Source organism: Vitis vinifera, chromosome 18 (genome assembly GCF_030704535.1).
Source record: "Vitis vinifera cultivar Pinot Noir 40024 chromosome 18, ASM3070453v1".
Classification (NCBI taxonomy): domain Eukaryota; kingdom Viridiplantae; phylum Streptophyta; class Magnoliopsida; order Vitales; family Vitaceae; genus Vitis; species Vitis vinifera.
In genome coordinates this window covers 31837897-31982075 of record NC_081822.1, presented here as the reverse complement: position 1 = coordinate 31982075, position 144179 = coordinate 31837897, and the positions used below count along the sequence as shown (strand labels likewise).

General features: G+C 34.2%; 7 protein-coding genes and 1 long non-coding RNA gene across 20 annotated transcripts; 1 reads left to right on the top strand and 7 right to left on the bottom strand.

Moving 5' to 3' along the window:
* Positions 1 to 4021: 4021 nt before the first annotated feature.
* LOC132253165 (disease resistance protein RUN1-like) lies at positions 4022 to 7368 on the bottom strand. The gene is made up of 4 exons (XM_059734584.1): positions 6199 to 7368; positions 5750 to 5872; positions 4711 to 5667; positions 4022 to 4648 (listed from the first exon to the last, which is right to left on the bottom strand). The coding sequence occupies exons 1-4, from the start codon at positions 7183 to 7185 to the stop codon at positions 4022 to 4024; spliced, it is 2694 nt and encodes an 897-aa protein (XP_059590567.1). The 5' UTR covers positions 7186 to 7368.
* A 3343-nt stretch (positions 7369 to 10711) lies between these two features.
* Positions 10712 to 11206, bottom strand: LOC132253164 (TMV resistance protein N-like). Its single transcript, XM_059734583.1, has one exon. The coding sequence runs from the start codon at positions 11204 to 11206 to the stop codon at positions 10712 to 10714; it is 495 nt and encodes a 164-aa protein (XP_059590566.1).
* A 17743-nt stretch (positions 11207 to 28949) lies between these two features.
* Positions 28950 to 38858, top strand: LOC100255078 (disease resistance protein RUN1). 6 transcript variants are annotated; one of them, XM_059734740.1, is made up of 11 exons: positions 28950 to 29242; positions 29377 to 29475; positions 29604 to 30237; positions 32989 to 34078; positions 34210 to 34539; positions 34633 to 34735; positions 34820 to 35667; positions 35740 to 37182; positions 37250 to 37927; positions 38030 to 38369; positions 38482 to 38858. In XM_059734740.1, exons 3-9 carry the CDS (start codon positions 29738 to 29740, stop codon positions 37826 to 37828), a joined length of 4893 nt encoding a protein of 1630 aa, XP_059590723.1. In that variant the 5' UTR covers positions 28950 to 29242; positions 29377 to 29475; positions 29604 to 29737; the 3' UTR covers positions 37829 to 37927; positions 38030 to 38369; positions 38482 to 38858. The 6 variants fall into 6 exon arrangements, with proteins under 6 accessions (XP_059590723.1, XP_059590722.1, XP_019071980.1 ...); XM_059734739.1 differs by having other exon boundaries at positions 28950 to 29475; positions 38030 to 38164; positions 38266 to 38369; XM_019216435.2 differs by having other exon boundaries at positions 28950 to 29475; positions 35210 to 35667.
* Positions 38859 to 39702: 844 nt separating this feature from the next.
* On the bottom strand, positions 39703 to 41888 carry LOC109121657 (uncharacterized). The gene is made up of 3 exons (XR_002028870.2): positions 41789 to 41888; positions 40444 to 40815; positions 39703 to 40335 (listed from the first exon to the last, which is right to left on the bottom strand). It is a non-coding gene; the product is annotated as an uncharacterized LOC109121657 (long non-coding RNA).
* Positions 41889 to 47446: 5558 nt separating this feature from the next.
* On the bottom strand, positions 47447 to 53169 carry LOC132253163 (disease resistance protein RUN1-like). Its single transcript, XM_059734582.1, has 2 exons — positions 52577 to 53169; positions 47447 to 47477 (listed from the first exon to the last, which is right to left on the bottom strand). The coding sequence occupies exons 1-2, from the start codon at positions 53086 to 53088 to the stop codon at positions 47447 to 47449; spliced, it is 543 nt and encodes a 180-aa protein (XP_059590565.1). The 5' UTR covers positions 53089 to 53169.
* A 4089-nt stretch (positions 53170 to 57258) lies between these two features.
* On the bottom strand, positions 57259 to 109746 carry LOC100241448 (disease resistance protein RPV1). Its single transcript, XM_059734581.1, is given in 15 exon segments — positions 57259 to 58124; positions 58233 to 58425; positions 58508 to 58601; positions 58804 to 59227; positions 61225 to 61418; positions 61762 to 61828; positions 62540 to 63514; positions 63582 to 63814; positions 97417 to 99248; positions 99251 to 99876; positions 105415 to 105452; positions 105535 to 105637; positions 105729 to 106010; positions 106179 to 107223; positions 109235 to 109746. Coding segments are annotated over 9 exon segments (5424 nt in total). The 3' UTR covers positions 57259 to 58124; positions 58233 to 58425; positions 58508 to 58601; positions 58804 to 59227; positions 61225 to 61418; positions 61762 to 61828; positions 62540 to 62761.
* A 1548-nt stretch (positions 109747 to 111294) lies between these two features.
* LOC100246567 (disease resistance protein RUN1) lies at positions 111295 to 123385 on the bottom strand. 5 transcript variants are annotated; one of them, XM_059734738.1, is made up of 7 exons: positions 122685 to 123385; positions 115614 to 116700; positions 115167 to 115454; positions 114973 to 115075; positions 113618 to 114890; positions 112826 to 113550; positions 111295 to 112445 (listed from the first exon to the last, which is right to left on the bottom strand). In XM_059734738.1, the coding sequence occupies exons 1-3, from the start codon at positions 123188 to 123190 to the stop codon at positions 115314 to 115316; spliced, it is 1734 nt and encodes a 577-aa protein (XP_059590721.1). In that variant the 5' UTR covers positions 123191 to 123385; the 3' UTR covers positions 111295 to 112445; positions 112826 to 113550; positions 113618 to 114890; positions 114973 to 115075; positions 115167 to 115313. The 5 variants fall into 5 exon arrangements, with proteins under 5 accessions (XP_059590721.1, XP_019071983.1, XP_059590720.1 ...); XM_019216438.2 differs by having other exon boundaries at positions 111295 to 113550; positions 122685 to 123379; XM_059734737.1 differs by lacking the exons at positions 115614 to 116700; positions 122685 to 123385 and having other exon boundaries at positions 115167 to 115317.
* A 5487-nt stretch (positions 123386 to 128872) lies between these two features.
* On the bottom strand, positions 128873 to 136217 carry LOC109121656 (disease resistance protein RPV1). 4 transcript variants are annotated; one of them, XM_019216441.2, is made up of 9 exons: positions 135530 to 136217; positions 133113 to 134202; positions 132666 to 132956; positions 132472 to 132574; positions 131107 to 132389; positions 130308 to 131039; positions 130171 to 130216; positions 129843 to 129923; positions 128873 to 129500 (listed from the first exon to the last, which is right to left on the bottom strand). In XM_019216441.2, the coding sequence occupies exons 1-6, from the start codon at positions 136039 to 136041 to the stop codon at positions 130359 to 130361; spliced, it is 3960 nt and encodes a 1319-aa protein (XP_019071986.2). In that variant the 5' UTR covers positions 136042 to 136217; the 3' UTR covers positions 128873 to 129500; positions 129843 to 129923; positions 130171 to 130216; positions 130308 to 130358. The 4 variants fall into 4 exon arrangements, with proteins under 4 accessions (XP_019071986.2, XP_059590717.1, XP_019071985.2 ...); XM_059734734.1 differs by lacking the exon at positions 130171 to 130216 and having other exon boundaries at positions 133113 to 133726; positions 133826 to 134202; XM_019216440.2 differs by lacking the exon at positions 130171 to 130216.
* Positions 136218 to 144179: the final 7962 nt, after the last annotated feature.

Below are 144179 nucleotides of genomic sequence, written 5' to 3'. Positions count from 1 at the left end.
AGGTTCATGAAAGTCCATCACTTTTCAATAAAACATGTGTTTTACCTTCTATACAAGATTCATAAGTTGACAAGTCTTCTAGAACCAAAGAGTGTAATGGTCTAAACTTAATCAGTCTTTGGATCCTGTTTAGAGTAATATGACCTAAGAGAAGATGCCATAAGAAGGTTTGATTAATGCATTATGCTTTCCTCATTAATGAAACAAAATGAAGAAATTGGTAATGAAGTTCTAGAGGACGTTATAATGTGAGAAATGAGTAGAGAATTAGTGGAAAGTAATAGAAAATAAAGTTAAAGGAACAAAAGTGTAGGTTATAAAGCAAGGAGGTTAAACACCAGGAAAGATGTACCACTATAGTTACTCTTAAGAGGCAATTCATAGCTCATGCATGAATACAAATAAAATCATATTTACAGTGATTCTACATAGATTTAGCTTTGAGAACCCATGCAGATATTTTACTAATAAAGTTATATTAAACCTATATGTTTTCTCATTTTCTATGAAAAATTCTCTTTCACTTTGAATAAAGGATTTTAGTTTCACTAAATCAAAATGAACACAACAAATAACAGGAGATGCAAGCCCTATGCATTTGCTGTATACAGAAAATCATAGTAATTTAATGCTTAAGCATTTGGTGTATCATCAAGCATTTAACACAAAATATCGAAGCAACAAATGCAATGAAGATCTGAAATGGAAACACAGAAGCTTTGATAGAGTGCAATTTGAAGCCAATACATTGTATATAAAAATTACATCAAACTAACCTTTCCCTAGCTGGAGAATCTAGCCATGAATGTGATCTTAGAGCTCCTCTGTGGATGGCTCTCCAACCATTTTACAACCTTGAAGATTACAAAGAAAGAAAAAGAAAACCTAACCTGATCCAGAAAAATGAGAGAACACCTCTCAAAAAAGTCTGAGATAAGTCTCCCAAATTTCTTGCCAAACGAGCTTCAATATCTCTCATAACCGAAACCTGGGTTGCTTGTCATGTGAAGGCATAAGATAACAACAAGCAAGCTGAAAAAAGGACTTCAAAGCACAATCAGGTCCAGACTTATTTAGAGAGCCGGGACCCTATATATAGTCCCGTAGCTAAATTTCAAAAAAGAATTTCAGTATGTTCTGGACCTCTTTAGAGAGAGTCTGGACTCTATGAGTTCAAAGTTCAGTTTTTGCTCTTTGAATGGATCAAGTTTGGACCATACAAGTGATTGTCAAGACTTCAGATATAGATGCATCCATTTTCTCCTTCTTTTGAACTCCAGTTAGACAAAATTTCCCTCATATCCCATGCCTTATTCTTGAAGCAAAACCTGCTAAACCACTGAAACTATCAGAAAACAAGTTAAACACCAAAAAGAGACTTGCTATTAACTTGGTTTAAAGAGATGCACAATAAAGATCAACACTATCAACTTTTAAATTGACGTGAGGGTTGGGAGTTTCAAAATTATTTATTAAAACAAATGAAGTAGAGTAAAAGTAGGGAGAAAAGAATAAATAACATTGGACCATTTAAATCACTTGACCATGTCTAATTCTACCATATGAAATTGGTTATGATTTTAAATGTTGTCAAGATGTTTTTGCCAAAATTAATTATAGCATTAGGTTCTACAAGCTCTAGTAAACCATAAAGAAAGCAGACGTACTTTGTTGGAGTGTCAAGATCGAGCTTTGCCAGTGAAATGGCCGTCTTAGTTGAAAAACTAGCTATAGATGTCTTGATCTTTTCTGATATGGGACCTCTGTTGGGTGATTCTCTGCACTGTCACAGCTTCTCTTAATATTACAACTTGTATTTTCTTTCAGCATTTGAAGCCAATGGTTCTGATTATGATGATGATGATGACCTTGGGCATATTGAAGATAGATCCCAAAGCTTCTCATTTTAAGTTCTATGCTATTGCCACATTGATAAGAGCCCTCGAATGAAGCCTTAAAGTTCCTCCACTGGTTGGATCGATATTTATCTAGAAACTGCAATTTGAGGGAAAAAGATCACCGACAGTGCTGGATACAATGTACCATTGTCACAGCTTGTACTCCAATAAAATAAACCACCGATACAGTAGAGTTTACACATGGACTCTAAAAATACATTATCCACTAGTTCAGGAAGTCGTCAATTCACATTTTGAAATACCATAATCTCTATTTTCACATTCATCATCACTAAATGGAACATGATGGAAGAAGAAAGCAAATCCCAAGAAACTGTTGTCTTCATACCAATTCAGAGGAAGCTCTACTGTTACTTCACACCCCATATTCTGATGCTCTCCCTCTCTCTCTATCTCTATATATATATAATCAGGGAAAGGCAGGACAAGACAATTCTAAAACTCTCTTTGAATAAAAATAGAAAAAAAAAATTACAAATCTAGAACTCTCCTTAAATAAAAATGGAAAAAATTCTCTAAACTACTCCTAATTCATTTATTTTCATCTCAAAATCATCTTATTAGGGAGTGAATAAAGGGCAACCCCAGAAAACCAACCTTATTGTCATCCCTACTTTTGTTTGGCAAAATCAATAATAAGAATTTTATAATTAACTCATGCCATGGGTAAGGACATATGCAATAACTCTCTTAATACATTCCAAAGCAATATTCAAATTGAAAATATTTCTCCTCTTAAGCTTGATTGCCCTAAATAAAATAAAATTAGAATTTTACTTGGGATAAATGAACTACCTTACTAGGATTTAGATTGAGTATGTGCCCATTGACTAACTAGTCACTTACAATATCATATATATTTAAGTTATTTGTGTAATTTCTACAACAAATTTATTTAAAAAATAGTTTATGCCTCAAGAAATAATTACTCGGGGAATACTACCCTAAAGGTGGTTTATGAGTTAGAATTAATTCAAATGATTTTTGAATTTTTAGGCCTATGGATTTTTACCAAGGGTGCTTAGGGATAGAAATTTCGTGACACTAGATGGGTTTTTGTACCAAACATGAGAGAATAACAATTCTAGTCTGGTTTGTGTCAATATTTGTTTAATTCCTCAAACAACAACAAACAATAAAGAGAGAATAAAGTAATAAAGATACAATAAAGAATTTGTGCTTTTACCAATAAGCCTTTAGAGATACTATTTGGAAACATTTTTGGTAGAGCTTGTGAATGACTTAAAACATGCACAGTTTTTTATGCATGAGGCATGCAAATCAAGTCTATAATATTGGTGCAAGACTGATGGAGTAGTTTATTTGATATCGTCTGTTGCCAATCTATTGTCACCAGAATTCTCAGGAAGATTCAACAACATGGGCATATGGTAGTGTTCATCATGTTGGGTGTCATGAAAAACCCAATGGGGTATGGTTATGTTGATGATCTTTAGAGTATATAAGATGAATCCCACAACTTTCCATGTTATTACACCAACGACCATATCCTTGATAAACAAATGAAGCCTGAAGGTGCACATATTGCTTGGAGTGGAACATGTCCAGCATAGCCATCTTAGGATAGTACCCCGCCCACAGTCCATCTAATGCACTACCATCAATCATGCAGAGTCTAGAGCCGGAGTTAAACCAAAAGTACTCCATGTCTTCTTCTGAATCCCCACAGAAGGTCAAACCACAATTCATCAAAGAATGACACATTGTTGGACGAAGACAGAAAAATGCAAATCCGAGGAAGTGGTCATCCTCATATCAATTCATAGGAAGCTCTATTCTTATTTGGTTTTCCATTTCCTGATGCAATACCCACTCTGGAATTTCATTACTTCCAAGACTAATTTCCCTACAGTCGTTTCTGTACCTTTTCAAAGGAGGCTGCACAGTTAAAGGAAACATGTAAATTAATGGCGTGGCATTGAAGAAAACATTTATAGATTAGATTAGATTGTGCATAAAATCAAGAAACACCATTACATTACAAAACATGGTTATAATTAGAATAATTAATTGCACAGAAAATAGGAAATAGAAATGAATATAATTACTTCATAAGTATTTTGCAATTCATAGAGAAGGTTTTAATAAAAATCTACCTGAACTTTCTTGAACCATTTGAGGAGAGAAGACCAGAGAAGACTTGATGGAGTTGATAATGTTCCCAGACCTGTGCAGCCGTATGCATCTATGCTTAGTAGGCTTGATGGAAGCTTTGGAATTTCTTTAAGTTTCTTGCAGTGACGGATGATAAGGTGTTTCAGATTACAACATTCAGTAATACCAGCAGGTATGCGATGGATACTGGTTTCGCTTAGATCTAAACATTCTAGTGATGATAGGCACCATAAATTATTGGCGACTGTTCCATCCATCAGAAACAAGTGCTCTAACCATTTCAAACTCGGCAAGTCCAGTTTGAGACCCTTAATATTTTCCGTTCTCTGTGATTCCAGAGAAGTCTCCAGGTTTGAATGATCACTGACATAGAGTTCTTCTAGGAATTTCAACCTACCAGTGTTACTCGGAAGACTCTTCAAGTTTTGGCACACTCTCATACCTAACTTCTGAAGTCGGGTGAGATGATCCATTGAGGAGGGAAATTCTTCAATGGCGCCAGTCTTATTCAAACAAAGATAACCTTGCATGGAACTGCTTTCCATCTCCAAATATTTCTCCATGTCCAAACTCTGTACATAGGTGAATCCTATCTGCATAAAACGTCTTTGCTAAAAAAAAAAGAAAAACACATTATTAAGTAAAAAGATCATACCTGAATTTGTGAGTGGATTAAGCTTTTGAGGCCTGTGCAACCGTACGCATTTATCTCACGTGGACTTGGTGGAAGCCCTTGAATTTCTTCAAGCATCTTGCAGTGGCTCATATCAAGAAATTCCAGGTTACTAAGTTGAGTGATGACGACAGATATGCTGCGGATATTTGTTCCTCTTAGAGATATCTTCAAGGAAGCCAATTGCGAACCAATACTACCTAAAGATTCCAGGTTCCACTTCTCCGGATGTTTATGGAGTCTTGAACAGTTTGCAAGACGGGGAGTTGTAAGATGTCTCAAATAATAAAGGCTGTTTGGAAGAGTTGCAAGGTTTTTGCAATTATCCGGCACCAAGAGTCGAAGATCAACTAGATTTTCAATTGATGATGGTAGCTCTTTTATAGCCGTTTCACACAAAAAAAGACATTGTAAACTTTTCATATTTTCGGAGATTTCGGGAAAAACCTCTAAGTTTGAGCAACCATTAAGATTGAGATTCACAAGAGACTTCAACCTACATATGCTGCATGGAATGCTTTCCAAATTTTTGCACTCAGGCAGATCCAAGTATTGAAGTGCAGTGAGATGATCCACTGAGGAGGGTAATTCTTTTATCGCTGTCCCACCTAACTCAAGCCGCAATAAACGTTTCATATTCCTTTTGATCTCTGGAAATATTTCAAGATTGGAGCAACTTGAGAGATAAAGAGTATCAAGAGATTCCAAACACTCAACAGTGCTTGGCAAACTTTTAAGCCTTTTGCTACCTTTCAAACTCAGTAAAGTAAGCTTCTTTAGAACTCCAATAGATTGGTCAACACAGTGCAAACTTGTACAACCTTCAAGAATTAGTGTCTCCAAATTTTTCATGCATGAGAAATTTGACACTTTGATGAGCTTCTTTGAGTGACTTAGGTCAACCACCTTCAAAGCTTGCAAACACTGACAAAAGAAATTTATTTTAATAAATAAAGTTTCCACAAACTTCAAAATTAATATAAAGTCAAAAAACTAGAATATAACTAAATATTTATCATACCTTATTCCCTTTCCAAATTTGTTTTATGTTACTAGATTGCAAGTTGAGTTCTACCAAGTTCTCCCCATCAAAATGTGATGGTAAGAATTTCAAAGGATATGCATCCCAATAGAGATATCTCATCTCGTAAGAGGGAAATTCAAAATTTTTGGGAAGAAGCACTTTGTAATCCCTTTTAGTAAAGCCATGGTGATGACTACTCCAATAAACTTTGAATAATCTAAGATTTTTCATCAGTTTGAAAGCTTCATTAGTAAACTGAATCTCTCATGCAGCCATGTCTAGGAATATCCCTTCAATTGCTTTGGTCCCCTGAAAAAAGAGTAGAGAATAAGTGAGGAAGAAAAAGTGAAAACCTTGCTAAAATTATACAACTATGTAACTAATTAAACAAAAATATATCTTTGAAACTCATATATATTAGCTCTTACCATTTCTCTTCATAATACATCATAGACTTTATCAAGTTCCCATAATCTGCTCCATTTTCCAGGCTCTCTAGGATACTCTTGGCGAACAATTTCCCAACCCATTTGTTGTAATAGATCATGCATCCTAATGGTGCCATGGAAAAATGTTATTAGACACTTGTCACTAAGAACTTTTATTCCAATAGTTGCATGGAAACCACAACTATCTAGTATTCTAGTAACAAAATTCTCATTTTGCCCTTTGAAGAAACATGCAATATCAAGGAATAATTCCTTCTGAAAATCATCTAACCCATCAAAGCTTATCCTAAGAACATTTTGGACATCTATGTTAGGTTTTCTTTTTAGTTTACATAATTCACTTTCCCATTCTCGTATTTTTTTCCTAAAAAGAAAAGAACCCAAAACTTTAAGAGTTAACAGGACACCTTTAGTGTAATCTACCACGCGCTTAGACAATTCTACATAATGTTCTTCACGAAGATCTTTTTGAAAGGCATGTTGGCTAAATAGTTGAGTAGCTTCCTTTTGATTTAACTCCTTAACCTCATGTAATGCATCAACTCCATGCACATTCAGCAAATGTTGATCTCTAGATGTTATGATGATTCTGCTTCTTGGACCAAACCAATCATGTTTTCCTGCTAAATTTTCCAACTGTTTCAACTTATCCACATCATCCAAAACGACAAGGAGCCTTTTTGTTTGGAGCCTTTTCCTTATCACATGGATTCCTTCATGACCATTACTTATTGTTGGATTTTTTCTCTTTAGGATACTATTATTAAGTTGTTGTTGTGATTGAACTAGACTAGAATCATCTTTGGATTTTTCTCTCACATTTTCAAGAAAGCTAATTCCCTCAAATTTAGTTAAGATTTCATTATAAATAGCTTTGCTCATGGTAGTTTTACCGATTCCACCAATTCCATAGATCCCAACCATGCGAACATCATTTGATTCAACTTCTATCAAAGATTTGAGTTTTTCTAAAAGGAGGTTCATTCCAATGATGTTATTTCCAACATGTAAAAGTTGATGACTCGTTTTAAGGATATCATCAATAATGTTCTCAATAACTTCTAACTCATACCTGCCAATTGTAAAGAATAACAAAATATGCAATAAGCTACAATGGGTTGCAAAAGATAACAAATATGAAGTACTTAAATGGAACTAGGAGTTAATACAATGTAAATAAAAAGGGATTAAATCACATGTATTAAATTACATATGCAAGTACAATTTCATTTTGTTATATCTAGTATACTTGTTGCAAAAAAATGAAAAAATATATAAAATTAAATAAGATTTTGTTGGTTTGTGCTACTCAATTTGTTGGAAGACTCATATAGAAGTTCATCTCTCTAGGATTGATATTACTTTCCATTTATGATGAAGGATTCTATCATGAGGGGGTTCATAGAGACAATGACTAGTTTTCCTAGAGCAAAGGCAATTTGCAAGACTAGCTTACCACCTTAGTAATGTTTTTGTTTATTTGAGCATCACTTATGACTTTCCTTTATGGCAATGAAGTTAAAGGTGCATGCTTCAAGGCTAAAGGAATTTGAACAAGGGAAAGAAGATGAGACGAGGAAGCACAAACCAAGAAAGCCAAGGAAAAGAGGTTAAAGATGTTATATTGAATTGTCTTAATTTTCATTTGAATACCAAAGTCAATACTACATGCAAAAGGAGGCCCATATCAGTTTTTGATTTCAATGTGGCTTGTATTGGTTTAAGTCAAGTGATTTGCAGAAGCTATAGAAAAATTCCAATGCAGGGCAGTGGAATATCGAAATTTTGATACAAGCTCCAGAACATGATTGTCATATCGAAAATGGTATACATTTCCAAATCCAATAATGAAATCTGCTGTGTGAGTTTTCTAAAACTTTGTAATTGTAAATTTAGACTCCGGAAGGGGTTTAAATACCTGTAATTGGTGAGGGTTTCACCTTTAGAAGAGGTAGCATTGTTAAGATAACGTTGCCTGGCACGCTTGTGGTATAAATAGGAGATTTGTGCATGTTTGAAAACTTTAAATCTAAATTAGAGATTAAAATCCTCTCTTATTTTCCCTATTTGATTTCCATCATTCTATCACTTGCCAAACATTAATTGAAATTAAGGCTAAACTTTCATTGATGAGCAATTAAATCCATCCACTCCATGAGATCTTGGTTGCAGAGTGCATCTTGATGATATAATTTTGTCCCTATTCTTAGATTCATGAATCTCAGCTTTGAGGGATTAAAATTCTCTGCAAGTCCTTCAAGTTATGGCATAATTGATGCTTGTCGGTCTCATTGAATGTTTATCCAAAAGGATTAATTCAATGATGATTGATTTGATCAATTATGTGTAAACTCCTTGACAAAATCTTGAGATAAATGTCCTAAAATAGAATTGAGATTTAAAGTTTGAAAGAATGCGACTATCTCTAGGTATATGTTTAAAAGAGATCCTACTCAAGGTTAAAATTTGGATCCAAGGTGTACCAATCTCTTTGAATAGTTTCTATCTATGTTTTTATCCATTTTATTTTTTTATTTTTGTTCCGTTTTTACTATCAATTCAATCAATCTATTTTTTTCTTGAATTTTATGATCAAGTTAATTTTTAGATTTGAGATTAACTGAAATTTAATTTAAAACTTGTCAACTCCCTATGAAGGTAACTATTACTCTTTTCCCTTTTATGATTTTAATCATTTTTATTTTGGAAACAAAGAGATCTAATATGTGAAGAGGCATGACTTTCTTTTGCATCGTATTAACTATTTTACAAACAACTATCTTGTGGTTTCTTTTTAATTCTATGTCTCTAAGCTCTATTATTTTTCAATTGTTTTATCCCTTTGGCGCTCCCCTTCCCCTATGAAATGCTAAAAAGAGAAAAAAAAAACGTTAAAAAAATGATTTTCTCATATTTGATTTTTAATATGAAAAACAAAAAAAAAAATCAATTATAATTAAAGTTATTTGAAAACTTTTGCATTTTAAAATTATTTTATCTTTATATGAAAGAATTAAAATGAGTTTAAAATAACATATAAAAATTATTTATTGACTTTAAATAAATTTTTTATTTTACTTTTTCTTTTCTTTTATTTATTTATTTTTTTTGTATTTTCTTTTCCTCGTAAATTTTTTAAAATTATCTACATACCAATATATATGACCAAGGGTCAAAATAAAAAAAGTCATATTTTACAAGGAAAAGATTAATAGTGTTTATGATCTTTGGCAAGCACTAGGATGGCTTCTAGTTAACCAATTCTTTGAGAAATATCAAAAGAAAAAACAACTAAACTTTAGTAAGATGCCTAACTCATATTTAACAATTATTGGCCTCCAACATTATACATAGAAAGCATGGTATTGAGAGTAGTATGAGCTCAATACAGGGTAACACCAAGACCTATGGAGAGATTACTTCAGTCATGTGTAATAAATATGTGCCAATAAGATCACAAAGCAAGTTGCACTGCACAAACTACAAGATCACTTAATAATCAAGGAATAAAATAAAAATGAATATATGTCCTTAAAATGTTCGATAAATGACTTTTTGAAATATTTGGGTTATATTTAGTTATTGAAAAGTTTAAGAAAAATAAAATAGAGAAAATATATATATATATATATATATATATATATAAAGAAAAAGAAAAATATTAGAAAAATTATAAGAAAAAAAATTGATTGTTTTATTGACCATGAAAAGTTGGAAAAAGAAAAATTAAGTCGTTAAAGAATACATTTTCCATTTTCTTTTAAAAAAATGGAGAAAAAATTAATAACTTTTTTCTGTTTTCCCTTTCTTAATTTTTTATTACTTTTTCAATGTCAATGGGGGGAGGGGGCGGGGTGGAAAGAGAAATAAAAATAAGAGAAAAAGGCCTATAAGACTTGTATGGGGTTGTTTGATTAATTTGGGGGACTTTCTTAAGACCGGTAATCTTGGTTATCTAGCTTGCATTGGTAGAATCTATTCAATCTCGAGAGATATAACATTTTCTACTTATTAAATATAGCCTTAGACACAAGATTAAGGGAAAAAATGGAGAAATAAAAATAAGAGAAAAAGGCCTATGAGACTTGTATGGGGTTGCTTGCTTAGTTTGGGGGACTTTCGCAAGACGGATAATCTTGGTAATCTAGCTTGGTGGAATCTATTCAATCTTGAGAGAATTTTTATTTTTAAACTCTTGGTTCAATCACCAAAAAAAATGATGACAAATTCTTAGAATAGAAGGTAAGAGGAAAATGTAGCTATAATATTTGTCCTTCTAATATTGGTTATAAAGCACTTTGAAGCAAAATAAATCTAAAAGCTTAGAAAAATCTATGTGAGCAAAGCCAGAAATCACAAATGGCAAAAAATCAAATTCCATACAATTCATAAACTTTGGTTTTCGAAGAACTTATCCCAAGTTTTAAAAGTAATAAAAAATAAATAAATTTAAAAAATCCTATTTTAAATAAAGGTGAAGACAAGTTATACTTACCGATAATTTTGCAGATCATATCCTGCTAGATTGCCTGCTTCTGTGAAGGCCATCCTCCACTTTTGAATCTCCTTCTTCTTTTCTTGGTTGGCATCTTTTTGGTGATAAGCAAACGCTTTTCCATACCCCCCCACTTTGTCTTCGCACTTCCGATGGATCCACATCATAGAAAATTGGAACAACTCTTCTTTGCTTTGCTTTCATACACTCAATAATTTTGACAAGCTCGTTTAAAGACCACTTAGAGTAAGCACAGTTTTTCGAGAAAATGACAAAGAAAACCTTTGATTCCTCGATGGCCTGAATGAGTGCTTCTGCAATGACTCCTCCTGTCTCAAGCTCTTCATCATCTTTGAAGGTGTTAATTCCATTTGTAACTAAAGCATGGTAGAGATGACCCGTAAAATTTCTACGGGTGTCTTCCCCTCTGAAACTCAAGAACGCATCATAACTCGAAGGAGGAATAGAAGTAGAAAAGGAAGAGGGTTTTCGGCTGCTAGTGGAAGCCATTGTTGGATTGTGCTTGTGCTAAACTTACAAGAGGGTTACGAAGGATTAAATTCTAAGAGGAATAAAACTTCTTTTTATAGACTGTTGATCTTGTTGGACATGAAAGAAATTGTTATTAATTAAAATCTTTTTACAGTTTATACTTTAAGAAAACATTAAATAAGTATGTAAATAAAATAAATGAAATTACAGAATTTACTTTAATTCTATGAATCCGAGCCCAGTGACAACACTGTTTCCTTAAGACAATTTTATTCCCTCTCTGGTGCTCAAGGTAGTGAATCAATGTCTCCCAAGATAGAACGGATATTCAGTTCTACAAAAGCAGCACTTCAATCTGTAGAACACCACGAACACAACTTGTGTTTTGTACTCGAACTGACAAAGGATGCAAAGAAGAGAAAGAGAAATATGCAGGAATTAATTGAAACATTTAATGCCGGGGTAGAAAGTCTATTTATAGACTTCCTGGTGTCTGTTTAGAATAGGTATAAACCTATTCGGAATAGACACGTACCTGTTTGGAATAGTCATTCAAGTGGGTGACTTTGGAGTCAATTTTCTCATGCAATACTTAATGGATTTGAACAAATAAATATACCACGTTATACTCCTCGCGGAGGAGAATGCGTTGGTGCGTGGTCCCGACATTTTCGGAGTGTGGGTCACACTTTTAATTAAGCCCCAAGTTGCTCAATTATTATTTTTTTGTCAAACTCATTTCCAACAATCCCCCACATGAATGTAAAATTGGCTTTACAACATGCAAAATGAATATGTAGACACTAGTTCGAGTACAAATGAAAAGTTACTGCTTCAGACTAAGTGACCATTGGTCTTGAACGTGCCCTAGTGAAGACTATCGGATTTACTTGGCCAGTCAATAGACGTTGTCTTTGAATTGCCAGCCGTTGGTGTAAACCAAGACAATAGAATCACGCAGTACCATTTCTAACACAGTTGGTTCTCACGTTTGTGTTCATTTTGGCCTTAAACACCTCTTGGTTTCCTTGAGTATGTTAGAGAATTTAGCCTTTCATAATTCTCATAGAAGTGGCCCCCTTCTTACTCACGTAGGTAATTTCTATTAAGAATATCCTGCAATATCCCACTTATGACACAATTTCATAAACTATAGAAATCATTAAAAGCGTATCTTATCCTGATTCTCACGGCAGATATGCACTGTCTCATCATAGGAATGGTTTGGAGTAAGTATCTCCGCAGTGCGTTCTGAGTTCTACATAGTTCAGTTTGCCCTTTGAACCTAGATCTTGGGATCTCCAATCAGCTAGGTTGGGTTGCCACTATGATGACCCTTGGTTTATTTCATAGGCTTTAGACCCATTCCCTTTGATGAACTTTCTACTTGCTCTCTAGTTAAACCTTTTGTAAGCGGATCCGCAATATTATCTTTTGACCTTACGTAGTCAATTGAGATAATTCCATTTGAGAGCAATTGCCTAACGGTATTATGTTGACGTCGTATGTGACGTGACTTACTGTTATAGTTATGACTCTGTGCTCTTCCAATTGTTGATTGGCTATCACAATGGATGCAAATAGCAGGCACAGGTTTTGACCAATTTGGAATATCCTCTAAGAAATTTCGTAGTCATTCGGCTTCTTCTCCAGCTTTATCTATTGCAATGAATTCTGATTCCATTGTAGATCGAGCTATACAAGTTTGTTTTGAGGATTTCCAAGACACAGCTGCACCTCCAAGTGTAAACACATATCCACTTGTGGATTTTGAGTCTTTTGAGTCAGATATCCAATTAGCATCGCTGTATCCTTCAAGTACAGTTGGATATCTTGTGAAAAGCAGTCCATAATTTTGAGTATATTTAAGGTATCCCAAAACTCGTATTATTGATTTCCAATGATTTTCTCCGGGATTACTCGTAAATCGACTTAGCTTACTAACGGAGTATGCTATATCAGGTCGAGTGCAGTTCATCACATACATTAGACTGCCAATTATACGAGAATATTCTAATTGAGATTTTCCTATGCCAGTATTCTTAAAAAGATGAAGATTTACATCCATAGGTGTCTTCTTTGGTCTTATATCATACTTCTTGAATTTCTCAAGTATTTTCTCAATGTAATGAGATTGAGAAAGTATAAGACCATCAGAAGTTTTTGAGACCTTAATTCCCAAAATTATATCTGCCACACCTAGATCTTTCATATCAAATCTACTGGATAGCATTTGTTTAGTCATTTTTATCATATTGGTATCACTACCAATAATTAACATGTCATCAACATATAGACATACAATGACATATCCTTTTTGATTGTTTTTGACATAAACGCATTTATCACATTCATTAATTTTGAATCCATTTGATATCATTGCATTGTCAAATTTCTCATGCCATTGTTTAGGTGCTTGCTTTAATCCATATAAGGATTTAACAAGCTTACACACTTTCCTCTCTTGTCCAGGAGCTATAAACCCTTCAGGTTGATCCATATATATTTCTTCATCTAATTCACCGTTCAAAAATGCCATTTTAACATCCATTTGATGTATTTCAAGATTGTTTATTGCTGTTATAGCAATTAACATACGAATAGAAGTTATTCGGCTAACTGGTGAATAAGTGTCAAAATAATCCAATCCTTCCCTTTGCTTGTACCCTTTGGCAACAAGTCTTGCTTTGTATTTATCAATTGAACCATCTGCCTTCATTTTCTTTTTGAAAATCCACTTACATCCCAATGTTTTGGTACCTGGTGGAAGATCCACTAGTTCCCAAGTATGGTTTTGCAGAATAGATTCAATTTCACTATTAATTGCTTCTTTCCAATATGAAGCTTCAGGGGAGGACATAGCTTCTTTGAACGTTTGAGGATCATTTTCTAACAAATATGTTAGAAAATCTGGGCCAAACGAAGTTGACTTTCTTGCCCTTTTTCCATGTCTAGGATCTTCGTCAACTTGTTTTTCTTTTGATTCTTGATTTACTTCTAATTGATTATTACCAAAAGTAATATCATGAGTCCTCTTTTGTGTACTTGTTTCAGATGGCTTGTTATATGGAAAAATAGTTTCAAAGAATGCAACATTCCTTGATTCTATAATTGTATTAACATGCACATCAGGAATCTCAGACTTATAAACAAGAAAACGATATGCACTACTATTATTAGCATAACCAATGAATATACAATCAATGGTTTTAGGTCCTATTTTAACCTTTTTAGGTTTAGGAACCTCAACCTTTGCCAAACACCCCCACACTTTTAGATATTTATAGCAAGGCTTGTGACCTTTCCATAATTCATAAGGTGTTTTAAGTGTTTTCTTATGAGGCATTTTGTTAAGAATATAATTGGCAAAAAGCAAAGCTTCCCCCCACAAATTCTGGGGTAAACCAGAACTTAACAACATAGCATTCATCATTTCTTTCAATGTTCTATTTTTGCATTCAGCAATCCCATTAGATTGAGGAGAATATGGAGCGGTAGTTTGGTGAATGATTCCATGTTCTAAACAGAACTCCTCGAAAAGGGATTCATATTCACCACCTCTATCGCTTCTTATTGCCTTAATCTTTTTGCTAAGTTGATTCTCAACTTCATTTTTATAATGTTTAAACATTTCAATTGCCTCATCTTTGCTTTGAAGCAAATATACATAACAGTATCTAGTGCAATCATCGATAAAAGTAATAAAATACTTTTTCCCACCTCTCGTTTGCACAAACTTTAAATCACAAATATCATTGTGAATTAAGTCTAGAGGTTCAGTACTTCTTTCAACTGAATGAAAAGGTACTTTTGTTAATTTAGATTCTACACAAGTTTCACATTTATGATTAGTATCAATATTAAATTTAGGTAGATAATCTAAGTGAATTAATCTACGTAGAGTATCATAATTAACATGTCCTAATCTACCATGCCAAATATTAGAAGACTCAAGCAAGTAAGCAGAAGAATCAATCTTGTTATTATTAATAGACTTAGGAACAACAGTCATTACATTCATCTTAAAGAGCCCATCACTAAGATAGCCCTTTCCTACAAACATCTCATTCTTTGTAAGTACAAACTTATCCGACACAAACACTAATTTGAAACCATTTTTGCTAAGCAAAGATCCAGAAACCAAGTTCTTGTGAATGTCTGGCACATGAAGCACATCATTTAAAGTGAGTTCTTTGCCAGAAGTCATTTTCAGAATCACCTTCCCACGGCCTTCAACTTTGGAACTAGAAGAGTTACCCATGAATAATTCTTCATTTTGCTCCACGGGTTTGTAAGTTGAAAACATCCACTTGTTGGAACATATGTGACAAGTAGCCCCAGTGTCCACCCACCATTCCTTGGTGTTTCCTACAATATTGCATTCGGATACAACAGCGGAAAGATTCATCTCGAAGACATCATTTGAAAGTTTATCAAATTCTGTCACATTAGCTTGGGGTTTCTTTTCCTTCTTTGGCTTACGGCAATCATTAGACTTGTGACCAGTTTTGCCACAATTATAACATTTGCCTTTGAATTTCTTTGCCGCATTTGATCCTTGATTCTGATTTTGATCACCATGCTTTCGTTTCTTGTTAGTTTTTGGTCCTTGTTCAATAACATTGGCTTTAGCCTCCATTGAATTATTTCCCTTCTTTTCAGATTTTCGGTTGTCCTCCTCAATCCTTAACCTCACAATTAATTCTTCAAGATTCATCTCTTTGCATTTGTGCTTGAGATAATTCTTGAAGTCCTTCCATAGTGGTGGTAATTTTTCAATCACAGCAGCCACTTGAAATGAGTCACTAAGACTCATTCCTTCAGAATGGATTTCATGAAGAATTACTTGCAGTTCTTGAACTTGACTTATAACTGTTTTGGAATCGATCATTTTGAAATCAAGAAATTTGCCGACTATGAATTTCTTCATGCCAGCATCCTCGGTTTTGTATTTCTTGTCAAGTGAATCCCATAGTTCCTTTGCTATCTTGAGTGAACAATACACATTGTAAAGTGTATTGTCTAAGCCATTAAGCACATAATTTCTGCATAAGAAATCAAAATGCTTCCATGCATCCACGGCAGCAACCTTTTCCTTGTTGGTTTCTCCTTCTTCAAGTATGGGACATTCTTCATGAAGGAACCTTGCCAAGTTCAATGTGGTGAGGTAGAAGAGCATCTTTTGTTGCCAACGTTTGAACTCATTCCCATTGAATTTCTCTGGTTTTTCTCCATGAGTCAAATTCATTGTAGGAACATTGCTTGAAGATGCCATTTGATTTCTGTTACAAAAACAGAAATGCAAAAAATTCAGAATACAAAATTCTGATTAAAAAAAAATAATAGATGAATAGAATATTTAAGTTTCCAAATGCAGAAACACAATCTGATTTGAAACTTAAGAATATAATATTTACTGAAGTATAAACTACTAAAAGTTTTTATTTAATAAAATTGTTTTAAGATTGTTATTAATTAAAATCTTTTTACAGTTTATACTTTAAGTAAACATTAAATAAGTATGTAAATAAAATAAATGAAATTACAGAACTTACTTTAATTCTATGAATCCGAGCCCAATGACAACACTGTTTCCTTAAGACAATTTTATTCCCTCTCTGGTGCTCAAGGTAGTGAATAAATGTCTCCCAAGATAGAACAAATATTCAGTTCTACAAAAGCAGCACTTCAATCTGTAGAACACCACGAACACAACTTGTGTTTTGTACTCGAACTGACAAAGGATGCAAAGAAGAGAGAGAGAAATATGCAGGAATTAATTGAAACATTTAATGTCGGGGTATAAAGTCTATTTATAGACTTCCTGGTGTCTGTTTAGAATATGTATAAACCTATTCGGAATAGACACGTACCTGTTTGAAATAGTCATTCAAGTGGGTGACTTTGGAGTCAATTTTCTCATTCAATACTTCATGGATTTGAACAAATAAATATACCACGTTATACTCCTCGCGGAGGAGAACGCGTTGGTGCGTGGTCCCGACATTTTCGGAGTGTGGGTCACACTTTTAATTAAGCCCCAAGTTGCTCAATTATTTTTTTTTTTTTTTCAAACTCATTTCCAACAGAAAGCAGGAAGTTTCAGTCAAATTATGTCACTTTTGCTGTAATCCTTTGGCATTGACGTTGAATGAAGACTTGCTGGGTCACCTCACCTTCCCACTTTGCTTTTGTCCCGAAGACTAGACCAGGCTTCGCTCACTCGATGGTGGGTTCCAAGTAAATTAAAGGAACCTTCCGCCAAAGACTTGCCATAGTCTCTCTCTCTCATTTTTCCTTCCTTTTTTTTTATTTTTTTTTATTTTTTTTTATTTTTAAGCTTGCTTATGTACTTTAGGCTCGCGAGGGAACCCGTTTTAAAAATAATGCCCGTGGCACTTGTTTTATAAACTCATTCACTTGTTAAATGCATTGATGTCTTTTTATTTATTTATAAGTAAGTTTTCTAATTATCAATTTATCAAATGAATATGAAAATTATATTTTAGAGTGGAAAATGAATAATAAGAATGAGCTATAATATTTTAAAATTTTACATATTTTTTTATTTTTTTAAAATGAATATTAATAGTAAAGAATAAATATAAAATGAATGAATAATAATTTTTAAGTAAATAATATAATTATAAATTTAATAAATACTAGCATTAATAATACAAACATAAATAATATTTTTTAAAAGAATTATGATTTTTTTAGTAAATATCAGATAATTCTATTAATATTTTAACATAATCATTAATTTTATTCTTTTTTATTAAGAAAAATGAATAATATTTTAAAACATTAGAAAAATAATTATATAATTCCCTTATGTTTAGAGGTATATTACTCCGACTATTAAGCAAAAGTTATAGCTTTCTCATAAATTTGTTAACTTCATTTAATTTTTTTATTAGACTTCAAGCTTCTTATTAAAAAAATAATAATATTTTAGTAGATATCATAGAATTATATGGATATTAATATTTTAATAAAATCATAAATTTTATTCCTTTTTGTTAAGAGTACACAATAATATTTTAAAAAATTAGAAAATAAGTATGTAATATACCCTTATGGTCACATCACTCTGCATTTGCCCTGACATGATTATTATATATTTTCCCTATTGCTTTGAATGAAAACTAGACCAAACATCACTCTCTGGACGGGGGTTCCACGTAAACTAAAGGAAACATCGCGGCCCGCTCTGGTTAGCTGGCAGGTCATTTTCTCTCCTTTCTATTTTTCTGCTTCTTCTTCTTATCCTTTTTCCCTGTCCTTTCCCTCCTGTTTCTTTTGAAGCTTTCGTTTCGGCTTGAGGCCTGCGACCCTCTGTTCAAAAAATAGTGCTTTGTCATCAAGTCTCTACTCTATTCCCTAAGCATTGGCATCCAATGAACAACTCCGGAGGAAACCTCACCTTCCCGAATCCCCTCTTTGCCTTTGCCATGATGTAAGTATTATAGGCCAGTTTGGTTGCTGTTTTTTAAAACTGTTCTGGAAAATAGTTTTTTAGAACAGTTTTTAAGAACAGTTTTTGGTGTTTTTAAAAAAAAAAATTATATTTGAAAACTGAATTTTGAAAAACAGTTTTTATTCTCAAAAACAAAAATACATGTTTGATTGAGTTAATAAAAAAAAATTATAACAAATAAAACAAAAAACACGTTTGAAAGATGTTTTTTTTTCTTTTCTAATTAATAAAATATTTTCTTCAAGTAATTTATATTATAAATTTATAAATAATTTTTAGATATATAGTTCATTTAAATTAAAAAAATTATTTATTTTATTAATTTTAAAATAAAAATATATTTTATATTTTTTTAAAATAAATCAAACATAATAAAATCATTTTTATTAATATTTTTTTATTTAATCTTTAACTTTATTAAAAATTATAGCATATTCTATTAAGTTGAGATAAAATTGTTCTCGTGATTTGTTAATTTTTTTTTTATCTCTACTAAATCTAAAATTCAAAATGCCACCCACTTCTCTCACTCGGGCATCAAGAAACCCTTTTTTGAAGTTGCCCTCCAACTGGGAAAATCCCTAAAAAAGCCCTTCTCTCACTCTGCCACTCTCAATCCTCGCAGGTACTAATCTAATCATGTTATTATTATTTTTTTTCAACCTCCGTTTGATTCCCAAGAAAATCCATGCCCCATTCAATTTCCGAGAAAATCCATGCAAAATCCCCAAGGAAAACCAAAAAAATTGCTTTTCTTTTGCTCCATGTGTTTTCTGGATTCGTTTTAGGGGTCTCTTTGCTATTGTGCCATTGGATTTAAATTTCACAAACCCTGAATCAAAACTGAGAAACGGGAAAAATCAAGAAGAGGCGACGCGACTGTGCTGGAGAAGAGATGAGAACGGGAAAAAAAAAAAAACACGGAGAACAGATGGTTTTTTTGTTGTTTAATTTGTTCTATAAACAGTAAAAAAACGGGGAAAACAACATTTTGTTGTTCTCTAAACGATGTCATTTTGAGAACACGGGGAACAACAAAAACAAAAACGACTCTCTCAACCAAACGAGTTTTTGGTGTTTTTTGTTTTCAAGAACAGAAAACAGTTTTTGAAAACACTAAACAAACAGGCCCATATATTCTCTCCAGCATTGAATGAAGACCAGAGCAAACAACACTCTCATCGTGTTGAGTTATAATATTTTAAGATTTCACATGATTTTTTATTTTAGAAAAATGAATATTAATAGTAAGGAATAAATATAAAATGAATGAATAATCATTTTTAAGTAAATAATATAATGATAAATTTAATAAATACTAGCATTAATAATACAAACACAAATAATATTTTTCTTTAAATATTATTATTTTTTAGTAAATATCATAAAATTCTATGGATATTAATATTTTAACACAATCATTAATTTTATTCTTTTTTGTTAAGAATAAAGAATAATATTTTTAAAAAATAGAAAAATAATTGTGCAATACTCTTATATTTAGAGGTGTATTACTTTGACTATTGAGCAAAAATTTATAGTTTTCTTGTAAGTTTGTTAACTTCATTTAATTGTGTAATATTCTTTATAAAAATGAATCTATATTAATTAGGTTTTTTAGACACCTACCAACAATCTTTAACCTTGGGTCAAATTTCATTAACCCAATCTTCCATCTCTCCAATGATCTGAGTTTTTTTTGTATCATATCCCAAAAATAGAACAATCAACTTCACCTTAAACTTAAATCCTTTTGTCATGTGCTTGCTTGTGTGCTTTGTTCTCTTTGACTTTTCCAAAAATCATCAACCTAAGCTTTGATACCAGTTTGTTGTGTTGGTAGAAGCTTTAATGCAAAGATAAAACAATTCACATAAAGATACACGAGGTTTTAATGTGGTTTAACCAATCATGCATACATCCATAAATGAGATAATCATTCCACTATACCATAAAAAGTATTACAAATGACATAAATTGTTAAGACTATTGGGTTCTCGAAACATTGCATATTTTATCATTCTCTGTATCTACACCTTGAGCCACGAGTCTTTTCGTTCCACCAGGTATTTCTCATCCTAACACAAGGATGAAATAATCCGTACAAAGGTACACAAGGTTTTAACATTGTTCAACCCAATGATGAAAATATCGATAATCACGGATATATTATTACTTGGATTTTACAGATATATTAAAGATATATTGGTGAATATTTTGACATAAAATATCGATAGACCAAAAATTGATCAAAACTTATGAAAATGTAAGAAAAAAAACTCTTAAAATGAAATTAGAAGTATAATAGACATTTTAAAGTTGTTTTGTTTAAGAAATTGATATATGTATGATATGATTTGCAATATTAAATTTAATTATATAGTGTCGATCGATAAGAAATATGAATTTTGTAAATGTACACTCATTATGAAGTTAAATTATTACAAATATACTAATTATATTATTCAAATATATTACTATGTTAAGTTAATTTACTTATCTCTATTGAAAATGTATTAATTAATTATAAAATATAGTAATTTAAATTCAATGTTATACTAATTTAAAAATGTACTAAGTTAATTTATTCTCAATGTACTATTATTACACTTGAATATCAAAATAAAATAAAATTATTAATTTAAAACTCAATTATTGTAAATATACTAATTATGTTATTTAAATATATTTATGATTTTCATTTTAAAATATAAGTACATTTTGGTACAAAATATTTTTATTCAAAAATATTAATAATTTTATTTATGATTTTATATTTGTTTTATATTTAATTGGTATACAAAATAAATTATAAGATAATTAAAATTAACTTATTTATAATAATTTAATTTTTTTACCAATTTTTCACCAATATATCTCCAATATATCCGATATATCTCCGAAATTTCAGCAATATTTTCCCACTTAAAGACAATATTTTGATTGTATCGCTCATATATCTGTGATTACCGATATATATTATTGAAATATCGCCAATATTTATCGATATTATGTCAGATGATATATCTTACCTATATATGGTATCCATCTTCTTTGATACACGATATATCGACAATATATCGTCGATATATCCCGATATTTTCGTCCTTGATTCAACAGACTATGTCTACATCCATGGATGAGAGAGAATCGTTTCATTATAACATAGAGAAAATATTATAGATAACATAAACCAAATATAACTATTAAGTTCTCGAAACATCTCATGTTTCCCAATTTCTTGTACCCACACTATGAACTATGAGCTACCTCACTTCAACAAGTATTTCCCATTCTTTCTCACATCTTTATCTACCCCACATAATCTCTACATGTCTTTTACCTACAATATTTATAAAAGTATTCCACATAACTTTTTTTTTTATTCTATAAGGAAATTTCATATTACAATAAAATATAAACTTAAGAAACATTCTATACAATATTTTTACAAAAAGAAATTTATACTAATTAGAAATTTGAGACATTTTTCAACAATTTCCACTTTGGATCAAATTCCATTGAATTGGTCTTCCATCTCCTTTGATACACCTTTTTGTATCACATCTTGATGAGAGAACAATCGACTCCACCTTCAATTAAAATGCCTTTTGTCATCCTCTTGTGCGCTCTGTTCTCTTTAGAAATTCTAAGTTTTAATATTAGTTTATTGTGCCAAACTGATATCATAGATATATATAAATACATTTTTTATTTTAAAAATAATAACATTTTAGTATATATCAAAGAGTTCTATGGACATTGATATTTTTATAAAGTCATAAATTTTATTCTTTTTGTTAAGAAAAAAAAATAATATTTGAAAAAAATTAGAAAAATAAGTGTGCAATACCCTTATATTTATAGATGTATTACTTCGATTATTGAGCAAAAATTTATAGCTTCCTCAATAAGTTTGTTAACTTCATTTAACTTTCTTATTAAAAAACGGATCAACTCCAAATTAAATAAAACTTAATGTTTGGAATTTATTAACAAGGCCAATGGTTTTTAAAATAATTTGAAGCTAAAAAACTAAGCTAATTAATAATAGAATTTTCTATATTAAAATTGGTTCAAAATGATTGCTAGTTTTCTTTGTGCAACAATTGTAATATTTAAAATTTTATCATTAGATATATTGTGCCAATGGAAGCTTTAATGCAAAGAAAGTTATTTCAATAACACAAATATAAAACAATTCACACAAAGGCATAGAGGTTATTATATGGTTTAATCAACCATGCCTTCATTGATGAATGAGAGATAATCATTCCACTATACAATAGAGATATTATAGAGGAGAGAAATCAAATACAACTACTGGATTTTTGAAACATCTCATATTTCCCCACTTTGTGTATCTACACCCTAAATGGCAAGTCCTCTCGCTCTATCAATGCCTCCTATTTTTTCTCATATCTCTATCTATCACGTATAGTTTTTACAAGCTTATTTTATATCATAACATTTTCTCCTCATAACCGGTGATATTTATAGAGATATTCCTAATAAATTTCCTTAATCTACCAGGAAATCTAAAATTACAATAACAAACCAACTTAAGAAATATTCTATACAATAATCCTTACAAAAACGAATACATACTAATTAGGAATTTAAGGCACTTTCAAACAATATTTACCTTGGATTTAATTCCATTAACTCAATTCTTCATCGCTTTAGGTCACACGTTTTTTTGTATCACATCCTAACAAGAGAACAATCTACTCCACCTTCAACTAAAATTCCTTTTGTTATTTGCTTATGTGTTTTGCTTTTTTTTGGTTCTTCTAGAAATCTTAAAGTCGGGTTTTGATACCAATTAGTTGTGCTAGTGGAAGTTTTAATGCAAACAATGTTAATTTAAGAACATAAAAATAAAATAATTTACACAAATGTACAAAATGTTTTAACGTGGTTTGACCAACTATGTCTATATCCACAGATGAAAGAGAATCATCCATTATTCCATAAAAACTATAACAGATGAGAGAAATAAGATATAACCATTAGGTTCTTGAAACATCTCATGTTTCCTCACTCCTTATATCTACACCATGAACTACGAGTCATCTTGCTCCAATGGGTGCCTTCCATTCTAACACAAAAATAAAAGAATCAACACAAAGGTACACAAGGTTTTAACATGGTTCGACCAATCATACCTACATCCATGGATGAAAAACAATCATTCCAATATATCACAGAGAGAATATTACAAAAGATAGAAACATATGCAATTATTGGGTTCTAAAACATCTTGTGTTTTCCTACTTCTTATATCCACACCCTAAACCACAAGTTTCTTCGCTTTATCGAGTGATTCCCATTTTTCCTCATATCTTTGTCCTCCTCGTATAATATTTATATGTGTATCTCCATCTCATAACCTTTTCCCTCATAGCCAAAGATATTTATAGAGATATTCCTAATAACTTTACTTATTCTATAAGGAAATCTAATATTAAAATAATATATCAACTTAGGAAATATTCAATACAATAATCCTTACAAAAAAAAAATCTATACTAATTAGGAATTTTGAGGCATTATCGAACAATCTACATCTTGGATTAAATTCCATTGCATCAGTTTTCCATCTCCCTTTATTCACCTTTTTGTACCATATCTCAATTAAAGAACAATCAACTTCACCTTCAACTAAAATTTCCTTTTTACCCTCTTGTGTGTCATGTTCTCTTTAACTCTTCTAGAAATTGTCAACTTTACCTTTGATGCCAGTTTGTTGTATCAACAAAAGTTTTAATGCAAACAATGTTAGTTCAATAACACAAAGATAAAACAATTCACACAAAGGTACACAAGGTTATAACGTGTGAACCAACATTTTTCACATGCGTCCCCATTAGATTGGCAAAACTCGCTTTTTATTGGTGAAAAATTAGTATTTTGGAAAAAATCGAATTCACCACTCATTTAATTTTATTTTTAAAAGGGAAAATAAAACAAGAAAGAAAACCCTAAAAAATGTGACTCCATAATTTTGGAAAAGCATGTTGTCGAAAAGCACGAAATTGGATCTGAGGATTAAGTTACCTATTGAAAAGGTACCTCAAAAAGGTAGCACCTCTCTAAGCGCTAAGGAGGTCTCTACTAGCCAAGTTAAGAAAAAATGACAATTAATCAATTGATTATGGATACCTAGATAAGTTAAGGCGATCTCAAAATTCGGTTAACTCTAGCATGTCAAACAAGAACTCAAAACATAACCATAAAGAAAAGATAGTGTGCGTACCTGAACCACAACTTAAGCGCTATCATAATATGGTGACCTATGAGACAACAAAGGTATAGGTGGACGATTAATAAGATAGCAAACTGTCTAGACACTATCTTCCCAAAACTCTATAGACAAATTTTCTTGAAAGCGAAAGGCACGTCCCACATTTAAGAGATGGTGTTTGCGCTTTACAACCCCATTTTGTTGAGGTGTGTATGTACAAGAATGTTGAAAAATAGTGCCATGACTATAAATAAAGAAAAATGCATAAAGGTGAATTCATTTGCATTACAGTACGTATAACATTGATATCACGATGAAATTGAGTTTTAACCTAAGAGAAAAATAATTTCAACAATAATTGTGTTTTAGATTTAAAACTTGTGAGATGAATCCAAGTAAAATGAGAGAAGTCATCCATGATAGTTAAAAAAAAAAAAAACCATGCCCTAGAATGAGATTACACTTTGTGAGGTCCCTAAATATCGCAATGAATTAAATCAAAAAGTGCATTAAATGAGATTGAACTATGGGAAAAAAGTAAACGTGTTTGTTTGGCTTAAGGACAAATGTCACAAACATGTTGAGAATAAAAAATTATTTCTGGAAGGGTCTTGGATAAAATCTGAAGTGATACGGATGACAGATGCCCTAGCCGTTGATACTAAAGTTTAGAGGTACAATTGACACTATAAGCTAGGTGAGAATTCTGGTTGGATGTAAGGTAGTATGACCCATTATGTTACTTACCCCGCCCAATCATCTTATTCGTAGACACGTCTTGTACCACATAAAAATCAGGGTAAAATGTCTCATTACATCTCAATGCTTGAGTAAGCTTGCTAATTGACAACAAATTAACTTCAAATTTTGGAACATGCAACACCCCATCAAAAATCAAGTCAGATGATAACTCCATAGACCTAATCGATTTGACTTCAATTTGACCACCATCAGGTAGTTCCACAAAATCATGATTAGTATTCAATTTATTTTGACAGTGGTGACTTAGATATGTGATCGGTCACACTACTATCCACAATCCAATGTAAAGTTGAATGTGAACTATATTAAGCATTATTGCAAGTGGATGTGGTTATACTTGTAGTATTTGCAAAAAGTTGATTATTACCATTCTCTTTTCGAGCAAAGCCATGAGTTGATCATATTCCTTAGTGGTAAATGCAACTACCCCTATAGTTGGTCCTTTGATTGGTTCCACTATATTAGTGTGAATGTTGTGTACATCTAGTTTCTTTAGCTTCACATTCTTGCCATGCAATTTGTGACCAACTAGAAACCCATGTAAATAATAACAACAATCAACAAGGTAGTCAAATTGATTGCAATAGTTGCACTTGAGTTGTTTTCTTGAAGTCCTATTTTCTTGCATCGTGGAAGGTCGACTTGTTTGGGCGACTTATGTCATCTAATGCAAATGAGTCAGTTACATTGCATGATGGCCAGTATTGGGCTCACATTAGGGGTCTGCATTAGCTTGCCTTTCTTGTTAAAGCACCAAGGCATGGGCTTTGAGTGTGTCTAGTAAAGGACTCATCATCAAAATTGATCCTCAAACAGTGGCATAGGATTCATTCAGTCCCATAAAGAACTGCATGACTTTTTCATTTTCTTCTCATTTGGCAAGGTCCTTCAGTCCACCACAAGTGTAAGACAAGGGATCATGGTATTAGGCTAATTCATCCCAAAGTATTTTTATCTTGGTATAATAAACATAAACAAATTGTTGTTTATGCTTATGTTCAATAATTTCTTGTCGAATCTGATAAATTCTGGAGTCATTTCCTTGTGATAATTTTTTTTTTTTTGAGATCGTTTCAAACTTTGGCAATTGTCTTGGCGTAAATAGCACTACTAGCTATGTCGGGATGGATTGAGTTGAGGATCCATGACAACACCATGTTATTGCATTGCCGCCAAATAGGAAACTTTAGATTTATAGATGTTGGTGCCTTAATGGATCCATTGATGAATCCAATTTTATTATTTGCACTAAGACTGATACGCATGGCACAACTTCATTACCTATAGTTGTAACCTTCAAGGAGTTTGGAGACAAACAATTCTTGGATGGTCAGAGTGATGTAAAACAAGAGGATCCGAAACATCAATCATTGTTTCTACGATCTTTGTTTCTTCCATTGTGTTGTGTTCGTAGCGGAGCAAGCTTAGTTTTCAAGAGTCACCAAGATTGTGGCTCTGATACCATGTAAAATGGTGACGGGAGAAATAAAAATAATGGGGAGAACAATATAGAAGTTTTCTTTGTATTTCTCTGTACGTATACTTTTAGTGTTACAAGGGTTTTATACATAGAAAAAAAAAAACTATTCTAAGAAACTATTGATTGCTTTGATATTTACATTGGCACAGTTCGGATTCCTTGCCATTTATACCTTCCAAATCACAATTATACTGTATACCAGAATGATTCGTTTTCCTTTAGTACAACTCCATCTTCAACTTTTTATTTTTTATTTTTATTTTATTTTATCCTCTTGTGTGCTTTGTTCTTTTTAGCTCTTCTAGAAATCATCAACTTAAGCTTTGATACCAGTTTATTGTATCAACGGAAGCTTTAATGCAAATAATGTTAGTTCAAGAACATAAAAATAAAACAATTCACACTTGAACATAAAAATAAAACAATCCACACAAAAGTACACAAGGTTATAACATGATTAAGTCAACCATATTTACATCCACGAATGAGATAGAATCATTTCACTATCATAAAGAATATTACAAATAATAGAAATTAAATGTGATTATTGGGCCTCAAAACATTCCATATTTTCCCATTCTGTGTATCTAAACTTGGAACAACGAGCCCTCTCACTCTATCGAGTGTTTCCTATTTTTCCTCATATCTCTATAGTACAAAGTGTCATTCTCATGCAATTAAATTCTTCTAGTGATATACCGTGGCCACTTCAAAAGCCTTTCATAAGAAATGTTTTAGGTCTATGTCACTTTCATATATCGAATCTTCAATTTCATTTGTTAATTTTTTTTAATGTTTCTTATGGGGAAAACTTAAAATGCAATTTTAAGTGTAATTGCTAATGCTACAATACTAATGTTTCTCATTAAAACAAATATTGTCATTATTCCTCATTCATAGAAAAGTGTTAATTGAATGATACCAATCGGATGTAAATTATAAAAGGTATAATCCTATTACATTCATGACATGTAAATTTAGGTCTAGCATAGTTTATAAGACTGAGTACACTAAAACGGAAATTCATTTCCTACCTTATCAATTCTTAGAGATGTTGTTTTCATTGTCATATCAATTAAAAAGAAGGATAATTTTGTCAATCAACTGCAACTATGGAAATGTTAAAAGCATGTTTAAAATTTCAATTTTTCAATTTTGTTTACTTTTTAATTGCAATTGGTTGATAAAAAATTATTCTCTTTGTAATTAATAATTATTATGGGATACTTTTTTTTGCCTATTGAATACAAATTTATATATTAAGAATATTTGTTTGTACAAAATAAAAATATTAACAAATATTTTTTTAGACGTAGGATTTGAGTTAATACTTTTTTTATGCGATGTAGATCGAAGACTAATTTACCTTGAATATATAAAATCATTGAATTTCTTTATCAATAGTTATAACTATCTATTAAAAAATGTCATCTTAATTTTTCTTATTTAAAAAAGTAAATACCCAAAACAGGATAAAACATTTTTTAAGATAGCTGAATTTAATTTAATTTAATTTTATTTTATTTTTTATCCTTTCTTCAAGGATGAAACTTGAGTGAGTTAAAATGATAAGGAGCATGAATTTTGACATATACTTTACTTTTGGTGAAATGCAGGAGGTTATTATTTCTTGGAATGCTCTGTTTCATCTGGGTCTGACCTTATCATGCCTATTCTTCATCCTTGAGACGATGATTACTGGCTCATACATGAGAGCTCAAACTGTACTTTGGATTTGACCCTTTCTCTTTGAGAAAAAAAAAGAAAGAAAAACTAAAAAGAAAAAAGAAAAGAGAAAGATGAGGGGACGTTTGGGGACCCACAAGACTAGCAGCCGCTGGCAGCTCATAGTCAGAGATGACGCTCCTGCCTTATCTTCAACAGTTCATCACTGCATCCTTTCGTCTATCCTCCATACCCTCGTGCCTGGATCTTCCCTCACCTTAACCTCTTTCCTTGAATTTTTCACCCACTGATCCAAATACAGCTAGTTGTTGCCTATTCCACTCAAAACCCAGTTCATCGGCAGCACCTGAGCTCCCTCACCATCTTCATTGAACCAGAGTCGTTTTTATCTCCCAAAAGGTAAAGAACATGTGTGAGTTTCTCTTGGATTTGTCTCCTCCGGCCATTTGATTTCATCGTGCCTCTCCTTAATTTGGATCTCCCCTCACCTTAACCTCTTTCCTTGAATTTTTCACCCACTGATCCAACTACAGCTAGTTGTTTGCTTATTCCACTCAAAACCTAGTTCATCGGCAGCCACCTGAGCCCCCTCACCATCTTCCACTGAACCAGAGCTGTTTATCTCCCAAAAGGTAAAGAATATGTGTGAGTTTCTCTTCGATTTGTCACCTCCTGCCACTTGATTTCATACACAGGATGCAATGAAAATTTATCAAAGAGGCCTTATATGTGTGTGTTTTTTTTCTTATAATGTTTGCAGATGAAGCTTTTCAGCTGCTCCTCCCCCCAGCTTGTCCATAATGAAGAGGCCAGGAGCTAGTAGCCGTGAGCATCCGAAGACCCTTCCCTTTTTTTCCCCCAACTCTTTCGTAACTTTGGTAAAAGCACTCCAAAATGGCTTCGACCAGCACCCATAGAGCCTCTTCTACTTCTTCTAATCCTCGTAGTTATGATGTGTTCTTGAGTTTTAGAGGGGATGACACTCGTAAGAATTTCACTGATCATCTCTATACCAGTTTGGTTACACGTGGAATTCATACGTTTAGAGATGATGAAGAGCTTGAGAAAGGAGGAGATATTGCGGCTGATCTCTCAAGAGCTATAGAAGAATCAAGGATTTTCATTATTATTTTCTCAAAGAATTATGCCTACTCCAGATGGTGTTTGAATGAACTTCTAAAGATCATTGACTGTGTGACCCAAAAAGAATCAATGGTTGTACCAATTTTCTATCATGTGCCTCCATCAGATGTACGAAATCAATCGGGAAGCTTTGATTATGCATTCACCTTCCATGAAAAAGATGCAGATCAAAAGAAGAAGGAGATGGTAGAAAAGTGGAGGACTGCCTTGACGAAAGCAGCCAATATATCTGGATGGCACGTGGAAAACCAGTAACTATGCAGCCCTTCACTTTTATTTTAGAATTTATTTATTTTTTGTGAGATAACAAGCATTTTGCCTCTTCATATATAAGATTTTGATCTTAGTAAAATTACTTAAATTTTACCATTTTTTTAAATATAAGTTTACTTTCTTTTTCTGTAGGAGGTATCTCGGATTTGATATTACTTTGTGACATTATTGAAACTTTTTTAATAAAAAGATATTATAGACCTTTTGGATTGAAAATGTTAATAATAAGATTATCCAAAATTTTCAATGAAATATTTTAGCGGTTTGTATTTTTAACTTAAAATTGTGTTTATTATTTTTCTTGCTCAAATTATTTTTCTATAAATTCTTTTTTTGACCAAATTTAATGATTATTTTGGTTGTTTTCAATTTTCATTTGATTATATACTATTTTGACAAACTTGACTTAACCTTGATTTGCTTTTAATAAATTACTATTTAAAGTGATACATCATGTTTATATTTGGATATATATGTTTGTTTTAATTTTATAATTATGTTTAGACATGTTGATTAATAATAATTTCAAATATTAAAATTGAGAAATTTTATGGACATGATATAACAATTTGATATTGGACAATAAACACAGAATATAATATGGAAAAACCACCTAACGACCTATTGGATATAAAAACTCTCGATGGTTTCTTGATTGTTAAATAATCTACTAATTTTAAGAAATTGATACACAATTTTACCTTATTGAATGCACCTATTCTCTATGGTCTTGTACCACTAGCTAACAACTACCCTCTTTTTTCATGTTCCTAACACACTACTTTCTCATGCTCCTTAGTAGATCCCTCAAAGCCCTTATCGAAGTTTCCTTATGCAAGTCTCTAATCTTTGCTATAACTGAATATTTCTTTGAAGAAAAATCTTGAAAAACTTGAAAGATGAAGGTAAGCTCTAAGAATGGTTATATTTTCTAAGGTTACTCAACTTTCACAAAATAATCCTTTTTATACTTGAAGAAAACCAAGGGCTAGTTTTGGAAAACAATTAAGCTTTTAAGTTCACAAAATTGTCACTAAAAATGTAAAGTCAAATCAAAATTGTGAAAAATTTACAACCAACATTTGAATACCTAAAGGGAGCATTTTAAATTTGGATTTGAATCCTAGGGGGATGTTTGAACACCCAATTGAATGTTTGAACGCTCCATTTAAGGTGTTTGAACATTTCCTACAAAATTTGAATTCTAACTTAGTTTTCTTGCATTTTCTCCACAACACATGCCTAGAATTTATATTGTACTAATTCCATAAACTTTAATAACCTCAAATGCATTCGAATAACATTGCTGCTAAAATAATTCAAAGTTATCTCTGAATTAGTTAAAAGTCGAATTGGCATGTATAAGTCAAAAGGAAAATTTATCAAAAAGACTTATAAATATATTAGAATAACATTTTTATTTATTTATTTATTTGTGAATAAAATACTTAGTGACTTTGGAATAGTTTTCATGATCTAAGTAATGCATTTTCATCACCTTACAAGGGAGCAACAAATTTGTCTTGTTGAGGTTACTTAGCCCCTAAACTCCAAATTATTTGAAAAGGAACAAATCTGTATAATATAATTATATATATATAGCAGAAATTTATATTATACAGAAATTTAAAAGAAAAGTATTATTTTTATTGCAGAAATTTATGATAAAAACTAATATGCTAGCTTAAGAACCTAAAACACAATGAATGGGCTCATATGATTTGAGAGTTTGTTTTCGGTAGTTATCAAAATAGAGTGACACTAGCACTTTTTTTATATCATCATGCTTGTTAAGAGATTCTATGCTAGGACATTTCCACCAATAATTTTTTTCTTTTTCTTCTTTGTATATTTCTTTGAAAATGGACTCATAAACACTGATGGAACATCATATCTGTTATTTGTTATTGATCCATTAATAGGACTTAGATAGCATTCCTCTTTAATCTGAAAATTGAATAGACCTAAGTTTGATTTAAATCTAATTCAAGTTTATTGCCATTTAAAAAAAAAAGGACAAAAAAGGGTTTGTCTTTATCATATTCTAAGTTTTTCTTATGACAATTTTTCTAATTTCTGGTAAATTTACTAATAATTCACATTGCATAAATTGGGATACTTTGATTTATTTTAAAGTCAAAATTTGAAAATCATTTTAAAAATGAATTTGGTTTTTTTTTGTGTGGGAATTGGGTTAAATTGCATAAAAAAGGTTAAAGGTCAAAAAAGGAAAAGAGAAAATAAACTTTTTCCATAAAAGTTTATTAAAAAAAAAATCACTTCTTCCTTTAAAAATAAAATTATATGTCTTAAAAATTTTATAAACTCTAAAAATATCTTAAGTCTTAAACAAATAAGGCTCTAGTCCAACTCCAATCACTAATTATACCTAAATATAATTGATTCACTATCAAACCCATTTGAATAATTATATTTTCATATTATATCATTCTAGAATAATTAAGATATTTTGTCATTAATCATTCATCAACATTATATCAAATAAGATCTAGTAATAGGGCTCCTTCCATCAAAATTTTAAAATAGTTTTATTAGCTATATTTACTTTTTTTTTTTTTTTTTAACTCTATTCTTTCCATAATGAAAGTTTATTCATTCATTTTTCTTTGCGAGGAATGCTAGTTTTCTATAATTAAGATTAATATTGTTAGTGAACGTAACTATCTAATTTTGGAATAACGAGTTTTATTATACATTATAATTGACAGGTATGAGTCAGAGGTTATTGGACAAATCATTGAGAAAATCCTTCAAAAATTGGGACCTACACATTTATATGTTGGCAAGAACATTGTTGGAATGGATTATCATTTGGAACAACTCAAAGCATTAATAAATATTGAGTTGAATGATGTTTGTATAATTGGAATTTATGGAATTGGTGGAATTGGCAAGACTACCATTGCCAAAGCAATTTACAATGAAATTTCATGTAAATTTGAGGGTAGTAGCTTTCTTGCAGATGTTCGAGAGCAGTCCAAAGATAATGCTGGTCTGCTTAGATTACAAAATCAACTTCTTGATGATACCTTAGCAGGAACATATAAAAAAAAAAGTAGTAGCATTTATGGAGCAACCCATGAGATAAGGGACAAGCTTCGGTTGAAAAGAGTTCTTGTTATTCTTGATGATGTGGATGGGCGAAGGCAATTAGACTACTTAGCTGGAGAATGTGAATGGTTTGGTTCAGGAAGTAGAATTATCATAACAACTAGGCATAAAGATTTGGTAGCTATAGACGGAGCAAATAAATCATATGAGCCTAGAAAGTTAAATGATGAAGAAGCCATCAAGCTTTTTAGTTTATATGCCTTTAAACAAAATGTTCCAAGAGAAAATTATAAAAATCTTTGTGAGAATGCAGTAAAGTATGCCCAAGGCCTTCCCCTAGCACTTGCAGTTTTGGGTTCTACCTTATCTAGCAAGAGAGGAATACGCGAATGGGAAAGTGAATTGCGTAAATTGGAAAAAGAACCTAACAGGGAAATTTATAATGTACTTAGAACAAGTTTTGATGGATTAAGTCGTGTAGAAGGGGAAATATTCCTTGACATTGCTTGTTTTTTTAAAGGAAAAGATAGAGATTTTGTTTCAAGAATATTGGATGATGCTGAAGGTGAAATAAGTAATCTTTGTGAAAGATGTCTTATAACCATTTTAGACAACAAGATATATATGCATGACTTAATACAACAAATGGGTTGGGAAGTTGTTCGCGAAAAGTGTCAAAACGAGCCCGGGGAACAGAGCAGGTTATGGGATCTTGATGATGTCTCTAGTGTATTAACTAGAAATGCGGTAAGAGCTACATGCTTGAATTATATTATGTCACCTTTTTTTTTTTTTCTTTTTTCTAAGAAACTATTATATAATTTTGGTAAAGTTTGATACACTTTATTATTTGCTTATTCTTAGCTCTTATTTTTTAGGGGACAAAGGCAATTGAAGGATTATTCATGGATATGTCTGCACAACAAGAAATTCAATTTACAACTGAAACCTTCACAAAGATGAATAAACTTAGATTGCTCAAAATTCATCAAGATGCTAAATATGATCATATTAAGGAAATTGATGGAGATGTGCATTTTCCTCAAGTGGCCCTTCCTGAAGACTTGAAATTGCCTTCTTTTGAGTTAAGGTATCTCCATTGGGATGGATATTCTTTAAAATACTTGCCACCAAATTTTCATCCGAAGAATCTTGTTGAGCTCAACTTGCGGTGTAGCAACATAAAACAACTTTGGGAAGGAAATAAGGTATTATTAATTATTTAATATCATGCTTTTTCTTTGGATTAACTTTAAAGTTGATAGACATTTATTTATTAAATTCATATTCTTTTCTTACAGGTTCTTAAAAAGTTAAAGGTCATCAATCTTAATCATTCACAACGTCTCATGGAGTTCCCAAGCTTCTCAATGATGCCAAATTTGGAGATACTAACCCTTGAAGGTTGTACATTTACTTAAGATTTATTAATCAATTATAAGACTAGCTACTTATTAACTAGCTTTTTTTCCTCCTTGAATTGGGTAGGGTGCATAAGCCTTAAGCGTCTTCCAATGGACATTGATAGGTTGCAACACCTTCAGACTCTCTCTTGCCATGATTGTTCAAAACTAGAGTATTTCCCAGAGATCAAGTACACAATGAAAAATCTCAAAAAGCTTGATTTATATGGAACAGCAATAGAGAAGCTACCATCATCATCAATTGAACATTTGGAAGGGCTTGAATATTTGAATTTAGCACATTGCAAAAATCTTGTGATTCTTCCTGAGAACATTTGTAGTTTGAGATTTCTTAAGTTTCTAAATGTCAATGCATGTTCAAAACTCCACAGGTTGATGGAGAGCCTAGAGAGCCTGCAATGCTTAGAGGAGCTTTATTTAGGTTGGCTTAATTGTGAATTGCCTACTTTGTCAGGTTTATCCTCCTTGAGAGTATTACATCTAAATGGCTCTTGTATAACTCCAAGAGTAATCCGCAGCCATGAGTTCTTGTCCTTATTGGAGGAACTCAGTCTCAGTGATTGCGAAGTAATGGAAGGGGCCCTGGATCATATTTTTCATCTATCATCGTTGAAAGAATTAGATCTAAGTAACTGCTATCTAATGAAAGAAGGAATCCCCGATGATATTTATCGTCTATCATCATTGCAAGCATTAGATCTCAGTGGAACTAATATCCATAAAATGCCTGCTAGCATCCACCATCTTTCTAAGCTGAAATTCCTATGGTTGGGTCACTGCAAGCAGCTTCAAGGAAGTCTAAAGCTTCCATCGAGTGTACGATTTTTAGATGGCCATGATAGCTTCAAATCATTGTCATGGCAGAGGTGGCTATGGGGTTTCCTATTCAATTGCTTTAAATCAGAAATTCAGGTATGATTTTCATTGCACAACAACCCTTTTATATAGGCACGGGATTTACATGCTACATTTTTTTTTGTGCAGGATGTTGAGTGTAGGGGTGGTTGGCATGACATACAATTTGGTCAATCTGGCTTTTTTGGCAAGGGAATTAGTATTGTAATTCCTAGAATGCCACATTGGATAAGTTATCAGAATGTAGGAAATGAGATAAAAATTGAACTTCCTATGGACTGGTACGAGGACAATGACTTTTTGGGATTTGCTTTATGTGCCGTTTATGTTCCACTTGAGAACACACTTGGGGATGTACCTACAATGTCTTATAGATTAAGTTGTCATTTGAGTTTGTGTGGTGATCAATTTAGGGATTCTCTCTCCTTTTATTCTGTCTGTGAATGCTATTGTAGAGGTGAATCAAGCAATCAAGTGTGGATGACCTGCTATCCTCAGATTGCCATTCAGGAGAAGCATCGCTCCAATAAGTGGAGGCAGTTCGCAGCTTCATTTGTTGGCTATGTCACTGGATCCTTTAAAGTCATAAAGTGTGGGGTCACACTTATATATGAACAGAAGAGTAAGCTTCTTGGATCAGTTGAGAATGTATCTGTTACTTGCTCAGAGTGTCAAACGAATGGGGAGCATGAAGAGAAGCTATGTTTAGGGGAAACTGCTATCAATGAACTACTCAATATTGAGTGCCTCTCCGGAATTCAAAACTTATGTTTGCGGAACTGCAAAAGGCTTGAGAGTCTTCCAAGTGACATTTATAAGTTGAAATCCCTTACAACTTTTTCTTGCTCTGGCTGTTCAAAACTGCAAAGCTTTCCAGAAATTACAGAAGATATGAAAATTTTAAGAGAGCTTCGTTTAGATGGAACTTCTTTAAAAGAACTACCATCATCAATTCAACATCTACAAGGGCTTAAATATTTGGATCTAGAGAATTGCAAAAACCTTCTGAATATTCCAGACAACATTTGTAACTTAAGATCTCTTGAAACTCTCATTGTCTCTGGTTGTTCAAAACTCAACAAACTACCCAAAAACTTGGGGAGCCTTACACAGCTACGGTTGCTTTGTGCTGCACGTTTAGATTCAATGAGTTGTCAATTGCCTTCTTTCTCAGACCTACGCTTCTTAAAAATATTAAATCTAGATCGGTCAAATTTAGTGCATGGAGCAATTCGGAGTGATATTTCCATCTTATACTCATTGGAAGAAGTAGATCTAAGCTACTGCAATCTAGCTGAAGGAGGAATCCCCAGTGAAATTTGCTACCTATCATCACTGCAAGCATTATATCTGAAAGGGAACCATTTTAGTAGCATACCTTCTGGGATCGGTCAGCTTTCTAAGCTGAAAATCCTTGACTTGAGCCACTGTGAGATGCTTCAACAAATTCCAGAGCTTCCATCAAGTTTGCGAGTTTTGGATGCCCATGGATGCATTCGGCTGGAAAGTTTATCTAGTCCACAGAGTCTACTTTTGTCTTCTCTATTCAAATGCTTCAAATCAGAAATTCAGGTATGATTTTAATTTTACTTGAACATCTTTTATGTGAGCAAAAGAGTTACATGGTAATTTTGTGCAGGAGTTGGAATGCAGGATGGTTTTGTCTAGCCTCCTTCTGCAAGGATTTTTCTATCATGGAGTCAATATTGTAATTTCTGAAAGTAGTGGAATCCTGGAGGGGACATGGCATCAGGGATCTCAAGTAACAATGGAGCTTCCCTGGAATTGGTATGAAAATAACAACTTCTTGGGATTTGCTTTATGCTCTGCTTATTCTTCACTTGATAATGAATCCGAGGATGGAGATGGGGATGGATATCCTTGTACTTTCAAATGTTGTTTGACTTTCTGGGCTAGTGAATCTGGATGGCAGTGTGAGCTCCCATTAAAATCCAGATGTACATGCTACAATGATGGTGGTGTATCAGATCAAGTATGGGTGATGTATTATCCCAAGGGTGCTTTTAGAATGAATCCTGTCTCAGTTAAACATGGGTCCTTGAGTGCTTCATTTCATGGTTATATTCATGGTAGAGCAGTCAAGGTGAAAAAATGTGCAGTGCAATTTCTATTCAGCCAAGGATCATCGGTACAAGATGCTCATGTTATCAAGGGATGCAGTGATTACACACAAGGGATCATCGGTACAAGACCATAAAAGATTAAGAACAGTCTAACACTAGTCTCAAGCTTTATACCCAGATGGCTATTGCACACACAAAGCTCTGTTTATGGCTTTCTTTGTCATCATTCAGCGGTACGTCACCTTCATTTCTCCTTTAAGATCATATACTAGAGGATTAAATTGAGTAGATTACATTCTTTTTACTTTTTCATCATACTAACAAGTTCAGTGTAGGATACTGAATTTGTAGATTACACAAGCCTTCAATTTGTTAATCTGGGTGGAATATTCAGACGGACGAAAGGTGCAAAAGTTGGTCATTGAATCAAAGACGCAACATTGAATCGATCAAGCCATTAAATCTTCAAGGCAAGTGAATTTGTCTACACAAGAATTTCCAACTCGAAGTACTGTCTTGCCAATAGTAGTTGACGCTCTATTTAATTTGTTGTTTCACTATATTTTCTTAGTCTCTTGAGGTAGATAAATGCCTTGAAGAAAGATTAAGAAAGATCAAAACTTTGGAGGGAGAAGATATGTCCAATTAAGAGATTTGCTTTAGATGTGTTGATAGGTAGGTAAATATGTTCTTTCATTTTACTTTATATTCCATTGATAACTTTATAACATGCTCCTTATGCTGCATTTATAAGATTAAAATCTTGTATTTCATGGTCTATCTCTAGGTAAGCTCTTCCTAGACAACTGCAATATGTCAATCTTTGACTGAGATCCTCTAGAGAAAATGTCATGGAGGCATACCTTGACTGGGTTTTCAAAGACTAGGAGGGCAGTCTACTTGGCCTATGAGGCTCAAATTGTAAGTGCAACAAGAGGGATGGGTCATTGGGTCAAAATTCTTAAAGCTCCCAATGAAGACACCTTAGTAGGAGTAAGGTTATGACTTTGTGATGAGCAATGTTACTTCGTAAATGTTGAAAACTCAAATTGAAATATGTTTTTGGTAACTATATCTCTGCATTCTCTTAGACTCTGCATTATATTGTTGGCATTAACTACTATGAAATCAGTTCAATTAATCCTACTATTAGCTTTTGTCTTATGACATTTTCTTATATGTTCATTGAATGAATTTTGTTATTTCTAAAGCTTTGCTAGTCAAATACCCACCAGAATTTTGTTACACTATTTTGAAATTAAGTTTTTAATTGAATAAAATTATTATTTCATCATGATGATGGAGGAAAAAACGTAATTAGTTTCTATGCTTCATTAGAGCCTAAATAAATCATGTCAGGAACTATCGATTACATGGTTGAAGGTTCTATTAAAAAGCTCTAAGTTGTACTTTACCTTCAAATATTGCTTTTACTATTTTGAAAGCTCTCTTCCAAGGCTTAAAAATGAAACCAGAATAAATTATTATTTTTTTGGTATGCAAATACTTGTTATTTATAAATTCAATCAAATATTTTTCAAATACTTTTAGCTAATTTAACTTTTCAAATATTTTTAAAAATGTCTAAAAATTTATGTACTCATGTTATTTTTCAATAAGTTTTCTAAAATGTCCTTTTATGTAGGTGTCAGAAACTCTCAAGTGGACTACTCCATGTTAAAATCTTCTCCAATAATTCACAGCAGGGTGGAAATTTTTCCTTCTTGTGAGAGTTAGATTGGCAGATTCCAATCTATGGCTGGGGAAAAAGTTGCATCAAATTTTTCCTTGAAAAATTACATTACCTGTTACTAAAACTAAAAAAGGAACAAAATAGTGATTTTAGTGAATGACCATATGTCTGAAATAATGATCTTGAATCTTCAATGACTAGTATAATGCAAGGAAGTGTGTAGAGTTAGACTGCTTTTAACATCCATTATGATGGCTGTATCATGAAAAGGTGGCAGCACTCAGAGAAATTGGCCTTTTCTGCAGTTCCTTGTTTCCTTTCCAGTGCCTCCTTAACGTTGGCTTTCTCCTCCAACAGGCCTTGCTCCCTCAACATGGCTGCATCTTCACTTCTCAATTCCTCTACCTTCCTGGCCAACTCCTCTTCCTTCTTTGTTTAATTATGCTCCTTTTCTTCAGTCACTGCAATCTCATCCCTCCCAGAAACAGGTGCTGAGACCGCTTCAGTACCAGGTTTCATGGGCTTTTTAGTTTTTGCTCTCTGATTCTTTTGGCTGTCCACCTTCACCACCAATTTATCATCTGCCCTCTCAGCTTCAGCAGGTACCATTTATTTTACTTGTTCCACGTTCGAGACTGTTGGCACAGAGCTATACTTGGTTGGAGCAAAAAGTGATCTGTCAGTTCTTTCATTTAGAGAATTGGAATTGGGTAGCAAAGGCAGCACCTTGCCAGGGCTCAGAGAGCGTCCATCCAAAATCCTCAATCTGCTCCTTGTGTTGCATCAGATGTTTTCTTTCTGGAACTCATCAATATTGTTGTTCCATAGCTCCCAGGAAGCTGAGAAATGGTTTCATGAAGTTGATTCAGAACAAACTCTAAAGTCCGATCCCAAGTCAAAAGGCCAATTTCCTCCACTGTTTGATTCAAAGATTGCTCTTCACACATCCTGTGATAACAAAAAAGCATAGTAAATACTACACTTTCGGTTCATCAATGGTAAAATACATGACATATGGGATCCCAAAAATTTGTAAGGCTTTAATGATAATCTAACCTTGACAGATTCTAGTAGTTTCTGATCATCATGGAATAATTCAAACTCCATGAACACTTCTAACAATTTATCCCCATGAACAACATGGGGGTTCGATAAAGGATGAAAAAGGAGTAAAAAATCTCTAACTTGTTAAATATTAAGCATCCAGCGATGGAAGCAGAAGGCTCAGAGATGGCTGGTTGCTAGAGAAGGTCTGTGAAAGAAAATTCAGTCATTAAGGCACAGAGCTTAGTTGTTGAAAGAAGACTTCAGCGCACAAACTGAAAGGACATTACCTTGTGAGGAATAAGATGCCGGGAAACATTCTCATTCTGCAATTGTTCAGGGGTCTGCAAGAAACTGGAGTTTCGTGGTTACTCACCACTCCATCTGGAAATCATATCCAATCAAGAATTATGTAATGCAATGTAGGAACACCAGAAATGTGAACAGAAGATTATCAGAAATATCCATTTCTTGGGGTCAGGTACCTTTCAGGTACACATGTTGCTGACTTTTCACAACACCAATAAGTCACAATGAATAACTTTGGAAGATGAGTTTCAACTTTGGAAGATGAATGCAAGCTTACACTGAATTCCATATTCCTCCAAGATGACAAGCAATTGAAGGTGTAAACCAAATGGAAAGTAGGAATTGATTGATTTTACTAAAGGAAAAAGGATGATAATTTTCAATATGCTTTTCACATGAATAATGTGAAAATGAAGAGCCACCCAAAGAAAGAATCAATGCACTTTCAGAGTTTTAATTCCATATTCGACTATTAACGATATTGCCATTTTCTCGATCACAAGAATACCAACCTAATAAGCTAAATCCATTCGGATTTAGGTAGGATCTAGCTCATATTGAAATAGCATACATGCTCATGCAAATTGTCCCACATATGATACATATCAAGAGATGGCCTACCCATGAAACATGTAGACCATCCTTCCACTCACAAGTATTGGACTCCGTAATGGTCAGTGAATTTACAAATTGGACTTGTTTCCAAACTAGTGCAGAGATAACTTCATCTTTGAAACAGCATAACTATGCAACACATGCACAAGATCAATAAAAACAATAGATAAAACCAAGAAAATGCACAAGAACAGAGTATGATAGGGGGATGAGGTATATGAAAATCCTCAAATAACTTGAAATTTCTACAAGGATTCAATGTAACCAATTTTTGCTTTAGATGTATTTTAGATAGTAAAAGCCAAGTTATGTACCGGGGTTACAAAATTGCATGTACAGAACAATTAAAATTTTGCAGTCCCAAACCAGTTTCAAGGGTACAAATTATATTAGATTAACCTATTTTTCTCAATATACTAGACGATCAAGTTACCTGATGAATTATTAGTTGGTAAAAGCTGTGCTGACAATTTGTTCTTGGATCATCAAAATCAATTGCACCAGCCTCAAATGGAAGTAGCTAGCACACCATAGACTCCCCGTCCATTACTCTCCATGCCAACCTAAATCCGAAACAATTTGCATGTTGAGAAGACACATCTAAGATTATAATGCAAGCAAGAGGCCATGGTACACACTTATTGCATACAAGGGCTGGGCAAACTTCTCTAGGCTTAGCAGTATGGTAAGATGGCCTGAAGACATATTACAAGTCTCAACATTATTAAAAAAAATAGTAAACTAAGATCATTAGAACACATAATTACAGGTAGTTTAGAAACGGCGTAAAATATATTACCAGTATTCACTCTTGTGGCGCACAAACGTGATATAATTGAATATATATATATATATATATATATATATATATATATATATATATATATATTGTGGACAAGATCTATCTGCAAGAGAGAGAATATATTGTAAGATTAGTACTGCAAGCCATCATATGCTTTGCTGCTGTCGCAGGCCTGCCAAAAAGTACAAAATCATACTTCATGACCAGAGTACAGTAAGACATTATTCACTTTCACACTTCATGACCAGAGTACAGTAAGACATTATTCACTCTGAAAGTTCTTGAACTTTTTGATGGACCAAAAAAAGAAAAAAAAAACCAATTTATTCTATAAATTATTCACAAATCCAGAACATTGCGAATAAGTCCAAAGTTATTAACAAAATCCTATAATTATTCCAAAGAGCTCTAGGGTGAGACACATCCCTCAACATGCATCACCCGTCTTACTCTAAAATTCATTCTCATACACTTTAATGATTACTTATAGTTCCAATCCAAATCCCAAGTTAGAAATTGTTTGATGCTAAGTGATTTCAAAATTCCAAAACAACAACCATATACATTCTTGAAGAATGAATACTGATGTTATAGCACTAACCCTAGGGCAGCTGAGATCCATTCCCTTAGTACAAGCCTTCAGCATAGTTTCAACTGTACTGAAAGTCATTGAAAGCACCATAGCTGCAATTATCACAACACATACCAACTAGGATGTAAAACCCAAAAAAGAAAAAAGAAAAAAAAAATAATGGGTGCAAAGAAATAATAAAATTTAATGATATGATTAAAGGGTTATGATTTATCTAAAGTAGTTTCAGGGCTCACCCTTGTGATAATTCTAGCAACATCAACAGGATCAACATTTGCAAGGCTACAAGCAAATGTAGATAAAAGTGTAGGTTATGATAAGGAAAATGGGGGTAATAGTATTAAGAGATATAAGTAACAGCTGACTTACAAAGGCAGTTGACGTACTTTTGCAAGCATCTAGATCCCCAAATTGGCAAGATTAAACTAAGAATATTAGGTACAAGTTAATACTGAACAATCTCAGACATTTGAAATGGAAAACAATAAACAAATTCCCCTTTTGAAAGGACAGAATTAAACTACTTTATAAGGCTGCTAACTAATTAATTATGAATCTAATCCTATTTGTAGAGCAATATTAACAAAAAAAAAAAAAAGAGCGTATAGCTAATAAGTTGCTACCAATGCCAAAAGAAATTACATCCATCAATGCTTTTCTAGTTGGCCTCCAACCTACCAAAATTTAATTATTACTGTTTCCATAGGTCAAAATTTAATCACCAAGTGATATTTATGGATTACATATCTGAATTAGATTTGTAAGCAACAACTTTGATTACCAAGGAACCATTACAAACAGTCTCAAAAAATACTCCAATCTTGTCTAGAACCTTGTAGACATTTGGGACCATATTCTTTCCATCTCTCAATATAATAACATCCTTTGGAGCATGGAGAGCGACATGAAATGCTGGCCTGTTCTCCGTACTGTTTATTTGTACATACTACCCAAATTATAATACAAAAGACCAAATAATCAATGAATCAGAACATTTTAAATTTCTTAACAATGTTTTTATTACTTTAATAGATACGTAACAAGTTATCATGTAGATCAAGATTAGAGGACAATATCAAATAAAGAAACTGACCCCTAATGGTTGAAGTAACAAGCCAAAGCTTGCATTTATGATAGAACTTAAGAAGACGTAAAAAGAGACAAGACGATTATAATTTCTTCTTTACATAAAAGGGTGTCTAATTGAAAAGGATGAGTGTCTAAATAAGTGAATTTTATTGTTTATTATTCAAAGAAAAAACCATTTAATGTTAATTTTCATTTTCAATGTAAACTGAATAATATAGAGGTACCATGGGAGAGACAAACCTTGTGATTCATGAATTCTAAGTAATCTAGCATTATTTCTTGAATTCTATTTTTTTTTCCGTGAAAGTCATTAATCCATATAAGCTTAAGGAATGGACTTAGAAGAATGCAAGAATCCTAAGAAGTAGAGTTTATAATAGAAATTAGAAGAATGATATGGTCAATGGCCATCTACAACCAACCAATTTTGTTAGAATTCTTAAACTCGAGCTCCTAGGAGGATTGAATGTCCACATAGGGGATAAAACATTCCAAACAAACAGGCATTTTATAGCAGTTTCTAATAAACAGTTCACAAAACTCTCCCTCTTGATCAAAAGTCTTATTAGTTTTCCATGAATTCTCAGTAACCACAAAAAGCACTAGCAAATAACTTCAATTCCCCAAATAGGTAAATACATACGTCCCATTTCTTGTTAATTAAATTTAAAAAAAAAATTATTTACATTCTATTTTTTCCCACACTTGTCCGGCAACAAATAAAGCACAAGCAAATAATTCCAATCCCCCAATATATACCCATTTCTTTTTCCTCTATTTAATTTTAAAATACTTTATTTTCCATGCTTTTCCGACGGTTTCCTGGAAACCAAACTGAGTGAAACCAAATAACTCCAATGCCCCAAAATACCCAAATCTAATTTCTCATTGATTAAATTGAAAATTATTTCATTCTCCATCCTCCTTCCACTCTTTCTCAGCAACCAAATGGGGCACAAGCAAATAACGCCAATATCTTAAAATACACGCATTCCATTTCCTGCTAAGAAACTCTGGTTCCATAAATCACCACCATAAAAAAATGAACAAGCCACCCAAAACATCCCCAAACATCAAGTCATAAATCAATAACATTACAAACTTCCAGAAAAAAGAAACCCTAGAAATGATTCAAAAAGTAGGTACAGAGATTGAAATGCTCAAATGTAATTGAATTTCATATGGAAATATGAGGTTGAAGAAAATGCAGAAAAATCTAGGTGAATTAGCAGTAAAGAGAACATTAGTGATGCAAGTGTGGTTAAGCCTAATACTTGGGACCAGTCTTGGGTCCTCTGAATCTTTTATGGTGTGACTCCTCTCCTAGGCTCTGTTATGTGGGATTCCTTTTATTGTGAGCTTTACTATTAGTATATTCTTTTACTGATCCATGCCCACCAAAATCCCCATGAAAAGTACTGCCTTGTGCCATTGTTGGACGCTTCTGTTCAAAATCTTTTGTGTATATAAGACGGATCCCGCACTCTTCCACTCTTCCGAAACCGGCAAATGAAGCCGTAAAGTGTGTCCATTGACTAGAGCGATACGACTCCTTAATAGCTTCCTTAAAAGCTACCTTGGGATAAAATATCAACCACACTGTATCTGATACACCATCATTAACACTGCGAGATTCAAATGAGAAAACATCCACCTTCGCTGATTGATTATTTCCTCGGACACTCAAAATACAAAAGAACACCAATCGTTCAATTTCAGATGTAAAGGCAAATCGATTATTGGGTTCATCCTCAGATGTATGAGCTGATTCATACTGAGATTCATTGGGAGATGCAACATAAACACAGCGTAAAGCAAATCCCAACAAGTCATTATTTTCATACCAATTTGGAGGGAGCTCTATTGTTACTTGATAACTTCCCATATTCTGATACTCTACCCACTCTAGAATTCCGCTACTTCTAGGAATAACAATACTAATTCCATGGCATATGAAAAAAGAACCACCAAGAGAAATCCAGTTTTCCTGCACAAAAGCACCATGTAAATCCAATGGGTACAAAGAAAAAGGAATGTGCCATGAGAATCATACCGGAATTAGTTCTGATTTGAAGCAATTGATCAGAGAACGAATCGGCGGAACTGAGGGCCTTGATGAAATACCATCCGACCAGTGTGCGTCCAAAAATTGTACACTTGATGGAAGCTCTGGAATTTGTAGAAGGTTCTTGCAGTGACTCAACTTAAGGCCTTTTAGATTGGAAAGTTGACTGATGCCAGCAGGAAGGCTACTAAAATGGTTCCTATCCAGAGATAATTTTTCCAATGATGATAGCTGCCAAATATGGTTGAGGATCTCTCCTTCCATTAGATTGCAGTTACTTAGGGATAAACTTAGCAGGGAAGATAGGTTCCTAATATCATGGGGGATTCCGACTTCCATTAGATTACATTTACTAAGAGATAATTCTACCAATGAAGATTGATGGGAAATGTAACTAAGGATTCCCCATTTCAATGGATGGAGGTTCCTTAAAGATAATACTTGCAATAAGGATAGGCGGAAACTATCACTGAGGATTTCTCTTTCCATAAGAGAGGAGTTTCTTACAGATAATTCTACCAGTGATGACAGGGGGGAAATATGATCGAGGATCTCTTCTTCTCTTTGACCGCACTGTGGATTTAGTGTTTTTAATGAGGAGAAGTGGCCATTACTCCAGATTACTCCTGACTTTAGAACATGACAAGTTACATGTAAAGATCTTAAGGAGCATAAATCACCTCCTAGGTCCAACATTAATATTCCCTCGAGTTTTTGACAATTGTTCACATTGAGAGTTTGAAGAGAGCTCAAATTGCAAATGCTCACAAGACTCTCAAGGTCTTCACAACCTGACAAATCCAAGTTTTCAAGGGCCTGTAGATGTCCAATTGATGATGGAAGCTCTTTTATAGCTGCTTCACTCAAATAAAGGCCTTTCAGATTTTTCATATCATCCTTGATTTCTGGAAAGCTCTTTAGATTTGAACACCCTTTCAATAAGAGAGTTTGAAGACATTCCAACTTATGAAGGTTCCTTGGAAGACTCTTGAGTCTTATGCACCCTATTATATTCAAGAAAATAGTTAGTTAATGACTAATAATAACATTAAGCATGGGTGAAACACGTAAGTAACCTTGTACAACCTTCTAGAATTAGAATCTCCAAATTTGGTGCACTTGAGATGCTTGAAATACCAACCAAATGCTTGGAATAACTGAGATTAATGACCTTTAACTTTCTAGCAGTCTGTTACAGAAGAAAAACTATTTCAATAAATAAACTTCAAAAAAAATTAAAATTAGTCTAGAGAAAAAATATAACTAAATAATAGCAATACTGTGTTTCCTTTCCAAAGATGTTTTATTTTGCTGAACCGGAGGTTGAGTTCAACAAGATTGTCTGCATGAAAATTTGATGGCAAACATTCTAAAGGGTAGCGATCCCAATGAAAGTATACTAAACCATGACAAGGCAATTCAAAGTCTTGGGAAAGTTGCACCATATTGTATTTGACTATGAGCAATCTAAGTCGATTTATCTTTCTGAAAGATTTAATAGTAAGTTGTACAAGAAGTTGTAGAGATTTTTTCCAATCCCTATTTAGAAATATCCCCTCAATGTTTTTTGTCCCCTGAAAATAAGCATTGAGAATAAGCAGTATAAGATACATAGGGATTCACTAAAAGATAAGGTACTCAAACTATAATAATAATAAAAATAAATCTTGTAGAATCTTTTATATGTCTTTAGATCTCAAGTATACTCATGCATTTTTCTCTTACCATATTTTATGTAAATACACTTTCAATATCCTTTAATTCCAACAATCTACTCCATTTTCCAGGATGTTCTGGATAATTTTGGCGAACAATTGCCCAACCCATTTCTTGTAACAAGTCATGCATCCTTGTAGTGTTGTCTTTCATAGAAATAAGACACCTCTCATGAAGAACTCTTAGTCCAATCTTGGGATGGAATTTGCAACCTTCTAGTATTCTTGTAACAAATTTTTCATCTTGACCTTTGAAGAAGCATGCGATATCAAGGAACAATTTCTTGCATTTATAATCTAGTCCATCATAACTTACCAGGAGTACCTTTTGAATATCGTCAAGAGGGTTTGTTTTTAGTTTATGCAATGTGCTTTCCCATTCATCCACATCCCTTTTATAAAGAAAAGAACCCAAAACTACAAGTGCCAATGGAAGGCCTTTAGCATAATCCAATATATGATTAGAGAGGTTCACATAATTGTCTTGTGGATGGTGTTGCCGAAAGGCATTCCAACAAAAGAGTTCCTTAGCTTTCTTGTGTGCTAATCCCTTAGCCTCATATGATGAATACGACTCATGTACATCTAGGCAACGTTTATTTCTCGTAGTCACAATGATTATGCTTCCTCGATGAAAACATTCAGAATTAGGAGCTAAGAATTTTAATTGTCTTGGACAATCTACATCATCAAGAACAATAAGAACCTTTTCAAAGCAACACTTATTCTTTATCTTTTCGATTCCTTCACCAATAGCACTTAACTTCGGATCTTTCTCCATTAGGATATCACAAAGAAGGTTTTTTTTTTGTAATTAAAGCAAACCATCATCATCTTTAGATTTCTCTCTCACATTTTCAAGAAAGTTGTGACGTTTAAATTGAACTAACATATCATTGTAAACAACCTTGGCGATGGTAGTTTTACCAATCCCATAAATCCCAACCATGCTCACTTCATTTGATTGGGCATCTATCAATGACTTCACTTCTTTCAAATTTTCATCCATTCCAACCATGTTCTCACCAACATGTACCAACTTAGGAATTAATCTTCTAATCTCACCAATGATATCTTCAATAAACTCTGCCTCAAATCTGTCCATTGTAAAGTACAATAAAACACGCAGTGAGTTAGAATCAATTGCCAAAGAAAACAAAGATGAAGTAAATGGAAATTATAGAATGGTGTTTAGTTTCATTCAATGCAACTAAATTAAGGTCAAATAGAATGTAAATTAAAAATGTGTTGAGTTGCATGTTTGAATTAAATTTCATTGTGTTATGTCAAGTATATGTGCAATAAAATAATGTAAATATCTCAATTGCTTCTAAAGGGCCAAATTGAAGTTGACCTTTCTAAAGTATCCTTACCCTTTATGATAAGAGATTTTATTATAGAGACAAATAATAGTTTGGCTAGAAATCTATCAATTTGCCACCTAAGTTCCTTAACCTATCAATGCTTTTATTATTTACAACATGACTTATGACCATTCTCTATGCTTATAAGACTTTCAACTATTTATTTTGTAAACAAGTAAATTCTCCATTTTAGTTCTATTTATATTTAGGTTACTAATAATTGCTACATAAGTTTCATATTGTGATGAAATCCCCACTTTTTTCCCAAATATAAATTACAATGACGAGGAAAGTTACACATGTTTGTTTATTGGTCAAAAGCCTAGCAACAATTACACTCATGGAAAAAAATTTTAAAATGACACTTCAAAGAAAAATGCTTGTCTAGATATTGTTTTTGAAAATAGATTTTTTTTCTTTGGAATATAAAATAGTTTTATAACTTAAATATATATTTAATTTTGGATTTAATATACTTTACCCCCTCAACCTATTTCGTGTTTTGTACATTACCCTTTTAGGTTTAAAATCGAACATATTGCACCCTAAACTTCTTAAATTGCAGCACTTTGCCTTTTTCGTTGGATAGTGTTAGTTTAAGTGGATGGAAATGTCACGTGTTGAGCATGTGACTGACTAATGAAGGGTAGATTTGTAAATTCTTAAACCTAAAAAGTCGCTCTCCCTCTCTCAATCTTGGTCTTCATTTTAGTTGTAACATATTACACCCCTAACCTCGTTTGGCTAATGAGAAAATTAAAAATAAAACGAATCAAAGTTCCTAAATTGTAATATTCATCGACCTCACTATAACTAGTTAACATCATTGAGTAGAGATTTCAATTTCCTTCTAGAAACCAAATCAAAGAAAACCCATAACAACCCAAAATTCCAATCTCCCCTCTTTTTCCCCACTTTCTCAGCAACCAAACAACAAGAACATGTAAAGTCAAACCACCCAAATCCCACCTTTCATCGAGCATTGCACACACAAAAACAATTTCACCCAAATGGGTACCCTTCAAAATCAATGCAGAAAAAAATAAAAATAAAAAGTCATTCCAATAATCACATCAGAAAATGTCCATCTACAAACCCCCAAAATTCAAAACTCAAAGCTCCCTTAGCTCCTTCTTCAGAGGTGGAAGATCTACAATGCCTAAGAAAACAATGTATGATTAGGGTTTGAAGATTGGAGTAGGAAAGAGAAGAAGATAGTAAGGAGGAGAAGATAGTAAGAAGACGAAGACAAAATGCTAAAACTGTTGACCACTTATAAGAGGGGGGGAATGCTGAAAATTGCACTCCAAATAGAGTTAGGATTTGATGAAAATGAAAATGAAGACAGAGAGAGGGTTAGGGTTTGATGAAAACGAAGATGAAGACAGAGAGAAGGAGAGTTGTTAGGGGATTTTTTTGGTTTGAGAATTTATAAATCTACCCTTCATTAGTTAGTCACATGCACAACATGTGAGATTTTTGTCCACTTAAACTAACATTGTCCAACAAAAAAGGCAGAATGCTGCAATTTAAGAAATTTGGGGTGTAATGTGTTTGATTTTAAACCTAAAGGGGGCAATGTACAAAACACGGGATAGGTTGAGGGGGTAAAGTGTATTAAACCCTTTAATTTTTTTTTTTACTATAAATTATTTTCAAAAATTGGTTTGGTAAACAAGTTCATTTCTAAGAGCATATTTGAGATTTTTTTTAGGTATTTCCTTATAGAGTATTGTGATAAAGAATTGAAAATATAGATAATACTAGTATTGTTATATTGTACATAAATTTATCGTACCTTTATAGTTAATAAGTTGAGAAAGGTGTTTTCCATATTTGAATTTTCAAATAAAAATTTATTCATTATTTTCAACATTGGGTTGGGGAAAACTATTTTTTGAACATTAGTTTCAAAAATATTGTCAAACAAGCTCAAATGTTACTTACTTTTATTTGTAATTGAGGCATAGAGGAATGTAGAACATAAAAGAGAAAAAGAGGAAAAAAAAAAAACAATTTCAATTACAATATATTAATCCCATGAGTACACAATGTAGAATAGCAAGGGAATAAGTTTAGCATTAGATGATTCAACGTGAAAGACTAGGTCTTAAGAAGAGATTAATTATCCTAACATCATGGGATAGTTAGAATAAAACGAGATACAAACATTAGATTAAAAGGTAAATAAATTTGGTAATCAACTTGCAAATATAGAGGAAGAAACAATATTAAGGAAAGAAAAAATGTAAACTCATGTAGTGCATAGAAAATATGAGAATTATTTTAATAACTAAGTTTTAGAAAAATTTAGGGTGGTATTACAATTGTTTAAATAATCATTCTAGATTATCTCCAAATTTACAAAGCATATTAATAAGCAATTTTAACAATTTATTTGATAGAATACCTTTTTTCTAATTGATAGAAATTATGGCTAAAATGGATTGATTAGAAAGGAAGAATATTTTGGAATCTAAAAGATTTTTTAACAATTCAAAACTTGGCATTTGACACAATTATTTTATTTTATTATATTTTTTATTGTTATTACTATAGATTTTCTAATATCATTTCAATTATAAACTAAATATATATTTTTTTCCAATGTTTTTAGAACTGGATTTGTTATTGAACCGGAAAAGTTACCGGTTCATGGTTCACTAGTCGGACTGGTGGTCGAACCGGTGATGTCATAAATATATAATTTATATTTTATTAAAATTAAAAATAATTTTAAGAAATTTATATAATATTAAAATTATAGCATTTCACTTTTTTTGTATTTGATATGTCTATTAAATGATAAACATAAATATAAATGTATTAGTATATCAAATTTTATTAAATAAAATATGTATAATATTTACATATGAGAAGAAAATTATAACATTTTATTTTATCTACATATCTATACATTTTATTATTTTAAAATTTTAAAGATATTATATTAATTAATTTATTTTCATATTTATTGTTAATAATTATTATAAAAATAAACATGAATATAAATATTTATATTTGTTTAAATGTTTTATATTATAAAAATTTACAAATAGTATTAATATAAAATATTGTTACCTATACCTATCAAAGAAGTTGTACAACATAATGGTTGGCATCTTTCTTTTGTAAACATCCAAGTTCAAATCCTCACAATGCAAATAACCTACACCTGAAGGAATGGACAAGTTGTTCAATGGGCTGCCTATGGGCTGGCTGGTGGATGGGAAGATCATAGGCCCAATGCAGCAGACAAAGCCCAAGAGTGTTTTGGTCAACCCACATATTGAGCGGTTCTATGAAAACCGGTTCAATGCCAGTCCAAAATTTTTAAATCACTGATTTTTTCCTTTGTATTTTAATTTTAATTTTTTTTTCTTTCATATTTTTTAATAATAAATTAAACATGAGAAAATCATTTTTTTTTTTATAACTCTTTCTTATTACTTCGAAGTAATCAAACATATTAATGGCTACTACTTAAAAATGGATTTTGATTGATATATGTAATCATAGATATTTCATTTATTAACAAGAATGAAAATAAACTGACAGAAAATTGGAAATAGAAAAAGCGATGTAGGGATTTACCCATCCTGCAGAGGAAATCCACTCAAATTACCGACTTTCCATAAGGCAGTCCTCCACTTCTCTATCTTCTTCTTCTTCTCCTCGTCTGCATTGCTCTCGTGATTGTTAAATGCTTCTCCATAAATCCCAGTCTGTTTCCTTACTTCAGACGGCTCTACATGATAGAAGATAGGAAAAACTTTTCGTCCCTTTTCTTCCTGGCACTCCAGCAAACACCACTTGGAATGAGCATAGGTTTTCGAGAAGACAAGAATGGCTATCCTTGATTCTTCAATAGCTTTTAAGAGTTCGGGTGCAATCTCTCCTCCCTTTCGAAGTTCTTTATCGTCTCTAAAGGTTTTAATGATGCCACGATCCAAAGCCGAGTAGAGATGAGAAGTAAAGCTGTCGCGGGTATCTTCGCCTCTGAAACTCAAGAACACATCGTACCTCCATTTAGAATTAGAAGAAGAAGAAGAAGAAGAAGAAGAAGAAGAAGAAGAGGGTCTCATAGAATTGCTAGTGGAATCCATGGTTGGATTGTAACAAAATTACAAGAACAGAATTTGGAAGAAGAAGAAAGAGGGTCTTTGATGCCGAGACGATGGTGGTGAGGATGTCCGATGTCCCGTTCTTCTCTCTCATTTATCTTTGATTAGCTGTAACCCTTTAGCAGTGAGCGACTGTGGGGTTTCACAAAAGTCAAAACCAATTTTTAATCAAATGCTAATTTAATTTATTTATTATTCTACATAAATTATTGTTGGGTGAAAAATAATCTTATTTGGTGAATTGAATATAATGTCAAAATATTGACATAATTGTCTGTTAATTATCAAAAAATTATCTTCATTAATTAATTCTAAAAAATTATCAAATTATTTGCTATCAAGAGATGCAAACGAATATATTTTATTATATATACTCATGAAAGGGGGCACGACTTTTAAGGCAACGAAGTTAAAATCTCCATTGTCTTTTACTCGTCATAACATGGTAGAATGGATGCTGTTATTTATTTTTAATTATTTTCTTTTCATTCAATAAGTGAACTGGGACTGGTTTGGTGAGTTAAGAGTCAATGTTGTTCTTGTCTTTATTTAAATTCAAATTATGTTTGATAGTTTGATACTGATTTTATAAAATGGTTTTTGATATTGATTTTAGAAAATGTTTTTAATATTTTTATATTTTAAAAATTTTTGTTTTTCAAATATTAAAAACATTGAAAATACTTTCAAGTGTCACTCTCAAACACACTTTACTATTTACCATTCAAGTCTACATTTTTTTTTAAAAAAATCCTTCCAAAGTTGTGATCTCACTCCCTTTGTTAATGTTTGATGATTCCAAATTCTTTTTTATTCGATTCGAAAAGCTCACGATGCAATATATGTAGTAAAGTTAAAATTATGAGATTTTTTGATAAATTTATGGGGGTAGTGAAGGGATTGGGTCGATAGACCTCATCCCATAGTTGTTCTCAACTCTTGCATATATATATATATAATGTATAGTTTTAGGGTTACAATGATTATACTTTTGTTGTAGTCGCTTTCAACTCTCTCACTTTGTACCAATTTTTGACATAATGAATCTTCTTCTCGTCTTTTCATGATTTTTCTCATCTAGAGTTTTCCATAAATATCTATGTGTTCTTATTCTATTTTTCTTATTATTTATTCTCATTATTTCGTAACACCCTCTTTGGTATTGTTCATCAATCTATAACGTCAGTGATGGATTGGCAATTTAGTTATAGTCTTTTCTCTTTTTCACCTTTTGCACATAAAGCACCCAAAAGGCCCACGAAAGATTAGGAAAGTTAATAATAATCAGACTTACTTTGTCTAATTACTCTGAGCCCATTGCCCATCCTCTAATCTAGCATTAGAGTGCTGATGTTGCAATTTACTGCAAGTTAATATCATATCCTTTGTAATTATTGTATAATTTATTATGAAATCCTCATCTCCTCTATGTATGGTTTGTGGCTGTTCATTTACTGTAAATAGTGCACATGTATGATTTATGATAGCTAGACCATCGAATTCGATTGAATATGCTGCAATCAAATAACAATTTATCTAAGATTATCTCATCAAAGAGAATATTTTAATTATGTCAAATGAAAATAAAGACTGACCCATTAATTATGTCTACTCAAATTTCATAAACCCAATAGAAATCAAGAATATATGTGAATATGTTCGGTTCCAAAAAGCATGAAGGAAAATACAAAAGAAAGAAGATAGAGGAAAAAGAGAAGAAAAGAAAAAGTGAAGTAAAAAAGAGAGAGATAAATATTTAAAGTCAATAAATTACCTGTATATTATGTTTTAAACTCGTTTTATTTATTTAACTCTTTTATATAAAGATTAAGTAATTTAAAAATATTTAAATTTATTACTAATTTTAATTATATTATTTTTTATAGTAAAATCAAATATAAAAAAATTATTTTCTTTAATATTTATTTTTCTCGAGTATTTTCAAAGAAACAAACATAATTGAAGTGTAATTCAATCACATCATTTGCTCTTCCATGAAACAAAAATAATGAAGCTTTCATTGACAATGTTACTTAAATGTCAAAAGTCAAAGCTCCATATTATTAAATAATAATAATTGATTTATCATTATACGTATTATGTCAAAAACATGAAGGAATTCAAGAGCATACATTTAATGTGTTTTAGATTAAAAATAAGAAGGAAACATAAATATACTAATATTTAATTCAAAACTTATGTCTTGTTAAATTCGATCTCTATTATTACCGTAAATCATAAGTTATATATAAACACATTCTCATTTAAAGCAAATTACCTTAAATAGAATTACCATGACGTTTAGTGATTTTAGTCCTTATAGAACTAAAATGTATATAATCATGAGTTGACATTTTCAAAATGATTTTAAACAACTAAAAATTTTTTTAAACAAAATGCAAGTTGAAAAATGAGAAAAATTCTTATATAACAAATACTTAGATGCTAAGAACTATGCTAGGAAATGATAAACTATGATAATTAAGCCTTATAATCAAATAGGCATAGTTTTGAGATCTTGTTTTCAAAGTTGTAGGTATTTAACGTGGCTACCATGTTGTCAATAAGGAAACTATGATGTAGTCCAAATAATGGAGACGAAAGTATAGAGATGGGTCACATTATTTTCATATTGGTGACCTCCCTCTTGGGATTTTGAAAGAAAAAAAACAATAATTTTAAAAAATATCTTGTAAAATATGATAATTAGGACTTGCCTTAAAATATTATTTAAATGGAAGTTGTGTTTTAAAAAACAATCAATGGTGATGGTTACCTAGACCATCATTAAGATCCTGATGTATAACTTACCATTCGGCCAACTTTGAAGTACTTTCAAGGAAGTGTTTTTAAAAGTATTTTTATAATAATTATTTATCAAATGTTTCTTAGAAAATACTATAATTATTTTTCAAAAATATTTTTAAAATTTTATTAAATATTTATTTAAATAAAACACTTTTTTATTGTAAAAGTGATAGTTAAAAAGACTATTTTACTCTAATTATATTCACTCAAATCAAATTTTATTGACGGACAAAAATTGAGCATATCAACCATGTTCTATTGAATCCATTGTAATTAAATGATAATTTACTTTTAATTATGTCATTTTTAATTAAGTGTGGGTATCTATAAATAAAATATTATGTAACATTTGAAAAAAAAAAAAGAGAGTGGTAGAATACAATAAAATTTTAATTCTTCCAAATTTTTATCTTCTTTAATAATTGTTTGTGTTTGACTGCTTTCAACACAATTACTCCAACATCACCAAGTCATCAAAATTTGGAACTTCCATTCATCATGCAAAGAAGTGTACAACCAATTTTAAGAGGCTTTTGAGGCTTATGCCTCTAAAGCCTTACCTCAAGGCACAACCATGAAGCAGAAATGAATTGTTGTCTGACAAATCACACCCATGGTGTAAGGCTCTCTGGTCAAACATTGAGATCACTTCTTGAGATTCGCCTAATAATCAAAATATCCACCTCATTATACGCTGACTGAATACAATCCTTGAACCGGTAATGGTTGAATATCAGGGGCCCTTTTAGTGGCTTTATGTTCATGCATTGAAATTCCAAAAACTTCACTATGATGATTCACCTGCAAGGTTATATTGATATTGATTTTACCTGGACTCATCGAAAGCCGAAGCTAAGTTTTGTTCATATTTTCTCTATTATTCTCATCCCATGGCTTCTTTTCTGCACTATATTTGCAGGTCTATTTAATCAATTAATTCAAGAGGGTACTATTCATATGAATGACAAACCATATTTTGTGTGTCCTACTTATATGAATGACAAACTATTCATAATTGACAAGCAACATGTTCCCATATATGAATGGCAAACTTATGTCTAATCACACTGTTTAAACATCCATTATTATGGCTGTATCATGAAATGGTGGCCTCAGTAGTGACAAAGGAATTGGCCTTTTCTGCACTTTCTTTTTTATGAGAGTTAAAATCTCAAGTGGGTATTAGAAACTCTCAAGTGGACTCCATGTTAAAATCTTCTCCTATAATCCATAGGAGGACGGAAATTTTTCTTTCTTATGAGAGTTAAGACTGGCAGATTCCAATCTATGGCTGGGCAAAAAGTTGCATCAAATCTTTCCTTGAAAAATTACATTACCTGTTACTAAAACTAAAAAAATAACAAATTATTGATTTTAGTGAACGACCATATGTCTGAAATGATGATCTTGAATCTTCAATGACTAGTATAATGCAAGAAAGTATGTAGAGTTAAAGACTGTTTAAACATCCATTATTATGGCCGTATCATGAAAAGGTGGCAGCACTCACAAAGGAATTGGCCTTTTCTGCAGTTCCTTGTTTCCTTTCCAGTGCCTCCTTAACGTTGGCTTTCTCCTCCAACAGACTTTGCTCCTTCAACATGGCTGCTTCCTCTTCACTTCTCAATTCCCCTACCTTCCTTGCCAACTCCTCTTCCTTCTCTGTTTGCTTATGCTCCTTTTCTTCACTCCCTTCAATCTCACCCCTCCCAGAAACAGGTGCTGAGACCGCTCCAGTAGCGGGCTTCATGGGGTTTTAAGTTTTTGCGGTCTGATTCTTTTGGTTGACCACCTTCAGCACCAATTCATCATCTGCCCCCTCAGCTTCAGCAGGTACCATTTGTTTTACTTGTTCCACAGTCAAGACTGCTGGCACAGAGGTGTCCTTGGTTGAGGCAAAAAGTGATCTGTCAGTTCTTTCATTTGGAGAATTGGAATTGGGTAGCAAAGGCGGCAACTTGCCAGGGACGAAAGAGTGTCCATCCAAAATCCTCAGTCTGCTCCTTGTGTTGCATCAGACGTTTTCTTTCTGGAACTCATCAATATTGCTGTTCCATGGCTCCTAGGAAGCTGAGAAATGGTTTCATGAAGTTGATTCAGAACAAACTCTGAAGTTTGTTTAATATGTAAGTGACCTGTTTCTAGTCTGATCCCAAGTCAAAAGGCCAATTTCCTCCACTGTTTGATTCAAAGATTGCTCTTCACACATCCTGTGATAACAAAAAAGCATAGTAAATACTACACTTCCGGTTCATCAATGGTAAAATACATGACATATGGGAGCCCAAAAATTTGTGAGGCTTTAATGATAATCTAACCTTGACAGATTCTAGTAGTTTCTGATCATCATGGAATAATCCAAAATCCATGAACACTTATAACAATTTATCTGCTTGAACAAGATGGTTCGATAAAGGACAAAAAAGGAGTACAAAATCTTGAACTTGTTAAATATTAAGCATCCAGTGACGGAAGCAGAAGGCTCAGAGATGGCCGGTTGCCAGAGAAGGTCTGTGAAAGAAAATGCAATCATTAAAGCAAAACGGTTATTCGTTGAAAGAAGACTTCAGAGCACAAACTGAAAGGACATTACCTTGTGAGGAATAAGATGCTGGGGAACATTCTCATTCTGCAATTGTTCAGGGGTCTGCAAGAAACTGGAGTGTCGTGGTTACTTACCACTTCATCTGCAAACCATATCTAATCAAGAATTATGTAATGCAATGTAGGAACACCTTAAATGTAAACAGCAGATTATCAGAAATATCCATTTCTTGGGGTCTAGTGCCTTTAGGTACACATGTTGTTGACTCTTCACAACACCAATAAAATCACAATGAATAACTTTGGAAGATGAGTTTCAACTTTGGAAGATGAATTCAAGCTTACACCCAATTCCATATTCCTCCAAGATGACGAGCAATTTCAACTTTGGAAGATGAATCTAATCCTGTTTGTAGAGCAGTGTGCACAAAAAGGAGGGTGTAGCTAAGAACCTGTCACCAATGCCAACAAAAATTACATCCATCAATGCTTTTCTAGCGACTCCAACCTACCAAAATTTAATTATTACTTTTTTCGTAGGTTAACAATTAATCACTACTTGATATTTATGGATAACATATCTGAATTAGATTTATAAACAACTTTAATTACTAAGGAACCACTATAGGCAATCTAAAAAAAATACTCTGATCTTGTCTAGAACCTTGTAGGCATCTGGGACCATACTCTTTCCATCACTCTATATAATAGCGTCCTTTGGAGCACAGAGGGCATCATGAAGTACTGACCTGTTCTCTATATTGTTTATCTGTACATACCACCCAAATTATAATGTAAAAGACCAAATAATGAAATAATCAGAACATCTTAAATTCTTAACATTGATGTTTTTATAACTGTAATAGATACATAACAAGTTATCATATATAACAAGATTAGAGGATAAGATCAAATAGCGAAACAGACCCCTAATGATTGAAGTAAGAAGCCAAAGTTTGCATTTATGACAGAACTTAAACACAAGTAAAAAGAGACAAGAAGACGACAATTTCTTCTTTACATAAAATGGTGTCTAACCAGAAAGAATGAGTGTCTAAACATGTGAATTTTATTATTTATTATTTACAAAAAAAAAAAAAAAACCCATTTCATGTTAATTTTTATATATGACTTCATTGCTAAGAAAACACTCGACTTATACACTATCATTGCATGTGCAGATGATATCTATGTGGTCCTTTTAATGAAGTTGTGAGTGTTATAGTTAGGTTGGCAATTCCGGACAAAATGCCTAAGTGTCTACTAGCTATGGTTCTCTAAATCCGTTGTTGGACTACTTGACTTATGAAGATCAAGACATTGGATTTGCTAAGAAGTCAAAGTAAGTAGCTGAGTTTATGTTGAATGAATTTGAATCAACCCTATTTTCAAAATGTTGGTTGCCTTGAATCATATTAAAAAAGTTAGGGAAGCATGGGAAAAATATTTTTTGCTAAAAGTTTTAAGTTACCTTGTCTCTGGATCGATCCAAGTACAGGGGCAGATCAATCTAAATTACTCCTTTTTGAGATCTTTTTTCAGCCTGATTAAGTGTTTCATTTCCCTTTTAAAAACAAATTTCTCTCATGTATGGAATGTAGAGAGCAACAACTGGTGAGTGAGCTCTTCATTCCCTTCCCCTTTGGAGGTTGTTTGCTTTCCAAGAAAATCTCATTCAAGTCTTCAAGAAAATTTTTCTAATGGATTTTCTAAAAAGAAAAATGGGTTGAGTTCTTTGAACATTCATCTCTCATTCATTTGGGCTTGGGTGAAAACCCATTTTCTTCTTGATGGAGCTTCGAGAAGAAGGCTGAGATCAAGCTTGGGAAGGACTCCAAGCATGTTCCTGAAGATGAAGGCGTGGTGGAGAGGTGTGAAAGTGCTTGTCAAGTAGTTTGTGAGGGATTGGAAATCTTGAGCTAGGTAAATCCTTGTAGACCTTGATTGCCCTTCATAGTGGAATTTTTTATCAGTTGTAAGCCTGTGGTTTTTGACCTCCTAGGAGGTTTTCCACGTAAATTTTGGTGTTGTCTCATTGTCTCTCATTCTCCTCTTCATTTCATTTTCAGTTTTAACTATCTTTGATAATTTGGACATCTAATTTTTGGTTGAATGTTGATGTAACATAGATATAGGTTGCCTTTAATGCTGTTTCTGAATATTGTTCAAAGGTATACTTGAGATATTTTATTCTTGTTATTAATCAAAAACTGTTTAAAGGTTTTGTGTTAGGGAGTGTTGGAACATGTGCATGTGAATTGTATTTTATTTTTGTTGGGGAGTACTGTTACATTCATATTTGCATGTGATTTCTAATTTGTGCTTTTAAGTGTTTGTAAAGAGAAGGAAAAATTGTAAAATTTGTTAAGGTTAGTTAACTTGTGTTGGGAGACCTTTAAATTGGACAAAAACACCTATTCACCCCCCCTCCCCCTCTAGGTGTGTTCTATCATTGAGATTCACATTTCAGAAGTCATTTTTGTCATGACACTAAGAGTGTGCATAATCAATTTCAAACTTGATATTTTTTTCTCTAAGATAAATCTAATCCTACCATTAGAATTATCAAACTTGACTGAAGAAAACCCATATAGTGGTTGTGTGTCAATTTTATCAAGTTTTGATGGTACTCTTGTATAGTAGTCACATATCTTTATATGGAACTCATGGCAGACTTCCAACATGTCATTAAAAACATCAGCATATCATACATATATTCCAATCCATCAATTGTAAATATTTCCATGCATAGCTTATAGACCATACCTTCTCAGACAAGTTCTTCCTCAAACTCTGCAAATGTGTGTATGCTTCTTGGTGAATATCATTTCTGGCCTTAAAATGAGCTCGCAACTCATTCAGCTTTTTATTTTCACTTTACTACTCCTTTTTAGCAGCTTTTGATATAGCTTTAGCTTTCTGAACCTTGTATTTGAGTGAATCTACTTTCTCCCTCAAAACTGCAAATATTGAAAACTAAATCAATCATTGAAAACCTCATCCACCTCTTATACATTAAGAAAAGAGGGGGCCTATCTCAATTTTGACTTTGTTTTTAGTTTTTAGAAATTTCCTTAACATATTGAGCTAATTAGATATAAATAGATAATCTGATAATTAAAGAAAGTTGACTATAACATGTTTCCAATTTAATCTTCACTATTTCAACATAGAAAATCAAGTGTAGTTGCAAGCATGAAAATTCTAATTGAAAAACAAGAGCTCATACTATTGATACTCACTATCATTCATATAGGGGCAGTATTATTTTTTCTTTAGCATAGAATTCAACATCCTACTTACCGATAGAATGACCAAAGAACAACTTAGTCTTCTTAGGAAGCTCTTTAGGTGCCTCCACGTGATTATCCTGACAAGAAAAACGTGCAATTGATTAAATAATTAACCCACATTCTTTAGATTTCAACCCTGCATTTGAGTTTCCTCCAAGTATTGTTAGATTTAATCGAACCTAAAATGCTAACAATTGAGTTATTGCTATTCTGAACTCAATGAATCTGGAACCTTTTATAGGCAAAAACATATACAAGTAGAATGCAAAAATTTGCTTTCAACTCAAACATCTAATTTTTATAAGAAAAGTGTTCATGGCTGGGAGTAGCAAAAATTTGCAACAGATTTGAAAACTCAACTATAGCATTTTAGACAGATTGGATTCATGTGCCATGAGTGGTTCGAGGAGAGATGAACTCTTTTCATTGGCTTGCGTAAGGCGAGACAATAGTTGTATCTAAACAAATATAGGATTCCTTTCAAAGCAAGCATCATTTAATAAAGAAATTTCTTGTACTACATAAATGGAATTCCATTTGAAGTAGGAAAAAAAACAAGAAGCAGTAATATGTGGATTCCAAACTTTCAGTAAACTATCTGATTTTGATTTCGTGAATTTTGATTTCTTTTCCAGGAAAGTCGTTAATTCATATAAGCTTAAGGAATGGACCCTGATGAATGCCAGAATCCTAAGAAGCAGGGTTAACTCCATCAGTTTGCGCCCATGGGTGATAGCCTTGAATTTTTATTTATCTTGGGGAAAAAAAGAGAAAGGAAGATGAATTACCAGTAAAGAGAACATTGGTGATGCCAGTGTGGTTGAGCATAAAACTTGAGATCAGTCTTGGGTTCCTCTGAATCTTTTATGGTGTGACTCCTCTCATCGGCTCTGTTCTGTGGGATTCCTTTTATTATGAGCTTTACTATTAGTATCTTCTGTTGCTGATCCATGCTCACCAAAACTCCCATGAGAAGAACTGTCTTGCGCCATTTTTGGATGCTTTTGTTCCTAATCTTCTGCATATATAAGACGGATCATGCACTGTTCCACTCTTCCGAAACCGCCAAATGAAGCCATAAAGTGTGTCCATTGATTAGAGCGATACCATTCCTTAATAGCTTCCTTAAAAGCTACCTTGGGATAAAATATCACCCACACTATATCTGATGCAACATCATTAGCACAGTAAGAACCCAATTTGAAAGAATCCACGACTGTTGATTGATTATTTCCTCGGATACTCAAATTACAATAGAACTCCACTGGTTCTTCATTATCAGATGTATGAGCTGTTTCATTTTCAGATTCATAGGCAGATCCATTGGTGGGTTCATTATTAGAAGTATCAGCTGATTCATTCTGAGATTCATAGGTAGATTCATAGGCAGATCCATTGTCAGGTTCATTATCAGATGTATCAGCTGATTTATAGGCAGATCCATTGTCAGGTTCATTATTAGATGTATCAGCTGATTCATGCTGAGATTCATATGCAGATCCATTGTCAGGCTCATTATCAGATGTATCAGTTGATTCATACCGAGACTCAAAGACAAATCCATTGTTGGATTCATAAACACAGCATAAAGCAAATCCCAACAATTCCTTATTTTCATACCAATTCGGGGGGAGCTCTATTGTTACTTTATAACCTCCCATACTCTGATACCTTATCCACTCTAGAATTCCACTACTTCTAGGAACAACAATGCTAATTCCATTGCCTACAAAGAATGTACAACCAGCATGAATCCTGGGTACCTGCACAAAAGCACCATGTAAATTCAATGGGCACAAAAGAAAAAGGAACCTGGCATGAGAATCATACCGGAATTTCTGGTTTGAAGCAATTGACCATAGAATGAATAGGCAGAGGCGAGGGCCTTGATGAAATACCACCCGAACAATGCGCATCTAAGAAACGTAGACTTGATGGAAGCTCTGGAATTTGTTGAAGGTTCTTGCAGTGACTCAAGTCAAGGACTCTTAGATTGGTAAGTCGATTGATGCCAGCAGGTAGACTACTGAAATGGTTCCCATCCAGATATAATTCTTCCAATGTGTGGACCCGCATTTTTCACGTGCGCCCCCACTCGATCGGCGAGACTCGCTTTTTATTATTTTGTGAAAAATTGATTTTTGAAAAAAAAAAGTTGGAGTCGCCACTTATTTTATTTTTATTTTTGAAGGGAAAATAAAACAAGAAATAAAACCCTAAAAAAAATGACTCCATAATTTTTGGAAAAGCGTGTCTTTGAAAACCCAAGTCTTGGTCCGGGAATCAGGTTACTTATTGGGAAGGTACCTCTAAGAGGTAGCACCCTTCTAAGCCCTAAAAAGGTCTCTACTAATTAAGTTAAGGGGAATATGGCAATTAATCGGTTAATTATGGATACCTAGGTAGACTAGGTGATTTCAAAAGATTTGCATGCTAAACAAGATCAAATCACAAAAACTGAGAGTTAGGGTGCGTACCTGAACCGCTCTTCAAGCGCTATCATAAAACATCAGAGTTAATATAGAAGTATAACACACAACATGTATTTAATCATAGTGAATCAAGCATACATCTAAACACCTAAGGATTATCAAACATATGCATACTTCACAGTGACATGATTGTTTACGAAATTTAGAAAGTAGGTCATTAGGGGGCGTACCTGGATAGCATAGATAACTTACAATGCGCTTCCATAAGACATGAGGGATTAGATAATAATAAAATAAAGAAACCCTAGCATGCTTGTTATCTAATTAGCATAACAAAAATTATCAAAGCATATGAAAACATTAATTATCACACTCATCATGTATACAATTCCTAAAAAAAATAGACATAATTTCAACAAGTGACAAAGATGGCAACAAAAATAATTTTTGAAAAGATTTTCTTATGTAGGGGTTTCACCAATTCCCCAAATTAATATACACAAATTTAGCCCAGAATTATCCCATTATTTGGGACCACAAGCTTTGATTCGTGTTTTTGTTCAAAACCAAAATTTTTGTTGAAAACCGAGAAGGATGCAAACCGAACAAGATATGGTTGCATATTATTTTTAAATAATAAAAAAAAAAAGATTTTGATCTTGAGGACTCTAAATGAGTTTTTGAAATAGATTTTTAAAATGATTTTTTTGAGAAAAGTATTTTATTTTAAAATAAAAGGAATTAATTTGGAAAAAATAAAATATAAGAAATAAAATACCCAACAAAACAAAAATGAAACCTCAAAGTAAAATTTTTTTAGTAATTAACAAAAATGATAATGGTGATGGTAGAGGCCAATCTTCATGATTTTCCAATGGCCTTTGAACAAAAAGGAAACTATCAAAGCAATAAATTATTAATATTTAGATCAAATAAGCTAATGAAATATCCATCAAGAATTAGCAACAAGGATTCAAGAAGCGCATAAATTGAGAATAACAATCCATAATTAACATAAGATTAACTAAACACATAAATGCCTCTAGACTAAAAAAATAAATTAAATCAAGATTAAACTTTATCTAACGGGATTAATTAAACTAATGTATTCAAATCACAAACACATACAAGTGAAGAACAAATTAAAACTAAATTAAATTGTAATTAAAAACATGAACTTTATTTAATAAGATTAATTAAACTACTAAATTACAATTACAAACACATCCAAATTAAAAATAAATAAAAGCTAAACTAAATCGGAATTTCAAATATGAACTTTATCTAACAAGATTATTTAAACTAATGAATTAAAATCACAAATATACTTAAACTAAAAGATAGGTTAAAACTGAACTAATTTAGAATTAAAAAAAATATAAACTTTATCTAACATGATTATTTAAACTAATAAATTAAAATCACATACATATTTAAACTAACAAATAAATTAAAAATAAACTATTTTGGGATTAAAAACATGAACTTTATCTAACATAATTATTTAAACTTAAGAATTAAGATCAACTAATGCATTTAAACTAAAAACGAATTGAAATCAAACTAATTGAGATTAAAAACACAAACTTTATTTAACGTGATTATTTAAAGTAAAGAATTAAAATCAACAAAATACATTTAAACTAAAAACGAATTAAAATCAAATTAATTGGGATTAAAAATACAAAATTTATTCGATATGATTATTTAAACTTAAGAATTAAGATCAACAAAATGTATTTAAACTAAAAACGAATTGAAATCAAACTAATTGAGATTAAAAACACAAACTTTATTTAACGTGATTATTAAAAGTCAAGAATTAAGATCAACAAAATATATTTAAACTAAAAAACGAATTGAAATCAAATTAATTGGGATTAAAAATACAAGCTTTATTTAACGTGATTATTTAAAACAAAGAATTAAGATCAACTAATGCATTTAAATTAAAAATGAATTGAAATCAAACTAATTGGGATTAAAAATACAAACTTTATTCAATACAATTATTTAAACTTAAGAATTAAAATCAACAAAATACATTTAAACTAAAAAACAAGTTAAAATCAAACTAATTGGGATTAAAAATACAAACTTTATTCGATATGATTATTTAAACTTAAGAATTAAGATCAATAAAATGTATTTAAACTAAAAACGAATTGAAATCAAACTAATTGAGATTAAAAACATAAACTTTATTTAACGTGATTATTTAAAGTAAAGAATTAAGATCAACAAAATACATTTAAACTAAAAAACAAATTAAAATCAAACTAATTGGGATTAAAAATACAAACTTTATTCGATATGATTATTTAAACTAAAGAATTAAGATCAGCAAAATGTATTTAAACTAAAAACGAATTGAAATCAAACTAATTGAGATTAAAAACACAAACTTTATTTAACGTGATTATTTAAAGTCAAGAATTAAGATCAACAAAATATATTTAAACTAAAAAACAAATTAAAATCAAACTAATTGGGATTAAAAATACAAACTTTATTCGATAGGATTATTTAAACTTAAGAATTAAAATCATTAACAAACTTAAACTAAAAGATAGATTAGAATTAAACTAATTGGGGATTTAAAAAGAAAATAATATAAACTTTAACACAAAGAATTAATCAAAAACTAAAACTTCCAAAAAAAAAAAAAAAAAAAAAAATCTAGGCTAAATAAAAGTACTATATAGAAAACTAACCTTTGAAGTGAAAGAGAAAATCCTCTCTTGATGATTAAATGACAGCCCGAGCTCCGTTCGAAGTCCCTTGCTTTTTTTTCAAAATTCCGTGTGCCCTGCCCCCCTAGAAAAATCCCCCTATTCTTTTCCTTTTCTCACCTATATATATCACCCCTCAAGACCTAAATTTGTTTCCAAAAAGGAAAATTATCCTCTTTCCTTTCTTCTTCTCTTCTTTTTTTAAATCCTCCAATCAAAAGCAATCTTCCCAATTTCAAATTCCCCTCCAAAACCTTCCAAGGAGAGTCCCGCCTTCCTTAAACTCCAATGGTAAGTTTCCTTGCAAAAACATGAAATTTTTGAAGTTAAATAATTGCATGAATAGATAAATAAGTAAATAAATTAAAAAATGGTAAAAATAATAAATAAATAAATAAGTTAAGGAAAATGATATAAAGAGGAAGATAACCAATAAAAAGTGAATGATAATCATAAAATTAAAACTAAAAACAAAATAAATAAATAAATAAATAAAATAAAATAAAATAAAATAAAAGTCTTCGTAGGCCTAGTGTGCCTAAACGGGCCTAAGGTGAGACTAAGTGGGCCTAGGGTAGTGCCTAATGGGCCAAGTGTATCTAAAAGCTATCCTAAAAAAACAAGAAAAGCCTAAGTCTAAGTTAGGGCTGCCAAGGGTCACAATAAGGGATCAAATAATCCCTCAACCAAAATCTCCGAGGTGACTCAGAAAAAGGTAAGTGGTATGAGTAGCCATGGGCCACCAAGGAACTATTGTGGAGCATTGAAAACGAATTTTAAAGACATGTGCTAAAGGGACAAAATTGAGGGTCTACAAATATGCCCCTCTTCGGTATAGATCACGAGTGTAGAGAATGTGAGTAAAAATACGAGTAATGAGCAGAATGAAGTGAACTATACCGAAGAATTAAAGAAGAACCAGAGATTTTGTCCTAGCACATGAAGAGGTAAGATCAAAAGATGGGGTCTCAATGATATGGATGGGACAACTCTATGTGGGGGAAAATGACAATAAAGAGAGAAGGCATGTGACGAGTAGTACATAGATGGAAAGAGGTGAAAAGGATGATTCAAAGTCATAGATGACATGAATGACTCCGGATCATGGACAAGGTGAACGACTCTGGATCTAAAATAGGATAAAAGACTCTGGGTCATGAGCTCAGGGCTCTAATCGGAAAGAATGACTCTGGGTCAAGATGGAAAACGACTCTAGGTCGAGAGCCCTAAGCTCTAAATGGAAAAGAAATAACTCTGGGTCGTAATGGAAAATGACTCTGGGTCGAGAGCTCCAAGCTCTAAAATAGAAAATAATGACTCTGGGTCGAAATGGAAAGTGACTCTGGGTCGAGAGCTCCGGGCTCTAAATGGAAAGGAATGACTCTGGGCCGTAATGGAAAATGACTCTAGGTCGAGAGCTCCAGGCTCTAAAATAGGAAAGAATGACTCTGGGTCAAAATGGAAAGTGACTCTGGGTCGAGAGCTCCGAGCTCTAAAATAGGAAAGAATGACTCTGGGTCGAAATGGAAAGTGACTCTGGGTCGAGAGCTCCGGGCTCTAAAATAGGAAATAATGACTCTGGGTCGAAATGGAAAGTGACTCTGGGTCGAGAGCTCCGGGCTCTAAAATAGGAAACAATGACTCTGGGTCGAAATGGAAAGTGACTCTGGGTCGAGAGCTCTAAGCTCTAAAATAGGAAAGAATGACTCTGGGTCGAAATGGAAAGTGACTCTGGGTCGAGAGCTCCGGGCTCTAAAATAGGAAACAATGACTCTGGGTCGAAATGGAAAGTGACTCTGGGTCGAGAGCTCCGGGCTCTAAATAGATAGCCGATCAGGATACTTTCCGACTCAAGATGTCGGGTCGAGGCCACTCACAAGTGGCTAGAATGATGAAAACGAAACATCTTAGGGATGTGAATAATGCAAATGACTCCGGGTCGTGAGCTCAGGGCTCGAGGTGCTATGAATGACTCTGGGTCAAGATGGAAAATGACTCTGGGTCGATGAATAGCTCAGGGCTCTATGACTGATCGGCTAGAAGGAGAATGCGATACGCAAACTCCAGGTCAAACCACTCATGGGCGACCAAGTGATGAAAGCTCAGCTAAGAGCTGGAAAGACTCTGGGTCTATAGGAAATGATAGCTCAGGGCTAGCGGGCTCAGGGCCTAAGGGAAAAAGGATGCTCAAGGCTATAAGACTCGGGGTCTAGAAGGAATGAATAACTCAAAGCTATGAGGCTCAGGGCCTAGAAGGGAATAATAGAGAAGACCAACTTGAAAGTGGACATGAAATAAATTGGCTCAAAGCCACATACTCAAAATGTCAAGGGTCGGACTACTGAAACTAAGAAGGGAAATATGCCCCAGTATCCAGGGTGCTCACACTGCCGAAACAACCAGTAAATCAATCATCCGCTGAAATCAATAGGTCAGAAACTGATGCATCGTGACAAACCTCTGAAAAGTCTAAACTGAAGAAACCCTCTATGTCTGAAAAGCTGCTCTGTCGATGAATCTCAAAAGGTAAATCTCAAAGAGTGTATATCATGGCTCATCTAAAAGTAAACCTCAAAGTGTGTAAAATACTGCTCATCTGGATAATCCAATCTACAAGGTAACAATGACGAAAATAAATCTGTCTCATGAACATCTGGCTAAAGGATCCACCCACACTCCTCGGGTGAAACCTGATGCGATCCGTCTCTATCTCAACAAATCCATGTAGGGAGGCCCTGATACAGTCGATCGTCGGAAGCTCTAGGCTAGTGCTCAATCTAAAACCAAGCTGGCCACTGTCTCAATCTCAAGGATACTCAAAGAAAATGGGGGAAATATGCCCCAGTATAAGATCTAACGTCAAAGTCATAAGCTAAACAACCGACACCAGTCATCCATCCTCATATCACTGCCCAAATAAATCTCGTAATGGAGAGGGGAATATGCCCCAGTATGGATATCGGATGTCGAAGTCGTGAGGCAAACAAATTAACAATGATCATCCATCCTCGTATCGCTGTCCAAACACAATCTCATCAAGGAGAGTGGAATATGCCTCAGTGTGGATAATCTAATGTCGAAGTCGTGAGGTAAACAAACTAACAATGATCATCCATCCTCGTACCGTATACAATAACAGATAAGAATCTCGGAGGAATGGGGGAATATGCCCCAGTGTGAATATATGATGCACAACCAAAGGATGAATCCGACATCATCAATCAACTATCCTCAGCTCAACAATAATCCGCTAAGAAGTCAGAATGATGTATCGACCAATGCCTCAAGGGAGACACTCTAAATCTAATCTCAAATGAATAGCCAAAATGATGAGAAATGTGGTAATCTCAAAAATAGAAACATGTCTCTGATGAATCCCTGACTGAATCTGATAGGAATCTGGTAACCTCAAAATGGGGAAATATGCCCCAGTATGCCTGGTCTATACACTGCACTGAAAACTGCCTCCAACTCAGTAATAATCCACTAGTCTATCTCAGAAGTATTCCGGGAATGGAATCACTAGGGGCTCAACGATGCTCCACTAGAACTGATATAGTCTCAACATACCTCACTAGGGATCTCTGATCGGTGAAAATACCCAGACTCAAAGAAAGTGCTCCACTAGGGGCTCATCTCAACCAAATGAAAGGGGAATATGCCCTAGTATGGATATCTGATGTACAACCAAATGATGAATCTAATATCCTCAATGAACTGTCTCCAAACCCAAAAATCCATCAAACATCAATATGCCAAGCAAGAGAGAGACCAAATGCTTCCAAAAGTATCTTCCATAAAAGATAACATAGTAACGACCATACTTCAACCAATCTACAAAAGTCTGTCCAAGTGAAGACTGTCAAAGATAATGTCTGATCTCATGGCCTCAGGGTGGTCTTAAGACACGGGACGTAACATAGGTCAAGGTGATAGGGTGAAAGAAATGAAGGGAAACTAGGCTCAAATACCCAATGATCAAACCCGTACCCTCGTGCACAAGATGTAATGCATAGAAAAATCTCATGAGTCATGGACTTAGAAGTAACCAAAGGGAATGTCGATAACGAAATGAGAGAAATGATGAATGGTCAAGCCATCAATGAAATATGTGAATGATGTCAAGAAGGTATCAAATCAGTAATAGGTATCAATATGTAAGGAATGAATAAAAGGTGGAACAAAGATCTGGAAAGAGGTAATGGGATACAAAAGAAAACAATGGGAAAGTGGAATGAGTGATGATCAACCCATGTTAGTACAATAAAGGAAAGTCATATCACCAATGATGGAATGGTGGGTATAAGACAATGATCCGGAGACCCTAGTAAAAAGGTCACTCATCTCTCATACCTAAAATATATCAATCATGATCCAAGAAGCATAGGATCTCATAGAACTCTCATATGAACCCTCGACACTCCAAATGCATAACAGGAGTGGCTCAAGGACTGAAAAAACTCATAAAAACTCACAAAAACCCATAATGACAAATATACCCAATAAATGAACCTCAAAAGGTGGCATAAATACCCAATGGAATGAGATACCATACATGAGCATATCCTTGCGCTTTTCTTTTCTTTTTTTTTTTTTTTTTTTTTTTTTTTTGCGCATGCTCTGATCATCAATAAATCAAACTCCAATGGAAAAATATAAGGAATGAACAAACTCTCTCTGACCACTGATGGATACATGAACCCCAACCCCTGAGATAACCTCTCAAACTAAAATCTCCGAATCAATGTCAAATGATGGAATGAATAGAGTGATATGACAGCCCTCCTTGCACTAAGACGTGAAGAATCATCAACCCAAGGAAGAGAATAGATAAGATGAAGCAAATAATGATAGGGACAAGAAAGAGAATGAATATGTGGTGATAATAAAATAGAACAAATAGGGTGATAAGAGGATGGTAACAAAATGAGAAGATAGACCTATAAGTCTAAAGCTCATGAGACTTTCCTAGCAAAGCATACATATACATCAAAGGGCCCCAACCCGGGTATAGAAATGGTAATCAAAGCTATAAGAAAGAAATAAGGCTATAACATACCATGCGAAGCTCAATGGGCTAGCAACGGTCTAATATATAGAGGTGATAAAGTATGAGGCTAACCGAAATGGTGGCCACCCATCCTACGACCACAGTCTCAAACATAATACTTCTTCAGCTGATCCACATTGGTAGGCTCTGAAAATTGGTTTCCATCTAAGTCTGTCAACCATGCAGCCCCTTTTGGAGTCAACTCCCGGATAACATAAGGCCCACTCCAACTAGGTCTAAACTTTCCTCTAGGGTCTCCAATCAAACCTCTGAGAATCCTCAAAACTAAGTCCCCTTTTTGCAATGGTCTAGGCTTGACTCGTTTCTTGAAGGCACGAGCCATCTTTCTCTGATAGGCCTGAACATGATCTATTGCTCTCAATCTCCTCTCATCTAAAAGGTTAAGCTGATCAAATCGAGCCTGAGCCCACTCTGTCTCAGAAATCTGCTGCTCAAGGGCTACTCTCAATGAGCCCATCTCTGTCTCGACTGGCAAAACAGCCTCCATACCATACACTAGGGAGTAAGGCGTAGCTCCTGTAGAAGTGCGAAAAGAGGTGCGGTATGCCCACAATGCAAAAGGAAGCTTTTCTGACCAATCTCGAGAGGTCTCAACCATCTTCCTCAAAATCCTCTTAATATTCTTGTTTGCAGCCTCTACTGCCCCATTGGTCTGTGGCCTATATGCTGAAGATCTATGATGTCGGATGTCATACTCCTGCAACAAAGTGTCTACCTCAGCTCGGAAGTGCGCCCCTCTGTCGAAAATCAACTCATGAGGAACCCCATAGCGGCAAATGATGTGTGATCTGATAAAACTGGCAACCCTAGCAGATGTCAACCTCGCATATGATGCGGCTTCCACCCACTTGGTGAAATAGTCTATGGCAACTAGGATGAACTCATGACCACTGGAAGATTTTGGTGAAACTTTCCCAATAATATCAATACCCCATACTGAAAATGGCCATGGCGAAGTCAAGGCGTGTAACTCTGATGGTGGTGCATGTATGAGATCACCATGAATCTGACACTCTGGGCATTTCTGGACAAACTGACAACAATCTGTCTCCATAGTCAACCAGAAGTAACCCGTCCTCATAATCTTACGAGCTAGCATGTGTCCTCCCATATGCGGACCACAAACTCCTGAATGAACCTCTCTCATCACTCGATCTGCAGAGGCTCGATCTAAACACAACAGAAGCATACCATCAGCTGATCGTCTGTACAAGGTATCTCCGGAAATCACAAATCTAGTAGCCAAATGCCTCAGTGCTCTCCGATCCTTGGTAGTGGCTACCTCAGGGTATGTGCTAGATCTAAGGAACTGATAAATGTCATGATACCAAGGTAGGTCATCCTGGACCTCTGTCTCTCCAATCAGACAACAATAGGCGGGTGCAGACCTGGACTCAATCAGTAATGGACGTATGACTACATCAATCGGAATGTCCACGGAGGAAGCTAAAGTAGCTAAGGCGTCAGCAAATCGGTTCTGCGCTCTAGGCAGATGAACATATCTCAAATCGTCAAATCTCGCAACCAACAACTCTAAATAAGCATGATATGGCCTAAGCTTCACGTCCCTAGTCTTCCAATCCCCCTAAATCTGCCTGAGTACCAGATTGGAGTCACCAAACACCTCCATCTGTCTAATGTTAAGCTCCAATGCAGTCTCTAAACCAAGGATACAAGCCTCATACTCAACTATGTTATTCGTGGCAGGATGTCGATCAGAGAATGTCAAACGAGCGGACCTCGGAATGTGATCGTCCTGAGGGGATACCAATAGAACACCAATCCCATACCCTGACTGATTGGCTGCACCATCGAAGTACATGCACCATCCCGATAAGCTGGTCATAGCAACAAACTCCTCATCTGGAAAATCATCATCAACTGGTCTGTCCTCAGATGTCGGTAGTGAGGCTAAGTGATCGGCAACAATACTTCCCTTAATAGACTTCTGAGAAACATACTGAATATCGAACTTTGTCAAAAGTACAAGCCATCTCATCAATCTACCAGTCAATGCAGGTCTATCAAACAAGTATCTCAACGGGTCCAAGCGGGATATCAAATGTACTGAGTACTCCGTCATGTAATGCCTCAATCTCCTGGTAGCCCAAACTAGTGCTAAGCATAGGCGCTCAATCATAACATATTTCATCTCATACTCCAACATCCTCTTACTTAGGTAGTAAATAGCTCGCTCCTTTCCTAAGTCATCAATCTGAGCTAACATACATCCCAATGCCATGTCTGAAACTGACAAATATAGAAGAAGTGGACGTCCTGGCGTAGGAGGCACTAAAACAGGAGGAGAAAGCAAATACTCCTTGATCTTCTCAAATGCAAACTGACAGTCATCATTCCAAACTGTTGGCTGGTTCTTCCTCAAAAGACGAAAGATAGGCTCACATATGTCTGTCAATCTGGCTATGAACCGACTAATGTACTGTAATCTGCCCAGAAAACCTCTAATCTCTTTCTCAGTCTTTGGTGCAGGCATGTCAAGTATGGCTTTGATTTTATCTGGGTCGACCTCTATGCCCCGCTCACTGACTATATGTCCCAATAACTTCCCAGAAGTCACTCCAAAGGTACACTTCTTGGGATTCAACCTCAATCTAAACTTCCGGATCCTCTCAAAGAATCTCTCTAAAGCATTTAGGTGATCTGCTCTACCTCGGGATTTCAAAATCATATCATCCACGTAAACCTCGACATCCCTATGCATCATGTCATGAAACAAAGTGGTAGCGGCTCTCTGATAAGTGGCTCCTGCGTTCTTCAACCCAAATGGCATAACTCTATAACAGTAGGTACCCCACTCAGTAATAAAGGTTGTCTTCTCCATATCCTCTGGAGCCATCAAAATCTGATTATACCCTGAAAACCCATCCATGAAAGACAACATCGAATGGCCTGCGGTGCCATCAACCAACAAATCAATGTGTGGAAGGGGAAAGTCATCTTTAGGGCTGGCTTTATTGAGATCTCTGAAGTCAACACAAACCCTAACTTTGCCATCCTTTTTAGGAACAGGGACGACATTAGCCAACCACTCTGGATACTCAACTACTGATATGAACCCAACACTGAGTTGTTTCTGAATCTTCTCTTTTACCTGTAGACTCCAACGTGGATGCAACCATCTCAATTTTTTCTTAACTGGTCTAGCATGTGGTAGGGTAGGTAAATGGTGCTGGACTATAGAGGGATCAAGACCTGGCATGTCCTCATAAGACCATGCAAAGACATCCAAGTATGTCCTGAGTAAATGGATGAGTCTATCTCTCTCATCTGTAGATAGGGGTGAACCAATCTTCAGCTCTCTAGGCTGATCCTCTGTGCCAAAATCAACAGTCTCAACGCCCCCTGCAGCAGGTGAAACTCTCTCATCTATGGGACCAGAGTCATGATCAAAAGAGTCCCTATCCGAATTGGGCTGTGCAATCTCATCATCTATATCAAATATCTGTGTAATGGGTGAGTGGGGTGCAGACGTAGAGATACTATCACAAAAGACAGGCGAATACTCAAAAATGCTCAAATCCATAAATGAAGCAACAGAAACATCGTCAGAGCGGGAGACAAATCCCGATAAAACATCAAAAGAAAGAGGTGGGTCCACAAGGTCGGACGCTCCCTCAACTGGGCTAACAATGCCCTCAAACAAACTACTATCATCCTCTGGAAGCTCTGGAACAGGAAGAGTCTGAGTCCCCTCAAAAACCTCAATGGTAGATACCCCAAACATATCAAATGCTGAAACAGGCTGAAGCTGAACAATGCCGGCAATCTGGCTCACGGTCATCATGTCCATCTCATCACGGTACTCATCATGGGGAACAACTCCATCAATCACCTCAATAGGATCAAGAATCATCCCATCACTCATGATCTCCTCTGGAAAGCATAGAGACAACATGCTAGCTCGATCTGGAGACGTAGGAGTAATCGCCACAGGGAAAGAAGTGTCGGGAGCCCCATCACTCAACTGTAGCTGGTGAAATAGATGCTGAAGTGATTACTACTCAAAAAGTGCTATTTGATAGCCTTTAATTAATCCTTTTTACCACTTTTGAGTAGTAGTTTAGGCCTTTTAACTCAATTGGCATGTTAAGGATCCTTTAAAGCAATTTTGATCACTTTGTGTAAGTTTTGGTGTTTTTGTTAGTATTTTGATCACCAAAGCAAGTCAAGAATGAGGAGAGCTATGAGGAATCTTGGGCAAAGCTTAGAATTCAATTGCCAAGAGTGAATCCGGATTGCAAGGAGAAAAAGCAAAGAGGATCAGTCATGAAGCTTATTCTTGATGACAGTCGTAGCAGCCACTTTTGGAGCACTTTCTGAAGTCCAAATGATGCATGCTATATACCATTTCAAAGCTCAGGAAGTCAACAATCCAATGCTTCAAACGGTGTGCAATTTGGAGTTGAAACGAAGAAGTTGCAGCCATTACAAGCCAGTCACTCTAAAGTGCTGCGGAATCAGCCTTTTGTTGCGAGAATTTTGCAACACTTTTGTACAGTAAGGTGTTTCTTCTTCTGACGATGCACGAACCATGCCGCGAGAGGGAAGCTGGAAACTTCAAGATGGAAGCCAACTTTGCAGCCTGGTGAAGATAGCTCGGTCTTGCGAAATAATTTCGCAGCCCTATTGGGTGTCTGCGAAATTTCGCAGGCACCACTTTTCTCCTGCGAAATGGCTCCTGAAGCCTCCCGAAGCTTGCTACCGACATTGGGAGATATTTTCCATTAGATTTTTGTTGTCTAAATCCCAAAATACTCCTTGTAAACCACCAATTACATGATTCCTTAGTTTTAAAGTTAGTAAAAAGACCAAATATCAGTGTAACAATTAGTTTTATATTGCTTTGATATATATACCTCTCGGGAGCCTGTTCTCAGAGAGGAGTTCCTTCTGTAACCATTTTGGTAAGCAAGTAAAGTCTTTTCCTTCTATTGCCTCACCTTCTCACTTTGTATTTTCATTTTATTTCTAAGTTATGAATTCTCTGAGGAGTTTTCCCCAGAGAATGAGTAACTAAACCTCCAATTCCTTGGAGCTAAGGTTGCCGGGGAAGGTTCCAAGTGCAAAAATGCAAAGCTCTGTGGTTTTAGCTAGAAATGAAGAGGAAGTGAAATCCTTTAGTGATTTCAATGTTTTTAGTTAACTTAAAACACTTTGGAGTCACCTGGGCCAACACTTGGTAAGGCAAGTGATTTCCAACCGTGGAAATGCACTAGTTTACCCCTTGCGAGCCTTTGGTAGGTGACTTCAAGGTAGGATTTTCTGGAATTACCAACACTTGGTAAGCTTTTGGACTCTTAGGAGACATCCATTAGTTATCTCTTGCGAGTTTGTGAAGGGAATCCAAGGTTAAAGATCACCTTGAATGGTAAGTGCTCGTGAGAGGCATGAACCATTGCAAGTTGCATCAGTGAGAGAATTAAAGTGAAATCTAATTGAAGGAGTCTCTGTACATCACCGGTTAGAGAATTGACTCTAAGTTGAATCTCTAATGCGAGGAAATGAACCATCTGACCGGAGCTATGTCTTTTGCATGAGGAACCACCCCAGTGAACCTAAATCTCCAAGGAATGCTTTTCTTCCTAAATTATTCCAAACTTCTGTTAAGTTAGTTAGTTTAAGTCTAAACCTTTACCAATCAAACTTTGTGTTTTACTTCTTAAGCTAACCGTGAAATGAAACAAGACCAATTCACTTGGAATTGGTATCCTTGATTGCTTGCAAATCATTCCCAGTGAACGATCCTTAGAGCCACTATACTATAGTAGCTTTGTATTTGCTACCCTAGTGTATGGTGTTATAGGTATAAATTTTGTTGATCACTTCCTCAATCAAGGAGCACCAGCTGAATACAAATCAGCTGAGACACCAATTGGGCATGAGTCAAATGGCGCCGTTGCCGGGGAATGAGTGTCAAGTTCATTGTGATACCATTTTTGAGTACTTGTGATTTTCATCACAAGTTGGTAAAGTTTCTTTCACTTTACTAATTTTCATTCTTTCTTTGTTTATTTTACAATCTAAGTTTATCTTTTTAAATTTTAGTCTAGTTTAATTTTGCTATTGTAGTCCTCTGTTCTTGTTGTCCTCTATTTTCATTTTAGTTGCAGCTGAATACTAGTTGTGTATGCCCAAGTGGATACGAGACATTAGAGGTAGGCTTGTTAAGTGTGATACACCTCAGAAAGGAGAATTTGAAGTAATCTTGAATATCATGGAGGCTGCACCTGAAGATCAGCATAGTCACCAAGGTCGTCAAGACAATCTCAATGAATTCAGATCAATGAGGGACCGTATGCATCCACCTCGTATGAGTGCACCATCATGTATAGTGCCCCCTACAGAGCAGCTAGTGATCAGACCATACCTTGTTCCACTTCTACCAACTTTCCATGGGATGGAAAGTGAGAATCCGTATGCACACATCAAGGAATTTGAAGATGTTTGTAATACATTCCAAGAGGGAGGAGCTTCAATTGACTTGATAAGGCTTAAGTTATTTCCTTTTACTTTAAAGGATAAGGCCAAAATTTGGCTTAATTCTTTAAGGCCAAGGAGTATCCGCTCTTGGACTGATTTACAAGCTGAGTTCCTTAAGAAATTGTTTCCTACTCATAGAACAAATGGCTTGAAAAGGCAAATTTCAAATTTTTCAGCTAAAGAGAATGAGAAATTCTATGAGTGTTGGGAAAGATACATGGAAGCTATAAATGCTTGTCCTCACCATGGCTTTGATACTTGGCTATTGGTGAGTTATTTCTATGATGGTATGTCATCCTCAATGAAGCAACTCCTCGAGACAATGTGTGGAGGAGATTTCATGAGCAAAAATCCAGAGGAAGCTATGGATTTCTTGAGCTATGTAGCTGATGTTTCAAGGGGATGGGATGAACCAACTAAAGGAGAAGTGGGAAAGATGAAGTCTCAGTTGAATGCTTACAATGCAAAGGCTGGGATGTATAATTTAAAAGAAGATGATGACATGAAAGCAAAGTTGGCAGCTATGACAAGAAGATTGAAGGAGCTGGAGCTGAAAAGAATGCATGAAGTGCAAGCTGTTGCTGAAGCACCAGTGCAAGTGAAGTTGTGTCCCAATTGTCAATCGTTTGAACATTTGGTAGAGGAGTGCCCTGCAATTTCAGCTGAAAGGGAAATGTATAGAGATCAAGCAAATGTTGTTGGACAATTCAGGCCCAATAACAATGCACCATATGGAAATACCTACAATTCAAGTTGGAGGAATCATCCAAATTTCTCATGGAAGGCCAGAGCAACTCAATACCAACAGCCGGATCCACCATCTCAGCAATCTTCAAGTATTGAACAAATAATAGCTAATCTCAGCAAGGTAGTGGGAGATTTTGTGGGAAAGCAAGAAGCCACCAATGCTCGAGTTGATCAAAGAATGGACAGAGTGGATCAAAGAATGGATAGAATGGAGAGTGTGTTGAACAAAAGAATGGATGGAATGCAAAATGATATGAACCAAAAGTTTGATAACATCCAATATTCAATTTCAAGGCTTACAAATTTGAATACACTGCAAGAAAAAGGAAGATTTCCTTCTCAACCTCATCAAAATCCCAAAGGTGTCCATGAAGTGGAAAGCCATGAGGGAGAATCATCACAGGTGAAAGAAGTGAAAGCTTTGATCACTCTAAGGAGTGGTAAGAAAATTGAGCAGCCAACACCCAAGCCACATGTTGAGAAAGAAGAAGAGATAAAGAAAGGGAAGGAAATGGAAGATAAAGAGAGTGAGATCAATGAAGAAAAGAAGGAGCTTCTGAAGGAAGAAAAGCTGAAGAAATCAACTTTTCCACCTTTTCCTCAAGCATTACAGGGGAAAAAGGGGGTTAGAAATGCAGCTGAAATCCTTGAAGTATTGAGACAAGTGAAAGTTAATATTCCACTGCTGGATATGATCAAACAAGTTCCAACGTATGCAAAATTCCTAAAGGACTTGTGTACTATCAAAAGAGGGTTGACTGTAAACAAGAAAGCCTTCTTGACTGAGCAAGTAAGTGCAATCTTACAGTGTAAGTCCCCTTTGAAGTACAAAGACCCTGGAAGTCCTACCATTTCAGTCATGATTGGAGGAAAGGTAGTGGAGAAAGCCTTGCTAGACTTGGGAGCAAGTGTGAATTTGCTTCCATACTCAGTCTACAAGCAACTGGGACTTGGAGAGTTAAAGCCAACAGCAATCACTTTATCTTTGGCAGATAGATCAGTGAAAATTCCAAGAGAAGTAATTGAGGATGTATTAGTTCAAGTAGATAATTTCTACTATCCGGTAGATTTTGTTGTTCTTGATACAGATCCTACTGTAAAGGAAGCTAATTTAGTTCCTATCATCCTTGGAAGGCCATTTCTTGCAACTTCAAATGCAATCATCAACTGTAGAAATGGGCTGATGCAACTCACTTTTGGTAATATGACCCTGGATCTCAATATTTTCTATATGTCTAAAAAGCAAATCACTCCTGAAGAAGAAGAAGGTCCAGAAGAGCTATGTATAATTGATACTTTGGTGGAGGAGCACTGCAATCAACATATGCAAGACAAGTTGAATGAAAGTCTTGAGGATATTGAGGAAGGTTTTTCTGAATCTCCTAGTGGGCTTGCTACTCTACAAAGTTGGAGAAAGATAGAAGGAATTCTACCTTTGTTCAATGAAGAAGAGGAGGCAGCTGTTGAAAAAGAAATTCCAAAACTCAATTTGAAGCCTTTACCTGTGGAGCTGAAATATACATACCTTGAAGCAAATAATCAATGTCCTGTTGTAATATCTTCATCTCTGACCAGTCATCAAGAGGATGGTTTAATGGAAGTTCTCAGGAGGTGTAAGAAAGCAATAGGATGGCAAATATCTGATTTGAAAGGCATTAGTCCTTTAGTTTGTACTCATCATATATATATGGAGGAGGAAGCAAAGCCAATTCGTCAATTTCAAAGAAGGTTGAATCCTCATCTACAAGAGGTGGTGCGAGCTGAGGTGCTGAAGCTACTTCAAGCAGGAATCATTTACCCTATATCTGATAGCCCTTGGGTGAGTCCTATTCAAGTGGTACCAAAGAAGTCAGGGATCACAGTGGTTCAAAATGAAAAAGGGGAAGAAATTACTACACGCCTCACTTCAGGTTGGAGGGTGTGTATTGATTATAGAAAGCTGAATGCTGTCACCAGGAAAGATCATTTTCCATTGCCATTTATTGACCAAGTGCTGGAGAGAGTCTTTGGACATCCATTCTATTGTTTCTTGGATGGGTATTCAGGGTATTTTCAGATTGAAATTGATTTGGCAGATCAGGAAAAAACCACTTTTACATGTCCATTTGGAACATTTGCTTATAGAAGAATGCCTTTTGGTTTATGCAATGCACCTGCTACATTTCAAAGATGTATGTTGAGTATTTTCAGTGATATGGTGGAGAGAATTATGGAGGTTTTCATGGATGACATCACCGTATATGGAGGTACATATGAGGAGTGCTTGGTTAATTTGGAAGCAGTTCTTCAAAGATGCATTGAAAAAGATTTGGTGCTGAATTGGGAAAAATGCCATTTTATGGTACGTCAAGGAATTGTCCTTGGCCATATCATCTCTGAAAGAGGCATTGAAGTTGATAAAGCAAAGGTGGAGCTTATTGCCAAATTACCATCTCCAACAACTGTGAAAGGAGTAAGGCAGTTCCTTGGCCATGCAGGGTTCTATAGGAGGTTTATAAAAGGTTTTTCAAGTCTTTCAAAACCTCTTTGTGAGCTGTTAGCTAAGGATGCTAAGTTTATATGGGATGAAAGGTGTCAGCATAGCTTTGATCAACTGAAGAAATTTTTAACAACAACTCCAATAGTAAGAGCCCCTAACTGGCAGTTACCTTTTGAATTGATGTGTGATGTCAGTGACTTTGCTATAGGAGCTGTGCTTGGCCAAAGAGAAGATGGGAAGCCTTATGTGATTTACTATGCAAGTAAAACACTAAATGAAGCTCAAAGGAACTACACAACTACAGAGAAAGAATTGTTAGTTGTGGTATTTGCTTTGGACAAATTTCGAGCTTATTTAGTGGGGTCTTTCATCATTGTGTTTACTAACCATTCAGCCTTGAAGTATTTATTGACAAAGCAAGATGCAAAAGCAAGGTTGATTAGATGGATTCTATTGTTACAAGAATTCGATCTTCAAATCAAAGATAAGAAAGGAGTGGAGAATGTAGTAGCTGACCACTTGTCAAGGTTAGTTATAGCACATAATTCCCATCCCTTGCCTATCAATGATGATTTTCCTGAAGAATCACTCATGTTCCTAGTGAAAACTCCTTGGTATGCTCATATTGCTAATTATTTAGTAACTGGAGAAATTCCAAGTGAGTGGAATGCACAGGACAGGAAGCACTTCTTCGCCAAAATTCATTCTTATTATTGGGAAGAGCCCTTTCTCTTTAAGTATTGTGCAGATCAGATTATTAGAAAGTGTGTCCCTGAAGATGAGCAGCAAGGGATTCTATCTCATTGTCATGAGAATGCATGTGGAGGTCACTTTGCCTCTCAGAAAACAGCCATGAAGGTATTACAGTCAGGGTTTACTTGGCCCTCTCTTTTTAAAGATGCCCATATCATGTGTAGGAGTTGTGATAGATGCCAAAGGCTTGGAAAGCTAACAAAAAGAAATCAAATGCCTATGAACCCCATTCTGATAGTAGAGATATTTGATGTATGGGGCATTGACTTCATGGGACCTTTCCCAATGTCTTTTGGTAATTCTTACATCTTGGTAGGGGTAGATTATGTTTCTAAATGGGTTGAGGCAATCCCCTGTAAGCAAAATGATCATAGGGTGGTTCTCAAGTTTCTTAAAGAGAACATTTTCTCAAGATTTGGGGTGCCCAAGGCCATAATCAGTGATGGAGGTGCTCATTTTTGTAACAAACCTTTTGAAGCTCTGTTATCCAAGTATGGAGTGAAGCATAAGGTGGCCACACCTTATCATCCTCAGACTTCCGGGCAAGTTGAGCTAGCTAACAGAGAAATAAAGAACATTTTGATGAAAGTGGTGAATTCCAACAGAAAAGATTGGTCTATTAGGCTTCATGATTCACTGTGGGCATATAGAACAGCTTATAAGACTATTCTAGGGATGTCTCCCTATCGTCTTGTCTATGGTAAAGCATGCCATCTCCCTGTGGAAGTTGAATACAAAGCTTGGTGGGCAATAAAGAAGCTGAATATGGATTTGATCAAGGCCGGAGAAAAGAGATTTCTAGACCTTAATGAGATGGAGGAATTAAGAAATAATGCTTATATCAATTCCAAAGTTGCAAAACAGAGGATGAAGAAGTGGCATGACCAACTCATCTCCAACAAGGAATTTCAAGAAGGGCAAAAAGTTTTGATGTATGACACAAGACTCCATATCTTTCCTGGGAAGCTCAAGTCAAAGTGGATTGGTCCATTTGTTATTCACCGAGTATATTCCAATGGAGTGGTGGACTTATTGAATTCCAATGGCAAGGATAGTTTTCGAGTCAATGGATATCATCTTAAGCCATTCATGGAGTCGTTCAAATCAGAAAAGGAGGCAATCAACCTCCTTGAACCTCAAAAAGCCTAAGTGAAATGGGTTTGCTGGACGTGGTTTTACCACAGTCCAAATTTTTTGTAAATTTTGTAAATTTTCAAGTTGTTTCCATACTTTTGATCTTAGTTTTTTTATCTTAAATCATGTTTTTAGGTGTGTTTTAATCGTTTTATATGATCCCAGGTGGAAGAAATTTCAAGGAAATTGAAAAGAAAAAAATCGGGTCGAAATTGGAGCCGAAACAAAACAGAAACAGAGCAAAAACAGGGGAAAAACAGAGCTCTGCGAAATTTCGCAGAGTGAAGGAAACTTCTGCGAAATGTGATTTTTGTTGCCAAACCATTCCGCAGCACTGTAGAAGTCCCTGCGAGTGTATTTCGCAATTGCGAAAGTGGTTTTGGCACACGAGTGCCACTTCGCAGAACAGTAGCATCCATTTCGCAGCTGCGAAACTCATTGCGAAATGGAAAAGCGTGATTTCGCACCAAAAGTCCCATTCCGCAGGGCATTTCGCAATTGCGAAAGTGGTTTTGGCACACGAGTGCCACTTCGCAGCACAGTGACATCGATTTCGCAGCTGCGAAACTCACTGCGAAGTTGCTGCGAAAATGGCAAGTTGCTGCGAAATTGGCGTTTTGTTGCGAAACTTAAACTGACCCCTGGGCTTCCGTTTTTCCTATTTATACCGGTCAAAAGTGTTGCGAAAAGGGTTTCAAAAATCAGAGCACCATTCTCGCGGCCCCTTCATCTTCTTCGCCAAGCCACGCCGTTCGCTTCTCCGGTCATCTTCTCCGTTTAGCAGCGCCGGCCAAAGATCGATAGCCCAAAATGGCACGAACGCGAGGGGCAAAGTCTTCATCCCCTTCGAACCGTAAAAGGAGTCTGCGAAAGGAGCCAAGTCCAGGCTCTGTTCCAGAACCTGCTCCAAAGCCTTCGCCGTCGAGACCACAACCTTCTCCAGTGAAGCCGGCGCCACCAAAGCCGCCGGCAAGGCGATATTTAACCAGGTCAGGCGGTCGACCGTTGAAGAAGAAAGCCAGGGTTGAGAGCTCTGAACCAATCAATTTGACTGAGCAATCCCCTGAGAAATCCCCAAAGCCAACACCGGTTCAATCTCCGGTATCTTCACCAAATCCTTCACCGGTACAAATTCCAATGCCGTCACCGGTTCCCTCACCAGAAGCAACTCCAATTCCATCGCCGGTACCATCTCCGGCACCCCAAGAAAAAGCTCAGGAGTCTCAAGCGCCAATTCCAGAGCCCCAAATTGCAGCTGAAGCACCTCTGGAAGAAGTGATCCGAAGGCCAATGCTGCCCCAGCCCCCAATCGAAGGAAACTTGGATTGTCGAACTCGGGCATTCCATTCTGAATTGTGCTTCGATTTAGCAACATTTAGAGTGAGGCCAGAGCTTGCCCAATCCTTCCAGCTGCTGAGGAAGTATCATATGGAGCATCTGCTAGCTCCAAGGGATTTTTTCTATCCCCGGGTAGTCACTGATTTCTACCAGACCATGACAACCAAAGAAGTAAGAAATCCAACCTTGATTCATTTTATTATTGATGGTAGACATGGTATTTTGGGAGCAAGACATATTGCTGAAGCTCTGCAAATTCCTTTTGAGCCAACCCAATTTGACAATTTTAAGGCTTGGGTAAATCCAGCTGAGCTAGAGATGGTTAGCACCTTGTCTAGAGGAGCTGCAAATCGGTCACACCTGTTGAGGGGGGAGCTACCTCCAGTGATGTTTTTGATTGATGCCTTTTTGAGGCATAATATCTATCCCCTACAGCATTGGACCCAAAGAAGGGGAATTCTCCTGGAAGCCCTGTACAAAATGCCAGAAGGATTCTTCTTTGGGCCTCATCATCTGATCATGGCAGCCCTTCTCTACTTTGAGGAGAAGGTTTACAAGAAGAAGCTTCAAAGAGCAGATTGCATTCCACTCCTCTTCCCAAGGCTGCTATGCCAAGTTTTGGAGCATCTCGGATACCCCTCTGAGCCTCAGCAGGAAAGAAAGAGAATTTGCCGTGAGCCATTTACCCTTGATAAATGGAATAATATGACGGCCTACAAAATTGATCAGCCTGGGCAGCCTCAGCTAGCAGCAAGGAGAGCCTCCCCAAGGCACAGACCAGAGGATATCACACTTGCTACTCCTGCCATCCCTCGAGCTCCACCAGCTGCACCTGCACCTGCACCTGCTCCATCACAGCCATCCACATCAGCTGAGCCGAGGATGGCCATCCCTATATCCGAATATCGAGAGCTGTGTCGTGCATTGGAGACTCTTACAGCTACCCAGAGCAATCTTGCTCAGGAGTTGGCAGCCATCAAAGCATGCCAGGAGCAGATGTTAGCCTCTCAGGCTCAACAAGCTGCCATCCTAAGGCAGCTTCAAGTCCATTTCGACCTGCCACAAGCTGTAGAGCCCTCCACTGAGACTCCACCAGAGCCACACTCTCAGCCTTCAGAGTCTCAAGCTCCAGAGCCAGAAGCACCAGCTGATCCACCTACTGAGAAGGCAGATCCTTCTGCTTAGCACCATCACCCCACTCATCAGACATTATATATATTTTCTGTTTATGTTTTTATGCATGTTTGTTTTGTTTTAGTTGAAATGAAATCCCAGTATTTTGGTACTATATATGGGATTCCTTGTGTTACTTGTTTTTAGCATTGTAATTAAATGAACTCAAAGTAATACAAGTTGACTATTTCTTGTTAAAAGTTAGCATTAAGTTATTATTATTTCCTTTTCTCACATATTCTATTCTTTTTGAAACATGTGGTTTTCCCCAATCAATATTCGAATTTGATATCAGCATGGAGATACAACTTCCTCCCTTTTATTACAGTCACTCAAATCACATTGAGGACAATGCTCAATTCGGTTGGGGGGTATGAGGAAGGAAGTATTCTAAACCTTTTTGGTATTTTAATTATATTGGTTAATTAGTTGTAGTTTTTACTTTTTATTAGTGTTACTCTATTCTCCATGAATTTTGAGGAAAAATTTTCAAATTAAACCAAGAGAAATTGAACTGTTGTTTTTCACTTGACTTAGAGTATGGATTATGCTTACTAAAGTGGTTCAATTGTTGAAACTTCTACTGAAATTGAATTAAGTTCTTCCACTTTAAGCTATCCACACACTGTGCACATTAGTTTCCGATTATAAGATGAAAAGCTATTTCCCTCTTGACTTAGGATAATTTTGAGACTTGGTATATTTGACCTCATTTAATAAAAATTGAAACACTCTGCAAAAGGCCAATGAGCCTTTGAAATAAAGAAATTTGTTTGCTTGCCTTGAAACCCGAGCAAGGTCTGAGGGGCATATGGTGAAAGCCTTTAAAGCCTGGTGCCCTAAGCCTTAATTGGTTGGGAGTCACCGACCTCAATGCTCGTTACAAGGGTGAATAGGTAGAGTTAGCATATGGTAGATGCTTGGGTATTAGAATCTCATTCTTAAAAGTCCGGGGAAAAATCCGAGGAGTTAGTGGTTGAAAGATCCTTAAAACTTGGTGCCCTAAACCTTAATTGGTTGGGAGTCATCGATGGACCCCCATTACATGGACAAGTCAGAAAGAGTACCCCATAAAGCTACCTTGAAAAAAAAAAAAAAAAAAAAAAAAAAAGATGAAAGTGTGTTCTTTTCTTATTGATTTTGGTCAGTTTGCTAAAGTGTTGAAAAGAGATAGGTTGGGGGGTGAGATTAGTAGCATATTATTCTCGGAACCTAAGGAACCAATACACATAGATTTTTGTGGAAGATTGAAGTTTAGTTCTTTGAAAGTTGAAATGATTTTAAAACTTCAGTTTGCATAATGCACTCCCTTGATTGACAGTGCTTAACATAGTTTGTTATGACTCTTGTTGAGATTTGGGTTTGTATTTCTTTAATGATTCATGTGAGAATTAGATCATCATGCCACTTGAGAATTATTTTCCTTTAGCATGATGTTGTAAATTTTAGTATAATTAGCTATTTATTTTCATTTTTCTCTCCTATATTGCTAAGGGACTAGCAATATGTCGGTTGGGGGGAGTGATTACTACTCAAAAAGTGCTATTTGATAGCCTTTAATTAATCCTTTTTACCACTTTTGAGTAGTAGTTTAGGCCTTTTAACTCAATTGGCATGTTAAGGATCCTTTAAAGCAATTTTGATCACTTTGTGTAAGTTTTGGTGTTTTTGTTAGTATTTTGATCACCAAAGCAAGTCAAGAATGAGGAGAGCTATGAGGAATCTTGGGCAAAGCTTAGAATTCAATTGCCAAGAGTGAATCCGGATTGCAAGGAGAAAAAGCAAAGAGGATCAGTCATGAAGCTTATTCTTGATGACAGTCGTAGCAGCCACTTTTGGAGCACTTTCTGAAGTCCAAATGATGCATGCTATATACCATTTCAAAGCTCAGGAAGTCAACAATCCAATGCTTCAAACGGTGTGCAATTTGGAGTTGAAACGAAGAAGTTGCAGCCATTACAAGCCAGTCACTCTAAAGTGCTGCGGAATCAGCCTTTTGTTGCGAGAATTTTGCAACACTTTTGTACAGTAAGGTGTTTCTTCTTCTGACGATGCACGAACCATGCCGCGAGAGGGAAGCTGGAAACTTCAAGATGGAAGCCAACTTTGCAGCCTGGTGAAGATAGCTCGGTCTTGCGAAATAATTTCGCAGCCCTATTGGGTGTCTGCGAAATTTCGCAGGCACCACTTTTCTCCTGCGAAATGGCTCCTGAAGCCTCCCGAAGCTTGCTACCGACATTGGGAGATATTTTCCATTAGATTTTTGTTGTCTAAATCCCAAAATACTCCTTGTAAACCACCAATTACATGATTCCTTAGTTTTAAAGTTAGTAAAAAGACCAAATATCAGTGTAACAATTAGTTTTATATTGCTTTGATATATATACCTCTCGGGAGCCTGTTCTCAGAGAGGAGTTCCTTCTGTAACCATTTTGGTAAGCAAGTAAAGTCTTTTCCTTCTATTGCCTCACCTTCTCACTTTGTATTTTCATTTTATTTCTAAGTTATGAATTCTCTGAGGAGTTTTCCCCAGAGAATGAGTAACTAAACCTCCAATTCCTTGGAGCTAAGGTTGCCGGGGAAGGTTCCAAGTGCAAAAATGCAAAGCTCTGTGGTTTTAGCTAGAAATGAAGAGGAAGTGAAATCCTTTAGTGATTTCAATGTTTTTAGTTAACTTAAAACACTTTGGAGTCACCTGGGCCAACACTTGGTAAGGCAAGTGATTTCCAACCGTGGAAATGCACTAGTTTACCCCTTGCGAGCCTTTGGTAGGTGACTTCAAGGTAGGATTTTCTGGAATTACCAACACTTGGTAAGCTTTTGGACTCTTAGGAGACATCCATTAGTTATCTCTTGCGAGTTTGTGAAGGGAATCCAAGGTTAAAGATCACCTTGAATGGTAAGTGCTCGTGAGAGGCATGAACCATTGCAAGTTGCATCAGTGAGAGAATTAAAGTGAAATCTAATTGAAGGAGTCTCTGTACATCACCGGTTAGAGAATTGACTCTAAGTTGAATCTCTAATGCGAGGAAATGAACCATCTGACCGGAGCTATGTCTTTTGCATGAGGAACCACCCCAGTGAACCTAAATCTCCAAGGAATGCTTTTCTTCCTAAATTATTCCAAACTTCTGTTAAGTTAGTTAGTTTAAGTCTAAACCTTTACCAATCAAACTTTGTGTTTTACTTCTTAAGCTAACCGTGAAATGAAACAAGACCAATTCACTTGGAATTGGTATCCTTGATTGCTTGCAAATCATTCCCAGTGAACGATCCTTAGAGCCACTATACTATAGTAGCTTTGTATTTGCTACCCTAGTGTATGGTGTTATAGGTATAAATTTTGTTGATCACTTCCTCAATCAAGGAGCACCAGCTGAATACAAATCAGCTGAGACACCAATTGGGCATGAGTCATGAAGCTCGGTCTCTCTATCTGTATGAACCACACTATCAATCTCCTCTAGACGAGGTCGAGTCTCTGATCCTCTGACAAAGTAGTCAGCCAAACTCATCCTATAGGGTCGAATAGGATAATCAAATGGTGTGTGGGATAAACGGGCTCTCACCTTCTCCTTGCGCAGCCGCGCCATGTGACGGTAATCGGCCTCAATAGGGATGAATCCAAGTCCAAATGTCGTATCATGGTCAATGGCAGCTATGAACTCGCTCGGTCCCTGTTGACGTCATCCTAACCCCATGCCAGGTAGAAAGGTCATACCCCTCATCATATCAAGGACCACTGTGCTACTGTGCTGATCAAATGACATAGCCACAAAGTCTCTACAAAAATCCTCAATCTCGAGAGTCTGTATCTCATCAAAAGTAAACCCAGTCAGAAGTAGGTCGTCCTCACTGTGACTGATCTGAAGTACTGGCTCAGAAGACGCAAATATATCCCTGGTAGAACGCACTGTGATGACCTGCCCATCATGAATAAACTTCACCTTCTGATGAAGGGAAGAAGGAATAGCTCCAGCTACATGAATCCATGGTCGGCCTAGTAGCAGGCTAAAGGATGCAGGAATCCTCAAAACCTGGAACAAAGTGGAAAATGTGGCTGGACCAATCTGCAAATCGATCATCAAGGTACCCATAACCTCCCTCTTGGTGCTATCATACGCTCTGACTGTCTGAGTAGAAGGACCAAAATCTGAAGGTGCGAAACCAAGGGCTATAGCAGTGGCTAAAGGGCAAACATTCAGGGCTGAGCCGTTGTCCAGTAGGACTGACGAGACTCTACGGCCTAAACATCCAACTGTGATATATAGAGGGCGCATGTGGTCTAAACCATCAGGTGGCAAGTCATCATCTGAAAATACAATGCAAGTGGCCCTGCCAGCCGTCATCATATGAATCAATCCCTCTGGAGTGGTGGTAGTCTCTACTCTGATCTGACTCAAGGCTCGAATCAAAGCATCTCTATGAGTACTGGATGATGCTAATAAACTCCAGATGGAAATGCGAGCCTGAGTGCTCTGTAGCTGCCTCAAAACCTCATCATCCTCTCTCCTAACCTCCTCATGAGAGGTTGTACCCTCAAATGGTCTAACTGCTGGTGGTGGTGGCTGAGCTATCCTCCCACTGCGAGTCACAATCTGTATCTCTCTTCCTGCTGAATCATCATCCTCTGGCCATAAAGTGAATGGGACAAAAGTATCCTGACATCCGATAACTAAGGGTGTAGGATGAGTCAATTGGAATAGTGCCTCGTCCGGGATCAAACTGAATGGTGCAGGAGCCTGAGGGACCAATGAAACCCCATCAATCTCATAGCTGTCATGCAGAACAATCGGCTCAAGTAATCCATCATCCCAACTCAACATGTGTATACTGTCATCCTCTATAAGGTCCATGTGACGAATATCTCCTAAAGATGGATGCACTGCGTGTGTAGAATGAGCAGGAAGAGGGTTCGTAGTCACACTTGGCTGCCCCAAGTTGACCAAACCCTGGTCTATCAAGTCCTGAATAGCATGTCTCAAAGCAGTGCAATGGTCCGTGTCATGCCCTGGTCCCTGATGGTAGGAACAATGTAAGTCCATCCTGAAGCGAGGTGGTATGGGTTGGGGTAAAGGCCTGGATGCTAATGGAATCAGTAATCCACCCTCTGTGAGCTTCTGAAAAGCTCGACTCAAAGGCATACCCAACTGAGCAAACTGACGTGGTGGCCTCTGCACATAAGTAGTGGTCTGTGGAGCTCGGGGTCGAATATATGGGGCAGGAGGCCTCTCTACGACGTGTGCAGCGAAAATAGGTTGTGAGACTGGATGTAGATAGGTAGGAGTCATGGGTCTGGAAGGAGCGGGTGGTCTGTAATGCGCATGAGGTGAAGGTGGATAGTAGTACCCAGGAGTCTGCCCAACTGTCTGATAGTGTCTAGAAGGTCTCATCCCTGCTAAACTGATAGCACCAACATCTCCTGATCTCTGTCCTCCTGAAGGCCTCTTCCCCTTAGAATCAGTAGGGGAAGACTCAGACCATAATCCTCTAGCAATGCCCTCCTCTATACCGTACAAAGCCTGTACCAAAGATCCAAAATCCGTATGGGGAAATCCCATCAAGTGTCTAGCAAATCTAGGCTGCAAGCTCCTCATGATCATGCTAATATGATCTCTATCTGAAGGACGGTCTATAATCTGTGAAATCTTCTCCCTCCAGCGGGAGATAAATGAAGTGACTGACTCCTCCGGCCTCTGTCTCAAAGCCTCCAACTCTCTCCTCGAAACATCAATGACAGTGTTAAATGCAAACTGTCTCAAAAACTCCTGGGCTAAGTCATCCCAAGTCCTACGGCGTGATACCTCCAATGAAGCGAACCAACGCTGTGCAGCACCACTCAATGACATAGGAAAGAGCATAACCATCTGGGCATCATCCAGTCCATGGGCCCTCATAACAGTACTATAAAGTCTCAAATGGATGCGAGGGCATCCTATGCCTGTGTATCTCTCAATCTCAGGCATCCTAAATTTGGCCGGTAGACTGGCCACTGGTGCTCCATCAAAATCCTCCCAAGTAATAGCTCCCTCTGAAGTCCTCATCTGTCTCAACTTCTGCTCAAGTTTATCCATACGAGCATGTGGGTCCTCTGAAGCCGGGATAGGCGATGTGATAGGAGGCGGGGCAACCTCGATCTGACTATGCAGAGTGAAAGGTATAACCTGTGGTACTGACTGACTAGGCAGAGGTGGTGGCGGTACTATGGTATCGAACTGGGTACTCTCCTGAACTGGGACCTGCTGGGTCTGCTGTCCATCTATCCTCTGACCAAGGTTAGCTATAGCCTCCTGGATAGAAGCCATGGCTGCGGCAAACTGGTCAACGGTAACTACCTGTGAGTCCATATCCCTCTGATCTGATCTCTGATCTGACTGGTCTGATACTCTGCTCAATCTACCTCCAACTCTAATCCACAAAGGTGAATCCAGATCGGTCACGGTAAACCCTCCTACAAATATGGAAACACTGAATAAGGTGTAACTCGAAGGTGACTCTGTATGAATCAAAGGCGTAGAAGCAAAGCCCAAATATACTCAATCTGATACCCTCTTCTGATTACACCAAAAGGAGACTAAGGAAGGGATAACCAATTCCAATTGTGACCAAGGCAGCTCTGAAGGTCCACAGATGCACCCACGTGTAGGAATGAAATCTTAATTGGGTCTAGGCTAACCTACAAGGTTAAGGTGGCTCTATAAGATAAAATGAGCGGGTCAAAGGATCCCTAGCAGAAGCGATCGTACCCTCCGGCGGTACGCAACCCTCTGCACGCCTCCAAGAAGACGGGGTGCTTCCATGCAAGGTGGTCATCACCTCCACACATGCACTTCCTCGCGTTCCCAGGGGGTTTCTTAATGGTGAAGGCTCTCCCATCTCTCAACACTCAAGGATAATCTAAAGTGCACAATGAAGGATGTGGGTGCATCCGAAAAACCTAAGGTCTAAAGTGAGATAGTGAATGAAGACAAGCAATCATACGAACATGCAAGAGCAAGGGTTGTCATGCAACAAGCAGTCATGTGAAGCAGATAAATATCAAACAATCAAAGTCCTATCTAGCATATGTGAGAGTGAATCATGCTAAAGTGAGCAAAACAATCAAGTGATCATCCAAGGCAAACACAACAAACAGTCATGCTGAGCAGATAAATATCAAACAAACAAAGTCCTATCTAACATATGTGAGAGTGAATCATGCTAAAGTGAGCAAACAGTTAAGTGATCATCCAAGGCAATCAAACATGTTAAGATAGCAAACCAAACAAGCAAGCAAATCGAATCACCTTGCCTAAAAAAAGAGGTACCCACTAATCGACCAATTAAACGCCACATTTTCCTAACTAGTGTTCAAGCTTGATCCTCAAAATCCCCAGCGAAGTCGCCAATTTGTGGACCCGCATTTTTCACGTGCGCCCCCACTCGATCGGTGAGACTCGCTTTTTATTATTTTGTGAAAAATTGATTTTTGAAAAAAAAAAGTTGGAGTCGCCACTTATTTTATTTTTATTTTTGAAGGGAAAATAAAACAAGAAATAAAACCCTAAAAAAAATGACTCCATAATTTTTGGAAAAGCGTGTCTTTGAAAACCCAAGTCTTGGTCCGGGGATCAGGTTACTTATTGGGAAGGTACCTCTAAGAGGTAGCACCCTTCTAAGCCCTAAAAAGGTCTCTACTAATTAAGTTAAGGGGAATATGGCAATTAATCGGTTAATTATGGACCTAGGTAGACTAGGTGATTTCAAAAGATTTGCATGCTAAACAAGATCAAATCACAAAAACTGAGAGTTAGGGTGCGTACCTGAACCGCTCTTCAAGCGCTATCATAAAACATCAGAGTTAATATAGAAGTATAACACACAACATGTATTTAATCATAGTGAATCAAGCATACATCTAAACACCTAAGGATTATCAAACATATGCATACTTCACAGTGACATGATTGTTTACGAAATTTAGAAAGTAGGTCATTAGGGGGCATACCTGGATAGCATAGATAACTTACAATGCGCTTCCATAAGACATGAGGGATTAGATAATAATAAAATAAAGAAACCCTAGCATGCTTGTTATCTAATTAGCATAACAAAAATTATCAAAGCATATGAAAACATTAATTATCACACTCATCATGTATACAATTCTTAAAAAAAATAGACATAATTTCAACAAGTGACAAAGATGGCAACAAAAATAATTTTTGAAAAGATTTTCTTATGTAGGGGTTTCACCAATTCCCCAAATTAATATACACAAATTTAGCCCAGAATTATCCCATTATTTGGGACCACAAGCTTTGATTCGTGTTTTTGTTCAAAACCAAAATTTTTGTTGAAAACCGAGAAGGATGCAAACCGAACAAGATATGGTTGCATATTATTTTTAAATAATAAAAAAAAAGATTTTGATCCTGAGGACTCTAAATGAGTTTTTGAAATAGATTTTTAAAATGATTTTTTTGAGAAAAGTATTTTATTTTAAAATAAAAGGAATTAATTTGGAAAAAATAAAATATAAGAAATAAAATACCCAACAAAACAAAAATGAAACCTCAAAGTAAAATTTTTTTAGTAATTAACAAAAATGATAATGGTGATGGTAGAGGCCAATCTTCATGATTTTCCAATGGCCTTTGAACAAAAAGGAAACTATCAAAGCAATAAATTATTAATATTTAGATCAAATAAGCTAATGAAATATCCATCAAGAATTAGCAACAAGGATTCAAGAAGCGCATAAATTGAGAATAACAATCCATAATTAACATAAGATTAACTAAACACATAAATGCCTCTAGACTAAAAAAATAAATTAAATCAAGATTAAACTTTATCTAACGGGATTAATTAAACTAATGTATTCAAATCACAAACACATACAAGTGAAGAACAAATTAAAACTAAATTAAATTGTAATTAAAAACATGAACTTTATTTAATAAGATTAATTAAACTACTAAATTACAATTACAAACACATCCAAATTAAAAATAAATAAAAGCTAAACTAAATCGGAATTTCAAATATGAACTTTATCTAACAAGATTATTTAAACTAATGAATTAAAATCACAAATATACTTAAACTAAAAGATAGGTTAAAACTGAACTAATTTAGAATTAAAAAAAATATAAACTTTATCTAACATGATTATTTAAACTAATAAATTAAAATCACATACATATTTAAACTAACAAATAAATTAAAAATAAACTATTTTGGGATTAAAAACATGAACTTTATCTAACATAATTATTTAAACTTAAGAATTAAGATCAACTAATGCATTTAAACTAAAAACGAATTGAAATCAAACTAATTGAGATTAAAAACACAAACTTTATTTAACGTGATTATTTAAAGTAAAGAATTAAAATCAACAAAATACATTTAAACTAAAAACGAATTAAAATCAAATTAATTGGGATTAAAAATACAAAATTTATTCGATATGATTATTTAAACTTAAGAATTAAGATCAACAAAATGTATTTAAACTAAAAACGAATTGAAATCAAACTAATTGAGATTAAAAACACAAACTTTATTTAACGTGATTATTAAAAGTCAAGAATTAAGATCAACAAAATATATTTAAACTAAAAAACGAATTGAAATCAAATTAATTGGGATTAAAAATACAAGCTTTATTTAACGTGATTATTTAAAACAAAGAATTAAGATCAACTAATGCATTTAAATTAAAAATGAATTGAAATCAAACTAATTGGGATTAAAAATACAAACTTTATTCAATACAATTATTTAAACTTAAGAATTAAAATCAACAAAATACATTTAAACTAAAAAACAAGTTAAAATCAAACTAATTGGGATTAAAAATACAAACTTTATTCGATATGATTATTTAAACTTAAGAATTAAGATCAATAAAATGTATTTAAACTAAAAACGAATTGAAATCAAACTAATTGAGATTAAAAACATAAACTTTATTTAACGTGATTATTTAAAGTAAAGAATTAAGATCAACAAAATACATTTAAACTAAAAAACAAATTAAAATCAAACTAATTGGGATTAAAAATACAAACTTTATTCGATATGATTATTTAAACTAAAGAATTAAGATCAGCAAAATGTATTTAAACTAAAAACGAATTGAAATCAAACTAATTGAGATTAAAAACACAAACTTTATTTAACATGATTATTTAAAGTCAAGAATTAAGATCAACAAAATACATTTAAACTAAAAAACAAATTAAAATCAAACTAATTGGGATTAAAAATACAAACTTTATTCGATAGGATTATTTAAACTTAAGAATTAAAATCATTAACAAACTTAAACTAAAAGATAGATTAGAATTAAACTAATTGGGGATTTAAAAAGAAAATAATATAAACTTTAACACAAAGAATTAATCAAAAACTAAAATTTCCAAAAAAAAAAAAAAAAAAAAAATCTAGGCTAAATAAAAGTACTATATAGAAAACTAACCTTTGAAGTGAGAGAAAATCCTCTCTTGATGATTAAATGACAGCCCGATCTCCGTTCGAAGTCCCTTGCTTTTTTTTCAAAATTCCGTGTGCCCTGCCCCCCTAGAAAAATCCCCCTATTCTTTTCCTTTTCTCACCTATATATATCACCCCTCAAGACCTAAATTTGTTTCCAAAAAGGAAAATTCTCCTCTTTCCTTTCTTCTTCTCTTCTTTTTTTAAATCCTCCAATCAAAAGCAATCTTCCCAATTTCAAATTCCCCTCCAAAACCTTCCAAGGAGAGTCCCGCCTTCCTTAAACTCCAATGGTAAGTTTCCTTGCAAAAACATGAAATTTTTGAAGTTAAATAATTGCATGAATAGATAAATAAGTAAATAAATTAAAAAATGGTAAAAATAATAAATAAATAAATAAGTTAAGGAAAATGATATAAAGAGGAAGATAACCAATAAAAAGTGAATGATAATCATAAAATTAAAACTAAAAACAAAATAAATAAATAAATAAATAAAATAAAATAAAATAAAATAAAAGTCTTCGTAGGCCTAGTGTGCCTAAACGGGCCTAAGGTGAGACTAAGTGGGCCTAGGGTAGTGCCTAATGGGCCAAGTGTATCTAAAAGCTATCCTAAAAAAACAAGAAAAGCCTAAGTCTAAGTTAGGGCTGCCAAGGGTCACAATAAGGGATCAAATAATCCCTCAACCAAAATCTCCGAGGTGACTCAGAAAAAGGTAAGTGGTATGAGTAGCCATGGGCCACCAAGGAACTATTGTGGAGCATTGAAAACGAATTTTAAAGACATGTGCTAAAGGGACAAAATTGAGGGTCTACACAATGATGATAGGTGCCAAATATGATTGGGGATCTCTCCTTCCATTAGATTACAGTTTCTTAGATATAATCTTAGCAGTGAAGATAGGTTCCAAACATAATGGAGGGTTCCTACTTCCATCAGATTGCATTCACTAAGAGATAATTCTACCAATGAAGATAGATGGAAAATGTCATCAAGGATTCCTCCTACCATCAAAGGGAAGTTCCTTAGAGATAATATTTGCATTGAGGATAAGCGAAAACTAGCACTGAGGATGTCTCGTTCCATGAGATTAGAGTTTCTTACAGATAATTCTACCAGTGATGACAGGGGGCACCATGGATTTAATGCTTTTAATGAGGAAAAGCAGTCATTATCCCAGATTACTCCTGAATTTGAAATGTGACAAGTCAGATTCAAAGATCTCGAGGAGCATAAATCAACCCCTAGGTTCATCTTTAATATTCCCTTGAGTTTTGGACAATCTTTAATCCGCAGAGTTTTGAGAGAGCTCAAATTGCAAATGCTCATCGGAAGACTCTCAAGCTTTTTACAACATGACAAATCTAACAATTCAAGAGCTTTTAGACTTCCAATATTGACATCTGGAAAGACCTTCAGTTTTGAACACCCATTCAGCCAAAGAGTTTGAAGAGAGGTCAAACTACAAATACTGTCCGGAAAACTCTCAAGGCTTTCGCAATATGACAAATCTAACAATTCTAGAACTTTTAGACTTCCAATATTGATATCTGGAAAGGCCTTTAGTTTTGAACACCCATTCAACAAAAGAGTTTGAAGAGAGGTCAAACTACAAATACTGTGAGGAAGACTCTCAAGGTTTTCACAATATGACAAATCTAACAATTCAAGAGCTTTAAGACTACCAACATTGATATCTGGAAAAGCCTTTAGTTTTGAACACCCATTCAGCAAAAGAGTTTGAAGAGAGGTCAAACTACAAATACTGTGCGGAAGACTCTCAAGGTTTTTGCAATATGAGAAGTCTAACAATTCAAGGGCTTTTAGACATCCAATATTGATATCTGGAAAGGCCTTCAGTTTTGAACACCCATTCAGCAAAAGAGTTTGAAGAGAGGTCAAATTACAAATACTATCCGGAAGACTCTCAAGGTTTTCGCAATATGACAAATTTAACAATTTAAGAGCTTTTAGACTTCCAATATTGATACATGGAAAGGCCTTCAATTTTGAACACCCATTCAACAAAAGAGTTTGAAGAGAGGTCAAACTACAAATACTGTGCGGAAGACTCTCAAGGTATATGCAATAAGACAAATCTAACAATTTAAGAGCTTTTAGACTTCCAATATTGATATCTGGAAAGGCCTTCAGTTTTGAACACCCATTCAACAAAAGTGTTTGGAGAGAGGTCAAACTACAAATACTATGCGGAAGACTCTCAAGGTTTTTGCAATATGACAAATCTAACAATTCAAGAGCTTTTAGACTTCCAATATTGATATCTGGAAAGGCCTTCAATTTTGAACACCCATTCAAAAAAAGAGTTTGAAGAGAGGTCAAACTACAAATACTGTCTGGAAGACTCTTAAGGTTTTCGCAATATGACAAATCTAACAATTTAAGAGCTTTTAGACTTCCAATATTGATATCTGGAAAGGCCTTCAATTTTGAACACTTTTTCAACAAAAGAGTTTGAAGAGAGGTTAAGCTACAAATCCTATCTGGAAGACTCCCAAAGTTTTCACAATATGAAAAATCTAACAATTCAAGAGCTTTTAGATTTGCAATATTAATATCCGGAAAAGCCTTCAATTTTGAACACCCATTCAGCAAAAGAGTTTGAAGAGAGGTCAAACTACAAATACTGTCAGGTTTTCGCAATATGACAAATCTAACAATTTAAGAGCTTTTAGACTTCCAATATTGATATCTGGAAAGCCCTTCAATTTTGAACACTCTTTTAACATGAGAGTTTGAAGAGATGTCAAATTACAAATACTGTCCGGAAGACTCTCAAGGTTTTCGCAATATGACAAAGCTAACAATTCAAGAGCTTTGAGGCTTCCAATATTGATGTATGGAAAGGCTTTCAGTTTTGAACACCCATTCAGCAAAAGAGTTTGAAGAGAGGTCAAACTACAAATACTATCCGGAAGACTCTCAAGGTTTTCGCAATATGACAAATCTAACCATTCAAGGGCTTTTAGACTTCCAATATTGATATCTAGAAAGGCCTTTAGTTCTAAACTCCCATCCATCAAAAGAGTTTGAAGAGAGCTCAAACTACAAATACCGACCTGAAGACTCACAAGGTTTAAGCAATCACTTAACTTCAAGGTTTTAAGCCCATGTAGATGCCTGATTGATGATGGTACTTCTATTATATCTGTTTCACTTAAATCAAGTTCTCTTAGACTTCCCATATTACCCTTGATTTCCGGAAAACTCTTCATCTTCGAACAACCATAACAAGAGAGTGTTTGAAGGCATTCCAATGTGTTGAAATAATGTCAAAGTTAGGACTTTAATTTAGGAATAAAAAAGGAGAGATCATTTAGGATATTTCCTTATGATTTAGTTTCCTAATTTTAGGAGAGAATTAAGCTAGATTGATTCTTTCTTATTCAGTCATTTGTGTATATATATGTGTATGGTGTGTACCGATAAAATATCAATAAAGGAGTTCAGAAATTCTTCATGGTATCAGAGCCAGTTTTCTGAAACCCTAATCCCTTCTGGCCACCTCTTATTCAGGCCATCACTCATTCCGGCCAAATCTCTCTGGCCATATCTCAATCCGATCATCTCTCTCTCTCTCTCTCTCTCTCTCTCTCTCTCTCTCTCTCTCTCTCTCTCTCTCTCTCTCATTCCGGTCATCAGTCCCTGTTCTCAGAGCCAAGGGAGAAAAAGCTTTCCGATCAGTCGAATCGTCGTCAGAAAACACTCACCGTCGGCAAAATTTTCCGGCGAACTTTCCGGCGACGGTTTTTTTTCTACACCGCAAGGAGCGCCTGGAGGAGATCTCCAATTTGTCCCAAAGCACCGGAACCAGAAACCCATCCACGCGCCGCCCACGCGCGTTTTTCCGGCCGGCGACTGCATCTCACGCGCCGGCGCGTGAGGGCACGTGAGCCACTTTCCGGCGACGCGCTTCCTCCTCCAGGCTCGCCTGACGCCGACCAGCCACCCTTCCTACCTGTTTGTGCAATCCGAGCCCTGCACGTGCCTCTTTTGGGGTTCTTTTGCTTCCGCGGGCCCTCTGATAAGATTTTCCGGCGTCCTCCGGCTATTTTTTCTCAACTCCAGTCCCTGCACGTGCCTTGGGAAGTGTTCTTCTACCTTTCCGGTCCATGACAAAATACAGAATGGCATCATCACAAGTATCCAGCGTCACGTCACCAGAATCAGGGGGCAGATCTGAAATTCCAAACCTTGGTGGCAATGATTCCTCTCCTATTCTCATCACAGGACACAAATTAAATGGCCATAACTATTTACAGTGGTCACAATCTGTGTTGCTGTTCATTTGCGGTAAAGGAAAGGATGAGTACCTCACTGGAGAAGCAGTCATGCCAGAAACTACAGAACCGGGTTTTAGGAAGTGGAAGATTGAAAACAGCATGATCATGTCATGGCTTATCAATTCCATGAACAATGACATAGGCGAAAATTTCTTGTTGTTTGGGACTGCAAAGGACATATGGGATGCAGCCAAAGAAACTTACTCAAGTTCTGAAAATACTTCAGAACTGTTTCAGGTTGAATCAGCTCTACATGACTTCCGCCAAGGAGAGCAGTCAGTTACTCAGTATTACAACACACTCACAAGGTATTGGCAGCAACTTGACTTATTTGAGACTCACTCATGGAAATGTTCGGATGATGCAGCAACATACAGGCAAATTGTGGAACAAAAGAGACTGTTCAAGTTCTTCCTAGGACTAAACAGGGAATTGGATGATGTTAGAGGCCGAATCATGGGCATTAAACCCCTGCCAAGTCTCAGGGAGGCTTTTTCAGAGGTTAGGCGTGAAGAAAGTAGAAAGAAAGTGATGATGGGATCAAAAGAGCAACCTGCCCCAACATTGGATGCCTCTGCCCTTGCTGCTCGGTCATTTAATAGTAGTGGTGGAGATCGTCAGAAACGGGATAGGCCTTGGTGTGATTATTGTAAGAAACCAGGCCATTATAAGGAGACTTGCTGGAAGCTTCATGGCAAACCGGCTGATTGGAAACCAAAGCCACGGTTTGACAGAGATGGCAGAGCACACGTGGCTGCCAACTCTGAGAGCACATCTGTTCCCGAGCCGAGTCCATTCAACAAAGAGCAGATGGAGAGGCTACAGAAATTATTAAGCCAAGTTGGCAGCGGCAGTACTACCGGTGTAGCCTTCACTGCTAATCGAGGAGGAATGAGGCCGTGGATAGTAGACACAGGTGCTTCTGATCACATGACAGGAGATGCTGCCATTCTTCAAAATTACAAGCCAAGTAATGGTCATTCATCCGTCCATATTGCTGATGGTTCAAAGTCAAAAATTGCCGGGACAGGTTCTATAAAACTTACTAAAGACTTATATCTTGACTCTGTCCTCCATGTTCCAAACTTGGATTGTAATCTTTTGTCCATTAGCCAATTGGCTCGTGATCTCCAATGTGTTACTAAATTCTATCCAAACTTGTGTGTTTTTCAGGACTTGAAATCGGGGAAGATGATTGGCAGTGCTGAACTGTGTTCCGGGCTCTACCTCCTTTCATGTGGCCAATTCTCAAACCAAGTCTCTCAAGCAAGTTGCGTACAGTCTCAGAGTATGTCAGAGTCTTTCAATTCTGTGTCAAATTCTAAGGTCAATAAAGATAGTAAGATTATAATGTTACACTATCGCCTTGGTCATCCTAGCTTTGTTTACCTTGCGAAATTGTTTCCCAAATTATTTATCAATAAAAATCCAGCATCTTATCACTGTGAAATTTGTCAGTTTGCAAAGCATACTCGAACAGTATATCCTCAAATCCCATACAAACCTTCGACTGTTTTCTCTCTAGTACATAGTGATGTGTGGGGTCCCTCCCGGATAAAAAATATTTCTGGCACTCGATGGTTTGTGACATTCGTTGATGATCATACTCGGGTAACATGGGTTTTCCTTATGAAAGAAAAGTCAGAGGTCGGGCACATTTTTCAAACCTTCAATCTTATGGTTCAAAATCAATTCAATTCCAAAATACAAGTCCTCAAGTCAGATAATGCAAAGGAATACTTTACTAGTAGTCTCAGTACTTATCTTCAAAATCATGGCATTATCCACATAAGTTCTTGCGTTGACACCCCACAACAAAATGGGGTGGCTGAACACAAGAATAGACATCTCTTGGAGGTTGCCCGGTGCCTTATGTTTTCCTCTAAGGTTCCAAACTATTTCTGGGGGGAAGCTATTCTCACAGCTACCTATTTGATTAACCGTATGCCATCCAGAGTGCTTACCTTTCAATCCCCACGTCAACTTTTCTTAAAACAGTTTCCTCACACCCATGCCGCCTCTTCTGATTTACCACTCAAAGTATTTGGTTGCACAGCATTCGTTCATGTGTATCCTCAAAATTGTAGCAAATTTGCTCCTCGAGCAAATAAGTGCATTTTTCTAGGGTATTCTCCAACCAAAAAAGGGTACAAATGCTATTCTCCAACCAACAAAAGATTTTACACCACCATGGACGTCTCTTTCTTTGAACATGTCTTCTTCTATCCCAAATCTCATGTTCAGGGGGAGAGCATGAATGAACATCAAGTTTGGGAGTCTTTTCTTGAGGGTGTACCTTCTTTTCACTCAGAGTCACCAAATCCTTCCCAATTCACGCCCACTGAGTTGTCCACACCCATGCCGCCATCAGTTCAGCCAGCCCAGCACACAAATGTTCCTTCTCCCGTGACCATCCAGTCTCCCATGCCTATTCAACCTATAGCCCACAACTTGCTAATGAGAACTTACAAGTTTACATCAGGAGGAGGAAAAGACAGGAATTAGAGCACGGATCACAGTCAACATGTGGCCAATATATTGACTCCAATTCAAGTCTTCCTGAAGAGAACATAGGTGAGGATAGGGATGGAGAGGTGTTAATTCCCAGCATTGATGATTCTACTTTGCCAATTGCATTGAGGAAGGGTGTTAGGAGATGTACAGATCATCCAATTGGGAATTATGTTACGTATGAAGGATTATCACCATCTTACAGAGCATTTGCTACTTCTCTTGATGATACTCAGGTTCCCAACACAATACAAGAGGCATTAAAAATTTCAGAATGGAAGAAGGCAGTACAAGATGAGATTGATGCACTTGAGAAGAATGGGACGTGGACTATCACAGATTTGCCGGTTGGGAAGAGGCCTGTGGGGTGCAAGTGGATTTTCACCATAAAATACAAAGCAGATGGATCATTCGAAAGATTCAAGGCTCGTTTGGTAGCTAGAGGGTTTACACAATCCTATGGGATAGACTATCAGGAAACTTTTGCTCCTGTTGCAAAACTGAACACTATCAGGATCCTTCTCTCATTGGCTGTCAATCAAGATTGGTGCTTGCAACAACTGGACATAAAAAATGCGTTTCTAAATGGGGACCTAGAAGAGGAAGTCTACATGGAAATACCACCTGGTTTCGAAGAAAGTATGGCAAAGAATCAGGTTTGCAAACTCCAAAAATCCTTGTACGGCCTTAAACAATCTCCTCGAGCCTGGTTTGATAGATTCACAAAAGCAGTCCTGAAGCTGGGCTACAAACAAGGTCAGGCTGATCATACTCTATTTGTCAAGAAGTCTCATGCCGGGAAATTGGCCATATTGATAGTCTATGTCGATGATATTATTCTATCTGGGAATGATATGGGGGAGTTACAGAATTTGAAGAAGTATTTGTCAGAAGAGTTTGAAGTTAAAGACCTTGGAAATTTGAAATATTTCCTTGGTATGGAAGTGGCTAGATCAAGGAAGGGAATCGTAGTCTCTCAAAGAAAATACATACTCGATCTTCTTAAGGAGACCGGTATGCTTGGATGCAAACCAATTGATACTCCTATGGATAGTCAGAAGAAACTTGGTATCGAGAAAGAAAGTACACCAGTAGACAGGGGGAGATATCAGCGGCTTGTCGGGCGCTTGATTTATCTCTCACACACTCGGCCAGATATTGGCTTTGCAGTGAGTGTTGTAAGTCAATTCATGCACAGCCCCACTGAGGAACACATGGAAGCAGTCTACAGGATTCTTAGATATTTAAAAATGACACCAGGGAAAGGCCTATTCTTCAGAAAGACAGAGAACCGTGACACTGAAGTATACTCAGATGCGGATTGGGCAGGAAACATCATTGACAGGCGGTCCACTTCCGGATATTGTTCTTTTGTCTGGGGAAATCTTGTTACCTGGAGGAGTAAGAAGCAATCAGTTGTAGCCAGAAGTAGTGCAGAAGCTGAGTACAGAGCTCTTGCACAGGGAATCTGTGAAGGGATTTGGATAAAAAGGGTTCTTAGTGAACTGGGACAAACGAGTTCATCTCCAATTCAGATGATGTGTGATAATCAGGCAGCTATAAGCATAGCAAAGAACCCCGTGCATCATGACAGGACCAAGCATGTTGAGATTGACAGACACTTTATCACAGAGAAGGTGACTAGTGAGACGGTCAAATTGAACTATGTTCCTACCAAGCACCAAACCGCAGACATCCTCACCAAAGCTTTACCTAGGCCTAACTTCGAAGACTTAACTTGCAAGCTGGGATTATATGATATATATTCTCCAGCTTGAGGGGGAGTGTTGAAATAATGCCAAAGTTAGGACTTTAATTTAGGAATAAAAAATGAGAGATCATTTAGGATATTTCCTTATGATTTAGTTTCCTAATTTTAGGAGAGAATTAAGCTAGATTGATTCTTTCTTATTCAGTCATTTGTGTATATATATGTGTATATATATGTGTATGGTGTGTACCGATAAAATATCAATAAAGGAGTTCAGAAATTCTTCACAATGTATGAAGGTTCCTTGGAAGACTCTCAAGTCTTATGCACCCTATTATATCCAAGAAAACAGTTAGTTAATGACTAATAGTAACATTAGGCATGGGTGAAACACTTGAGTAACCTTGTACAACCTTCTAGAATTAAAATCTCCAAATTTGGCGCACTTGAGATGCTTGAAATATCAACCAGATGCTTGGAATGCCGAAGATTAATGACTTTTAACTTTTTAGCAGGCTGTAACAGAAGATAGTTTGTTTCAATAAGTAAACTTCAAAAGACCTTAAAATTAGTCTAGAGCAAAAGTATAACTAAATAATAGCAATACCATGTTTCCTTCCCAAAGATGTTTTATGTTGCTGTACTGGAGGTTGAGTTCAACGAGACTGTCAGCATGAAAATTTGATGGCAAAGATTCTAAAGGGTATGCAACCCAATGAAAATATACTAAATCATGACAAGACAATTCAAAGTCTTGGGAAAGCTGCACCATATCCTCTTCAACTTTGAGTAATCTAAGTCGATTCATCTTTTTGAAAGCTTCAGCAGTAAATTGTATAGGTTTTGCTTTAGTACAATTTATGAATATCCCCTCAATGTTTTTTGTCCCCTGAAAACACGCATTGAGAATAAGCAGTATAAGATGCATAGGGATTCATTAAAATTATATAGATAAGGTACTCAAACTATAATAATAATAAAAATAAAGACTGTTGAATCTTTTGTCTTTAGATCTAGATCTCAAGTATATTCATATATTTTTCTCTTACCATATTTTTTGTAAAGACACTTTTAATATCCTCATATTCCCACAATCTGTTGCCCAACCCATTTCTTGTAACAAGTCATGCATCCTTATAGTGCCACCCAATATAGAAATGAGACACCTCTCATCAAGAACTTTTAGTCCAATCTTGGGATGGAGATCACAACCTTCTAGTATACTTGTAACAAATTCTTTATTGTGATCTTTGAAGAAGCACGCAATATCAAGGAACAACTTCTTGCATATATCATCTAGTCCATCATAACTTATCTGGAGCACATTTTGAATATCCTTGAAAGGGGTTGTTTTTAGTTTATGCAATGTGCTTTCCCATTCATCCACACCCCTTTTATAAAGAAAAGAACCCAAAACTACAAGAGCCAATGGAAGGCCTTTAGCATAATCCAGTATACGATTAGAGAGGTCCACATAATTGTCTTTTGGATGGTGTTGCTTAAAGGCATTCCAACAAAAGAGCTCCTTAGCTTGCTCATGTGCTAATCCCTTAGCCTCATATGATGAATATGACTTATGTACATCTAGGCAACGTTTATTTCTTGTGGTCACGATGATTATGCTTCCTCGATGAAAACATTCAGAATTAGGAGCTAAGAATTCTAACTGTCTTAGACAATCTACATCATCAAGAATAATAAGAACCTTTTCAAAGCAACACTTACTCTTTATCTCTTTTATTCCTTCACCAATATTACTTATCTTCGAATCTTTCTCCATGAGGATATCATAAAGAAGTTTTTTTTGTAATTCAAGCAAACCAGGATCATCTTTAGATTTCTCTCTCACATTTTCAAGAAAGCTGTGACGCTTAAATTGATCTAACAGACCATTGTAAACAACCTTGGCGATGGTAGTTTTACCAATCCCACCAGTCCCATAAATCCCAACCATACTCACTTTATTTGATTGGGAGTCTATCAATAACTTCACTTCTTTCGAATTTTCATCCATTCCAACTATGTTCTCACCAACATGTACCAACTTAGGAATTAATCTTCGAATCTCACCAATGATTTCTTCAATAAACTCTGACTCAGGGCTGTCCATTATAAAGTATAATAAAACATGCAGTGAGTTAGAATGAATTGCCAAAGAAAACAAAGATGAAGTAAATGGAAATAATAGAATGGTGTTTTGTTTCATTCAATGCAACTAAATTAAGGTCAAATAGAATGTAAATTAAAAATGTGTTGAGTCGCATGTTTAAATAAAATTTCATTATGTTATGTCAAGTATATGTTCAATAAAATAATGAAAATATCTCAATTGCTTCTAAAGGTCCAAATTGAAGTTGACCTTTCTAAAGTATCATTATCCTTTATGATAAGAGATTTTATTATAGAGACCAGTACTAGTTTGGCTAGAAATCTACCAATTTGTCACCCAAGTTCCATAACCTAGCAATGCTTTTATTAATTACACCATGACTTATGACCATCCTCTATGCTTATAAGACTTTCAACTATTTATTTTGTAAACAAGTAAATTTTCACTTTAGTTCTATTTATATTTAGGTTGCTAATAATTGCTACATAAGTTTCATATTTTGATGAAATCCCCATTTTTTTCCCAAATATAAATTAGAATGACAAGGAAAGTGACACATGTTTGTTTGTTGGTCAAAAGCCTAGCAATAATAAGAGTCATGGAAAAAGATTTTAAAATGATACTTAAAAGAAAAATGCTTGTATAGATATTGTTTTTGAAAATAGATTTTTTTCTTTAGAATATAAAATAGTTTTATAACTTAAATATATATTTAATTTTCATTTTTACTAAAAATTATTTTCAAAAATTTGTTCGGTAAACAAGTTCATCTTTAAGAGCACATTTGAGATGTTTTAAGGTATTTTCTTATAGAGTATTGTGATCAAAAATTGAAAATGTAGATAATAATTAGAGAATTGTTAAATTGTACATAAATTTATAGTACCTTCATAGTTAATAAGTCGAGAAAGACATTTTTCATATTTGAATTTTCAAGTAAAATTTTGTTCATTATTTTCAAAATTGGCTAGGGGAAAACTATTTTTTGAACATTATTTTCAAAAATACTGTCAAACAAGCTCTAAGGTTACTTGCTTTTATTTGTAATTGAGGCATAGAGGAATGTAGAACATACTAGAGAAAAAGAGAAAAAAAAATGCAATTTCGATTGCAATATATCAATCCCATGAGTACACAAAGTAGAATAGCAAGAGAATAATTTTAGCATTAGATGATTCAATGTGAAAGACAAGGTCTTAAGATGAGATTAATTATCTTGATGTCATGGAAAATTAGAATAAAACGAGATACAAACAATAGATTAAAAGGCAAATAAATTTGATTATCAACTTGCAAATATAAAGGAAGAAACAATATTAAGGAAAGAAGAAATGTAAACTCATGTAGTTCATAGAGAATATGAGAAAATTATTTTAGTAATAGAAAATTCCTCAAAAATTGAAAAAGGTAAAGGGTTTAATAACTAAGTTTTTTGTCCCATAAGAGGGGTCTAGAAAAATTTAAGGCAGTATTACAATTTTCTAAATAATCATCCTAGATTACCTCCAAATTTACAAAGCATATAAATAAGCAATTTTAACAATTTATTTGACAAACTACCATCTTTTTAAATTGATAGAAATTATGGCTGAAATGGATTGATTAGAAACTAAGAACATTTTGGAATCTTAAGAATTTTTAACAATTCAAAACTTGGCATTTGGGATAATTATTTTATTTTATTGACTGTTATCACCTGCTGTGACTGAATGAGCCCACAACAGCTATCATACATTATCTAATATTATTCCTATTATAGTTTTCCAATGTATTTAAATTATATTTTATTTTCTTTCATATTTTTAATAATAAATTAAATATAAGAAAATCATTTTTTTTTAACTCTTCTTATTACTTTCCAAGAAATCAAACATATTAATCAATGTCTACTACTTAAAAATGGATTTTGATTGATATATGTAATCATAAATATTTTATTTATTAAGAAGAATGAAAATAAACTGACAGAAAATGGGAAATGGAAAAAGCGATGTAGGGATTACCTATCCTGCAGAGGAAATCCACTCAAATTACCGGCTTTCCATAAGGCAGTCCTCCACTTCTCTATCTTCTTCTTCTTCTCCTCGTCTGCATTGCTCTCGTGATTGTTAAATGCTTCTCCATAAATCCCAGTCTGTTTCCTGACTTCAGACGGCTCTACATGATAGAAAATAGGAAAAACCTTTTGTCCCTTTTCTTCCTTGCACTCCATGATCTTGACGAGTTCATCCAAGCACCACTTGGAATGAGCATAGGTTTTCGAGAAGATAATAAGGGCAATCCTTGATCCTTCAATAGCTTTTAGGAGCTCGGGTGCAATCTCGTCTCCCCTTCGAAGTTCTTTATCATCTTTGAAGGTTTCAATGTTGGCATGATCCAAAGCCTTGTAGAGATGACTAGTAAAGTTGTTGCGGGTATCCTCGCCTCTGAAACTCAAGAACACATCGTACCTCCATTTAGAATTAGAAGAAGAAGAAGAGTAAAAGGGTCTCTTAGAATTGCTAGAGGAAGCCATGGTTTTAAAGACACTACATATTACCGTAATATCATAACGTGGATTTAAAGAAAATTGAAATCCACTTTGATTTTAAAACAAACATATCAACTTCGAGGAGTAATTCCAAACTCCTTTAAGTTCATTGCCTAAATTTCAAATAAACACTTTTTAAGTGTAAATTTTTCATTTTCTTATAGGTTTTATTTTAGATATATACACAAATATTGAAGACGAAAAAGAAATATGAAATATAGATGATGACAAAAAAAAATATATGAAATTTCTAAGAAGCTTTGTAAAGGAGGGACATGACTTTTAAGGCAACAAAATTAAAAAAATTTTATTAAGAAGTCATTGATTATTGGGTTATTCATAAATTCATAAATTTATAAATTCAAGATGTATAAGGACATGTTTTATACAATTAGCACAAATATCTTATCAATTAGCACAAATATCTTATACAGTTATTACAAGTAAGGTTATACAGTATAAATGATCAAAAAAGCTTTTGAGGGTACTCAAGAACGCATGGTCCCTCAATTTGGAATTAGAAGAAGAAGAAGAAGAAGAGGATCTCTACTAGTGGAAGTCATGATTGGATTGTAACAAGAAACGAGTCTTTGAACGGTCTTTCAAATTTGGTCTATTCTTTTGTCCTTCATTTTCATACTTGAATTGTATTATATTTCACTTTCTAGTTTGATATTTCTAAGAAATTCTAGTTTGATATTTTGTTTACACTTTAATGTAGTTATTTTTAAGAAATCTTGGTTGTGAATTTTCTATTGCCTTCTAAGATTAGGACTCCATAGAAAATTTGCATCAAAAAACGACTACCCATAACAACCTTTCACATTAGACTTTTTAAATGAAATATCCACATAACTCATTGCAAGGATATGATATTTCATTTTCCTCTTCTAATTATATTTAATTATAAATTAAACCTAATTTAGTGTTAATATTAGGAAACATAGAATCTAATTACAACTACATGGAATCCCAAACCCAATGAGTATTAAGTCTGCATAGCCTGAGGACCATCAAGCCCAGCCCAAACTAAGGGCTATTGGTCAATGACATTACTGGTTGGGCCAAGAAATTCAAGCCCAACCACAAGCTTGGATTGGATGGAAGTATGACCCGAACGAGGGTTCAAATTCATACCCAATCAATCTTAGTGGACGAAATTTCAATCTAATTATATATTTATACTACATTTAAATTAAAATTTGAGTCCATCATGAAAGAAAAATGTAAGACAACATTGTCCCTACAACAAATATGAGATTTTGCCATAGATTAATTTGTGATTAAAAGGAAAATAAAATTATTATGCACTAATTAATAAAAAAATTCTTCACAATGTTTATTATTTTTTCATATGCAAATACTTGATATTTGTTAATTCAATCAAATATTTTTCAAATACTTTTAGTTAATTTAAATTTTCAAATATTTTTAAAAATATCTAAAAATTTATGTACTCTCATGTTATTTTTCAATAAGTTTTCTAAAATGTCCTTTTAAGTGGGTGTTAGAAACTCTCTTGTGAACTCCATGTTAAAATCTTCTCCAATAATCCATACGAGGATCGATGGAAAATTTTCTTTCTTATGAGAGTCAGACTGGCAGATTCCAATCTATGGCTGGGGAAAATAAACGCCATGTAGAGTTAGACTGCTTTTAACATCCATTATTATGGCTGTATCACGAAAAGGTGGCAGCACTCACAGAGAAATTGGCCTTTTCTGCAGTTCCTTGTTTCCTTTCCAATGCCTTCTTAACGTTGGCTTTCTCCTCCAACAGACTTTTCTCCTTCAACATGGCTGCTTCCTCTTCACTTCTCAATTCCTCTACCTTCCTGGCCAACTCCTCTTCCTTCTTTGTTTGCTCACGCTCCTTTTCTTCAGTCACTTCAATCTCACCCCTCCTAGAAACAGGTGCTGAGACTGCTTCAGTAGCAGGCTTCATCGGCTTTTTTAGTTTTTGCTGTCTGATTCTTTTGGTTGACCACCTTCCGCACCAATTTATTATCTGCCCTCTCAGCTTCAGCAGGTACCATTTGTTTTACTTGTTCCACAGTCGAGACTGTTGCACAGAGCTATCCTTGGTTGGGACAAAAAGTACCAAATGATTGCAAAACAGAGAATATAATGTAAGATTAGTACTGCAAGCCACCAGATGCTTTGCTGCTGTTGAAGCCTGCAAAAAAGTACCAAATCATACGTGTGCTATGACCAGAGAGATAGAGAAGAGTACAGTCATACATTATTCACTCTCAAAGTTCTTTTAGTTTCTTATGGACCAAAAAAAAAAACAAAAAAAAAAAACCCAATGCATTCTATAAATTATTCACAAATCCAGAACATTGCAAGTAAGTCCAAAGTTACTTACAAAATCCTATAATTATTCCAAAGAACTCTAGGGTGAGATACATCCCTCTTTCATCCCTCAACATGCATCACCCATCTCACTCTAAAATTCCTTCTCATACACTCTCTAATGATAACTTATGGTTCCCAATCCAAATCCCGAGTTAGAAATTGTCTGATGCTAAGTAATTTCAAAATTCCAAAACAACAACTATATACATTCTTGAAGAGTGAATACTGATGTTATAGCACTAACCCTAGAGCAACTGAAGTCCATTCCCTTGGTACAAGCATTCAACATAGTTTCGACTATTGTCAAAGTCATTGAAAGCACCAGAGCTGCAATTATCACAATTAATACCAGTGAACAAGCCACCCAAAACATCCCCAAACATGAAGTCTTAAATCAATAACATTACAAACTTCCAGAAAAAAGAAACCCTATAAATGATTCAGACAGTAGCTACAGAGATTGAAATGCTCGAATGTAATTGAATTTCATATGGAAATATGGGTTTGAAGAAAATGCAGAAAAATCTAGGGAAAGACGGTTGGAGAGAGAGAAAAACAAACTTGGGAGGTGTACCATTGAAGTTTGCGCCCATGGGTGATAGCCTCAAAGTTTTGTTTGTCTTGGGGAAAAAGACAAATAAAAAGGAGAAACACGATAAAAAAAAATTCTGACCTTTGAATTAGAAAGAGAAAGGAAGATGAATTACCAGTAAAGATAGCATTAGTGATGCAAGTGTGGTTGAGCCTAATACTTGGGATCAGTCTTGGGTTTCTATGGATCTTTTATGGTGTGACTCCTCTCTTGGGCTCTGTTCTGTGGGATTCCTTTTATTGTGAGCTTACTATCAGTATCTTCTCTTACCGATCCATGCTCACCAAAATTCCCATGAGAAGTACTGCCTTGTGCCATTGCTGGATGCTTCTGTTCATAATCTTCTGTGTATACAAGACGGATTCCGCACTCTTCCACTTGGGCACCACCAAATGAAGCCTTGAAGTGTGTCCATTGATTGGTGTGATAACTTTCCTCAATAGCTAACTTGGGATAACATATCACCCACTGCATATCTGACACATCATATTTAACACAGCAAGAATAAAGAAGGAAAAAACCCACGTCTCCTGATTGATTATTTCCTTCGATACTCAAATCACAACAGAACCCTGGTCCTTCATCTTCAAGTTCAGCGTCATCCTTAGATATATGACCTAATTCATACTGAGATTCATAGGCAGGTGCAACATAAACACAGCATAAAGCAAATCCCCACAAGTCATCATTTTTATACCAATTCGGAGGGAGCTCTACTGTTACTTCATTCCTTCCCATATTCCGATATGTTATCCACTCTAGAATTCCACTACTTCTAGGAATAACAATACCAATTCCATTGCCCCAGAAGTAAGAATAATGATTAATAACCTTGCGGTCCTGCACAAAAGCACCATGTAAATTCAATGGGTACAAAAGAAAGAGGAACGTGGCATGAGAATCATACCTCAATTTCTGATTTGAAGCAATTGACCATAGAATGAATAGGTAGAAGCGAGGGGCTTGATGAAATACCATCCGAACAGTGCGCATCTAAAAATCGTAGACTTGATGGAAGCTCTGGAATTTGTTGAAGGTTCTTGCAATGACTCAAGTCAAGGGCCTTTAGATTAGAAAGTCGACTGATGCCAGCAGGTATGCTACTAAAATGGTTCCAACCCAGATATAATTCTTCCAAGGATGTTAGATGGCAAATATGATTGAGGATCTTTCCTTCCATTAGATTGCAGTCACGTAGAGATAATTGTTGCAGTGGAGATAGGTTCCAAATATCACCAGGGATTCCTTCTTCCGTTGGCTTGCATTTAGTAAGAGATAATTTTACCAACGAGGATAGATGGAAAATCTTATCGAGGATTCCTTCTGCCACGCTAGGGAAGTTCCCTAGAGATAATATTTGCAATGAGGATAGGTGGAAACTGCCACTGAGGATGTCTTCTTCCATGCCATAAAACTTTCTTACAGATAATTCTACCAGTGATGACAGGGGGCACTGTGGGTTTAATGCTTCTAATGAGGAAAAGCAGTCATGCCAGTCATCATACCAGGTTATTGCTGAATTTGAAATGTGACAGGTTAGAGGTGAAAATGGCCAATCAACCCCTAATTTAATCTCTAACATTTCCTCGAGTTTTGGACAATTTGTAATCCCCAAAGTTTTGAGAGAGCTCAAATTGTAAATGCTCACAGGAAGACTCTCAAGGTTTCTGCAGTGTGAGAAATCTAACAATTCAAGAGCTTTTAGACTTCCAAAATTGATATCTGGAAAGCCCTTCAATTTTGAACACCCTATCAATAAAAGAGTTTGAAGAGAGCTCAAACTACCAATACTATTTGGAAGACTCTCAAGGTTCTCACACCATGACAAATCCAAATATTCAAGAGCTTTTAGACTTCCAATATTGATATTTGTAAAACCCACTAGTTTTGAACACTCAACTAGATCGAGAGTTTGAAGAGAGTTCAAACTACCAATACTGTCCGGAAGACTCAAAAGGTTTTTGCAATTACTTAAGTCCAACTCTTCAAGCCCATTTAGATGCCTAATTGATGATGTTAATTCCATTATACTTGTATGACTTAAATTAAGCTTTCTTAGACTTCTCATTTCTTCCTTGATCTTCGGAAAACTTTTAAGTTTGAACAGCCATCACAAGAGAGTGTTTGAAGGCATTCCAGCTTATGAAAGTTCCTTGGAAGACTCTCAAGTCTCTTGCATCCTATTATATTCAAGAAAACAGTTAGTTCATGACTAATAATAACATTAAGCATGGGTGAAACACTTAAGTAACCTTGTACAACCTTTTAGAATTAGAGTCTCCAAATTTTGCATACTTGAGATGTTTGAAATGTCAACCAGATGCCTGGAATAACTAAGATCAGTGACTTTTAACTTTTTAGCAGGCTGTAACAGAAGAAAATTCGTTTCAATAAGTAAACTTCAAAAGACTTTAAAATTAGTCTAGAGCAAAAATATAACTAAATAATAGCAATACCATGTTTCCTTCCCAAAGATGTTCTATGTTGCTGTACCAGAGGTTAAGTTCAACAGGATTTTCTACATGAAAATTTGATGGCAAATATTCCAAAGGGTAGTTATCCCAATGAAAATATACTAAATCATGACAAGGCAATTCAAAGTCTTAGGAAAGCTGCACCATATCGCCTTTAACTTTGAGCAATCTAAGTCGATTCATCTTTCTGAAAGCTTCAGCAGTAAGTTGTATACGTTTTTTACTATCCCAAGACCGATTTATGGATATCCCCTCTATGTTTTTTGTCCCCTGAAAACAAGCATTGAGAATAAGCAATATAAGATGCATAGGGATTCACTAAAATTATATAGATAAGATACTCAAAACTATAATAATAATAAAAATAATTCTTGTTGAATCTTTTATATGTCTTTAGATCTCAAGTAAGTTCATGTATTTTTCTCCTACCTTATTTTGTGGTAAAACACTTTTAATATCCTGTAATTCCCACAATCTGCTCCATTCTTCAGGATGTTCTGGAAAATTTTGGCGAACAATTGCCCAACCCATTTCTTGTAACAAGTCATGCATCCTTATGGTGTCGTCTGTTATAGAAATAAGACACCTCTCATGAAGAACCGTTAGTCCAGACTTAGGATGGAATTTGCAACCTTCTAGTATTCTTGTAACAACTTTTTTATCCTCATTTCTGAAGAAACATGCAATATCAAGAAACAACTCCTTCCATTTATTATCTAGTCCATCATAACTTATCTGGAGTACCTTTTGAATATCCTCAAGAGGGTTTGTTTTTAGTTTATGCAGTGTGCTTTCCCAGTAATCCACATCCCTTTGATAGAGAAAAGAACCCAAAACTACAAGAGCCAATGGAAGGCCTTTAGCATAATCTAGTATACAATTAGAGAGGTCCTCATACTCGGGATGGTCTTGCTGAAAGGCATTCCAACAAAAGAGTTCCTTAGCTTGCGTGTGTGCTAATCCCTTAGCCTCATATGATGAATATGACTTATGTACATCTAGGCAACGTTTATTTCTCGTGGTCACGATGATTATGCTTCCTTGATGAAAACATTCAGAATTAGGAGCTAAGAATTTTAATTGTTTTTGACAATCTACATCATCAAGAACAATGAGAACCTTTTCAATGCGACACTTCCTCTTTACCATTTTGATACCGTCATTAATATTTCTTAACTTCAGATTTTTCTCCATTAGGATATCACAAAGAAGTTTTTTTTGTAATTCAAGCAAACCATGATCATCTTTAGATTTCTCCCTCACATTTTCAAGAAAGCTGTGACGTTGAAATTGATCTAACATATCATTGTAAACAACCTTGGCAATGGTAGTTTTACCAATCCCACCAATCCCATAAATCCCAACCATGCTCACTCCATTTGATTGGGCGTTTATCAATAACTCCACCTCTTTCAAATTTTCATCCATTCCAACTATGTTCTCACCAACATGTACCAACTTAGGAGTTAATCTTCGAATCTCACCAATGATTTCTTGAATAAACTCTGACTCAAATCTGTCCATTATAAAGTACAATAAAACATGCAGTGAGCTACAATCAATTGTCAAAGAAAACAAAGATGAAGTAAATGGAAATTATAGAATGATTCTTAGTTTCGTTCGGTGCCATTAAATTAAGGTCAAATAGAATGTAAATTAAAAATGTGTTGAATTGCATGTTTAAATAAAATTTCATTATGTCATGTCAAGTATACATGCAATAAAATAATGTAAATATCTTAATTGCTTCTAAAGGCCCAATTTGAAGTTGACCTTTCTAAAGTATCATTACCCTTTATGATAAGAGATTTTATTATAGAGACAAATACTAGTTTGGCTAGAAATCTACCAATTTGCCACCCAAGTTCCATAACCTAGAAATGCTTTTATTAATTACAACATGATTTATGACCATCCTCAATGCTTATAAAATTTTCAACTATTTATTCCATAAACAAGTAAATTCTCCGTTTTAGTTTTATTTATATTTAGGTTGCTAATAATTGTTACATAAGTTTCATATTTTGATGAAATCCCCATTTTTTTCCCAAATATAAATTACAATGACGAGGAAAGTCACACATATTTGTTTATTGGTCAAAATCCTAGCAACAATTAGACTCATGGAAAAACATTTTAAAATCATACTTAAAAGAAAAATGCTTATATAGATATTGTTTTTGAAAATAGATTTTTTTTTTCTTTAGAATATAAAATAGTTTTATAACTTAATGTTGAGCTATAAATAGGTTGTAATTGAGCTGTAAATAGAATAGGAGAATTATTTTCCTATTATGTTAGTTTCCTATTTTTGTAAATAGATAGTTTTATGATTTAGGAATAAGTTAGTTTCCTATTATGTCTCTTGTTTCCTATTTCTTCTCTTATAATATCCAATATAAACTATGTATATAGTCAATCTAATATACAAAACTTATTATTTTTCATCCCACATTTCGTGTCATGGTATCAGAGCAGTAGGTTTTTAAGACCTGGGCATCATTCTGGCCTTCATCGCCATTTTTCTGGCCTTCATAGTTAGATTTTTTTTATTCACGTGTTCTTTTACCAACCTTCATTGTTGCTGGTTTTTTTGTTTCGCGATCTACCTTAATTCCCAAGAGATCAGGTTTTTTTTTTCGTGGAAGATGTTGGAAAATTCAGGTACACCTTCACTCTCATTTTGCATAAATGCCTCACACAAGGTTTATAATGACTATTGGATAATAGACTTCGGTGCCACAGACCATATGACCTCCAAATCTCAACTTTTCCATACCTATACCTCAAACCCAAGTAACAAGAAAATTGCAATGGCCAATGGCTTTTTAGTTACCGTTGCAGGTTTCAGAGACATATATATCACACCTACCCTTATTCTTAAAAATGTCCTCCATGTACCAAAATTGTCGGCCAACCTTGTTTCCATTCAAAAGCTTACCCATGATCTTAAATGTTCTGCTATTTTTTTCCATTCTTATTGTGTTTTTCAGGAACAAGGCTCGGGAAGGAGGATTGGACTTGCTAAGGAAATGAGCGGTCTTTATCACCTTGAATCATCTCAGAAAACTAGTAATAATTTGTGTGTCTTTTTAGAGTTCCTTAAATAAAGATACCATTTGGTTGTATCACCTACGTCTAGGTCATCCATCTTTTAGGGTTTTAAAGGTCATGTTTCCTCATTTGTTTCAAGGATTAGATATTTCTAAGTTTCATTACAAAACTTGTGAATTGACAAAACATACTCGTGAATTTTTTCCTATTAGCAATAAAAGAAGTTCTCATCCTTTTCATTTGATTCTTAGTGACATATGGGGTCCTTCGACTATACCTAATGTTTATGGGGCTCGTTGGTTTGTATCCTTAATTGATGACTGCACTCAGATTACATGGATCTTTCTTCTTAAACAAAAATCTGATGTTAGCATTGTTATACCTAATTTCCACTCAATGGTTCAAAACCAATTTGGGGTTAAAATAAAAAGTTTTAAGACAGACAATGCTAGAGATTACTTTAACCATACTTTGTCACCCAATTTTCAATCACAGGGCATTCTCCATGACTCATCATGTGTTAACACACCCCAACAAAATGGGATACCCGAGAGAAAAAATGGGCATTTACTCAACACAACCCGAGCCTTACTCTTTCAAGGGAATGTTCCTAAGTCCTATTGGGGGGAAGCTGTTCTTACTGCCACATACATGATAAATAGAATTCTCTCACAAGTGTTAGACAACAAAAGCCCCGTAGAGATACTTAAGAGTTTCTATCCACACTTTAGAACCTCATATGGGCTCACTCCTAGTGTATTTTGATGCATTGCATTTGTTCATGTCCACAACCATCATAGAGACAAGCTAGACCCCCGAGCCATAAAATGTGTCTTCCTTGGTTTACTCATCTACTCAAAAAGGATACAAGTGTTACAATCCCTTAGCCAGAAAATTTTACATCTCTGCAGTTGTCACCTTCACAGAAAATAAACCTTTTTTCCCAAGTCCTCTATTTAGGGGGAGATTTCAATGATGGAGGATAGTCCTTGTGACTCCTTTGAACCTCTTAACCTTCCTCATGTCTCAACCCATGGTGATGAAGAACTTGAGTCATCCGAACTAATCACACCTGAGTCACCCAATTTTACCACTAAACCCGTGTCATTCCCTATTCCAACCAGTGTCACTTGTAATTTTCCACAGTTTCCTAAGATGTATTAAAGGGAAAAGGTCATTCCAGAACAATAGCAGGTCCAAGAATCCAACTCAAATCCTAGGAATGAAATCACGGTAAGATTAGACCCACCTTTACATACACAACTTGGTGAAACTTCCATTGACTCAACAGACAACCTAGACCTAGACCTTCTCATTGCTGTCAGAAAAGGCACCGGATAATGCACTAATTAACCACTCTATCCACTATCACACTATGTGTCTCTTAAGCACCTATCACTAGCCCACAAGAATTTCATTGTGAGTTTAAACACCACTATCATCTCTAACACTGTTTCTGAGGTATTGACAAAAAGGGAATGGAAGGATGCTATGAGAGAGGAGATGAATGCATTAGAAAATAATAAAACATGGGAGATTGTTGAAAGACGAAAGGGAAAAACATTGTTAATTGCAAGTGGATTTTCACGCTGAAATATAAGACTGATGGATCTCTTGAGAGACATAAAGCAAGATTGGTAGCCAAATGGTACACTCAAACTTATGGAGTTGATTATCAGGAGGCTTTTGCTCCAGTTGCAAAAATGAATACTATAAGAATCCTACTGTCCTTGGCTACCCACTACAATTGGCAACTCCTATAGTATGATGTTAAGAATGCATTTCTTCATGGTGATTTAGATGAAGAGATTTACATGAACATCCCACCAAGATTTGAGGGAAACATAGGTAACAAGGTGTGTAGGCTGAAAAAGGCCCTTTATAGGCTAAAACAATCTCCTAGGGCTTGGTTTGAGAGATTTGAAAAAGTCATGAAAGAGTATGGGTACAAGCAAAGCCAAGGTGACCACACTCTCTTCATTAAGCACTCGGCTACAGGGGGAGTAATTGCTTTTCTAGTCTATGTTGACGACATCATAATGACTGGAAATGATGAGAGAGAAAAGCATGAAGTGAAGCAAAGATTAGCAACAGAGTTTGAGATAAAGGAACTAGGGAAAGTAAAGCACTTCCTCAATATTGAGGTGGCATATTCCACACAAGAGATCTTCATCTATCAACAAAAGTATGTGACTAATTTATTGACAGAAACAAGGAAGATTGGGTGTAAACTAGTCTCTACCCCAATGGATCCAAATCACAAGTTGGGAGAAGCTAAAGAAGAACCAGTGGTGGATAAAAGAATGTACCAAAGGCTAGTTGGTAGGCTCATATACCTTGCTCACACTTGCCAGACATCGCCTACTCGGTGAGCGTGATCAGTCAATTCATGCATGATCCAAGAGAACCTCATCTTCAAGTTGCTTACAGGGTGCTGCATTACTTGAAAGGCAACCCCGGGAAAGGAATTTTGTTCAAAAAGAACAATACTCTTACTCTAGAAGCATATACTGACGTTGACTATGCAGGTTCCCTAGTGGATCGAAGATCAACTATAGGGTATTGTACTTTTCCTCGAGGTAATCTGGTAACATGGAAAAGTAAAAAGCAGAATGTGGTAGCAAGGTCGTCTGCAAAATCAGAGTTTAGGGACATTGCTCAAGGGTTGTATGAACTACTTTGACTGAAGATTATTCTAGATGATTTGAGAATCAAGTGGGATGGTCATATGAAGCTCTATTGTGACAACAAGTCAGCTATCAATATTGCTCATAACCCTATACAACACAATAGGACAAAACATATTGAGATTAATAGGCATTTTATCAAAGAAAAATTGGAGGAAGGAGTAGTGTGTATGTCCTATGTTCCATCAAAACATCAATTAGTTGATATCCTAACAAAAGGGCTGAACAGTTCAATGTTTCACGATCTTGTATTCAAGCTTGGAATGGAAGACATCTATTCCTTAGCTTGAGGGGGAGTGTTGAGCTGTAAATAGGTTGTAATTGAGCTGTAAATAGAATAGGAGAATTATTTTCATATTATATTAGTTTTTTATTTTTGTAAATAGATAGTTTTATGATTTAGGAATAAGTTAGTTTATGAATAAGTTAGTTTTCTATTATGTCTCTTGTTTCTTATTTCTTCTCTTGTAATATCCAATATAAACTGTGTGTATAGTCAATCTAATATACAGAACTTATTATTTTTCATCCCATATTTCATGTCACTTGATTATATTTTTAATTTTTTCTTTTATTAAAAATAATTTTCAAAAATTTGTTTGGTAAACAAGTTCATTTTTAAGAGCATATTTGAAATGTTTTTAGGTATTTTCTTATAGAGTATTGTGATAAAGAATTGAAAATATAGATAATACTTAGAGAATTGTTATGTTGTACAAAAATTTATAGCACCTTCATAGTTAATAAGTCGAGAAAGTCGTTCTTCATATTTGAATTTTCAAATAAAATTTTGTTCATTATTTTCAACATTGTGTTGGGGAAAACTATTTTTTGAACATTAGTTGCAAATATATTGTCAAACAAGCTGTAAGGTTACTTGCTTTTATTTGTGAGGTATAGAGGAATGTAGAACATACAAGAGAAAAAGAGATTAAAAAAAATAATTTTGATTGCAATACATTAATCCCATGAGTACACAAAGTAGAATAGTAAGGGAATAAGTTTAGCATTAGATGATTCAACGTGAAAGACAAGGTCTTAAGAAGAGTCATGGGATAATTAGAATAAAACGAGATACAAACATTAGATTAAAAGGTAAATAAATTTAATAATCAACTTGCAAATATAGAGGAACAAACAATATTAAGTAAAGAAGAAATGTAAACTCATGTAGTGCACAGAGAAGAAGAGAAAATTATTTAAGTAATGGAAAATTCCTCTAAAATTGAAAAAGGTTAAGGGTGCAATAACTAAGTTTTTTGTCCCATAAGAGGGTCCAAAAAAATTTAGGGTAGTATTACAATATTTTAAATAATCATCTCAGATTATCTCCAAATTTACAAGGCATATAAATAACCAATTTTAACAATTTATTTGACAGACTACCATTTTTTTTAACTGATAGAAATTATGGCTAAGATGGATCGATTAGAAAGGAAGAATATTTTGGAATCTTAAAGATTTTTAACAATTCAAAACTTGGCATTTCCACCTGCTGGGCAAATATAATTTTTTCTGATATATTTTAATTATATTTGATTTCCTTTTATAATTTTAATAATAAATTAAATGTGAGAAAATCTTTTTTTTTTTTTTTTTTACTCTTTCTTATTACTTTCCAAGAAATCGAACATATTAATGTCTACTACTTAAAAATGGATTTTGATTGATAAATGTAATCATAAATATTTTATTTATTAACAAGAATGAAAATAAACTGACAGAAAATTGGGAATGGAAAAAGTGAAGTAGGGATTACCTATCCTGCAGAGGAAATCCACTCAAATTACCAGCTTTCCTTAAGGCAGTCCGCCACTGCTCTATCTTCTTCTTCTTCTTCTCCTCGTCTGCATTTCTTTCGTGATTGTTAAATGCTTCTCCATAAATCCCAGTCTGGTTCCTGACTTCAGACGGCTCTACATGATAGAAAATAGGAAAAACCTGTTGTCCCTTTTCTTTCTCGCACTCCATGATCTTGACGAGTTCATCCAAGCACCACTTGGAATGAGCATAGGTTTTCGAGAAGACAATAAGGGCAATCCTTGATCCTTCAATAGCTTTTAGGAGCTCGGGCGCAATCTCTTCTCCCCTTGGAAGTCCTTCATCATCTATAAAGGTTTCAATGTTGGCATGATCCAAAGCCTTGTAGAGATGACTAGTAAAGTTGTTGCGGGTATCCTCGCCTCTGAAACTCAAGACCACATCGTACCTCCATTTAGAATTAGAAGAAGAAGAGGGTCTCTTGGGATTGCTAGTGGAAGCCATGGTTGGATTGTAACAAAATTACAAGAACAGAATTTGGAAGAAGAAAATACAAAGGGGTCTTTGAATGCTGAGAGTCTGAGACGATGGTGTTGAGGATGTCTGGTTCTTCTGTCTCAATTATCTTTGATTGGCTCCAAGCCTGTAACCCTATAGCATTGAGTGACAGTGGGGGGTTCACGAGAGTCGAAGTCCTGCCACGATTATTAATTGTAGTCTTCGTGCTTTTTCTGACTCTTTTCTTTATATTTTACCATTTTATTTCTAGTTGCGTGTATGATGTATGCCTTTTGGCATTCACTAACAGTGGATTCAAAGAGTATTGAAGCTTTTTTGACTTTTTTTTATTTATTATTATTCAACTACTCACCATATTCTCTTTCCATTTTTAGTGCATTATTTTGAATTTTTTTTATACTCTTTAGCTATTTTCCTCTATGTCCTATTTTATTTTTTTATTTATATTAAAAGTTTGTTTTACTGAAAAGAGAAAAAAAATAATCCAAGTCATATGACATAAGGTAAAAAAACATTTTTAGTGAGATCATTTATTTTATTTTTTTAATTTATTGATTATTTCTTATTTTATTATTATCTTTTACATTTTAAAAAGTTATACAAACAAGAAAAAAAGAAAAATGCTAACCGACAATGAAACACATTACATCATTTATTTTCAAATTAAATGAATTTTCACATGAAAATTATCTTTTTATCCTTTTTTTTATTTACATGAATTTACAAATTAAAACAAACTTAACAAGCAAAAAATTAATTTCCTAATTAAATCAAATTAAAATTAATTTTCAACTTATCTTTGTAAATGAAAACCAATTTTTAATCAAATGCTTTGGTTACGTTAGCTAATTTAATTTATTTATTATTCTAAGTAAATTATTGTTGGGTGAAAAACAATCTTATTTGGTAAATTGATAATAATGTCAAAATATCAACATAATTGTCTAATTATCAAATTGTTATCTTCATAAATTAATTATAAAAAAATTATCAAATTATTTGCATTCAAGAGATGCAAACGAATATATTTTATTATATATACTCATGAAAGGGGGCATGACTTTTAAGGCAACAAAGTTAAAATCTCCATTGTCTTTTACTCTTCATAACATGGTAGAATGGATGCTGTTATTTATTTTTAATTATTTTCTTTTCATTCAATAAGTGAACTAGGACTGGTTTGGTGAGTCAAGAGTCAATGTTGTTCTTGTCTCTATTTAAATTCAAATTATGTTTGATAGTTTGATACTGATTTTGTAAAATGGTTTTTGATATTGATTTTAGGAAATATTTTTAATATTTGAAAATTTTTTATTTTTCGAATATTAAAAATATTAAAAATACTTTCAAGTATCACTCTCAAACACATTTTAGTATTTACCATTCAAGTCTACATTTAAAAAAAAAAAAAATCCTTCCAAAGTTATGATCTCACTCCCTTTGTTACTGTTTGATGATTCCAAATTCTTTTTTATTCAATTCGAAAAGCTCGCGATGCAATATATGTAGTAAAGTTAAAATTATGAGATTTTTTGAGAGATTTGTGGGGGTAGTGAAGGGATCGAGTCGATAGACCTCATCCCATAGTTGTTCTCAACTCTCGCATATATATATATATACATATATATATATATATAATAATGATGTATAGTTTTAGGGTTACGATGATTATACTTTTGTTGTAGTCGCTTTCAACTCTCCCATTTTGTACCAATTTTTGACATAACGGATCTTTTTCTCGTTTTCTCATGATTTTTCCCATCTAAAGTTTTTCACGTATATCTATGTGTTCTTATTCTATTTTTCTTATTATTTATTCTCATTATTTCGTAACACTCCCTTTGGTATTCTTCATCAGTCTATAACGTCGGTGATGGATTGGCAATTTAGTTATAGCTTTTTCTCTTTTGCACAAAAAGCACCCAAAAGGCCCAAGAAAGATGAGGAAAGTTAGCAATAATTAGACTTACTTTGTCTAGTTACTTTGTCTAGCATTAGAGTGCCGATGTTGCAATTTACTGCAAGTTAATATCATATCTTTTGTAATTATCGTATGATTTATAATGAAATCAACATCTCCTCTATGTATGGTTTGTGACGGTTCATTTACTGTAAATGGTGCACAACATGTATGATTTATGATACCTAGACTATCGAATTCAATTGAATATGCTGCAATCAATTAACAATTTATCTAAGATGATCTCATCAAAGAGAAGGAAAGAAAAAGTGAAGTAAAAAAAAAAAATTAAAGTCAATAAATTACCTTTATATCATGTTTTAAACTCGTTTTACTAATTTAACTTTTTTATATAAAGATTAAGTAATTTAAAATTATTTAAATTTATTACTAATTTTAATTATGTATTTTTTTTATAGTAAAATCAAATATGAGAAAATTATTTTTTTAAATATTTATTTTTCTTGAGTATTTTCAAAGAATCAAACATAATTGAAATGTAATTCAATCACATCATTTGTACGTTCTTCCATGAAGCAAAGATATGGAGCTTTTATTGACGGTGTTACTTAAATGTCAAAAGTCAAAGCACCATATTATTAAATCATAATTGTTGATTTATCATTATATCAAATCGCATTACATGGAGGAATTCAAGAGCATACATTTAATGTGTTTTAGGATTAAAAATAAGAAGGAAACATAAATATATTAATATTTAATTGAAAACTTATGTATTTTTAAATTCGATCTCTATTATTACCATAAATCGTAAGTTGTATATAAGTTCATTCTGATTCAAAGCAAATTACCTTAAATAGTATTACCATGATGTTAAGTGATTTTAGTCCTTATAGAACTAAAATGTATATAATTATGAGTTGACATTTTCAAAATGATTGTAAAAAACTCAAAAAATTTCTAAACAAAATGCAAGCTTGAAAAATGAGAAAAATTCTTATATAACAAATACTTAGATGCTAAGAACTATATATGCTAGGAAATGATAAACTATAATAATTAAGCCTTATAATCAAATAGGCATAGTTTTGAGATCTTGTTTTCAAAGTTGTAGGTATTTAACATGGCTACCATGTTGTCAATAAGGAAACTATGATATAGTCCAAATAATGGAGACAATAGTATAGAGATGGGTCACATTATTTTGATATTGGTGACCTCTCTCTTAGGATTTTGAAAGAAAAAAAACAATAATTTTAAAAAATATCTTGTAAAATATGATAACTAGGAGTTACCTTAAAATATTATTTAAATTGAAGTTGTGTTTTCAAAAACAATCAATGGTGATGGTTGCATGGACCATCATTAAGATCTTGATGTATAATTTACCATCCGACGAACTTTGAAGTATTTTCGAGGAAGAGTTTTTATAATAATTATTTATCAAATGTTTTTAAAATTTTATTAAATATTTGTTTAAATAAAACACTTTTTATTGTAAAAGTGATAGTTAAAAAGACTATTTTACTCTAATTATATTCACTCAAATCAAATTTTATTATCAGACAAAAATTTAGCATATCCACCATATTCTATTAAATCCATTGCAATCAAATGATAATTTACTTTTAATTATGTCATTTTTAGTTAATAAAGGATTATGTAATATTTGAATAAAAAAAAGAGTGGTAGAATACAATAAAATTTTAATTCTTCCAAATTTTTATCTTCTTTAATAAATATTTGTGTTTGACTGCTTTCAACCCAATTACTCCAACATTACCAAGTCATCAAAATTTGGAACTTGCATTCATCATGCAAGAAGTGTAGAACCAATTTTAAGAGGCTTTTGAGGCTTATGCCTCTAAAGCCTTACCTCAAGGTCCAACCATGAAGCAGAAATGAATTGTTGTCTGACAAATCACAATGAAGTGAATAATGATTACAATGAAGTGATTAATTTGAAAGAATTCAAGATGCAATCAATGGAGTAGAAAGATTTATTGATATCTTTGTTGGGAAAACCTTTGGATCATAGGTGTATGTCTCTAACAACCTAGTGATTAATTTGAAAGAATTAAAGTCAATATATATACTATTTCAAACTCATGTCACTTATTTTAAATTTTTATAAAAAAGTCAAATAATTTTATAAAAATATAATTTTTTAACTAATTTTAATTATATTTTATTTTACTCTATATTTTTCATAGTATAATTAACTAGGAAAAAAATTTTTTTATAATTTTTTTCTTTTTTAATATATTTAATACTTTCCAGATGAAAATATAACCACAAGGAGCAAAAAATAAGAAAAAAAAATATTGAAATTAATTTTGTCACTATTTAATAATATTGAGATTCTCAGCTATAGTTATGAAAAAAAATATTGAAATTGCTTTTGTGTGGGTTTCATGTTTCAACTTTGATGAATGATGGCATCCATGTGAATGAGAGAGGCTTTCAATAAGTCTTTGTCCTTTTGCATGTAAGAGGCACCCATGTAGGGTCCAAGATATTTGCCTTTATAAGGTGGGACTATTAAATTTAAAATTTTCCTATTTGAATATAAAATAGCCTCTAAAGATTCTCCCTCCAAATTAGATTTGGACAAAATAAAAACTACAATCTTAATTTCAAAACTAGTATAAAATGAAAAGTCGGCAACCCACTTGCAATATAAAAATATATCTACATATGTAAAGAAATTTACAACCAAGGATTAAATATGATATCGATTAGGAACTAAAGATTCTTGATGTTGTAATTAATTTTAAATTTTCATGATATGTAGAAGGTGAACTTTATGTAATATCTTCAAGGGTGTTTAATTGGTAGATCAATTTAATGGCTTAAAGTAACTTAATGACTTAATTTCTTAATTGATATGAATTTTAAACCTTTTTTGTAAACTTAGTTTTAAATTTAAATAAAAATAAATTAAGTCATTTCTAACTTTAAATTGTGACATCAAGTTATTTTAATAATTTAAATTAAATTATTAAATCACTTTAAGTTATTAAATTTGATTTTTTAAACACTCTTTTAATATGATACTTAATTATAATTTTGATTAGATGATGTCGGTTATTGAAAGTAATTAATTCATCATACGAATTGGTAATTGTAAAGAAAAAAATGCTATTATGAGTTTATTTGATAACATTCTTAAAAATCAATCTTAAAAATATATATTTATATGATATATGTTTGGGAACAATCCTATGGATTGTTTTTGAAAAAGTAAAGATATATTAAAATATCTAGAATTGAAAAGAGCAAAAAAAAAAAAATCTAGAAAGAAATTCTCTTATGACAAACAACGGGACATACGAGCATGATCTTTTTTTAATTTTATCTTAATAATTTAATGTCGTATCACCTAGTGAAACTTCCACATGAATTTAGTTTTTCAATGGTATTTACTATAATACCTGATGGTATTAGGAATATAAACCTTTGCATAAAACTTAGTTGGTTTAACTAAAGATTGGAGTTAGTCTCAAACTAATTATATTTAATTATAAATTAAACCTAATTTAGTGTTAATATTAGGAAACATAGAATCCAAGTACAACTGCATGGAAGCCCAAACCCAATCAGTATTAAGCCTACATAACCTGAGGACCATCAAGCCCAGCCCAAACTAAGGGCCGTTGGTCAATGATTTCGCTGGTTGGGCCAAGAAATTCAAGCCCAATCACAAGTTTGGATTGGATGGGAGTATGACTCGAACCAGGTTCAAATTCAGACCCAATCAATCTACTTATATATTTATACTACATTTAAATTAAAATTTAAGCCCATCAATGACTAGTATAATGCAAGGAAGTATGTAGAGTTAGACTGCTTTTAACATCCATTATGATGGCTGTATCATGAAAAGGTGGCAGCACTCACAGAGAAATTGGCCTTTTCTGCAGTTCCTTGTTGCCTTTCCAGTGCCTCCTTAACGTTGGCTTTCTCTCCTCCAACAGACTTTGCTCCTTCAACATGGCTGCTTCTTCTTCACTTCTCAATTCCTCTACCTTCCTGGCCAACTCCTCTTCCTTCTTTGTTTGCTGATGCTCCTTTTCTTCAGTCACTTCAATCTCACCCCTCCTAGAAACAGGTGCTGAGACTGCTTCAGTAGCAGGCTTCATGGGCTTTTTAGTTTTTGCTGTCTGATTCTTTTGGTTGACCACCTTCCGCACCAGTTTATCATCTGCACTCTCAGCTTCAGCAGGTACCATTTGTTTTACTTGTTCCACAGTCGAGACTGCTTGCACAGAGCTATCCTTGGTTGGGACAAAAAGTACCAAATGATTGCAAAACAGAGAATATAATGCAAGATTAGTACTGCAAGCCACCAGATGCTTTGCTGCTGTTGAAGGCCTGCAAAAAAGCACCAAATCATACGTGTGCTATGACCACAGAGATAGAGAAGAGTACAGTCATACATTATTCACCCTCAAAGTTCTTGAAGTTTTTGATGGACCAAAAAAAAAAAACACCCAATGTATTCTATAAATTATTCACAAATCCAGAACATTGCTAACAAGTCCAAAGTTACTTACAAAATCCTATAATTATTCCAAAGAACACTAGGGTGAGATAACTTATGGTTCCCAATCCAAATCCCGAGTTAGAAATTGTCTGATGCTAAGTAATTTCAAAATTCCAAAACAACAACTATATACATTCTTGAAGAGTGAATACTGATGTTATAGCACTAACCCTGGAGCAGCTGAAGTCCATTCCCTTAGTACAAGCATTCAACATAGTTTCAACTATTGTCAGTCATTGAAAGCACCAGAGCTGCAATTATCACAAGTAATACCAGTGAACAAGCCACCCAAAACATCCCCAAACATGAAGTCTTAAATCAATAACATTACAAACTTCCAGAAAAAAGAAACCCTATAATTGATTCAGACAGTAGCTACAGAGATTGAAATGCTCGAATGTAATTGAATTTCATATGGAAATATGAGTTTGAAGAAAATGCAGAAAAATCTAGGGAGAGACGGTTGGAGAGAGAGAAAAACAAACTTGGGAGGTGTACCATTGAAGTTTGCGCCCATGGGTGATAGCCTCAAAGTTTTGTTTGTCTTGGGGAAAAAAAAAACAAATAAAAAGGAGAAACACGATAAAAAAAAAATTCTGACCTTTGAATTAGAAAGAGAAAGGAAGATGAATTACCAGTAAAGAGAGCATTAGTGATGCAAGTGTGGTTGAGCCTAATACTTGAGATCAGTCTTGGGTTTCTCTGGATCTTTTATGGTGTGACTCCTCTCCTGGGCTCTGTTCTGTGGGATTCCTTTTATTGTGAGCTTTACTATCAGTATCTTCTCTTACTGATCCATGCTCACCAAAATTCCCATGAGAAGTACTGCCTTGTGCCATTCTTGGATGCTTCTGTTCATAATCTTTTCTGTATACAAGACGGATTCCGCACTCTTCCACTTGGGCACCACCAAATGAAGCCTTGAAGTGTGTCCATTGATTGGTGTGATAACTTTTCTCAATAGCTAACTTGGGATAACATATCACCCACTGCATATCTGATACATCATCCTTAATACAGCGAGAATGAAGAAAGAAATGACCCACGTCTTCTGATTGATTATTTCCTTCGATTGTCAATTCACAATAAAAGCTTGCTTCTTCATCTTTAAGGTCACTGTCATCCTCAGATATAAGACCTGATTCATACTGAGATTCATCCTCAGATTTACAGGCAGGTGCAACATAAACACAGCATAAAGCAAATCCCCACAAGTCATCATTTTTATACCAATTCGGAGGGAGCTCTATTGTTACTTGCCTTCCCATATTCCGATACGTTATCCACTCTAGAATTCCACTACTAGGAATAACAATACCAATCCCATTGCCATAGAAGGAAGAATACCTATTAATAACCTTGCGCCCCTGCACGAAAGCACCATGTAAATCCAATGGGTACAAAAGAAAAAGGAACGTGGCATGAGAATCATACCTCAATTTTTGATTTGAAGCAATTGACCATAGAATGAATAGGTAGAAGCAAGGGGCTTGATGAAATACGATCCGGACAGTGCGCATCTAAAAATCGTAGACTAGATGGAAGCTCTGGAATTTGTTGAAGCTTCTTGCAGTGACTCAAGTCAAGGGCTTTTAGATTGGAAAGTCGACTGATGCCAGCAGGAATGCTACTAAAATGGTTCCAACCCAGATATAATTCTTCCAAGGATGTTAGATGGCAAATATGATCGAGGATCGTTCCTTTCATTAGATTGCAGTCATGTAGAGATAATTGTTGCAGTGGAGATAGGTTCTGAATATCACGGGGGATTCCTTCTTCTGTTGGCTTGCATTTAGTAAGAGATAATTTTACCAATGAAGATAGATGGAAAATGTCATAGAGGATTCCTTCTACTACTGTAGGGACGTTCCCCAGAGATAATATTTCCAATGAGGTTAGGTGGGAACTGCCAATGGGGATGTCTTCTTCCATGTCATAAAACTTTCTTACAGATAATTCTACCAGTGATGACAGGGGGCACTGTGAGTCTAATGCTTCTAATGAGGAAAAGCAGTCATGCCAGTGATCATCCCAGATTATTGCTGAATTTGAAATGTGACAGGTTAGAGGTGAAAATGGCCAGGGGCATGGATCAACCCCTAGTTTCATCTCTAACATTTCCTCGAGTTTTGGACAATTTGTAATCCCCAAAGTTTTGAGAGAGCTTACATTGTAAATGCTCACGGGAAGACTCTCAAGGTTTCTGCAACCTGAGAAATCTAACGATTCAAGAGCTTTTAGACTTCCAAAATTGATATCTGGAAAGCCCTTCAGTTTTGAACACCCTATCAATAAAAGAGTTTGAAGAGAGCTCAAACTACCAATACTATTCGGAAGACTCTCAAGGTTCTCACACCATGACAAATCCAAGTATTTAAGAGCTTTTAGACTTCCAATATTGATACCCGGAAAGCCCACTAGTCGTGAACATGCAAATAGATTGAGAGTTTGAAGAGAGCTCAAACTATAAATACTGTCCGGAAGACTCGAAAGCTTTTTGCAACTACTTAAGTCCAACTCTTTAAGCCCATTTAGCTTGCTAATTGATGATGGTAATCCCATTATACCTGTTTGACTTAAATTAAGCTTTCTTAGACTTCTCATTTCTTCCTCGATCTTCGGAAAACTCTCTAAGTTTGAACAGCCACAACAAGAGAGTGTTTGAAGGCATTCCAACTTAGGAAAGTTCCTTGGAAGACTCTTAAGTCTCGTGCACCCTATTATATTCAAGAAAACAATTAGTTCATGACTGATAATAACATTTAGCATGGATGAAACACTTAAGGAACCTTGTACAACCTTTTAGAGTTAGAGTCTCCAAATTTGGCATACTTGAGATGCTTGAAATGTCAACCAGATGCATGGAATAACTAAGATCAATGACTTTTAACTTTTTAGCAGGCTGTAACAGAAGAAAATTTGTGTCAAGAAGTAAACTTCAAAAGACTTTAAAATTAGTCTACAACAAAAATATAACTAAATAATAGCAATACCATATTTCCTTCCCAAAGATGTTTTATGCGGCTACACCAGAGGTTGAGTTCAACAAGATTGTCTGTATGAAAATTTGATGGCAAATATTCTAAAGGGTAGTAATCCCAATGAAAATATACTAAATCATGACAAGGCAATTCAAAGTCTTGGGAAAGCTGCACGATCTGATTGAATTCGACTTTGAGCAATCTAAGTTGATTCATATTTCTGAAAACTTCAGTAGTAAGTTGTATATGTTTTCCTGTATGGCGAGACTGACTTGTGAAAATCCCCTCAATGTTTTTTGTCCACTGAAAACAAGGATTGAGAATGAGCAGTATAAGATGCATAGGGATTCACTAAAATTATATAGATAATATACTCAAACTATAATAATAATAAAAATAAATCTTGTTGAATCTTTTATGTCTTTAGATCTCAAGTATGTTCATGTATTTTTCTCTTACCTCATTTTGTGATAATACACTTTCAATATCCTGTAATTCGCACAATCTGCTCCATTTTCCTGGACGTTCTGGATCATTGCAAACAATTGCCCAACCCATTTCTTGTAACAAGTCATGCATCCTTATAGTGTTGTCCTCTATAGAAATAAGACACCTCTCATGAAGAACTCTTAGTCCAATAGCGGGATGTAATTTGCAACTTTCTAGTATTCTTGTTGCCATTTTTTCATCCTCATCTTTGAAGAAGCATGCAATATAAAGAAACAACTTCTTGCGTTCATCACTTAGTCCATCATAACTTATCTGGAGTACCTTTTGAATATTCTCGGGAGGGATTGTTTTGAGTTCATCCAATGTGCTTTCCCATTCATCCATAGGCCTTTGAAAGAGAAAAGAACCCAAAACTACAAGAGCCAATGGAAGGCCGTCAGCATAATCCAGTATACGATTAGAGAGGCCCACAAAATTTTCTATGGGATGGTCTTGCTTGAAGGCATTCCAACAAAAGAGTTCCTCAGCTTGCTTGTCTGCCATTCTCTTAGCCTCATATGATGAATACGAGTCATATACATCTAGGCAACGCTTATTTCTCGTGGTCACAATGATTATGCTTCCTGGATGAAAACATTCAGAATTAGGAGCTAAGAATTTTAATTGTTCTTCACAACCTACATCATCAAGAACAATAAGAACCTTTTCAGAGTGACGCTTACTCTTTATCTTTTTAAATCCTTCATCAATATTCCTTAACACCAGATTTTTCTCCATTAGGATATCACAAAGAAGTTCTTTTTGTAATTGAAGCAAATCACCTTTATCTTCATATTTCTCTCTCACATTTTCAAGAAAGCTGTGACATTTAAATTGATCTAACATATCATTGTAAACAACCTTGGCGATGGTAGTTTTACCAATCCCACCAGTCCCATAAATCCCAACCATACTCACTTTATTTGATTGGGCATCTATCAATAACTTCACTTTTTTCAAATTTTCATCCATTCCAACAATATTCTCACCAACATGTACCCACTTAGGAATTAATCTTCGAATCTCACCAATGATTTCTTCAATAAACTCTGCCTCAGATCTGTCCATTATAAAGTACAATAAAACATGGAGTAAGCTACAATCAATTGTCAAAGAAAACAAAGATGAAGTAAATGGAAATTATAGAATGATCTTTAGTTCGGTGCAATTAAATTAAGGTCAAATAGAATGTAAATTAAAAATGTGTTGAATTGCATGTTTAAATAAAATTTCATTATGTCATGTCAAGGTCTTAAGAAGAGATTATCCAGATGTCATGGGATAATTAGAATAAAACGAGATACAAACATTAGATTAAAAGGTAAATAAATTTAATAATCAACTTGCAAATATAGAGGAACAAACAATATTAAGTAAAGAAGAAATGTAAACTCATGTAGTGCACAGAGAACATGAGAAAATTATTTTAGTAATAGAAAATTCCTCTAAAATTGAAAAAGGTTAAGGGTGCAATAACTAAGTTTTTTGTCCCATAAGAGGGTCCAAAAAAATTTAGGGTAGTATTACAATATTTTAAATAATCATCTCAGATTATCTCCAAATTTACAAAGCATATAAATAACCAATTTGAACAATTTAATTGATAGAAATTATGGCTGAGATGGATTGATTAGAAAGGAAGAATATTTTGGAATCTTAAAGATTTTTAACAATTCAAAACTTGGCATTTGGCATAATTATTTTATTTTATTTTTTTACCAGTATTACCTGGGCCTGAATGAGCCCACAACACCTACTATAGATTTTCTAATATTATCCCAATTGTAGGCAAATATTTTTTTTTTCGATATATTTTAATTATATTTGATTTCCTTTTATAATTTTAATAATAAATTAAATGTGAGAAAGTCAATTTTTTTTTTTACTCTTTCTTATTACTTTCCAAGAAATCAAACATATTAATGTCTACTACTTAAAAATGGATTTTGATTGATAAATGTAATCATAAATATTTTATTTATTAACAAGAATGAAAATAAACCGACAGAAAATTGGTAATGGAAAAAGTGAAATAGGGATTACCTGTTGGGCCTGAATGAGCCCAGAACAACTACTATAGATTTTCTAAGATTATTTTAATTATAAACTAATTATATATATTTTTACAATGTATTTTAATTATATTTTTATTTTCTTTCATATTTTTTAATAATACATTAAATATAAGAAAATCAAATTTTTTAAATTTTTATTTTTATTTATTTTTAACTCTTCTTATTACTTTCCAAGAAATCAAACATATTAATGTCTACTACTTAAAAACTGGATTTTGATTGATATATGTAATCATAAATATTTTATTTACTAACAAGAATGAAAATAAACTGACAGAAAATTGGAAATGGAAAAAGTGAAGTAGGGATTACCTATCCCGCAGACTAAATCCACTCAAATCACCGGCTTTCCTTAAGGCAGTCCTCCACTCCCCTATTTTCTTCTTCTTCTCCTCGTCCGCATTGCTCTCGTGTTTCTTAAATTCTTCTCCATAAGTCCCATACTGGTTCCTGACTTCACACGGCCGTACGTGATAGAAAACGGGATAAACTATTTGTCCCTTTTCTTTCTGGCACTCCATGATCTTGACGAGTTCATCCAAGCACCACTTGGAATGAGCATAGGTTTTCGAGAAGACGATAATGGCGATCCTTGATTCTTCAATAGCTTTTAGGAGCTCGGGTGCAATCTCTCCTCCCTTTCGAAGTTCTTCATCATCTTTAAAGGTTTTAATGTTGGCCTTATCCAAATCCTTGTAGAGATGACTAGTAAAGTTGTTGCGGGTATCCTCGCCTCTGAAACTCAAGAACACATCGTACCTCCATTTAGAATTAGAAGAAGAAGAAGAACAAAAGGGTCTCTTAGAATTGCTAGAGGAAGCCATGGTTGGATTGTAACAAAATTACAAGAACAGAATTTGGAAGAAGAAAAAAGAGGGTCTTTGATGCTAAGACGATGGTGGTGAGGATGTCCTGTTCTTCTCTCCCATTTATCCTTTCCTTAGCTGTAACCCTTTAGCATTAACAGTGAGGGTTCACAAAAGTCCAAGTCGTACCTCAATTATTAATTGCAATTGTGAAGCTTTTCTGACTCTTTTCTTTACATCTTACCATTTTATTTTTTTCTCTTTTGGGCATTCAATATCCAATATCTTCTTTTTGCATTCTAAGAACTTTTTTTTTTGTTTCTTTTCATTTACTTGTTCTTTTCATTTATTTCCTAGGAGTTGATATGATAATAGCTAAAGCACCATTTCTTTTCTTTACTTTTTTAATAAAAATGTCCTTGGATGCCGGCTGACTTTGTTTTTCTCTCAATTTGGAGCATAGTGGTGAGGTGTTCCTTTCTTTACTCTCAATTATTTTGGTTGGCTATATCCCTTTTCCATTCAATAATAGGCGGGTTCACAAGACAAAAGTCAGGGCCTACCACAATTATTAATTGCACTCTTGAAGCTTTTTTTTTTCACATTTTACTTTTCTTCTTTTTTTTCCCCTTATTCAACGACCAACAATCTTTCCTTCGCATTTTTAGAGTATTATTTTGTATTTTTCTTTTATGCCCTAGTAAATAGTAAATAGTAATTTTTTTTGACAAAACACTATTCATATTACAGTGTTGTCATGTCGTGGATTTCAATCTTCTTCAAATCCACTTTGATTTCTAAACATATCTAAGTTCAAGATTAACTCCAAACTCCTTCAAGTCCAACAAACACTTTTCAAGTCTCTGAATTTCAAAATGATTCAAGTCCGAAATAGTTCTGTATTTAAAAAGTTTTTTTTTTTTTTTTTTTTTATACTGTAAAGGTGTGAAAAATTTAGAACCTTCTTAACATAAAAACCATTTTGCCATCTATCATTTTTGTATTTTCTTGCAAGTTTTATTTTATATATATACACAAATATTGACGATGAAAAAGAAGTAGAAAATATAGATAATGACAAAGAAGTATGAAATTTCTAGGAAGCTTCATGCGTGATTTTTAAGGCAAAAAAATTAAAATATTTTTGTCCGTGTTGGGATATGGATGGGCTTGCTAGGAAGTCATTGATTCTTGGGTTGTTCCTTAATTTTAGTTATTTTCGTTTTATTCATTGGATGATAGTGTGGTTGGGTATAGGGATGACAATAGGACAAGTTTTTTCGGATACCCGCTCGTAATTGGATGAGTTTCAATTTTAACTAAATGAGTTTTGGACAGGTTTGGGAATCTTTTTAAAACCCAGGACAGATTCAGCTATTGCCTTATCTTGCTCCACCCCTATTATATATAAAATTAATTTTTAAAATTAAATTAATTTTAATTTTAATTTTACTATTTTTAATATATAAATAATAAAAAAAATATTTTTTAATAAAATAAGTTATAAAAATATAATAATTTAATTATTTATAAAATATATTTATTTTAATATAATTAAAAAAATTTTAAGTAATTAAAAAAAAAAGTTAAACGGAACGAGGCCCCATCCCAAACTCGCCTCGTTGTCATCCCTAGTTTGGTAGAGTGAAGAGTCAATGATTTTATTTTTTAATTTTCTTACAACTACCATTCATATTCTTTTTCTTCACATTTCTCTTTAAAACAATTGTGTTTGAGGTTCATAATTTGGCCAACATCTGTGAAAAGATGCATACTTCATGTTTAAGTACATGAAATTTTACGAACAAAAATACTCTTTTTACCCTTCACATATATCTATTTGCATTTTTTTCATTTTCCATATTAAATTGAAATATTGTTTATATATAATGTGTAAATGTCAAATATAACTTCTTTTTTTTTTTTTTACATTTTCAAAAATATATATGACATTTGTATTAACTATACAAAGAATTAGAAAACATTGTATACACACCCTAAATGTATAAGACATTTGTCATAACTATACAAGACTAGTATGAGTTTGCCTATTGTCAATATATTTGCATATTTGTATAGGCATTAGTCAAAATATGAAAATATCTTGTACATTTAGTATAAGTGTCTTGTATACATATGAAAATGTGAAAAGAAAAAATTATGTAAATAATTTTTTTAGTATTTTGGTATGGAAAACAAAGAAAATGAAGAAAAACATATTAATAAATTCAAGATATACAGGTCTGTACATGTTTTATACAGTTAATACAAATATCTTATACATTTATTACAAGTAAAGATATACAGTAGAAATGATTAGTAAAGCTTTTGTGAGTATTTTCACCTTTGAAACTCAAGAACACATTGTCCCTCCATTTAGAATTAAAAGAAGAAGAAGAAGAAGAGGATCTTTGGATGCTGAATGACTTCTCTTGGTCCTACTAAAGCAATCTAGACATGGTGGTGAGGATATCCCAATCTTTTCTCTTAATTAAATGTGGGAGTTGGTTGTATCCCTTTGGTATCAAATATCAATAAGGTTCACAAGAGCCCGGGGCCTACCTCTTATTATTATTTCCTTTCTTTTCTCTCAATTATTTGTGGTGGTTGGTTGTATCCCTTTGACATCAAATATCAATAAGGTTGACAAGAGCCCATTTTAAGTCCTCTAATTTTTTTAAAGAAAAATTGTTACACATATATAGTGTGACATCCCATATTGGATAGGGGGAAAAGTTCTTGGTGCTATATGTGTAGAGACTCCTCTTAACCAAGTATACGCGTTTTAAAGTCGTGAGGGCCCTTTTGGGTCCAAAGCGGACAATATATATATAATTGAGTACGGATTCTGATAAATGGTATCAGAGTCGATCCCCGACCCCGGTGTTGGGGTTTGTTTGACCTCATAAGGGGTGTTTGTCTATTTAACCCTACAATCCCATGGGACACAACGAGGACGTTGTGTCTACATGGAGGGGGGGAGGGGGGTGTTTGTGACATCCCACATCGGATAGGGGGGAAAGTCTGACGCTATATATGTAGAAGTTCCTCTTAACCAAGTAGACGAGTTTTAAAAACCGTGAGGGCCCATTTGGGTCCAAAGCGGACAATATCTATATGGTTGGGAACAAGTCGTTACTGTGAAACCAAGGTTTGGTTAATCTTGATTTTGATGATAACAAAACAAGGTTTAGAACTAATGATCATATTTCAAGTGTGATTAGGCAAGACGACTTCCAAAGTGGCAATCCAAAGACAAATCAAGTCAAGGAGAAATCATGAAAAAGAAGACCACCTCAAAGAGAAGAGTTTTTCAAGACCAAAGCTTCTTAGGATCTCTTTGTAAGGTTGTTGGTGCACTAGGACTTTCATGCATTTCATTATTTATTTATGCACCAAAATTATCCAAGAGTAATATTGTTTTAAATATCTTAAGAATTGGATGATTTAATGTTTTCAACTAAAACCTTGTGTTAAATGATTTTCAAATTTGTGTTAAAAGGTTTTAAGTTGAAAAATGTTGAGTGTTGAGCCAAAAAAATGGCTCAACCGGTTCAACTGGTCGATTGGTTGTGCTCGTCCGGTCGAGGACCGGTTGAGGGAGGCCAAAAACTTTCTCTCTCTCCTAGTGGCCTTCTCTTCCCGGTCAAGGTTGAACCTCAACCGGTTGAGGTCCGGTTGAGGCTCAACAGTCACTTTTCCTAATGGTTAGTCAACCAGTCGACCCTTAGCTCGACCGATCAAACCCCCAACGGCTAGTATGACTTTTTTCTTCTATAAAAAGGCTCCAAACTTCGTTGTTTGATAAGCTAAACCTTCCCAAATCTTTCTTGATTATATTTGAGCCTTGGAAGAGTATTTTTGAGTGCACCATTATTCCAAAACTTGCATATCTTTAGTGCACCATTCAATCCTAGTTTCTCTTGTATCATTTGAGCTTAAAGTTCTATTACTACAATTTTTGTGAGATCAATCTTTGTATATCTTTGAGAGGAATTTTCTCAAGTGAGGGGTATCACTTGAGAGGTTGTTCAAGAGTGGGATAACTTTTGAGAAGTGTAAAGGGTGCTTGGAGCCAAAAGTCCAAAAGGGTGAATTGGAACCATAATCCAATTGTAAAGAGATTGGAAGCTTGGTTGAAGCTTCAAGATAGTGGAACCCTCACTCGGTTAGGAGGTTGAGGAGAGTGGACGTAGGCAAGGAAGTGTCGAACCACTATAAGCTCTCGTGTTTGCACTCTCTCTTCCCTAACTCTTTTAAATTATATGTAATTGTGTTTATTATATATTTACATATAATTGTCTCTTATTTTTGCATAGTTTAGATTTGTGAAAAAGAGATCATCACCCTATTTACCCCCCCCCCCCCCCCTCCCTCTAGGGTGATTACTATAGTTTGGATTAGCCTCAAATTCCTAACAGTTACATATAGGACATTGAAGTTAAACAACGTAACAGAATTACAATATCTTTTTAACACTTGCCTCAAACTTAAATAATATTCTTGTTCTATGCAATTATGTAATGTTATTTTTCTATATTTCTCAAAAGAGCTAATAGAATGGGTTGATATCAAATTAAAAAAAAAAACAATGTAGTAGGAATATACTTCTTAATATTCTCATTTTCTTAATAAGAAATGTTAGAAACTATTTCTCATAGTACTTGCTTGGATATATTTTTTATTTTGTATTTTTACAAATAGAAAATAGTAATAGTTTCTATATAAAATATAATAACTTTTATGTAAAATTTATAGACTTATCTTATGTCATTAAAAATTTATTTTCATAATTTTTAAAATTTGAAGAAGTAATTTTTTTTTTAATATCACAATTTATCTTAATTTTTAAATATTATTATGTTTTTAAAGTAAGTTTGAAAGAGTTCTATATTTCATATAGGAGTTATTATTATATTTTATTTGTAAAAATAGAAAATAAAAAATGTAATCAAACAACATCATGTTAGCTGATTATAAGATTGAATTCACTTTTCCTTCTAACTCTTCTTTGAAAAACCTTTTTTTTTCTTCTTTTTGAAGGACTTCTTTTCTCTAAAAGAATTTTTTTTTTCTCACTTTGAAATATGTATCTGAACAAGGTTTGTGTGAGATATAATCATTTCCTTATACTAGAAAATGAAAAATTAAGGTATTATTTGAATACATTTCTCTTTTTTAAAAAAAATAAAAATGATAGTAATTCCTATATAATGCAAATACTCTATGAGATTTACATTTTAAAAGGTAATAACTTTTAAAAATCATTTAAAAATTTGAAATGTTAAAAAAAATTAATGCATGAAACATATCCAAAATAATCTTTAACAAGCCTTTACGATTTGTTTTTAGGGCGCAAAATAATCTTTAAAAAACTTTACTACCTTTACTAATTTTTTAAAAATAAAAAATAAAATATTTCTATATAAATGTTCTAGGTAAAAAAATTTTATCCATGTTTTCTTTTAGTTCTCCAAATGTTTGACGTTTTTTAGTTGTACCTTTTAGTCACTCCAAGGCCAACAACCCATGTGGCCTCTACAGGTCATAATTATGATATAAGAAATTTCTGATTAAAACTAAAAGACTATTTTCCTTTGGCAATTAGTCTATTCCTTTGTCCTTCATTTTCATAGTTGAATTGTATTATATTTCACTTTCTAATTTGATGTTTCTATTACACTTTGATGTAGTAATTTCTTAGATATTCTAGTTTGATACTTTTCTTACACTTTGATGTAGTTATTTCTTAGAAATCTTGGTAAAAAAATTTCCTATTGCTTTCTAAGATTAGGATTCCATAAAAAATTTCCATGAAAAAATGATTACCCAAAACTCAATAGACATGAACAACCTTGCACATTAAACTTTTCACATGAAATATCCACCTAACTCATTATAGGGATATAATATTTCATTTTCCTCTTCTTTTCTCCTGGCCTTCAATAATCTACTATTTTACTTGTGTAACTGTCTTTTTTTTTTATTTAATGGTTTTGAGTAAAACGGATTCACTTAACATTCATTCCAAAACATCATCATATTGTCAAATTGTCTAAAACCTAATATCATAATAAGGAATTTATGAACACAAATGCTTATAAAGATTATATGAAATTGATAATTATTTAAAAAATTATCCTTTTTAAGCTATATAGTCAAAATAAAAAATCAATTTAAAGTCAAATTAGAAGAATTTTATAAATTTGAGAAATATTAGGAATGGTTATTTATTTGATATTAATTAGGTTTCCCAATCTAATTATGAATTAGAGTGATAATGCAAATATGATCAACTTATTTTAAATAGAGGTTTATTATTATGTTGACAAAGAGAGAGTAGGATAGAATAAAATGTTATTTTAGTAAATTATTGTCAATGCTGCCCAATTATGGGAGCTCAAACAAGTGGTATTAGCTAGAGGCTAAAGATTAGGGAAGGTCAAAGGCTGCCAGAGAATGTGAATAGTATAAAGAAATTTGCAATTTGGTTGTTAAAGTAATGATGGTAAATAATAACTCAATTGAATCTCAACTTTCAAAATTCATAAGTAAGAATTATAATAATTGATGCATTCATATGAATGTCATGTTTAGATCTCAAGATTTATGGGATTTAGTGAATAACGATTACAATGAAGTGATTAATTTGAAAGAATTCAAGATGCCATCAATAGAGTAGAAAGATTTATTGATATCCTTGTTGGGAAAACCCTTGGATCATAGGTGTGTGGTCTCTAACAACCTAGGATTATTGGGTTTAATTATAAGGAAAGATAAAAGTAAGTCTAGTTGCTGATAAAAATTTTTACCTTCGATATGAATGTTCCCATATCAAACTCCAGTTTATGAAAAGGATCTCAATCACCTCGTCATCTTCATTAGATCACTCTTTTGAGTTTTGACACTTGTGTAAAGTGACTACAAACCTCTTGAGGGAGAAAGAGATGAAAGCTTTTTAGAAGGCAATGACTAACAGTGTCTAATCCTAAGAGAGTTTATATAAACTTCCTTGTAATTTGGATTTTTTGTACAATTTTTAATGTACTCAAGTTATGTACAATATAAATGATATAGACATGAATGTAATTACAATAGATTAGTTTCAAATTTGATGGACCACTTAAATATATGCTTACTTTCATTTCAATATATAAATAAGTAGAACTAATTAAACTTAGGCACGATAGAAAACTTTAACATATTACTATTTACATGCTATGTTTTTTGTTTGATTAATTGGTACAACTATTTACGGTAAGTATGAAGGGGTGAATCCCAAAGGAAATGCAAGGGAGTCACTAATCATATATTTTCTTTCGTAAAATTGGACTTTACAAACTTTTTATCACACAAAGTTAGAACAATTTAATCTTAAAAGAAATTAATAGGTACAAGTAATACTATTAGCTCCATATTATGTAAGCAACTCTTTTAAAAATTTAAAAAGGTAAAAGAGTTTTTATGAAACAAATAGGTTATGTTTGGTTATTGGAAAATTTGAAGGAAAAGTTGAGAGAAAGAGAAGAAAGAAGAATAGTTAAAAAGAAAAATGAAAAATATAAAAATTAAATTTAAAGTCAATATGTATACTATTTCAAACTCATGTCACTTATTTTAAATTTTTATAAAAAAGTTAAATAATTTTATAAAAATATAAAATTTTAACTAATTTTAATTATATTATATTTTATTTTATATTTTTCACAATATAATTAAATATGAAAAATTAATTTTTAAATTTTATTCTTTTTTAATATTTAATACTTTCCGGATGAAAATATAACCACAAGGAGGAAAAAATAAGAAAAAAAATATTAAAATTAATTTTATTACTATTTAATAATATTGAGATTCTCAGCTATAGTAATGAAAAAAAATATTGAAGTTGCTTTTGCCCAAATATTTTGTGTGGGTTTCATGTTTCAACTTCGATGAATGATGGCATCCATGTGAATGAGAGAGGCTTTCAATAAGTCTTTGTCCTCGTGCATGCATGTAAGAGGCACCCATGTAGGGTCCAAGATATTTGCCTTTATAAGGTGGGACTATTAAATTTAAAATTTTCCTATTTGAATATAAAATAGCCTCTAAAGATTCTCCCTCCAAATTAGATTTGGACAAAATAAAAACTACAATCTTATTTTCAAAACTAG

Excerpts from the sequence above, each read along its gene's own strand:
- LOC132253164 (XM_059734583.1), bottom strand. The coding sequence starts at position 11,206 with ATGGCTTCCACTAGCAGCCGAAAACCCTCTTCCTTTTCTACTTCTATT.
- LOC109121656 (XM_019216441.2), bottom strand. The coding sequence starts at position 136,041 with ATGGCTTCCTCTAGCAATTCTAAGAGACCCTTTTGTTCTTCTTCTTCT. Across the intron at positions 134,203-135,529 it reads GGATTTAGTCTGCGGGATAG|ATCTGAGGCAGAGTTTATTG; the intron begins GTAATCCCTACT and ends TATAATGGACAG. Across the intron at positions 132,575-132,665 it reads ATCTTTGGGAAGGAAATATG|CCTGCTAAAAAGTTAAAAGT; the intron begins GTATTGCTATTA and ends CTTCTGTTACAG.
- LOC132253165 (XM_059734584.1), bottom strand. The coding sequence starts at position 7,185 with ATGAACCTCCTTTTAGAAAAACTCAAATCTTTGATAGAAGTTGAATCA. Across the intron at positions 5,873-6,198 it reads AACTTGATAAAGTCTATGAT|ATGAGATATCTCTATTGGGA; the intron begins GTATTATGAAGA and ends CCCTCTTACGAG. Across the intron at positions 4,649-4,710 it reads TAATCCACTCACAAATTCAG|ATAGGATTCACCTATGTACA; the intron begins GTATGATCTTTT and ends CGTTTTATGCAG.
- LOC100246567 (XM_059734735.1), bottom strand. The coding sequence starts at position 114,778 with ATGAGAAGTCTAAGAAAGCTTAATTTAAGTCATACAAGTATAATGGAA. Across the intron at positions 113,551-113,617 it reads GCTTCAAATCAGAAATTGAG|GACCGCAAGGTTATTAATCA; the intron begins GTATGATTCTCA and ends GCTTTTGTGCAG.
- LOC132253163 (XM_059734582.1), bottom strand. The coding sequence starts at position 53,088 with ATGGATTCCACTAGCAATTCTATGAGACCCTCTTCTTCTTCTTCTTCT. Across the intron at positions 47,478-52,576 it reads GGATTTCCTCTGCAGGATGG|GGGACAAAAAACATTGAGGG; the intron begins GTAAATCCCTAC and ends GCTTATTTTCAG.
- LOC100255078 (XM_059734740.1), top strand. The coding sequence starts at position 29,738 with ATGGCTTCGACCAGCACCCATAGAGCCTCTTCTACTTCTTCTAATCCT. Across the intron at positions 34,079-34,209 it reads GTGTATTAACTAGAAATGCG|GGGACAAAGGCAATTGAAGG; the intron begins GTAAGAGCTACA and ends CTTATTTTTTAG. Across the intron at positions 34,736-34,819 it reads GGAGATACTAACCCTTGAAG|GGTGCATAAGCCTTAAGCGT; the intron begins GTTGTACATTTA and ends TGAATTGGGTAG.